The 144,179-nt window shown below is 42.2% G+C and overlaps 2 protein-coding genes across 3 annotated transcripts; both read left to right on the top strand.

Moving 5' to 3' along the window:
* Positions 1–42,559: 42,559 nt before the first annotated feature.
* Positions 42,560–59,268, top strand: PGLYRP2 (peptidoglycan recognition protein 2). Of its 2 annotated transcripts, none has more exons than XM_026679654.2 (5): positions 42,560–42,681; positions 53,815–53,917; positions 56,055–56,948; positions 57,972–58,182; positions 58,792–59,268. In XM_026679654.2, exons 2-5 carry the CDS (start codon positions 53,854–53,856, stop codon positions 59,129–59,131), a joined length of 1,509 nt encoding a protein of 502 aa, XP_026535439.1. In that variant the 5' UTR covers positions 42,560–42,681; positions 53,815–53,853; the 3' UTR covers positions 59,132–59,268. The 2 variants fall into 2 exon arrangements, with proteins under 2 accessions (XP_026535439.1, XP_026535438.1); XM_026679653.2 differs by lacking the exon at positions 42,560–42,681 and adding an exon at positions 53,534–53,694.
* Positions 59,269–72,539: 13,271 nt separating this feature from the next.
* RASAL3 (RAS protein activator like 3) lies at positions 72,540–120,693 on the top strand. Its single transcript, XM_026679637.2, has 19 exons — positions 72,540–72,622; positions 74,083–74,476; positions 85,558–85,673; positions 85,818–85,896; positions 86,609–86,691; positions 87,299–87,384; positions 93,884–93,989; positions 94,481–94,579; positions 95,986–96,528; positions 96,810–96,954; positions 100,808–100,952; positions 101,513–101,749; positions 104,365–104,566; positions 105,811–105,914; positions 114,266–114,572; positions 114,983–115,105; positions 115,979–116,178; positions 116,900–116,975; positions 117,505–120,693. The coding sequence occupies exons 2-19, from the start codon at positions 74,083–74,085 to the stop codon at positions 117,625–117,627; spliced, it is 3,168 nt and encodes a 1,055-aa protein (XP_026535422.2). The 5' UTR covers positions 72,540–72,622; the 3' UTR covers positions 117,628–120,693.
* Positions 120,694–144,179: the final 23,486 nt, after the last annotated feature.

Raw genomic sequence — 144,179 nt, 5'->3', positions numbered from 1 at the left:
TTTCAGTCTTTCTGCCAGAATTGAAGCAAAAATTTTATAATCTGAATTTAATAGTGATATAGGTCTGTAATTTTTAACTTGCTGTGGGTCTGTGTCCTCCTTCGGTACAAGTGTTATATATGCTTCTGACCATGTTTTGGGTATTCCCTTCTTTGTCATAACTTCATTCATAATTTCTAATAAGTGAAGATTCAATGTTTCCTGGAATGTCTTATAAAATTCCACTGGCAAACCGTCCGGACCTGGTGCTTTCCCAATGTTTTGCTTTTTTAAAGCTTCTGTTAATTCCATCATTGTTATATTACTTTCTAACATTGTTTCAATATCTTTGGGTATCTGGGGCAAATTTGCTTTCTGTAAGTATTGTTGAATTCTTTCTTCCTGAACATTCTCTTGATGGTACAGTTTTCCATAGTAATCTTGAATAATTTTTTTCTTCTCCGCATTTCCATAGCATACATGTCCTTGTTCGTTTATCAATTGATTTATTCTTCTCGAATCTCTTTCCTTTCTCAATTTATATGCTAGCCATCTGCCTGGTTTATTTGCATCTTCAAAATATTTCTGCTTAGCATTTCTATTTTTTTGTGCTATTTCTTCTTTTTCCATTAGCCCCATTTTATGCTTAGTTATGTCCATTTTAATTTTAATGTCCCTTTTTTGTGGAAATTTCTGTAGTTCTTTTTCCAACTTCTTGTAGTCATCTTCCAATATTTTAAAGGTTTTTTTCTGTTTTATATTTCTTTTCCTTGTATAGTCCATTATCAAGCCTCTTGTATAAGCCTTCATTGTGTCCCAGAGGTTCTGTAATGATATATCCTCTTTTGTGTTTTCTTTAAAGAAAAAAGTCAATTCTCTCTCAATTTTCTGTTTAAAGTCTTTTTCCTTTAATATCGTGTTATTTAAAGTCCATCTAGATCTCCTTTTTTTTGTCCTTTCCATAAAAGTGTTATTGGATTGTGATCTGCCCAGGTACTTGCTTCTATTTCAATGTCTTGTATGTTGGAAAGCAATTCTGTTGACATCCATATCATATCTATTCTAGACCATGATGCATGTCTATTTGAATAAAAGGTATATTGTTTATTTTCCACATTTCTCTCTCTCCATGCATCTTTTAAGTTTATCTCATCTACCATTCGAAAGAAGGATTTTGGCAATGTCTTTCTAGCTTTCTTTGCTGTTTTTTTTTGTTTTATAGTCCAATTTGTCATTTATTATTCCATTAAAATCTCCCATCAGACAGATATTAGCATAGTCCAGTTCAATAATTTTCTTATGTAATTTCCTGTAAAAATCTTCTTGATTATCATTTGGAGCATAAATTGCTATTAAAAGTGTCTTTAGATTATAGTTCATTATCTCCACCATCAAAATCCTTCCATCGTCATCTCCACAGGGATTGTATCTCTAATGCATAACACCACTCCTCTCTTTTTACAATGTGTTAACGCTGTAAATAATTTCCCTAATTTTTGTTGTTTCAATATATAATCATGTTGTTTTTTTAATATGTACTTCTTGTAGGCAGATTATATCACATTTTAATTTCTCTAACTTATGAAATACTTTTCTTCTTTTAATAGCTGAATTAAGCCATTTATATTAATTGTAATCAATTTTTTTCTCATCCATTTTAGACTTTGTAAGAAGGATTTGTTGCTCTAGTAGATCTTGGTTCTTGTTGTTCTCTGGGTACCCCACCTACGGCTCCTTCCTCTTTTTCAATTACTGCTGTACATTCCTCTTGAAATTCAATTAACAACTCTTCTTTTCTTGTATCTTCCTCCCTTCCTCTAAAATATTCCAGATAGAATAACTCCGCTTTTTCAACTGTATCAATTCTGTGTCTTTGCTCCTGCCAGGTAAACATGAGACCTTCGGGTATCAGCCATCTGTAATTTATTCCTCTCTTAAGTAACTCTTTGGTCAAAAATAAATATTCTCTTCTTATCTCTCTCATTCTTCTTAGTACCTGTTTCAGTACCACTATTTCTTTATCTTTGTACTTTAGTGTTTTTTCTCTTGCCGCCTGCAGTATTTGTGATTTAATTATTTTCTTAGTAAATCTGATATGAACTTCTCGTGGCAGTTTATTTCTCATCGCATATCTTGTATAAACACAAAAAACCTCATCCATTCCATCCATCATCTTCTCTTTAGTTATCTCTAATGCTTCTGCCAGGATTTCTGTCATCATTTCAGCAAGGTTTTCACCCTTTTCTTCTTCTATATTTTGAAATCTAAGATAGAATTCTGATCTATCAATTTCCCATCCCAATGATTGCAGAGATCTGCCCTTATCTCTTTCCACTTCACTCAATTGGGTATCCACATCTCCAATCTTCTTATCTCTTTGTACATCATGTTCTTCAATTTTCTTAATTCTATCCTTGTATTGCATCATCTGTTGAATATTTTCTATTTTTCATCCGTCTTTTCCATTCTTTGCTCAATATTCTCCGTTCTCTTTTAAATATTATCTGTTTTTACTTGTTTCTTTTGAATTCCTTGCATAATCATCTGCAGCGTCACTTCTTTCTCCTTCTCTTGTTGTAACAACACATGTACTGATTGTTGTCCTCCAGATGGTGAGGAAGAAGAAGTCGGGATTGAAGAAGTTGAGGCTGGTATTTTTCTGCTCATCTTAAAGTACAATAGAAAAATTGAAAAAAAAAAAAGCAAGAGCAGGCAATTGCCACTCCAGTAAAAAATAATAATAATAATAATTAAAAATAAAAGAGGGAAGGGAAAAATCTTCAGGCACTTGAATACCTTAATCCAATTCGTTCCAATTATGTGGGGAAAAAAGAAAAAAATAGAAAATAGAAAAAGGATGAAAAAATAAAAAAAAATTAAGAGGTAAAACAAAGGGAGGAGGGGGGGGGAAGTAGTCTTATTCTTGCATAAGTCCAAATATAAAAATCCAATGGGTGGGGGGGGGAGTAGAAAAAAAAGGAAAGAGAAAATTCAATTCTGTCAATAAGCAAAGCACTGCCACTATATGTTCAAGGCTCTTTACTAAATCAAAAAACAAAATTCCAGTTCTCTTTTCAAGGTCACTTCAATCTTCTTTCTTCAATTTCAAATCCAGACTCCAGCTTTCAGTAGTTCCACAGAAGAGCACCTGCAAACAATCTACATGCTCTTCCCACCATCTTTTCAATGAAAAGCACAGAGTCCTTGAATGTAACAGCAAATGTATCAACAAGAAAGAAAGAAAAACAATGTATCCAAGCCTCCAGGTGGCAGCGCTACTTATTTTCCTTTCCTTTCCCTTCCCCTCTAATATTAAAATCAAGAATAATAAAAAATATAAAGAATCTAAAATTATTAAAAAGAAAAAGCAAGAGAATAAAAAACTTTTCCAAAGAGTTATTTTGAAGGGAAAAATTAAAAATTAAAAAGGAAAGACCAGTCCAGTTTAAAAGTTTAAAAGTTTTAACAAGATCCAAAGTTCCAATAAAAAGAAAAAAAACCCTTCAGGTTTAATTTGTGCTTACTCTCGCCGCTTGAGCACTTTTATCTTCACTTTTAAATTTAATTTTTAGTCTTTTAGGGTGTTCTCTCCAGAAAAAAAATAAGTAGAAAATTATCTCACCAAACTGACACACTTTCTTTCCAGCTTTCTTCCGTTCCGGAGCTGTCCCAGCTTCAGCAGCTTTAATGGCTGCCTCTCCACCGCGGGGAAAAAAGGGCTTCTCCTGGATCTACCAGGGACTTTGCGATGTCCCTGGGATTGACAAGATGTGCCCTCCTCTGTCACCATCTCTACAGGACGATTTAGATCCGTTGGGACCGTCCTGCAATGGAGATATCAGCAGTGATCTTAGAGCTTAAAGTTCGCATGCTGTACCACCGTGACGCAAGCTCCACCCTCCAGGATGTACTTTTAGAGTAGTATACTTCGGGTATATTCCAAGAGGCAGGCTTGGCAAGCTTGGCATTCTGTCTGATTTTTTTACTGCCTTTCTGGGGGCATGTGATCTTTCCTTAAGATATCTTGTGAGGTGAGTGAGATCAGCTGGTATTTTTAAGTGGTGCAAATGGATCTAAGGATTGCTTCTCCTGGGTGTGAAATAGTGCTTTATCAGTTCACTGAGCACAGGAGTCTCTTGTCTATGGAGATTCTTCAGTCATCCAGGTCATGGTTGTCCCAAAGGTGCTTTTTTAAGAATGTTAAAAGAAATATCTATCTGGTTCAGTTCCAAGTGGGGAGAAAGACACTGGAAACATGGAGGCTGATTGGAAAGATGTTTTATTGGTGAACAGGACCACGTGGGTTTGAGGTCTTGGGCAGCTGACCAATTGGTTTGATCAGTACATGGATTTTTATATAGTTTGTTCTACAGCATTTTGTAATTTAGAGGTTTGCTTTGTGTATTTTGTTATTTGATTTCAATTAGTTTGTCTCCCTGGCAATATGTTGGGGTTTTAATTTTGTTTAATAAAGTAATCCTAGATGCCCCCTTGGGGTTTTAATCAGTGGTGAAATTCAATTTTTTTTACTACCGGTTCTGTGGGCGTGGCTTATTTGGTGGGCGTGGCTTAGGGTCACATGACTGGGTGGGCGAGGCTTGCTGGCCATGTGACCGGGTGGTCGCATGACTGGGTGGGCGTGGCTTGGTGGTCATGTGACTGGGTGGGTGTGGCCAACTCAATGTCACTCACATCAAGGGGTGCCTCTCCTGGCCACTCCCCTCCCAGCCATTCCTTGTCACACCCAGCCTCAACATATCTATAGTTCTGTAAAAATGTTGTTCCCCTTTTTTTGACTTTATTATCTACATACTATAGATATACTTTCATGGACCACTGAAAGGAGGAAATGGCTCACATGCTTTGCCCAAGAGGGTGATAGGCAACAGGCTTTTAAGGAGCTGCCAGAAAGAAGGGGGGGGCAATATATTTTCCAAAGCACCAGAAGGCAAACAATGTATTTTCCAAAGCACCAGAAGGATGGAAACTGAACAGAGAGAGAAGCAACCTAAAAATAAGGAGAAACTTCCTGACAATGACAACAATTAACCAGTGGAATTGCTTGCCACCAGAAGTTCTGGGTGCTCCAACACTGGAAGTTTTTAACAAAAGACTGGACAGCCATTTCTCTGAAATGGTATAGAGTTCCCCCCAAGGTCCCTTCTTAGTGTTATTCTGACACCTTTCCCAGGACCTCTAGTCAGATTTTGGCATCCTCAGAGTTTTCCTGCCTGAGCAGGGGGTTGGACTAGAACAGGGGTCTTCAAACTTGACAGCTTTAAGACTTGTGGACTTCAACTCCCAGAATTCCTCCTTCAGTCATATTAGCTCAGGAATTCTGGGAATTGAAGTCCACAAGTCTTAACCTTGCCAAGTTTGACTAGAAGATTACCTCCTAGATGCCTTCCAGCCCTAGATTGCTGTGCTGTTTCAAAGAGTCTTCTGAAGCCAGGATTTGTGTCCTTCCTTCCTCTCCTTTTTTTTCTTTCTCCCTCCCTCCCTCTTTCTTTCTTTCTCTCCCTTCCTTCCATCCCATTTTTCTTTGTCTATCCCTTTTCTTCCTTTCTTTTTCTTTCTTTCTTTCCCTTTTCTCTTTCTTTTCTTTCTTCTCTCTCTTTCCCTTTCTCTTTCCCTCCCTCTCTCTTTCTCTCTGTCTCTCTCTTTCCCTCTCTCTTCCTCTCTCCTTTCCCTCTTGGAAAGGAGACCCATCTGAAACACACACAGGCTTCCAAGTGCCCGGCAGAATCTCTTATTACAAGGGTTCATCCCAGCCAGTCTCCTGTCCTGCATTGCCTGAAAAAGCCTTCCTCCCCTCCTGCTTTTGGGGCTGGGAAATTCAAGCGAGGCATGTGCTACAGCCTCTCCCCCACCCCCACCAGCAGCTCTGGGCCAGGCAGCTTTCTCGACTGTCTGAAACCTTACCTTCCTTCCTTCCACACTGAAAAAAACACGCAGTGGCTATAGGCTTCTTCAAGAGGCTTTGCTGCGCTTCTCCAACCCGCCACCCCCGCCACTGCATCCTAGCCACTGGCCACGCAGGCCTACCCCATTGACCTTGCTGGTGCAGCACTCCGAAAGAGGTGGTTGGAAATGGCTTTTTTTTTGCTCCCAGCCACCCCCTTTTCAGCACAACCGGATGGACGGCTGCTCCCTTCCTTCTCTGCCTGTTTGTTCTATATGGCTGAGGAGGAAGAGAATAGTCGGCCGGTTGGGAGAAGGCTTCTGGCGCTGCAAAAGGAACAGCTGGACATGTGGCCACCTACTGGCTAGCTGTGCCAGGCCAGGCCAGGCTGGAGGAGGCACGTCAACTGGGAGAAGCATGCTCCAGGTGGATAGGCAGGTGGGTGGATGTCCCAGGGCTGCTGCATATGCGCACTGCATAAGTAGTGGCTGCACTCACAGTGCGTATGTGTAGCAGCTGCAGGATATCCGCCCAAGCTGCACCCAGCCACCATGTGGTAGGGAAAGCTAGGAGAGCGACCGGGGCAAGTGAGTGACCGGGCAACCAGGTTGGGGGCATGGCCAGCCAGGGGTCGCCACCGATTCGGCAACCCACACCAAATCACCGCTACCGGTTCACCCGAGCCGGTGCGAACCAGTTGAATATCACCTCTGGTTTTAATCCTGTCTTGAATGGATTACCAAAACTGCATTTTAAAAAGGTGGCCTCAGTTTCTTTGGGGATATTAAGAAAGACTGAGTCTGTTTCCTGCCTTTTAAGAGCATGTTTCACTATTTCTCATTTTAGGGAAATATTTTTTTTGCTTTTTTAATATTTTTCAAAATATTTTATTCTTTGGGCAGGGGGTATGCTAATTTTCTACAAGAGGCAACGGGACTTTCTTGGTTTCCAGAAAGGAGCTTCCACTGTATTGGCAGTATTTTTTATTTTTTTTAAGATTAAAAGTTCCTAGAGAAAGTTAAGAAAATAGAAAATTACAGTGCAAGTTTTGAGCTGTTTTTTCCCCTGCCAGGTTAATGATAGTAGTTTTTTTTATTATGACCGCTAAGGCTATTGGTAGCTATTCAACATATTTTATTGAAGATTTATTGATTGGTTGATTTATCATCAAGAAAAGAAATCAAGTTTAAAAGAAAGGTAGTTTTATTATTCTAGCATCCTGCTTATGGGTTTCTGAGTAATGGAATACACGATAAGGTGGTTTTACTGAGAATTCTTCATTATGTGCTTCTGTTTCCAACTTTAGAATGTCTATATAAGGGCTGCAGATAAGAATCCTGGATTATTTGGTATATGCAGACCCAGCCTGCATAACTCAGATATTAATCAAATGTGATTAGATTGCAAGTTGTTCCACACAATTACAAACTGGAATGTAGAAATCTGTGGTGCTATATGGTTCAATCAAGTTTCTACCTGCCAGTAGTATTCTGTCTATAGACTGCTGTAGAATAAATCATCATAAAAGAGAAATTATAAGTTAATATTTTGAATAAAGTTCTCCACTTAATACTTTGAAAAGTGTTTGCAGTATTTATAATGCCCATTCTTTTACATTTTTTTCATATATTAGTTATTTAATTTCAATCTTAGTCAAAATAATATACACTGCTCAAAAAAATAAAGGGAACACAAAAATAAGACATCCTAGATCTGAATGAATGAAATATTCTTATTAAATACTTTGTTCATTACATAGTTGAATGTGCTGATAACAAAATCACACAAAAATTATCAATGGAAATCAAATTTAGCAACCCATGGAGGTCTGGATTTGGAGTTACACTCAAAATTAAAGTGGAAAAAAACACTACAGGCTGATCCAACTTTAATGTAATGTCCTCAAAACAAATCAAAATGAGGCTCAGTAGTGTGTGTGGCCTCCACGTGCCTGTATGACCTCCCTACAACGCCTGGGCATGCTCCTGATGAGGTGGCGGATGGTCTCCTGAGGGATCTCCTCCCACACCTGGACTAAAGCATCCCCCAACTCCTGGACAGTCTGTGGTGCAACGTGGCATTGGTGGATGGAGCGAGACATGATGTCCCAGGTGTGCTCAATTGGATTCAGGTCTAGGGAACAGGAAGGCCAGTCCATAGCATCAATGCCTTCGTCTTGCAGGAACTGCTGACACACTCCAGCCACATGAGGTCTAGCATTGTCTTGCATTAGGAGGAACCCAGGGCCAACTGCACCAGCATATGGTCTCAGAAGGGGTCTGAGGATCTCATCTCGGTACCTAATGGCAGACAGGCTACCTCTGGCGAGCACATGGAGGGCTGTGCGGCCCCCTAAAGAAATGCCACCCCACACCATTACTGACCCACTGCCAAACTGGTCATGCTGGAGGATGTTGCAGGCAGCAGAATGTTCTCCACGGTGTCTCCAGATCCTGTCACGTCTGTCACATGTACTCAGTGTGAACCTGCTTTCATCTGTGAAGAGAACAGGGTGCCAGTGGCCAATTTGCCAATCTTGGTGTTCTCTGGCAAATGCCAAACGTCCTGCACGGTGTTGGGCTGTAAGCACAACCCCCACCTGTGGACATCGGGCCCTCATACCACCCTCATGGAGTCTGTTTCTGACCGTTTGAGCAGCCACATACACATTTGTGGCCTGCTGGAGATCATTTTGCAGGGCTCTGGCAGTGCTCCTCCTGTCCCTCCTTGCACAAAGGCGGAGGTAGCGGTCCTGATGCTGGGTTGTTGCCCTCCTATGGCCTCCTCCACATCTCCTGATGTACTGGCCTGTCTCCTGGTAGAGCCTCCATGCTCTGGACACTACGCTGACAGACACAGCAAACCTTCTTGCCACAGCTCGCATTGATGTGCCATCCTGGATAAGCGGCACTACCTGAGCCACTTGTGTGGGTAGACTCTGTCTCATGCTACCACTAGAGTGAAAGCACCACCAGCATTCAAAAGTGACCAAACCATCAGCCAGAAAGCATAGGAACTGAGAAGTGGTCTGTGGTCACCACCTGCAGAACCACTCCTTTATTGGGGATGTCTTGCTAACTGCCTATGCTGGTCACATGACTAGCTGAGCATGGCTTGGTGGTCACGTGACCCACTGGGTGTGGCTTGGTGGTCACATGACTGGGTGGGTCAAAAGATAGACACTCACTTTAATAATGCTCTTGGAGCAGGGGTTAGACTAGATGACCTCTGAGGTCCCTTCCAGCCCTAGATTGCTGTGCTGTTTCAAATCATCCTCTGAAGCTGCATCTAGTGCCAGGGTTTGTGGTCCTTCCTTCCTCTCCTTTTTCTTTCCCTCCCTCCCTCCCTCTATCAATCATTCATTCACATTCCTTTCCCTCTTTCTCTGTTCCCTCCCTTTCTTTCTTTCTCCCATCCCTCCCTCTTTCTTTTTCTTCTTTTTAAGAGAAAGGAAGGAAGGAAGGAAGGAAGGAAGGAAGGAAGGAAGGAAGGAAGGAAGGAAGGAAGGAAGGAAGGAAGGAAGGAACCATCAGTGGTGCAATTCAAAATCTTTTACTACCGGTTCTGTGGGTGTGGCTTATTTGGTGGGTGTGGCTTGGTGGTCATGTGGCTGGGTGGGCATGGCTTGGTCATGTGACTGGGTGTGCTTGGTGGTCATGTGACTGGGTGGGCGTGGCCAACTCAATGTCACTCACATCAAGGGGTGCCTCACCTGGCCCCTCCCCTCCCAGCCATTCCTTGTCACCCAGCCTCAACTTATCTATAGTTCTGTAAAAATGTTGTTCACCTTTTTTGACTTTATTATCTGCGTACTATAAATGTACTTTCATGGACCACTGAAAGGAGGAAATGGCTCACATGCTTTACCCAAAAGTGTGATAGCCAACAGGCTTTTAAGGGCCTGCCACAAAGAAAAAGGGACAAAGAAGCAGAATGCAAACAAGAAGCAATGGATGGAAACTGAACAGAGAGAAGCAACCTAAAACTAAGGAGAAACTTCCTGACAGTGAGAACAATTAACCAGTGGAACTGCCTGTCTCCAGAAGTTCTGAGTGCTCAATCACTGGAAGTTTTTAAGAAAAGACTGGACAGCCATTTCTCTGAAATGGTATAGGGTTCACCCCAAGGTCCCTTCTAAGTGTTATTCTGACACCTTTCACAGGATCTCTACTCAGAGTTTGGCATCCTCAGCTTTCTTGCCTGAGCTGAGGGTTGGACTAGAAGACCTCCAAGGTCCCTTTCAACTCTTGTTAAACACATGTGTATTTTATGCTCTGGACTACTGACATTGAATGCACGTAAACCCTGAAAAATAGCCCTGGGCAAAAGAAAGGCAGAAAAATCACTCGAGGTATAGGGACAGTGTAAAATATTAACACATGATAAATAATGGAACAATTAAAAACAATAACACAGAGTTTTCTCTCTCTTCCTATTTTTTTCTTTCTTTCTCTCCCTTCCTCTCTCTCTCTCTCTCTCTCTCTCTCTCTCTCTCTCTCTCTCTCTCTCTCATACACACGCACACGCACATACAAGCACACACACGCACACACACATGGAGCACTTTTGTATCTTAACAGACATGCATTTTGAAGCAACTCCTTTAAACTTCTCCAAGGCTGCAGTGGATTCCCCCACCCCCTCTGTCAGACCGCACTCCTTCTCACTCCAGGCACTTTAACTCACAAGGGGAAAACGATACTTGCAGCGTCCATGGGGAATCCTTGGAGAATTTTTTAAAGGACCTGCTTCAAAATGCATTTCTTTTATGTTGCAAAAGTGCTCTAAGGCTCGATTCACCCCCACCCCCTCTGTCAGCCTGCACACTCTCTCATTCCAGGTACTTTAAACTCACATGGGGAAAGTGATATTTGCAGCGTCCATGCCTTTCTTCCTTTCCCCCGGGAGAAAGAGGACGTGGGGAATGAAAAGCTAGGAGAGTGATCGGGGCAAGTGAACGACTGGGTGACCGGGTCGGGGGTGTGGCCAGCCAGGGGTTGCCACCGGTTCGGCGACCCATGCCAAATAATTGCTACTGGTTCGCCCGAGTAGGTGCAAACCGGTTGAATACCACCTCTGATCTCTGTGTTATTCATTGGTTTCAGTTGGAACCTCTTTCTACTTAAACCAGGGGTCCCCAAACTTGGCAACTGTAAGACTTGTGGATTTCAACTCCCAGAATTCTCCAGCCAGAATTAAACCTTAGTACAACACCCAGATATTTAAAGCCATTAAACATCTTGGATTCATCTTGAAACTTTTTGCATACTTTTCTTAAACAGAAAGAATTTTGTTTTAACACATATGGCTTTAATTCCAAAGCTACTTTTTATGAAGACCAAGTCAAGAAAAGGAGATTGGAAACAAAGCAAAGGTTAACATTCTCATTCTTTCTAACTCTTTCTAAATGGCAAGTAGAATGTGCCTTTCTACTGTGCCATTTTATTACGAAGAATTTACCACCTTCTTCAAATTAAAGAGTTGCCTTCCAACAATAAAAAACACAAGTTTGCAAACTGCCTGAATAGTAACACAGTGTCGCAATCACGCAACACAAAAGTCCAACGGAACGCCGGTGATGGCTTGATCGAGAAGGAGGGCGATTTAAATTCACCAGCAACGATCCTGAATAATAAACACGGAGGGTGTATTGAGAGAGCCTTTTTGTTACAGCAATGTTAATGTGGCTAATGATGGAGTAATTAACTATTATGACTGTGATTAGACAATAAGGGGTAATAATGAATAATGATGGGTAATAAGGGGGAAATTACTATAAATACAGGGTTCAGTTGAACTCAGTTTAGAGCTGACTTTAATTTTATTTGCTTGACTGTTTTCGTGGTGTCCTTGCAGATGAAGGAAGTAAAAGTTTTTGTTTATCAAAACAACGAGGCTTTTGTATTTTTTTTGATCCACACATTTGACCTACAGTGTGGTTGAGACACTGCATATAATTTTGTATGTTAAATATTGAACCACAAAGTGGAAGAGGGAAAATATTTGTGAGAAATATTTACTGTGTTTTTTGCTTGTCAAATTTAAAAGGCCATTGGACTCCATAAAGGTTGTGACAGCAATAGAAGTAATGAAGCAGCAGCTAGGCAAACTGCTGAATAGCCTGAATTATGCTTTGGAAATTGTGTAATGTATGCTCTGAAATTGAGCAAATGAATGAGACCTAAATGTAAGCTGTTTACAAAATCTGAATTTACCACACTAATCCTGGCATGAAAAAGCAGAGCAACTTACTAATTTTGAAGAGGAGGATGTGGAATAAAAAAAGAAGATTGGCTCCAACAGTTTTAGGAGACTGCATAGTTTTGTTTACCTAGAACATTCCCAAGGCAGTAATCAATACTGTATTAGCTCCAAATGTTCTTTTGGCTAAACACTGAATCCAGGCATCCTGGATGACTGGATGATCCCAGGAGGCTGAGGGGAGGCCTCCTAGGCCCAAAACAGGGCCTAGCAAGCCTCCCTGGAGCCTCCAGAGAGGAAAAGCAGGGTGTGGGGGACGTTTTTCACCTAGCAAGCCTCCCTGGAGCCTCCTGGGAGCAAAAACGGGGGAGGGCAGACCCCCACGCCCGTTTTTGCTCCCAGGAGGCTACCCTACACTTCCCTGGGAGCCAGACGGGCCTCATGGGAACTCCAGGGAGGGAGGGGAGGGGGCAGGGCCAGCTGTTCTTCAGAACTACCGGTTCACCAAACTGGATGTAAAATTAACATCTGGTTCGCCCGTACCGGCCCAAACCGGTAGAATCCCACCCCTGTCCTAGCTCCCATCAGACGGTAATATTTAGTAAGGGTACTAGGAATATCCCACCCAGTTCAGATAGATTAACAGAGTTGGAAGGGACCTTATAGGTCATCTAGTCCAACCCCCCACCCAAGCAGGAGACCCTACACTATTTCTGACAAATGGCAGTCAAATCTCTTCTTGAAAGTCTCAGGCGCTCGCACAACTTCTGAAGGCAAACTGTTCCATTGGTTGATTGTTCTCACTGTCAGAAAATTATTTCCAGATTAAATCTCTCCCTGTTCAGTTTCCATCCATTATTCCTTGTCTGGCCTACAGGTGCTTTAGAAAATAGCTTGACCATTTCCTCTCTGTGCCAGCCCCTCAAATATTGGAACACTGCTATCATGTCTCCCCTGGTCCTTCTCTTCACTAGACTAGCCAAGCCCAGGTCCTGTAACCGTTCTTCATGTGTTTTAATCTTCAGTCCTCTAATCATCCTGGTTGCTCTTCTCTGCACTTTTTCTAGAGTCTCAATGTCTTTTTATAGTGTGGTGACCAAACCTGGATGCAGGTGTGGTCTTACTAAGGATTTATAAAGTGGTATTAGTACCTCACTTGATCTTGATTGTATATCTCTGTTAATGCAATTTAGGATTGCATTAGCTTTTTTGGCTGCTGCTGCACACTGCTGGCTCATATTTAGCTGGTTGTTCACTAAGACTCCAAGATCCCTCTCACAGTTACTGCTATTAAGCTTGGTTTCACCCAGTCTATATGTGCACTTTTGGTTTTTGGTTCTTGTCTTAAGTGTAGGACTTTACTTTTCTCTACATTGAATTTTGTTAGATAGGGCCCAGTGTTCAAGTCTCTCAAGATTCATCTGGATCTTGAGCCTATCTTCTAGGGTGTTAGCCAGGGGTGGGATTCTATAGTTCGGCCCGGTTCACAACCGGTTGTTGTACAAGATTCAGAAGAGGGCAGATAATGAGAAAGGCAAGAAAGTTCTGAAAAAAAACTTCTATTTTTGCTTTATTGATATATTAAGGCAGGGATCCCCAACCTTTTCGACGCCGCGGCCCGGTACCAGCATCAGCTGGGCGCCGCGGCCCGGTACCGGCATCAACTGGGTGCCGCCATCTTTTTTTTTTTTTTAAACAAGTTTTATTAATTTTTTCAAAACACACAAATCATCATTATCCATTACATGTTTAAACCTTTTTCCATTATAAATTTAACAAGTCAGATAAACTATATTTCTATTTTAAACCATTTCCATATAAACATACAAAAACCTCTTATCCAATTTCTCTTTACTTCTCTTTACTCTTATTCCATTTCATTATTATTATTTCATCTTTTTCTTTCTGACTTAGTTACCATTATTCTCATTCTATATTTCTGCAAGGTTTTATTAATTCTCCCCCCCAAAAAAACATATACACACAACACACAAAACATAAAAAAGATCTTTTTGGAAAGCAACTTGGACCCAGGTATCTCTCTCTTCATGGACTTCAATTATATTCATGCTCATCTTACCTATCATTACTTATTTTATTTACCATTCTAAGTCTTCTATATTAACTGCTCCACATATTTCACTCTTCTTAATTCTATCTTAATTAATCATCTTAATTTGAGTCATTATATTTGTATCTTTTGTCCATTCTTTATTGTCCCTTTGTCTCGTTCCTTTAAAAAAAAAAAAAGAAGTTTCTCCTGAAATCACTAATCAGAGTATGATGCCTTTCTATCTCCCCCCTAAATTAATCAAATAAACCTTTAAAATAGCACCCAATACCCAATCCGATTTTGCTTGGTACATTCTATCTAAATAGCACATCCAGAATAATTAAATACATAGTTAAACAATAGATCTGAATATTAAAAACAAATACTATAATAGAAATTTTATAATAACATCAATGCCATAATCTTATTAAACTCTTTAATTAAAACTCAATATTCTGAACCTCCCCTCATATTATTAAATTCTAAAACCAATCATTATTAAACATTTCACCATTTTAATCTCTTATCAACTCTTAAACCATTTAAGTTTTTTATTTCTAATACAATACTACAATATCATTTTATGTACCTTGCAAAATCTTTTGAAGAAATTATACTTTATCCTTTATCCCTAAAAAAGATTCCTTTTTTCCCATTTAATTTCAAAACTTTGTAGCTTTTCTCCACCTTTTCCCTTCCTTTCTCCTCCCAACAAACCTTTCTACCCCCCCTTCTTCTAGCCTCTGCCTTACTGGCTTCCCTTCTCTGTCGTGCTCCTTTTCCCTTTTGTTTACTATCATTATATAGATTTTGCACCTTATTTTTCCCTTTCTTAAGTGTTTTTTTAAATCTTAAGTCCTTAGTTTCTCTTCCTTTCCCTCTTACTTCTTTCTTGGTCGATTTCTGAGATTTATTAAAAATGGCTTCCTTTCCTTCTTCTTCTTCTGCTGTTTTCATCTGTTGTAATGTTTGTTGATAGTTAATAAGCGCCATTTCTAAAAAAAGGAAGGCTTCTTTCAAACCAGCTTTACCATTTTTTTTGCTTGTTCATAATCTTTTCTCAGTTCCTCAATAGAAGGAGCCATTATAAATCTTTTCTTTTCTTTTCCCCTTCTTTCTTCTTACAACAACCAGAATATTCCAAAGAAAAAATAAAACAGTCCCAAAGTTATCAATCAGTCCAAACCAAGGCAGAGTTCTCACTTTCTCCTTCTGGGGTAGTATCAATCAGAGACAAAGAAAGTCCAAATCTGTTTCTTAAAGTCTTATTGCAATATATTTTAGTCTTCAAATCCTTAAGGCATCTCCTCCAGCAATCTTAGCATACAAATATTTTTTTTTTTGGTCCTCTCTCTTCCCACTCATCGCTTAAAGCCAGTTTTCACCTAAAAAAATAGGTTTCTTAATATTCACTTATTTATTCCGTAGGAAAAGAGGGTAAGCTTTCCTTTCAGCACCATCAAACTGCCGCTTTTTTCCTCTTCTAGAAGGTATCATTCAGAAAGTCATACTTTTCAGGAATTTTGTTAAATATGTCTTAGAGTCCTAGGAACCAAGAAAAACTTTCTCCTTTCAAAAACTTTCTCCACTTCCTCCTGCGCATTCTTACCCGGCTGCCAGCTTCTTTGTGGCGGCCATTACGGACCCGCCGCTGCACCGTCCTGGGAAAAGGGGTTCTGCCGGCTGGGGAGGGGGTCTGCAACACCCCCAAACCCTTCTCCGGATCCCCTCTACCTTCAGCTGCCCCTGCAGGGCAGCCTAGCTCCGCACCCGTCCGGATCGGAGCCCCAAAAACGGCTAGCGCAGCAGGGAAAAGCTCACCGGAAGCGCTGGCGCCGCCATCTTTTTTTGATGAAAAAGTACTTCCGGTGAGCTTTCTACCCGGAAAAGCTCACCGGAAGCACTTTTTTACCAAAAAAAGATGGCGGCGCCCAGCAACCAGCGGCCCGGTAAGAGTTGGGGACCCCTGTATTAAGGCTTTTAAGTGTCGACCCCAATAAATTCTAGATATCCTTTAAAAATAGGGTTTACCACATCACCACAGCTGTTTATTGAAGGAACAGAACAGAAAATTAGATATCATTAGATACCATACCTTATTTAACTTATATACCGAATATATGACAAAAATGCTGGAGCCAAGAAGTAAAAAATGGAATGAAAAATGGAGAGAATCATCAAGAACCTTAAATATACTGATGATACCAGTTTAATAGCTGGACGATTATGCTAGAGGGGCAACCCAATACAAAGAAGAGGAGGAAGAGGTCAAGAAGGTCGAGGGCATATCTGGCAGTTTCCTTTTGGGCTGTACTTCCAAGAGGTAGGATGCAAGCTTGGTACTGATTTTTTTACTGCCTTTCTGGGGGGCATGTGATCTTTCATTAAATCTGGATGATTTCCTTAGGATATCTTGTGAGGTAAGTGAGACCAGCTGGTGTCTTTAAGTGGTGCAAATGGATCTAAGGATTGCTTCTCTTAGGTATGCTCTTTCTGGAAAGCTAAAATGACCTCTCTGCTAAAGGGTTTCACTTTATGAGCAAGAGTTGGCTGCTGATAGTTATCATTGCATTTTAACTATTTTAATTCCTCAAGGTGCTCTGGCACCCTGCCTGACTTGTAACTCCAGCTTGCAGGTATTTTTAATCTAATGATTTGTATTTAGGGCATCTTTTTGCAAGCAAAGAAGCTTTTTGTATTTTTGTACAGGTAATCCTTGACTTACAACAGTTCATTTAGTGACCATTCAAAGTTATAATGGCACTGAAAAAAGTGACTTGTGACAATTTTTCACTTACGACAGTTGCAGCATCCCCACAGTCACGAGACACCAGGCAAGGAGAAGTGCCCCTTGATGTGAGTGATGTTGAATTGGCCACGCTCAGCCAGTCACATGACCACCAAGCCATGCCCAGCCAGTCACATGACCACCAAGCCACGCCAAACCAGTCACATGACCACCAAGCCACGCCCACAAATTAAGCCAAACCCACAGAACCAGTTGTTAAGAATTTGAATTCCACCTCTGAGAATTCCTAGTGCTTAAAAACATAGAGGGGTATAAATATGTTAACGTATTACATATGTTAAGCAAAGAGACTTAAACCTGGGAAAGTGAAACTGAAATTGCTTTTTAAATTAATTTTTAAAAAAGTATGAGTAAATAAGGTTTTGACTCCTTTGTTTTCTTGGGAGGGTACTCCCTTTTCAGAGCAGGGATTCCTTTTCTTTCCTTGCCCCCACCCTGGGATTTCTTTGGCACAACTTTATCTTTTTCCCTCTGGGCTTTTTAAAAAACTAACCTCCCTTTCTCTCTCTCTCTCTCTCTCTCTCTCACACACACACACACACACACACACAAAACAGGGGTTGGATCTTTCTTTCCTCCTGGCCCATACAGGCAACATCCATGCAAATGACTTAGAGTTGGCCACATCCATCCAGTCAAGACCCAAACCATGCCCACAAATTAAGCCACACCCACAGAACCGGTTGTTAAGAAATTTGAATCCCACCCCTGGTGCTAACTCTCTGGTGGAATCAACTTCATTTCAGTGCTGATAGGGGGACTTAAGAGTTATTCCGCCTTGAATTCCATGGCAGGCGTGGGGGAGAAGTATATGAGATCAAACACTTTAGACTGTTGTATATCACACGTTTCACAAGAGAAGGCAGGCAATCTGGTGAAACTCTTGTGTACTGGTGAATCAACTTCTTTGTTAAGTTCGGAAGGTCGGGTTCATTAAGACGAGAGACTTCGGCTCAGTAACAACAGCTCTTTATTTATCGGCTAGAACAAGCTCAAAAGAATAGTAGCCGCGGTGGCTCTTTTATAGAGCTTGCTGTGGCTAGACGGCCAATGACACCGCTTCAAGTCTGCCCCGCTTGGTTTTAGCCAATCGCGGCAGACTCTTAGCGAGCCAATCAAAACTGTCCAAGCTGTCCAATCAGGTAATGGTTAAACGGACCAATGGGAATGCGGGGTTTCAAGTCTATGGATATGGAACATTCTTGATCTGATTTTTGGAGGTGTTCTGGTTGCTTGCACCTGACAAATTCCAAGTCATTTTTAATATGCAATTTAAGGGGTTTTCTCAGCTTCCTCACATATCTCTCCTTGTTCACCTGCTCCCAAAACAGTACTGCTCCTGAATAGCTCATAGCAAATGTTGTAGAGACTGCTTTGCTTGAATCAGGTTTCAGGCATTTTTTTCAGTCAGGCTTTCAGTTCCAGCTCTCATCTGTAATGCTTCATATGTACACTACCTCTGGTAAACAAAAGAGTATGAAATCCTGAAACTTCTGGACTTCAACTGCACATTTTCTTGAGGAAACATCAGCCTGAATTTCACCATATCATTAAGGAGCTTGTAATCTTCCACCTTCATCTACAGTAAATACAATATTCAGAGAAAATGTGTTTGTTGATTCAGTTTTTTTCAAAATTTGGTAGAAGTCTTTGTCCTCTCCAACTCTGAGATAAGCAGCCATGAATCATTCACTAGGAGCTGCTTTGCAATGTGCTTGTATCTTAGCTCTCTGTGTTCTACCTGTGATTGGAGCCTGTCTATTCTACCAGCACAACTTGTCTGACTTGTTCTATTCAGAGCCTCTATATATCCCCTTCCAACTTCAATTTTCTAACATTTTTTTATCCTGCCCCCTTATTTCTCTCCAGCTTCTGGCTGACATCTTGACTGGCTGATTCTGCTCTTCTCCCATACAAGTCACACATTTGTAGGAATGACTGTTTAAGTGTCAACATGCCTTACATTTATCTCTTCCCTCTATAGCAGGACTGTCAAACTCGCAGCCCACGGGCCAGATGTGTCACATGCTAGCCACGCCCATGCCTGGTTTAGTGAAGGGGAGGGAAAGTCCCATGATGCCACCATGACAACATGAGTTTGACACCTCTGCTCTATAGGCATCCTTCTCAAGAATTAATGAAAGAAATAAGAGGCTCTCACTTTCTCTAGGCTTTCCATGTTTTAAAATCTCAAAATGGTAAACAAGTTTTTACCAAGAATGTTTCTCATGTTCCAGCATCCCACACCACTGCGACTGTGTAAGAAGTCTTACTTACAGCACTGCCAGGCCTTCCTCTCCTTAACCAAGGAGAGTGAAACAAAGAAAATGCCTTTAATTTTCTGCTAATAAAAAGATAAAAGCATAGGGGCAGTAAGTGCTACAATTGCTAATCCTATAAGTCAGGGGTGGGCAAACTTTTTGGCTCGGGGGCTGCATTGACTTTTAAAATTTGACAGACGGGCCGGGTCAGCACAAGATTTTTTGGGAATCGCCCCCCCTCCCCCCCTCTTCTCCTCCTTCCCCTCCCCTCGGTGGCTCCCCTCCCCTCGGAGGCCCTCTGAGTCAGGAGTTGCTACCGCCGGCGCGGCTCCGCGCGACTCCAGTTCCGCGTTGCCTCGGGAAGGGAAAGGCAAAAAGGAAGAGCCGCGGCGGTGCTTTGCAACGGGAGCAGCGGCACCGGAGGCTCAGGCTCAGCGGCTCCTGGTTTTGCCTTTTCCTTCCCAAGGCAACGTGGGACTGGAGCCGCACGGAGCTGCGCCGGCGGTAGCAACTCCTGACAGCCCCAGCCGGACACCTGAGCGGAGCCCGGGCGAAACTGCCTCTTGCTGCTGCCGGAGCACCGCCGGGTTGCCTCCTCCAAGCAGCCTGCCCGCCCACCAGGCTTCCCCTCTGCCGTGCGGCTCGGGGCCAGGCGCAAGCACCCACGAGTTAAAAGGAAGCCAAAAGTTGCTGGGAAGTTGCTCGGGTGCTGGGAGCAGGCTTTTAAAGTGCCGCCCGAGCAAAGTTTAAGCAGCCCGCCCACCCGCTGGGCAGAACCCTTCCTGCTCCTCGGCGGGAAGACGCTCCAGCCTGCAAACTTTGCCTTTGCAAAGTTTAAGCCTGGAAGCCCCGGAAACCCAAGCAACTTCCCAGCAACTTTCGGCTTCCTTTTAACTCGCAGGCGCTTGTGCCTGGCGGAGGGGAAGCCCGGAGCCTCCTCCAAGCAGTCCGCCCGCCCGCCCGCCGGGCTTCCCCTCCGCCGTGCGGCTCGGGGCCAGGCGCGAGCGCCCGCGAGTTAAAAGGAAGCCGAAAGTTGCTGGGAAGTTGCTCGGTTTTCCAGGGCTTTGCAAAGGCAAAGTTTGCAGGCTGGAGCGTCTTCCCGCCGAGGAGCGGGAAGGTTTCCGCCCGGCGGGCGGGCGGGCTGCTTAAACTTTGCTCGGGCGGCACTTTAAAAGCCTGCTCCCAGCACCCGAGCAACTTCCCAGCAACTTTCGGCTTCGTTTTAACTCGCGGGCGCTCGCGCCTCACCCCGAGCCGCACGGCAGCCCGCTCCAAGCAGCCCGCCCCACCCGCCGGCGGAACCCTTCCCGCTCCTCGGCGGGAAGACGCTCCAGCCTGCAAACTTTGCCTTTGCAAAGCCCTGGAAAACGGAGCAACTTCCCAGCAACTTTTGGCTTCGTTTTAACTCACGGGCGCTCACGCCTGGCGGAGGGGAAGCCCGGAGCCTCCTCCAAGCAGCCTGCCCGCCCGTCCGCCGGGCTTCCCTTCCGCCGCGCAGCTTGGGGCCAGGCGCGAGCACCCGCGACTTAAAACGAAGCTGAAAGTTGCTGGGCAGTTGCTCGGGTGCTGGGAGCAGGCTTTTAAAGTGCCGCCCGAGCAGGACCGCTGAGCCGGGAAATGGGGCACCAAGGCAGGGCAAAGCTCCACCAGCAGCGGCCTAGCTTTAGGTGGCTCCAAGCAGCCCGCCCCGCTCGCCGGGTAGAACCCTTCCCGCTCCTCGGCGGGAAGATGCTCCAGCCTGCAAGCTTTGCCTTTGCAAAGTTTAAGCCTGGAAGCTCCGGAAAAAAAAGGGGGATCGGCGGGCTCACCTTCGGAGAGGTCGCACTCGAAGGTGATTTCGAACTCCCAGCCGAGGCCTTTGCAAATTTCTTTTCTTTCCTACCCCTAGATCGCTCCACACTGTTTTGCAGCTTTGGGGGCCCACGCGGCACAGGGCAATTACGCCACGCCCAGCGATTTTTTTTCAGGGGCGGGCCGCATTGGACAGACCAATGGCAGCGATTTTTTTTCAGGGGCGGGCCGCATCGGACAGACCAACGGGCCGGATGTGGCCCACGGGCCGTAGTTTGCCCACCCCTGGTCTAGATTATTTAAAATACTGCTCTTAGATTTTAATGGAATTTTAGCAGGGGTGGGATTCAAATTTCTTAACAACCGGTTCTGTGGGTGTGGCCTAATTTGTGGGTGTGGCTTGGTGGTCATGTGACTGGGTGGGCATGGCTTGCTGACTGGGCATCGCTTGATGGTCATGTGACTGGGTAGGCATTGTTAGAAACAAGAAAATTCAAAAATAAAATGTAGGTGAAGAGAATAGTATATTATAGCATTAAGAAGACAGTTGCTCTATAGGCATTTGCTATCTTGATTTAATCCTGCTGTAAATATATTTCCTAATGCATTTACAAACATTGCCCTAACTTTATTCAACCAATTGAAGTTAGATTTTGTTTTTTCAAAGCATCTGCTTAAGTTTACCAGACTTTTACTTTGCCTAGGTGAATATGTTAGAGATGCATATAATCATTATATTGTTCTAAGAAGATGTGCTGAATGTAACATTAATATGTAACAAGTATGGTCTTAGGAATAGATATTTCTTTGTTCTCAGACCATTAGAAAGAGGCCCTGCTGAAGGGACATTCCTTAATGCCAAGTAAGATAAGAAAAAGCCATGTTGGCAAAATATGTGATGAGTGGTCATTGGGAGGTGTTGAAGGAGATGATGTGGTCTCCATAAGGCGTTTCGGATTAGCTGTGCTCGGTCACTGGGTCAATGTAGGAGGGGCATGGGGGCGTCGGGATAGAAAAACTATAAAATGTAATGTATTGAAATCTTAAGTGGTGGTTCTTGGCTCAAACTTCATGTTGAGTTCAGCTGAGATCCTACCGCTCTTTGCAAACAGCTTAACAAATAAAATATCTGTGTTTTCACCGATCCAAGTTTTTGTTATTTGGATTCATTTCCAACAGTGTGGCTTGTATGTAAATATTATAAATATCTATGTAAATATTGCTTTTTTATTAAAAAAGAGCAACTTTTATCCAAAGGCAGGCAAAGCAGGCAGGCAGGTTGAGTTGCTCACAGAATCACAGATTCACTTAGAGATCTATCTATCTGCAATCGGCTACCTGAGTCTGCACTGAAAAGTAGAAGCTTCAGTCCTAAGGAAGGTTTGGCTGGGAACTTCCGGTTTGAAGGGCTTTGGCGACAGACAGAAATCCGCGATTGTGCGTGGTTTCTGTCTGGGCTCGCCGCTGGAGCGCCCCGAGCCGGCTGGTTTCAGGGCTAAGCCACCCCGTAGAGGTGGTGAAGAGGGGGAGACTGCCAGCAGGGTTGAGGAGAGCCGCATCTCTCCTCCTCAGCTGGCCATTACTCCCTTTCCCGAAGGTGGTTGCAGCGGTGGTCAGAAATGGCCACCACAAAGAAGAACTCGACCGGAAAAGAATGTGCAGGAGGAAGATAAGAAGTGAAAGTTTTGGCTGACCGGGTTAAATTGTAAAAGCAATAACCAAGGTACCCTGGAATTTAAACTTACAAAAAATAACATCGCTCCCAAAGAAGAGTCGGAAGCAGCGAAGGAAAGTGAAAAGGGAAAGGTTTGGCTTTTTTTTTTTCTTCTCTCTCCTTCCCTATACTGACAACTAAGAGACTTAAATAAGAAATCGGAAAAACCCGCTTTGACATCAATAGGCAATTAACCTGAAAATAAAACAAAACGCCAAAGGGATAATAAAGATTTCTGGACATTAAAAACTTTCTTTTTCATAAGCAGGAAGGGAGAGAAAAAGAATAAGGGCAGGATCTGGAAGAGGGAGGAGACTGCTTGGAATGAAAAAGAATCTAAAGTAAAACTTCAACAAGACTTCTAAAAGATACATTTTAACTGAAACTTTGCAACTAAATAGTAACCCCAGGAAGAGAAAGTGGGAAAAAAAGAGCAAAAAAGAAACAGCTTGGGTGTATGGACTATTTGGTGATCTTTGGATTTTTGGTTATTATATTTGAATGACTAAAATCAATCGGGTGGTTATTTAAAAATTTATACAATGGCATCACTTCTGGATGAATTGAAAATGGAACTTAAAAAGTACAAAGAAGATGCACAAGAAGGGAAGGGTTCTTTTGGCTTCGTTTTTCAATTCTTAGAAATGGAGATCTGGAACTATGAGAAACAACAAGAAAAGACTGCAAAACAAGAAGACTGGGACAAAGAAGAAGCCATCTTTAATGAACAAGTAACTCTATGTGGGGAAGAAAAAGGAAAGGGGGGGGGAGAGAATGGAGAATTTAAGACTTAAAAAAACAACCAAAGAAAAGAAAAATAATTTGAAAAATAAGTATAATACTGGAAAGCAACAGAAAAGGGGAATACAGAAGAGAGAAATAGAGGTAGAGAGACAAGGGGGTAAAAAAAGGAGAGAGAAGAAGAGAGGGAAGAAGGAAAGGAAAAGAAGTTACAAAGGACCGGGGCAAGATATAGAGAAACAGGACCTATTTAGAGATAATGGGTGAAAATCTAACTGAAAAAGGGATTCTGTAAAGGTACATAAGATTGTATTGTTATATTAGTAATAGAAATAACTTTAGAAAATTGGAAACAACGTATGATTAAAATGAGGGATAAAATAGTTAGTGTAATTTAGTGAAATGTTTGTGAATAAAATAAGTGAAATAAAATAAATGAGAAAATTGAATTAGGAAGGAACGGGAACATTTTAATTAGTTAATGTTTTATAAAATATAAGTGAAGAGGGAGGGGGAATTAACTATGGAAAGCTTATAATTGTTCCCATAGAAGTATGATATTTAATTGAAAAGTAATGTTAAAGATGTTAAGACTTTAATGAATATTAATATTAATGATAGAATTGAATTGGAATGGAATGTTGTTTTAATTATATATATTTATATTTTTTTCTTTTTTTAAGAATACAGTGTGTATTTTAAGAATGTACCAAGCAGAATCCGAATGGAAGTTATGTATTATATTGAATGTTACAACTTTAGGGAAAAGATATAAAGGCGTCATACTCCAATCAGTAAACTACAGGAGAAATTTTGTTTAACGAGAAAAGATAATAGATAATTGAAACAAGACAGACAAAAAATATAAATACAATGATTTGAATTGAGATGAGATAATTAAAATAAAATTGAGAAAATTAAAAGAGGGGAGAAGCTATGTAGAAAATAGTAATAAGATATGGAATAGAATATAAAAATGAGCATGAACCTGAATTTTTGTCTGTACGAAGAAATGTAACCCGGGATTATGCTGCTTTCAAAAAAGATGTTTTATTTGTATTTTTTTTTTCTTTGTGAAAACTCAAATAAAATTTACAAAAAAAAAATAAATCCAAGGATTTCCTGCTTTCTAGCTAATCTAAATCTCCTGGCAGAGCAGAACAGCTTCGGGGTGGGAGGGGAGGAAAAATAGCAATTTACCAAACCAGGCAAGTTGGATGGCTCGCATGCCAGGTAAGGAGTAAGTGGTTGGGGAGAGGTGGGGCCAGTCAGTGGAGCAATTTGCTGGTTCTCCGAACTGCGGACAATCATAACGTGTGTATGCAGCGTTTGCAAGAAATCATCAGCTGTGCCGCCTGGACAGTTGACAACCGCTGCGCGCGGGTGTGCAAGCATTTGAAAATCCTCGTTTCCTGCTTTTTTAACCTCAGCTGTGCCACATAAAGCAGCTGAGGAGGGAAAAGCAGGGAATAAAGGACAGCCTAGAGCCAAGATGGCAAACCTATGGCACGCATGCCACAAGTGGCACGCAGAGCCATTTGTGCTGGCACACGAGCCGCAGGCAAACTTACCTTACTGTGCATGCGCACGCCTCACAGCAGATTTTTTTTCCGGTTGGTTTGAGGCCTTTTCGGCCTCCCAGAGGCTTGGAAAAAGCCTCTGCAAGGCTTCTCAGACTGAATTATAGGCCCATTTTGTCACTTCCTGTAATACCAGAAGTGATGAAACGGGCCTATAATTCAGTCTGAGAAGCCTTGCAGAGGCTTTTTCCAAGCTTCTGGGAGGCCGAAAAAGGCCTCAAACCAGCTGAAAAATCAGCTGTGAGGCACAGTGCAGGTAAGGAGATGGGAGTGGGGGATTGTGAGCACATGTGCAGGGGGTGTGAGGAGGGGGTGCACATTGCATTCTGGGTGCTGGCACACGAGTGTGGGTGCCCTGGCATGTGAGTGCGGGCGTGCTGGCGTGCTTGCAATTTTTGGCACAGGAGCCCAAAAAGATTAGCCACCACTCGCCTAGAGCCTGGGCAGGCGGGTGGGCCAAACACTGAACCAGTTTGGTGTCAGCTGCTGTTCGCAGCTACCAGTTTTATAGAACCGGGCCAAACCAGTAGCATCTCACCTATTAGATATTCAATGGGGAAAAGTCAGTGATGTCAGACTTCCCCCACTGGTTCATTTTCCAGGCGGGAAAATGAACAGCCGTCAGTGGGTAAAGTTGTGGACAGCAGCCTGTAAAAAGAACAGCAGGCACACCTGGTGGCAGTCTTTTACTCTGAGATCTTTTCCCTCTCCCCGTTGTCCTGCCTCTTCAATCTAGCCCATATCTAACACCACCCCTGGCTACAGGAATATGGCTTTTGGAATATTATTTCCCAACTTTAGGAAACAGAAACTAGCTTCAGATGAGTTGCTTTGGTTATCTTTATATATGCAGAATAGGTGGATAATGTCCCACACTTCTTGGTGAGAGGAAGGGCTGATCATCTCCCCTCCTTCTGTTAATCTCAGAGATCATCCTCTGAAAGCAATGCAGCACAGCTGCTGCAAGCACAAAAATGGAGCTGAATCTAGTAAGCAATCCAACCTGTAAGCAGTCTAAACTAAGCAGCCCAAGAGTAGAAAAGATGATAATCAGAAATAGGCTTGTAAAGGAAGTTAAAAGAAATAATTGAAACAAGCAAAAGAACGGAACCTCAAACTCAAGATTTCTCAAGCTTCCTAGCCAAGTTTCCCTTCTGATCTGAGGCTATTGTCTCTTTGAAAGGAACAAGAACCTTGTGCTGGTCTTCCAAAATAAAGGATTTGGAAGAAGGCTAGACTCCCATTTTCAAACCACAGTTTCCTGAACCAGATTGTTTGCTTCTGCTTCTAAATTAAGGTATCTGTTTCTCTGTCTTAGAGATCAACTACAATGACATTTGCCAAGGGTGAACAGAATCACATCAACTCTCCTAACTGGTGCTTAGCTCGGGCAAGCAGCCCTACATCAGCAGTAGGTATCTTGTTGGACCACAAGGATGTAGCAAGGAAATAGTGTTTGTGTTTTGCTCAAGAGACATTAGGGGTAAACACTGACTCCTTCAAGATAAAGCCTGCCAAATTGTCAACTAACCATACATACCTATGATCAGGCCTCTGAGTGTACAGCCTCACTTATGCTCTTGAAATCAAAATGGTTTTAATTGTTTATCTTGTGGGTTACAGTGGGTTGAGGTGGAGGCTTAAATATCCTGGATCCTGATTTGAAACCATTTTAAATTCAGATTACTCTTATTACAGCCCAAAATAAGTGTATTGTTTTATAAGCATGCATGAGCTTAAGAAGTATGCTAATGATAGAGTCAAAATGCAAATGCAAATTTTCTTCTGTGTAGAATCCAAATGGGCGTTGCTATCAGTGGTGGGATTCAAAAAAATTTTTATTACCGGTTCTGTGGGCATGGCTCAGTGGGCGTGGCAGGGGAAGAATACTGTAAAATCTCCAGTCAGAAGTATTTGCCGGTTCTCCGAACTACTCAAAATTTCTGCTACCGGTTCTCCAGAACTGGTCAGAACCTGCTGAATATCACTCCTGATTGCTATCAGATGATGGCATGTAGCATATTAGAAGAAGAGCATGCAAAGGCAATTCTAATCTAATGGGTAACTTGTTGGGGACTGTGATGGCCTGGGAATTCTGGGAATTGAAATCCACATATCTTAAAGTTGTAAAGGTTGAGAAATACCGGTAGCACTCTATGCAGCTGAGAATTGAGCTGCAGCTCATGAAAGTTTATACCATTTGATAGAATTTGTTAGTCAAAAAAGGTGTTCCCAGACTACTCCTGGTTTTTTACCCTCTGACTTCTGACAGAGGATGATCCAATTCTTTTTCAGGCAGAGCAATGAATACTGATTTTAGTAAAAAACAAGAAGTAATATTCCCAAAAAGGTATGAATGAAAGAAGTATGGATTACATACAGCCTTACATTTTATGAGAAGGGGTTTTGTTCTGGGTGGGATTCAAATTTCTTAACTGGCTCTGTGGGCATGGCCTAATTTGTGGGTGTGGCTCAGTGGTCCTGTGACTGGGGTGGGTGTGGCTAGGTGGTGTGACTGGGGTGGGCATGGGCAGGTGGCCATGTGACTGGCAAACCAAATGTAAGTGGTCCTCGCTTAATGACCAGGTCCTCGCTTAATGGCTTAGCAAGTGTCTTTTGCCAGTTTCCAAGGCGTGGGGAGCCCTGGAGAGGGCAGGGCGAGGCCCGGGCAGGTGGCCATGTAACTGGCAAACCAAATGTAAATGGTCCTCGCTTAACAGCCAGTTGCTTAGCAAATGTTCTAATTTACGACTGACCTCCACAGAGCTACTTGACCTGTTTTTGGTGTTTTGACAGCAGTACACACACACACACACACTTATGACCAGTTACAACATCCCACACAGTCCTGTGACTGAGGTTGTCTATGTTTTTTCCCGTTTCCAACAATTCCTTCTGGTTTCTGGTTAAAAATGCCCATTGGGGAAAATGGACTTGTTTAACCAGTGTTTGCTTAATGACCACAAGGTTCACTTAACGACCATGGTGTTTGCCTAACCCAGGGGTCTGCAACCTTAAACACAAAGAGCCATTTTTCTATTTTCTTTTAAACAGGTATCTCCGTCTCTGTCTGTCTTTCTTTCTTTCTTTCTCTCTTTCTAATCTCTCACTCTCTCTCTCTCTCTCTCTCTCTCCCTCTCTGTTTTTCATATCTCTTTCTCTCTCTCATGTATAACTGCTAAGATTGGAAGCTGTATTTTTATAATCCTATTTCTTTGCAGTTTTTTTCACACACTATGTATTCAAAATGGGCAATGATTGTGTGTGTGTGTGTAGCATGTGTGTATATGTGTTATGTATGTGTATGGATATGTATATATATTTCACTTTTAATCTGTGCCAGTGTACTTACAGTAAACAAATGACAATAAAAGTTATCTTATCCTATCTTCCTTCTTTCCTTCCCAACCCCATTCCTCCCCACACCCTATTTTGTATTGGCTTCCCAGCCAAGTACTTACCAGGTCTGATCCTGTTTAGCTTTCTAAAATCAGCCTACTGAAATAAATACCAAACTAAACTGCCCAATAATTTACCTACCATCACTATCTTGCACCTGATTTCAATGTAAACAGCCAATCTGCAGTATTACTAAATTTTGCTAGGCATCTGCTGCATGTTATTCTCTCTTCCTTGATAATCTAGTCGAGAGGTCTCCAGACTTGGCAACTTTAAGACTTGTGGACTTCAACTCCCAGAATTCTACAGCCAACTATGTCCCCAAGTCTTAAAGTTGTCAAGTTTGGAGACCCCTGACATAGATCAACCACATCTACATGAAGTCCATACAAAGCACTTCCACACCATACAAATGGGTGACAAAGACAAAATGATGAAAAATGGGAGACACTTGATTACAGCATAGACAAAAAAATCATATATAATTATTGGGTAGAGGATGATAGCAAAAAAGTAACATAAACCACTCATGATTAGAACTTGCTTGCTTGAGTCCCAGCACTTTAGGATTGTGCAGTCCATCGGCAGCCGCGCAAAGCCATCCAGTCCCTTAGTCCATTCACTCTAGACACACACACACACACACACACACACACACCCCTTATCCTTGCACGTAGGCGTCGAGCTCTGAGGGAAGTTCACCTGTTCGTGCACCAGGTAAACTGAAAGCCCTGCAGGGGGTGGGGGATGCAGCAGCAGCGAGGCGGCGATGGCGATTCTGGCGGCGTAGGGGCTTCCGGGATTGTTTCTCCCCCCGCCATCCATGCGGCTGCACACGTGGTGCATCAGGGCTTCCAGGCTCTACTCCCCGCAGCCGCTGTCAGCTGTCCTGGACGTGATTAAGGGGCGCCTTGCTGACACGAGCCTCTGGCCGGGGAGAAGGCAGAATGTTCTCTTCACTCCTCTCGCTGGCAAGCACGTCCCCGCAGCAGCTTTTTCCTGGCCGGTGGGAGGAGGAGAACGCTCTCTCCCAGCGGTGGGATTCAAATTTTTTAACAACCGATCCTGTGGGCGTAGCTTAATCTGTGGGTGTGGATTGGTGGTCATGTGACTGGGTAGGCGTGGCTTGCTGACTGGGTGTGGTTTGGTGATCAGTTACTGGATGGGCGTGGCTTGGTGGTCATGTGACTGGGTGGGTGTGACCATGTGACTGGCAAACCAAATACAAGTGGTCATCACTTAATGGCTGGTTGCTTAGCAAGTGTTCTAATTTGACTGACCACTCCAGAGCTATTTGACCTGTTTTTGGAGTTTCGACAGCCATGCACATGCACACGCACACATGCACACACACAAACACACACCCTTTTAACCCTGCTATTCTATGATTCTGTAAGGATCTCCTGCTGGAGCAGGGGGTTGGACTAGAAGATGACCTTCCAGGCCAGCCCTAGATTGCTGTGCTGTTTCAAAGAGTCTTTTGAAGCCAGGGTTTGTGTCCTTCCTTCGTCTCCTTTTTTTCTCTCTCCCTCCCTCCCTCCTTCCATGTATATATTTATCCATTCATATATCTTGTTCACTTTCTCATCCCTTTCCTTTCCTTTCCTTTCCTTTCCTTTCCTTTCCTTTCCTTTCCTTTCCTTTCCTTTCCTTTCCTTTCCTTTCCTTTCCTTTCTGTCTGTCCCTTCTTTCCATCCCCTCTTTCTTTGTCTATCCCTTTTTTCCTTCTCTTCCTTTCTCCCTTTTTCTTTTTCCTTTCTCTCTTTCTTGTCTCTTCCTTCTCTCTCTTTCTCACTCCCTCTCATTCTCTTTCTCTCTCTCTCTTTCTCTCTCTTTCCCTCTCTTTCTCTTTCTCCCTTCCCCTTCTCCCCCTCTTTCCCTCTCTCTTTCTCTTTCTTTCTCTCTCTCCCCTCCCTCTCTCTCTCCCTCTCTCTTTCCCCCTCTCTCTTTCTTTCTCTCTTTCTCTTTCTCTCTCTCTTTCTCTCTTCCTCTCTCTCTCTCTCTTTCCCTCTCTTTCCCTCTCTCATTCTCTCTCTATCCCTTCCCTTCCTCCTTCCCTCTCTCCTCCTAAAGCTAGGAGACCCACCTGAAACAAACAAATCAACACACACACACACACACACACACACACACACACACACATCCAAGTCACCCAGCAGCGTCGCTCGTGACGAGTCTCCCAGAGTTCCTGGGACCAGGCACAATTGTCCGTTCATGCCCAGTCCTGCATTGCCTGGAAAAGCCGGCAGGCAAGCCTTCTGGGTCCAACAAAGGGGCCGCAAGTGGGACTTCCTCCCGTCCCTCTTTTGGGGAAAGAAAAGGGCTGGAAACTTCAAGCGAGGCATGCTTTGCAGCCTCGCCCACCCCACCGGCAGCTCTGGACTAGGCAGCAGTTTGGGCTTTCCCAACTGCCTGCAAACTTACTTCCTCCCGCTGGTGGCAGAGGGAAAGGTGAGCCAGCCAGGGCAGAGCCGTCCCCACTTGGCTCCCCACCAGTCTGCATCTCGTCCCCTGCTTGGATTCTCCGTAGCTGCTGGGGCCCGTGGCTGCCGGGGGGGTCATGCGGGAGGTGACCAGGAAGCACGAGGCTACGATGCCCACATTGTCCCTGGCAGAGGGAAGGGGTGGCAGGCAAAGGGGCGATGCGGGGTGGGTGGCATAGCATCGTGCTCCCTGGTTGCCTCCCCACCCATACCTCTAGCAGGCAAGGTCCAGTAGCTGCGGAGGATCCAGGTGGGGGAGTGAGATGCAGGCTGGTGGGGACCTGAGCAGTGACGCATCAGCCCTGGTTCACCTTCCTCTCTGCCATTAGCAAGCCAGGTAAGCTGGAGACTGGGGACAGTGACGGGGAAGCTTGCTAGGCCGTGAGTGCCAAGGGTGGCGGCGGCATGGTGGTGGCGGTGGTGGCCTAGGCTGGCCCGAGAGTCGGGACTCAACTGGGGCTTGTGGCAGTAGTGGGGGCAAGGGCGTTGGCAGCAGCAGTAGCGTGGTGATGGTAGCCTAGGCTGGCCCAGGAGTCAGGACTCAACTGGGGCTAGCAGTGGCAGCGGCATGTAGGTGACTGAGGCTTTCAGAGCCTCACTCACCTAGGGAGATCATGATGGTGGAAGCCAGGCTGCGGTGGCTGGTGGGCAGGTGGATGGGTGAAGACAGGCGCATGGCTGAGATGAGGGGCAGGTGGGGGAAGAATGCAGTCACTGATTGTCGTGTGTGTGTGCAATGTCACGCATGCACGATAAGGACTGACTGGGCAGGGAGCGAAGAAGCAGGCAGAGAGGGGCCTAATTTACTGGTTTTCCAAACTACTGGGAATCATAACAACCACATTACACTGTCCGAACCGGTAGAATCCCACCCCTGGATAAGAACGAAACTTCTTCAGAGAAAAACCAGAAAGTCCAGTTGCCTCTTGAAAAAGCACCTTTTGGTTTTTATTTCATGCTTTGAATTTCAACATTTATCAACTATAACCTATCAATTACTTTAAAAAAAAACTAGAGATTACAATAATCTTCCTGTCAATTTTATTCACAATTAAATGTACTCTTCTGATTGATTCTAATTTATTTATCTTCAATAAAACCTTAGAGATATTCTGAAAAAGATTAATAAATAACATTAATCCTGTTCATATGCCTAATCATGTATTTTAGCAGGGGTGGGATTCTACCAGTTCGCACCTATTCGCTAGAACCGGTTGTTAACATTCTAGCAGTTTGGAGAACTGTTAGAAGAAATTTGTTAGAAGAAATTACTGGCCTAATCCTGTAAGGAAGGCAGGAAGGAAACATTATGGTGTTGCTTACAGAAACTGCCTCTCCATTAACCCTTATTACATTCTTGGCAGGACTAGATTTCCTGTCTCAGGAACCTCTCTGGAGTTATTTTCCCCTCCTTTGCTGGTATTTTGCTTGTGTGGAGTGACCATTCAAAGTTACAATGGCACTGAAAAAAGTGACTTATAATCATTTTTCACACTTACGACTGTTGCAGCATCCCCACAGTCATGAGAGGCCAGGAGAGGAGATGCGTGCCTCAGTGTGACTGATATTGAGTTGGCCACACCCAGCCAATAACATGACCACCAAGCCATGTCCACCCAGTCACATGACCACCAAGCCACGCCCACCACCTAAGCCATGCCCACATAACCAGTTAAAAATTTGAATCCCACCCCTGTATTTTAGCTATAGCTGATTTCCAGACTGAACTCTTAACCCATTTAAAGTGGATGCTGCTCTTTCAGCTTTAGTTTTAGTATTCTTTTAGTATGTATTTTTGCATAATAATGCAAGTCTTTTTTTAAGATTTTAATATAATTATTGGATCACAGAAGTTTCCTAAACTTCAATAATCAAACTTTTTTTCTGTAAGTTTTTATATTTTGGACAATATTGATATGCTTCTATGCTTCTTTCTAAAATGTTTTTTTCTTGCTTCTTAACATCATAGTTTTCAGTTATTTTAATGGAACATTTGTTAACCTGGCAGTGAAGAAGTGAATGATTGGTTTTGTACAATTATTGGCAGTAAATTAAATATAACTTGAAGCTTTCAGCTATTTGTAATTAAATGCCCAGTTCCCCGGACAGCTCATAAAAAGAGACAAACAATGAATCTTGCATGCATTTTTTGGATTCCATCTTTAAGAAAGAGAGAGATTTTAGATGTTATCTAGCATATATTTTTCTATTTCCTGCCCTTCTGTTTCCTGAGAACAGAAAGTCAGTTGGTGAATCTACTGCAGAGCCAGTTGCTTCCAGAGGTGACTTCTTCTCCCAGGTCACCTACTCCTTCTGCCTTGTGTGGTGGACCTCTCCTGCTACCATGTCCCCAGCTATTTCCCCTAATTGTCATGGAATATAATGCCAGAAAATGAAATAGTAGGCATTAATATTGTGTGTTTTTTATTTTATTAACACATCGATATTAACACAAATCTCATCAGCTGACAGAAAGCATCCACCTATCACTCTCCTAAATGTTGAAAAGTTAGGGGTGGTAAAGGAGATGAATTTTGACATATGATGAGTCTTTCCTTACAATACCCCTGATTTTACACTAGTGCTTTATACAAGATCATTCTACATAAAAGTCATCCAAACATTAAACATATGTTCAGAAGGAGATGACTAGTGCTTAACCCCATGTTTCTTATGGAACAGCATTACAGTTTCTTCAAAACGAGCCCAAGCAATAGCTGATTAGTGTGGGAAGAAGCCACTTTACAACTACCATAACTCAACTTTCTGAGCCAACTAAGAGACTGGAAGATAGGTAGGAGGGAAGGGTGAGAGCCAGGTTTGGAAAAGCTGGACTATCCTCCAACTCAAAGTAGAGTACTCTATGTTGGAATAAAAGGAAAAACATTACTGTAATTTATACTAATGTGATTAAGGGTGAATCTCAAATGCAGTCTCATGAGGACACATGAGAAGGAAGAAATTTCCAGGAATCTCAAAAGATTAATGAATAACTGTAATGTAATAACTGTAATCCACACATTCAGTGGCAGAACAGATCTCTGAACAACTTCTGGAATCTTGGAAAAAAGACTTCCTGAAATCTTGGAGAGATGATTCATATAACTTTGCTGAATTAAAATGCTCCCCATTCATCCTTGAATCAGCCTCAAACAATGGGCCATGGACATTTATGTTCCCTTGCTAATAACTATACTGCCTCTGCTGTTGTGTCTATTTTGCCTCATTATCAAATGGGATTAACCTGATTTGTAAATGTGCCAGTAATTATAGATAAACTGAATGAGTTTTGGCTTTGGTGTCATCCAGGAAACTTCCAATTGGGGCACTGGACCAGGAATAAGGTGGGCTTGATTTCAGGTTTTGGTCAGGGGTCTTCTGGGCTGCTTTTCCTACTCTCTTCCCATAACCTGTTTTGGTACCTGTGAAGTTAAAATAATAAAGAAGCATCAGGTGAGACATCAAGGTAGAAATATTTCAGAAAGGAGGGATGCAGACCCTACCATGGTTTTGCAATTAAAGGTAGTCTCTGACTTACCACCATTCCTTCAGCAACTGTTCAAAGTTATGATGGTGCCGGAAAAAAACTGGACATAACCCATGATTGAAGTTATGGCCTTTGCAGTGCTGTCACATGATCAAAATCCAGATGCTTGGCATCTGCATTTACCACTGTAAGATCACTCCAACGCTCCCCCCCCACCTATCTCCCCCCATCTCTGTTCTTTGGTAGCCCTGCATCCTACCTTGTGGGGCAGCAAGCAGCCACAGAACTATGCAGCTCTGGGTTGACTTGCCATGTTCTGGGAAGCCACACTAGCCCACTCTAGTCCCAGACACAGTTGCCCTTCCCAACCTATACTCTGAAACCCCTATTACCCTGAGCTCCACTGCCTCAGCTCACTTTTGCTGTTTCTTTCCTCCAGCTGCTGGTCAAGGCATGCCTAGCCGGAGGAGAAAAATGTATCTGGAGGCAGGGGGAAGCCGAAAGCAATTCCTTGGCAATGTGTGCCAAGGGCTTTTTGCAAAGGGTGTGTTTTGGCGTGTTGCCATTCAGGGACCACTTTCAAATTCTCCTACTGCATCCCACAGCTGAAGCACTGCCTAGCCTAGCCCAGCCAAGCATGTCTTTTCAGCAGCAGGGGCAAGAAAATGGTGAAGGTGAGCTGGAGTTAGTGGAACACAGGGCAGCAGGGGTCTCAGAGTTCAGGGTAGCCAGGACATCTTTGGTTGGGACTGAGCTGGGATGGCTACATCATCCCCAGGTGTGACAAGCAGCCTCAGATTCTAGGGCTGCTTGCCACCCACAAGGCAGGTTGCAGGGTATCCAAAAGACAGAAATGGTGTAAATAGGCAGTTGGGGTGAATAGGAATTAGTCATTGAGGCTCAGGGATGGAAGGGATGAAACCCAGAATTGGGGTGGGTAATTGTTTAATGACTCACAATGGGGATTGTTGTCATAAGATATTGTGGTCATGTTATGTTCCAACTTATGCTGGCAATTCCAAACCAAATTTTGTGTGTCTGACAAGAACACATGCTGGAGTCAGTGTAATGTGGGCTTTCTTGCATGAGAAAACTTTATCTAAATTAGGCAGTAACAGATTAACAGAGATGGAAGGGACCTTGTAGGTCACCTTAGCCCAACCCAATCTCTTCTTCAAAGCTTCCAATGATGAAGCTCCCACAACTTGTGAAGGCAACTTCTGTTCCACTGGTTGATTATTATCCCTCCCTCCCTCTCGTTCTCTCTCATCAAATCCTTCTTTTGCAATCGTTTTTCTTCCAATTCAAGGAACAGATTGCAGTTGTTAAACATGAAAACAGTATAATTTTTAAAAGGACAGTGAAAAAAAAAAAGAGTGACAGATATAATGAATTTTGCACAAAAATACAAAGTTACCTTCCCACGCAAATGCGTTTTTCTCTAGCCAAATAGTGGGGTAACAGATTTTACAGACCTTGAGACAATATCAGAATAAAAGAGAAAATACTATTTTATACCAGTATACCCACGGAAAATGCAAGATTGGGAATGAAATAAATATAAAATCATGGAAACAAAGGATGACATTACTATTGACAAGATCTGATTATGCCTTAATATAAGGATTCCTGTCTTGGACAGGGGATTGCACTAGACTAAATAGAACAGGGGTTCTTAACCTTTTCTATACCCCGCATCCCTAGAACACTTCTGATATATTCTTGCACCCCTTAAAAATAAATAATTATATGCATATAATTATACATATACACTATAATTTTGACACTTCTAAACCCAAATTTTCACACCACCTGGAATATCGTTGAGCACCCCCCAGGGGGGCAAGCCAAGCACCCCTCATTGGGACCCCCTGAGATAGAAGATTTCTAAGGTCTTCTAGCTTCTAATTTTATGGTTCTTGTTTAAATGCCAGTAGGAACAGAATATCGTGCACTTTTCTGTTCCAAAGAACTGGTTATGGACTTCAGGAAACATGGACAGGACCACGCCCCACTCATCATCAACAGAGTACGAGTGGAAACTGTCCCTACGATCAGATTCCTTGGCATCCATATTTCAGCTGATATTTCCTGGTCCCCTAACACCAAGGCCATAGTGAAGAAGGCTCAGCAGCGGCTGCACTTCTTGCAGGTTCTCAGGAAGAACAATCTAGCCTCTGTGGAGAGCACTTTGACATATTGTCTGGGTATGTGGTATGCAGGCTCCACAGTTGAGGACAGGAAAACTGTACAGAGGGTGATAAACACAGCTCAAAAGATCATTGGTTGCCCTCTGCCCTCCCTGGAAGACTTATCCAGGTCCCGCTGCCAAAGCAGAATCAAGGCCATTATCGAAGACCCCTCACACCCTGGCAATTATCTTTTTGACCTGCTGCCGTCTGGACGGTGTTTTAGGTCAATAAAATCCCACACCACTAGACTAACAAATAGTTTCTTTCCCTGGGCCATCTGAACTGCAAATAAACACGAAGTCAACTACCTCATTAAGATGTGAAAAGATGTGAAATCTCAATACCTCAATATTCAGATATATAATAACATATTACAGTACAATCCATCTCTCTTTTTTTAAAAACAAATTTTATTCAGTTTTTCACATAAAAACAAAAATCTCTTTTTAGTGGACAACATATTTCCGGGTCATCACTTTTACATACAAATATGACAGCAGTGATACATTCATATATGCATACTTAATTCTATTATTACCTTTTCCATTCCAAATTTTCAGTAAGGAGAGAAACAAACAAATTAATTCTAGCTTCTTTCATTAATCTCAATCGAAACATCTTTTTGTTTCATTTCAATTATTTCAAATATAATCCTTTAATATTGATTTTAAAAATAAAGATAAACAATATATGTTTGCCTGATAATGATAATAATGATAATGATGACGATAATAATATCTATAATAATAATAATAATAATAATAATAATAATAATAATAATAATAATAATAATAATAATAATAATAATGTTACCAATGTCTCTCCTTCCTTTTAATAGTCTGTTAACTTATTAATTTAAGTGGTTCTTTAGTCTGTCATATTCCCTTTCCATCACACATTCTTTTTATAAATTCTAGATCAGGGGTGGGCAAACTACGGCCCGTGGGCCACATCCGGCCCGTTGGTCTGTCCAATGCGGCCCGCCCCTGAAAAAAATCGCTGCCATTGGTCTGTCCAATGCGGCCCGCCCTGAAAAAAATCGCTGGGCGTGGCGTAATTGCCCTGTGCCGCATGGCCCCCAAAGCTGCAAAACAGTGCGGAGCGATCTAGGGGTAGGAAAGAAAAGAAATTTGCAAAGGCCTCGGCTGGGAGTTCGAAATCACCTTCGAGTGCGACCTCTCCGAAGGTGAGTCCCGCCGATCCCCTTTTTTTTCCGGGGCTTCCAGGCTTAAACTTTGCAAAGGCAAAGCTTGCCAGGCTGGAGCGTCTTCCCGCCGAGGAGCGGGAAGGGTTCCACCCGCGAGCGGGCGGGCTGCTTGGAGCCACCTAAAGCTAGGCCGCTGCTGGTGGAGCTTTGCCCTGCCTTGGTGCCCCATGGGCGTGGTCGGCAAAGCCGCCCCGCCCCGGCCTCCCGCCTCTCTGGTGCGCGGCCCCGGGCAGGGGGGGGTGAGGGACCCGGGCGGGCGGGCGGCAGGGCGTGGCCTGGGTGCCGGGGGTGCTACCGCCGCACAGCCTGGCGCCGGCGGGAAGGGAAGGCAACCAGGGCCGCGGCCGGCCCGGCCGCCGCGCACCCGGCTTTCTTGTTTTTTTTTTTTTTTTTTTTTTTTTTTTTTTTTTTTTTTTTTTTTTTTTTTTTTTTTTTTTTTTTTTCCTTTCCTCCCAGGGGGAGGCCGCCTCGAGGAGGGGGAGAGGGGGAGGGGCAAGGACCCAGCCCGCCGCATTAGCTGGCCAAGTTGCCCCGTTCTAGATTAATACAAGTTTTAACACTAAAGAAAAAAAAAAACAAGTATAGGTTTCCCCCCTTTTACTGCTTTGAGTGTGACACCTCAGTGGTTAAAATATACCTTTATTCCCTCATCTTGAGTCCCAATAAACCATTATTTTTACAAAGTTGCAATAATAATCATTACATCTTTTCATTTGGATTCCGCAATATATTTCCCCCCCCTTAATTTTTAATAAGAGTTATCAGTATCCATCCCTCCTTTAATAATTTATATTACCCTATTTTCTAAATATTTTTAATTGCAGTTATATTCTTGTTACCCCTTGTCACCCTGCAGAATCCCCTTTTTAATTCATCAACCATTATCTCTGGAAAAAACGATTTCTTTTCAACATTTTACTATTTCCGTATTTCTTTATTTCATGCACCTGTTTCTTACTGCTTCTCCTCCCCCTCTTTTCCCCATATTTTTTCTCATTCCAGTTTATATCCCTCTCTTTCTTGATATCTTCCTTTCCCTTTTTCTGCTGGATCTTTCTGCCTTTCCCGACTTCACAGGCATTCCCCTTTTTGATTGCCTTCTTAAATCTCAACTTTTAGCCTTCCTTCTTTCCCCACTTCTTTGTAGTGTTCTTTGTGTTAATTGTCTATTTAAGATGTCTTCTCCTTGAGTCAACTCCTCCTCCTCTGAAGTTCTTTCTTCTTGTTCTTCAATCTCCATTTCCATTTTTTCTAACATAGAGCAAAGTGATTTGCCTCTTTCCTGTAGTAATTCTGTCATATTTTTAAGTTCCATTTTTAATTCCCGAAGAGATATCATCATTACACACTCTTATATTTTATGATTGTTGAAATCCACAAAAAACACTTTTACTTTCCTTCTTTCTTCTTTCAATTTTCTAAAGTTCTCAATTATTCCAGGCCAGGGTCTATACCAAAAACATCAATCAATCCCACAGTCAGTCTTTCCTTGCTTTTTTTTTTATTCTGGTTCAGCTTTCACTTTCTAAGATTCTTACTTTGTTTCAATATTTCTTTAACGTTATATCAACACAAGTTCATTCAGAAACAGAGTGCTTTCCGTTTTGTTTGAGCTCAAGTTTTTGTCAGAAGGTGGCACTCTCCATTATACAAAGTCTTCACCTTTTCCCCCTATTTTTTTAATTAGGGTTTTTCGAACCTCAATATTCCAGCACAATCCAGTCTCCAATTTGTAAATTTTATTATTATTATTTTTTGACAATCTTAAGTCCAGCTTTGTTTTATGCCTGTTTATTGCCAAAATATTTTAGTCCAATTTAGTTAAATCTTTAGTTCCGGCTTCTTCCTTTCCCAGTTCTAAGCCCCACTTAGCTGTCAAAAATATTTTCTTATTTTTTTTCCTGTCCCTTTGTAATTTCGCCGCTCACTTTTCTTTTCTTAAAAATTCAATGTTACCTTAAACCCAGGGTACTTTTGTTTAGTTGTGTCGCCCAGTTGTCCCGGTTCAGATGTTATCCACCTCTTCCTTCCTTCCTGCACAAACCTTAGTCCAGCTGAGTCCTCCTCTTTGGGGTGGCCATTTTAGACCACCGATGCAGTCGTCTTCGGGGGGAAAAAGACCAAGCCCAGGAGGGGGGATGCAGCTCCCCTCAACCTGGCTTGCAGCTTCCCCTTACTCCACCGCCCCTCCAAGGCAGCTTCAGCCCTTAATCACGATGATCGGGGCTCTCCAACGAAAGAGCACGGACCATAGCCGCGGAGAGTCGCAATCTATGGTCCGTCAGCGAGGAGGGCTCAACTCGTAAGCCAGTACAATCCATCTCTTGTGTATTATACTCAGCTAAGCGTTACAGTCAGTGTTGGATGTATATTTTGTGTATATTCATAGATATTGTACTCTCAAATTGCAAATGGAGACGTGGGTACTCTATCTTTCTTATCTTCATTTTTAAGTGCTTTGGTTTTATTGTATTGCGAACAGTTGCTGGGGTGCATCCACAGTTTTGTTGTACTTGTACAATGACAATAAAATTCCTCTAATCTTCTAATCTTCTCATATGTTATTATTTATGTATTGAGGCAGAAGATGGCAGCATGAGTCTGGGTTTGCAAACTATGCAGACTCAGGTAAGGTTGAATTTGGACAGGAGACCACTAGGGAATTCTAGGGTAATGGACTCAGTGGAGAAGCTGAAAAATAACCCAAGGAGGTGACAGTGGCAATATCCTTTCCTAATATTGCCCAGAAAATTGCATGGAATCCTAGGCGTCAGTAGGGGAATGGTCAAAAGCTGCAAAGGGCAGATTTTGACTCCGTTGGAAAGGGATAGAGGAATCAATAGGAAGTGACATACTCTTGTCTTTCAAATAAAAGTTGTGTTCAATAAATAAAAATCAATACATACAATAATAGTAATAGCACTTAGACTTATATACTGTTAGGTGCTTTACAGCCCTCTCTAAGCAGTTTATAGAGCCAGAATATTGCCCCCAACAATTTGGCTCCTCCTTTTACTGACCTCAGAAGGATGGAAGGCTGAGTCAACCTTGAGATGCTCAGAATTGAACTCCTGGCAGTGGGCAGTGAGTTAGCCTGCAGTGATGTATTATAACACTGTGCCATCATGGCTCTTATTCAAACAGTGAACTTATTAATATTATTTTTTAAAAAAACTTAGAAAGTTATATCTAGTAGATTTGGAGAGTAGCCTTTGTTTTCAGCTGATTAATGTACTGTACTTTAAAATTCCTGGTTTCCACTTATTGCTATTTCATGACAGATATTAATGCTGGATATTCAAACAATGTTGAATACATGTTATGTTTGTCCTTATTGAGTCTGAGAGTACTGACTTAAGTCAGTACTTAAGTGGCTTCAGTCAGTAAGTGTACTAATAGATGCAAAATAGCCATTAGAACATGTAGACTAGTTTTTTAAATACTATATATGGGTGAATCAGTTCAAATAATAAAGTAGACAGGAGTTGTGCTGAACCTTTACTCGGGAAAGAGATGGGGGAGAAGAAGTACTCCTTCTGGGGATGTCATTAGTTTCCTGGAACTCAGAGTATTACTATCACCATCACCATCACCATCATCATCATCAACATCAACATCATCATCATCATCATCATCATCATCATCATATTAACCCTTGATTAAGATTGCAATCCTGAGTCCTATACTCAGGGCCTTCAACCAGTTGTTTGCTCCTGAAGGAACCTTTTTGGTTAGCTGTAACCTGCTAAAGTTGACAAGGAAGCTGAAAGCCCTACACCTAGATTCTATCTCTAGTAGCCTAAAATGAACCTTGTAATCTAATTTTCATTTGGCAAAGAGCAGTTCCTCTCAAACCCTAGTGTAGAACAGATAATTAAACTTTAATAAAGGTCATAAATTAATTTAACAAAGGCTGAATGTCCCTCACATGATTCTTTCCATTTAATTCATTTCCAGACTCTTTAACTCCAGTTGTGACAAGTCTCCACACACCTACCACCTACCATCACAGCCCTTTATTTTGCTGCTCTATTTACATTGGAAGACTGTTGTAGGGATAGGAAAAATTAAAAGAAAAACCTTCTGCGTAAGGATTGGAGATTTTGGAGGCCAGGTGGGAAGATGTTAGAGCTGGAATTATACTTTTAAAAGGTCAGTTGTCCAGTGAAGGACATCCATGCACCAGGTAATGGTTAACTTCTTTAAGTTAACAATCTCTGGACCATCTGTTAGTAAAACCTTACTTAGGCTGGGGAAATTCCCACTGTCTTTAACCAACAATGAAAATAAAGTTTGTGACTTAGTTGGGTTTCAGGAAAATGGAATTAGAAGAAGAAAAACAAAGGTGTTCCTTACAAAACACAGAAATATTTATGAGCTATTGAAGAAGGAAGGCAGGTGGTGCCTTGACCTGTATTAAAATATTGGGATGGGGTATTTTTTAGCATCAAACACAGCATCAAAAAGAACCCTTCTCTATCCTGATCTCAAACATGTGGCTTTGGGAGAGTTTAGCATACCAAGCCTCCACCACACTCAATAGGCCAGACACACCCATCTCAGTTCCAGAGGGGCCAGTAAGTTCCTGCTTAGCTGTTCCTGGTGCCCTCATTGTGACTCCCAGCAGAACTGTGCCAGATCCCTGGGTTGAGCACTCAAGGAATCTCCCTTCAAAGGTCAACCAGGTCAGAGAGCAGGGCTGAGTTCCTCTGGGCGGCTCCTGTTGATTGATACTGAGCCAACCAGCCTGGTGAGAATGCAGAAACAACAGGTATAGCATCTGTACTGAGAAGGGGGAAGTTGCTTATATAATTCAGAGGATTATATAAGATCTGTGGAAGCCCAGGCAAACATCAGTGAATCCGCTGCTTTCAGATGGGAGGTGAGTGCTCATTTTTCTATAGGAACATCTGAGGTGGGCATCCAGAGAGAACATTAACCACCAGATTGCTGTTCTCAATCCAAGTCTTTCTTTACAGTCCCAAACAATTTCTAATCTTTGTGTTTCTGATTCTACATCTTTGCCACATTTAACTGAGGCTGTGGGAATACTACTTGACATCCAATGCAGGAGTAACATAATGATATTATGCAGCTTTTCTCTTTTTTTCTTTTTTACAGGTAGTCCTTGAGTTATGACCATAATGAAACCTGCCTATTATGGTCTCAAATAATAATGGTAGTAAAATGGGTTGGTCCAATTTTATGATGGTTTTAGGGCAGTTGCTGAGCAAAAGCAGTCGTAAAACAAACCCAATGGTCATTAAGCAAACCAATGGTTTTCTATAGATGCAGTTTGCTGAAAACTAGAAATAACTGATTTTTGACAAAATTATTGTAAAATCTGGTCAAGTGACCTTGGGACACTGCAAACAGTCATTAATGTGGCCGTGTTGTTGAATGTCCAAAGCGTTGTCACATGACTGCCGAGGGTGGGTGATGGTCAGAACTTTGGATCTGGATGATGAGCCTTTTTTCAGGTTGGTCATAACTTTGATTGGTCACTAAGGAATCAGTCATAAGCCAAGGACTATCAGTATTATGCAGACATATGGGCTAAGGAGATTCAACGCTTTCTGAGTCCCTGAGATCACTCCTACTTCTATTAATGAAGCTGTACCAACAAGGCAGGGAAAGCAGGCAGCTCCTGGAACTCTTTCCGACTGCTAAATAAAAACTTTGCTCTGGGTCACATGACTGGGAAGGAGGGGGGGGGGTTAGAATGGAAGAGCCAGTAATATTGCGAGCAGCTGCTGGGTGGCCTGTTCCATAGATATGCGTTGCAGGATTTTTTTTTTTTTTTGTGGATTTGTTTCCCTACAGCAAGCACAGTTTTTTTCTGCCAACTTCCTCCTGCTCCCAACAAATTTGGTCTCCTTTGCCTAGTTTTTGGGAAGTTACTTGCTGCAGGCCAGTTGGATAAATAAATAAAGTCCCAAATTCATTTATCTATGTTTTGTTAACATTCCACAGGGTTGGAAAGACCAAAAAAGATTTCTGGAATTTTTAGGAGGCATGCAACTCCTCTGCCATCTAAGAATAAGTCAGACAAACTTTTATAAAATGTGTTTTCATCTAGGTTGGATTGTGTGTCAGCTTGCATTTTCTTTAGCCCATGGAAGCCCTGTTTCAAAACAGCCACTGCTTCATGTCTCCTGGGTAAGGCTTTGGTGGAAAAGAGTGCTGATAGGTGTCCTCTCTCTATAAATGATACTTTATTTGTGTCCCAATCCCTGGATGACCTCAGTGAACCACAGTGTCCCCAAAGGATTTGCAAAGCTTTCAATTTTCCCAGAACTGTTTTCCAGATGTTCCAAAAAAAAAAAAAAAAAGATTGAAAATTTAAAATAAAATGGGAAATCTAAAATTGGGCTGGACATTTAGACCAAAAAAATATTCAAGCTAATTTCTAATCTATTTGATATTTAGGTATTTCTAATCTTTTGCTTGCATTGACTACATTGGGTGAAGAGGAATTGTCTTGAGCTATACATTAAATGTATAATATAGTTAATATATGCAGTCCTTAACTTACAACCATTCATTTAGTGACCATTCAAAGTTACAACAGCACTGAAAAAAGCAAACTATGACCATTTTCATACTTACAACTGTTACAACATCCCCAGGATCACATGATCAAAATTTGGATGCTTGGCAACCGGCTCATATTTATGATGATTGCAGTGTCCTGGGGTCATGTAATCATTTTTGTGCAGGGGTGGGATTCAAATTTTTTAACAACCAGTTCTGTGGGCATGGCCATATGACTGGGTAGATGTGGATTCTTTTTTTTTGCAGGAACCCCCCCCCCACCCCCAAATGCTCTGTTTTTTGACCTTCTGGGCCTAAGGGCATTTTTGCTCCCAGAAGGCTTCCCTGGGGCCCAAGAAGGCAAAAAAATGGAGCCACGCTCCATTTTTTGGCCTTCTGGGCCTTAGGGAAGCCTCCTGGGGGAATGTTTTTGCTTCCAGGAAGTGAAAAAATGGAGGGGCATTTTTGCTCCCTGGGGCGCAGGAAGGCCAAAAATGGAGCGTGGGGGGGTTCAGCTCCCCCTGCCCCTGCCCCTTTTTGCCTCCTGGGCCTCAGGGAAGCCTCCTGGGTGAAGCAGTAAAACAGCAGGCAGATCCCAGCACAGCTGATCATCGGAACAGCTGATTGTTGGGAGGGGAAAAAAAGAAATACCTTAAGGAGTGAGAAGAATGCAGTCAGCGATGCCGGGCATGCACGCAATGTCACGCATGCATGATAAGGACTCACTGGGCAGGGAGGGGAGGGGTGGGCAGAGAGAGGTGGGGCCAGGGAGGGGCACAATTTGCTGGTTCTCTGAACTACGCAGAATCATAACAACTGGTTCTATAGAACCGGTCTGAACCGGTAGAATTCCACCCGAGTCCAACCCCCTCAAGCAGGGGACCCTATACCATTTCAGACAAATGGTTGTCCCATCTCTTCTTAAAAATCTCCAGTGATGGAGCATCCACATCTTTTGAAGACAAGCCATTCCACTGATTAATTGTTCTCACTGACATAAAATTTCTCCTTAATTCTAGGTTGGAAGTCTCTTTGCTAACCTCCCACCTATTACTTCTTGTCTTGCCCTCATGTGCTTTGGAGAATAGATCAATCTCCTTCTCTCTATTAGGAACTATTTCCTCTCCTAACCCCAAATATGTGAAAATGCAAACCATTAGACAAATGATGTCACAAATAATGGGCCCAGGTGCATTATTCATGATGGAGCAGGAACTAAGAAACAAGACAGTCTTTCTACCATTAAGACAGCAGAATAATTTTGATGGGTGCTCTAGCTTTGAAGTCCCTTAAACTGCTTTGTGTAGGATTACCTGCAGGCTTAAAGGAACAGTTACTGCTGTTTAAGTAACTCACAAGGCATTTCACCTTTAATGTTAGATCTGGAGGAGTGGGTGCAATAACGGAGACGAGGCATCGATAGTGACTCAATTCAACTCTTTAATAGTGACTTCAGAACAGAGCAACAACTAGGGCAGCAGCAGCTCTTTTATAGAGCTGGCTGCTGTCACAACGACCAATGAATTTGAACTAACCGCTCTAAAAGCGTCCAATCAGAGACGGCCCGTTGTCAGCCAATCAGATCAGCCAGAATCGGCCAATCACGATTCGCTTATCCGCGGGCCAATCCGAAGTGCAGGATTACAAGCCTGCTGCTGAAGTAAGCTAGTATAGTTATTGTCAAATGAGTTTGTTTAGTTCGTAACATCCCTTCCCCCTAGGTTCCGTCTTAGGGGTGGGGTGATGTATTCTCGTAAGTAGGCAGGCCGTTTCACCTGTCTATTCGATTTTCACTGTTCCACCGGTCTCTGCTCTGGCGCGGACTCCGGTGGGCTGTCTGTAGGACCGGGTGGTGAAAACGGCTCCACTGTTTCGCTCAGGGACTCAGGGCTGTCCTCTCTGTTGTCATCCGGGTTCCCTGGACTTGCTTCTATGGCCGGGCTGCTTTGTGGTGAAACAATCACCCGGCTCGGTCCTCCTCCTGAAGGTGAGTATCCCATGGTTGGTTGTGCAGACTGCTGGGCGTCAGTGGGTCGTCTGCTATTTCTATTTCGGCCCCCTCGATTTCCCTTCCCCCCCCAGTTTGAGATTCAGGAGTTGAGATAGGGTTAGGTGCCAATCGGGAACGAAGTTGGTCTATATGGCGCTTCCATAATTTCCCATCGCTAGTTTGTAGACTGTAAGATCTGGGGCCCGTAATTTGAGTTATAGTAGTCTTTGATAAAGTTCGTGAAAAGAAAGCAATAGGTGCTTCATTTCCGTTTGGTAGGACATGACTTAAGATGGCTCCTACCCCAAACGGTGAAGCATCGCAGGTGACCGTTAAAGGCAAAGTCTCGTTATACTGCATTAATACAGCATCTGAGGTTAAGAGATCTTTTACTTGCTGGAAGGCTCGTTCTTCCCGGTGTCCCCAGACCCAGGAAGCCTTCTTTTCGAGTAGTCTATGTAGCTACAGTCGCCTTTTGGGGCAAGAAGATGTTATAAAAGTTGATGAGTCCTAGGAAGGCTTGGAGATCTGTTTTATTCCTGGGTCTTGGGGCGTTTTTTATTGCAGTTACTTTTTTCTCAGTGGGATGGATTCCCTTTTTGTCAAGAAGGTACCCCAGGAATTCAACCCTCTCAGTACAAAGTTGACACTTGTCTTTTTTTACTTTTAAACCAGCGTTTTTTAATTTCTGAAGGACCGTTCTGAGTTGTTTCTCTAATACGTCTTTAGTGGGGGCAGCTATCAATACGTCATCGAAATAAGGCACGACTCCTTTTATGCCTTGTAGCAGTCTCTCCATCAGGCTTTGGAAAATGCCTGGTGCTACACTCACTCCGAACTGGAGTCTATTACATTTAAACGCACCTCTGTGCGTGACTATAGTCTGGGCCTCAGCAGTTTCTGCATCTACGGGTAGTTGCTGGTATGCCTGGGCGAGGTCCAATTTTGCAAATATTTTTCCGCCACCCAAGGAGTGAAGAAGATGTTGGACCACAGGTACCGGGTAAGCGCTCTGCTGAAGCGCATGATTTAGGGTGGCCTGGTAATCCCCACAAATTCTTATCGATCCATCAGGCTTTATGGGAGTTACAATCGGGGTTTCCCAACGGGCGTGATAGATCGGTTCTAACACCCCCTGAGCTATTAATTTGTCCAATTGTTCATCAATCTTTGGCTTGAGTGCGAAGGGCACTCGAGGCTTAAGGCGGATGGGCGTGACATCGGGGTTGAGGCTAAATGATATGGGGGATCCCTTGTACTTGCCTAGCTTCTCGGTGAACACATCCTGGAACTCCTGGACGAGGGCCGCTTCCCAGTTGCTGTTCCCGGTCTGGTGAATGCCAGCTAGTTCAATTCCCAGTGGAGTGAACCACTGTAACCCCAACAAGCAGGGTCGGTCTCGATCGAAGATGGTAATAGGCAGAGTTGCGGTGTGGTCCTTGAAGGACACCTGGACGTTGCGGGAACCGGCAACGGGAATCCTGTTCCCCTGGTAGTCCCTTAATATGATTTTTTGGGTGCTGAGATCCTGGCGATGGATGTCAGGGATCAGCTGTTTGAAGGTTTTCCACGAGACCATCGATAGGGACGATCCCGAGTCTACTTCCATTACGCATGGACGATTCTCAATGGCGACCTTCACTCGGATCTTTCTTGCATCCAAGGATGATGCGTGACCAATGGTAATGGTTTGGTGTGCCTCTTCTCTCCTAGCTGACGCAGCAGGCGCTCGATTTCTGTAGTGATAGTGGTTCCATTGGTGATTCAGGCGGTCCCGATTTACAGGTGGGCTGCCCGTTGTTCTTCGGATTGGGCTTGACGCTCGCTTGCTTCTGCAAACCTTTGCGATGTGGCCCCTCTTTCCACAGGAATGGCAGAGTGCGTCGAGGAATTTGCAGTCCGATCGCAGGTGATTGGCCCCGCAACCGGCGCATTGACGTGCAGGTTTCTGGCTCTTCTGGTCTTGCTGGTCGCGCTCTGACCTGAGTTGGTTGACCTCTTCTTCCTCACTATCAGATGAGGATTCGAGGTCTTCATGGTGAGCCGTTGTTGAGTGCCTCTCGGAAAAAGGCGTAGTATCACTGGCGAGTTGGCGGAGCGGTGCGTTGGTGCGGCGCATTCGAGCGGCCGACTTCCTGGTTGCTTCTGCTGCAGTAGCGTCGGTGATGACATCTGTGAGGTCGATGTCCCCTTTAGCCATGATCTTGCTCTGCGCAGTATGGTCATCTAATCCCAGAACTATGCGATCTCTCATGGCTTCCTCGAGGTTTGCGAAACCACAGAGGCCTCCCAGGTTCTGGAGGTCCGCGATGAAGTCCCCAACGCTCTCGTTTTCCGTTGGTCCCTCTGGTAAAATTCGTGCCTTCGGATAAGCGTTGGTACCGCTGGTGCATAATGGGCTCGGAGGATCGGTGCGAGGGTATCCCAATCCATTGTCTTAACTTCCGCTGGTTTAGCAAGTGCCTTAGCCATTTTGAAAATGGCAGGCCCGCAATGGGTCAGGAAGATCGCTCGTTTCTTGCCAGGCGCAGCGTCTTTCAGATTGTTGGTCTCCAGGAACATCTGGAACCTGTCTATATACGAGTCCCAGTCTTTGTTAGCTGGGTCAAATGGAGCGGGTGGTATGGCGCCGCTGGCCATCTTGCCGTTGTTGGCGCTTTCTTAGCCATGTGCTCTGTTCGGTACTCAGCGAGTGCTCAGTCAGCTCTATCGTCTCCGAATCCCACCCTCGTCGCCAGTGTTAGATCTGGAGGAGTGGTCGCAATAACGGAGACGAGGCATCGATAGTGACTCAATTCAACTCTTTAATAGTGACTTCAGAACAGAGCAACAACTAGGGCAGCAGCAGCTCTTTTATAGAGCTGGCTGCTGTCACAACGACCAATGAATTTGAACTAACCGCTCTAAAAGCGTCCAATCAGAGACGGCCCATTGTCAGCCAATCAGATCAGCCAGAATCGGCCAATCACGATTCGCTTATCTGCGGGCCAATCCGAAGTGCAGGATTACAAGCCTGCTGCTGAAGTAAGGTAGTATAGTTATTGTCAAATGAGTTTGTTTAGTTCGTAACATTTAATATGCCATAGATCTTTCAAGCAAGTAAACACACCTGGGTAGGGAGATTACTCATAAAATTACCCATTCAGCACTTCATATCTATATGTTCCATGCATTTATGATAAGATAAGATCAGCGTTCAGATTACAGTATTGCAAAACCTATATTTTCCAGTCCTGTGAAATAATCCTGGAAATACATGGGCCACAACCTGTGATGCTGGAAAATAAAGATACTGTAGAATTCTAGACTGAAGGGGTGACTAATGATTGTTTCAGCTGCCAAAACAAAGGGGGAAGTTCAAAGTTGCTATCATATTTAACGTAGGTATGCTTCCTGATGGGAAATATTACAACATAGTGGACACAGAAGAGAACAGAACTCTGGAAATCTCTGTCTTTGAAAGAGCTTTATTTCTGTAGAGACAATCACTTCTGATTAAACATCCTTGCATATATCTCACATTTGCCTGAGTAACCCCCTCCCTCTCCAATTCCTGCCTAGTATTACTTTTTGAAAATGTTGGAATGTTCATAGATACATGAAAAGTGTAGTTAAAATGTCTTCCATGTTCATCAATTAAGTTTGCTGTGTATTTTTTAAGAAATTACAATTCTTTCTTCGATATGACTGCTCCAGACAGAAATGTCCACACTTTTTAAAAAAGTGTTCCATAAGAGAAATACATTCAATTGTTTGTAAATTCCTTGTTACTATGGAGTTAACATCATATACCTATGAAGAACAACATCATGATTTTAACTACAGTGCTGCCTTAGAAATGAAAAGGAAAAAAGTGGAGAGCACTGTGTCAGATACTGCTGGTTCAACTACTCAGAACTTTGTGGTCTGGAAATAGAGCCTTTTTAAAAATCACTTGTGGGATTCACTCTGTAGACTAGAATTCCCTTATATGGGAACATCTTATTGGATCATATTATAGGTCCCTGGATTTCCAGAACTAGGAAGTTAGATATTTTTGAGTTGCAGAGAAATAACTCAAGAGTTCTGATTGGCTGTTCCTAATAACAACTATTCTGCTGTTGAAGCACAGATGCTATATATAGCTGCCTGCTTAATTGTTTTTGCCTAAGTTGGATGACTTATCATCCAACAATGACAGCTCCATTTTTCCAAGGGTCATTTGAACAGACATATATAGCAATAGCACATAGACTTATATACCGCTTTACAGCCCTCTCGAAGCAGGTGAGCATGAGCCAGTGAGATTCAAACTGTCAAACTGCTGACAGTCAGCAAGAATAGCCTGCAGTAAAGTTTCAGGAGTAAAGAAAACTGGATGGAGCGTAAATTTAATGAACAAGTACTGTTTAGCATTAAAATGGAAATAGCGAACCTAATGTAGTCTACTACTAGTTCCAGATTTGAACTGTACCTGCCCATTGGAATTAAAATACTAGGTGGATTCACCTTAAAACTAGACTTTGGTGCTTATCATTTATTGGTCAACGTGGGCAAAAGAATTGCTTTTTTGGATACATTACACTATCAGTTTCAAAATAATTTGAATTATATTTGCATGGATCCAGTTTCAGTTATAGAATCAGTCCATTGCAATCAATTAGACTTGTCATACATAACTAATATCAGTTCTAGGGATTAAATATGACTAAATCTGAGTCATAAAGTTCTTATTACAGACACTGAGTTTTAGACGATGTGAACTTTTGCAAACAAAAAGCAAGAAGATACCACACATAACTCATTTGCACTGCCCAATTCAACTAAAGAGCTTCATAAGTTCTATTTAATATTCAGAAAACCTAGTATGATCTTATTTGTGAGAAACCCAGCAATCAGGGTCCAATCAGCAAAATGAGCCTCCATTATTACAGAATGTTCTATCAGTTAAAAGTTTGGAAGGTAGAAAATTATTTACATTTCACTTTGATCAGTTGACAGTACAACAGTCCTATTTCACTTTACTCGTGATAGCAGTCCTATTTAGGGATATCTGTGTTCTGGTAATTTCTTGAATTTCTTTAAATTCTTCGGGAGGAAGGGAAGAAAGAATCCATTTCTTTCCATGATTCTACTTTGACACAGGGGAAAGCATTCAGGAGCACTATGAAGTTGTGGAGACCCCAGGAAAATCTGCCTAATTCTTTTACATCAGAATAAATAAGAACACTAGGTGTTGCTAGTGGTGACAAAGAGAAAGAGGGCAATTGCTTATCAAAAGAAAAATAAAACAAATATTGTTGCCATGCTCCAATTTTCTTTATTGAAGAGCATATTGGCATTTGATTATTTAATTTATCTCCACCCATCTCCTATTTTTAAAAAATGTATTTATAGTAGTCATATAAAATCAAGGCAGTGTACCCAAATTCTAAGAAAAGAGTAATGAAGAAAAAGCACAAAGTGCATATAGAATAAGAGATAAATCTTAAATTACTTATGAAGCTGAGGAAATAGGGTCAAGCAGTCCTAGCTCTGAAGGAAACAGCATTTCACAGCTTGAGAATGATGCAGACTCTTTCTAAATTCTTCAGCAAAGGAACCTCCATCTTTTGTTGTGGGATCAGCTGTAGCCTCTGTTTTTTTGGCAGCTTCTCCCACCTAAACCTCAGATTGAGCCTGTGTGAGTACTTACAGTGGATCAGAAGGGAATTGAGATCAATTCCCATAAAAATAAAAAATATGAGCCAGCAGTATGCGGCAGCTGCCAAAAAAGTCAAAGCAGCCCTAGGCTGCATCAACAGGGGATAATATCAAGGTCACATGAAGGGTTAGTATTGCTTTATGCTACTTTGGTAAAACCACATTTGGAATACTGAGTCCAATTCTGACCACCAGATACACACAAAAAATGTTGAGTGCAGAGAAGAGCAATAAAGATGATTAGTGGTCTGGAGGTTAAAACATGATAAATAGTTACAGAAATTGGGTGTGTCTAAGAAGCTTAGGGGTGACATGATAGCAGTTTTACAATATGAGGGGATGTTACAAAGAAGAAGGGATTGTCATATTCTCCAAAGTACCTGTGAGCAAGACAAGAAGTAATGGATGGAAACTAATCAAGGAGAGATCCAACCTAGAACTAAGGAGAAATCTCCTGTCAGTGAGAACAATCTTGCCTTCAGAAGTGGTGGGCATTTCATGAATGGAGGTTTTTAAGAAGAGATTGGACATTTACTGGTCTGGAATGTTATAGGGCAGTGATCCCCAACCTTTTTTATGCCGCGGCCCGGTACCGGCATCAGCTGGGCGCCGCGGCCCGGTACCGGCATCAGCTGGGCGCCACCATCTTTTTTTGATGAAAAAGTGCTTCCGGTGAGCTTTCTACCCGGAAAAGCTCACCAGAAGCACTTTTTCATCAAAAAAAGATGGCGGCGCCCAGCAAACCAGCGGCCCGGTAGGACTTGTTCCACGGACCGGTCCCGGTCCGTGGACCGGTGGTTGGGGACCCCTGTTATAGGGTCTCCTGACTGACAGGGGGTTAGACTAGAAGATCTCCAAAGCCCCTTCAAACTCTGCTATTCTATATTAAGGATGGGGGAGGGTAGCTGCTTCAGTTGGCATCTAATTCTAACAAAAATATGAGGACATTTCTGAAGCTCATCTAGTCCATAGTTGGCCAATGCAGCACATGTCAGTGATGTTGCATTGTAGCTCCTCTGATCTAGGAACAAAAACAAAATGAAATTCACCAGGTAAATCCTTTGATAATCTCATGGGACAATATAGATCAAAAAGTGCAAGGGGAGGATTGTTCCACAACTGGAGAAAATTTGACCAAAAAATAGGTGGATGTAGGCCATCTGTAGCTATAAGGAATTCATTAAGGACAATCCTATACCCAAGTACTACAGGAAACTAATCTGAAATCAAAGTGTATATAAGAAAAGTCAACATTTTAAAGGAAAGGACACAGCTGCTATACTAGTTTAAACTGATAACTGGCACCTTTGGTCCTAGCTGGCACTTTAATTTCAGAAGCAAGGCTGAATTCAGTACAGATCTGACATAGATGAGCAAATTGTTTAATACACAACATTACAGTTTAGCAAAGAATGAACTCTCTGGATGTGCATATGTGCACTCAAGCAGTTGCTTGGATATCTGTGTGTACATTGCAGCAGCACAAGTTGTGCCCCTGTCATGACAAGGGAGGGAGGAGCTGTTTTCCCTGTTTCCAAAATGCAACCTTGGCTCAACCAGAGGTCTCCGCAGACTGCAGAAACTCTGAATGGGAACACCACCATTTCACAAACTGTCAGGAGTTGCCATCCCAGCAAAGAGTTGGACATTCTTGGCTTACCAGCTTTCTTAGCAGATTCCCAGCATAATGTGAGACAGAGTCCAATGATCAGGCTGCCTTCCTGATTGGCCTTTGAGTTATCTGTGTGGCTCAGCCCCCTAGCTTTTATTTATTTTTCCTTCCTCATTTTCCTTTTCCTTGCATTGCAGGTGCCATAATTGTAAGTTATCCTTCACACCACCAACAGGATGTTCCTAATATGGCTGGGACTTGTGCCAGTGATGGAATTTTGTGTCAGCACAGTCCATGCAGGTAAGATTCGAGGCAGATCACTTTCTCTTGCAGATGACCTAGACTAGTAATATACAGTATTTTCACAAAACTGCTTGTGTAAAAAGCAACTCCAAGTTCTGTAAAGGCTTGAAGACCTGGCTCTGCCATTTGGCCTGAAGCCCCAACCAGGGTACCCTTCTAGACTCCACGTGTCCCTGTGTGCTTTGTGTTCCCCTCCTCCCTGTTTTTTAACAGTATTATTGTTATTGTTTTATTATTTTAATGTATACTAGTTTTAATGTTTGTAAGCTGTCCAGAATCATCTCTGATGAGATGGGTGGCAAATAAATTTAATAAAAAACAAAGTAAATAAACTTGGCTGGAAAGGGGATGGAGAGACCTGCAAATGAGTCCAATCATGGTTCCACATGCATATTAAAAATGAAAATGTATCATTTTCTTCTTTATTATTTTTCTATCTGTTATTCTGCAATATTTTGACTGCAACATTCCAGGCAAGGGTCTGATTCACCCTGGAAAGGTCTCACTGCTCTTCCATTGATCAGCTTTCCCCCTCAAGATATGCTGAATCTTATATCTAAAAAAAAAGAAACATGCTAACTAAAGAAGACATGTTAGTAATCAGATAGAACACTTGGTTGGGAAGCCTGGCCTAGGCTGCCTCTTGCCTTCTGGATTCCAGTCAGTCTTTCTATCCTACCCATGCCCCATCTTAATGCTGAAGTGTAGGGCATACTGACAAAGAGCAAGTGCAATGAAGCAGGGGACATTTGGGAAGTTTACTGTTTTGCGATCAGCTCCTCCCTTTCCACTGATTTAATCTAAGGTGGCTGAATGGAATAGCAATCCTAATAGCAACTGGGTACACCTATTGTTACATGGAAAAAAAGGAATTATTGTATAGCTTACTGATGTGATACATTAGATGAGTTTGCATAAGACAATGAACCATAAACTAAACCACACAGGCTGGATTTGCAGAACATGTTAGGCTAAAATATAGCTTGCTGTTTTGTTACCATTTGTTTTGTATATACCTTTTGTCTAGGAGCTCAAAACAGATCTTACATGGAGGGAGGGAGTATCTCCTTTCATTTTATTGCTCATATCAACAATCCTATGAAGTAGGTTGGATATGTGACTGGCCCTAAGTCACCCAGAAAGTTTTCATCAGTAAGGCTGATAAACCTTGGGTGATAAACTTGTACTTCTTCACCATATTACCTTCCATAACCACGCACTGGTTAAAGCATATTTCGGGAGCACAATTAGTATCCAGAAATACTCTGCTTAAAATAAAATAAGATGTATTTCCTATGACTGTAGTATTTGATGGTTCAAATAAGTCTTACCAGTAACTGAACACCCAAAAGCATAATTCAGTCTGATACAAATAAGCATATAGAGTAAATTCTACTCAATTCAATTAGATTTTCTCTCTTCCCTTTAATAATACCAATTGAACCACAGAGGTTTTGAGCAAAATAATGTGGCATAATTTGGCAATAGTCATCCAATATGTAGTAAGCAGGTTATCATTTTGTCATTTGCAAATATGCACTACTCCTTTTAAAAAAACATTTTCTTTCACAAACCCCCTCCCCACTTAGGGTTTCTTATGTATTGAACATGTTTAGGTTTTAAGCAGATGAAGTTCAATTTATTGGTTAATTTAACCAAAGAAATGTACAACAAAGAAATTCCAGTTTGGGTGGAGAAATGTTAATGGCAGAAATGTTCATTATCAAGAATATGTTCTCTTATTTTATGAAAGTGTGATGGGATAGAAATTAAAGTTGATTGCTTCCTGGGCATTAATTTTTTCCTTTTAGGGAAATAATTTGTCAGGAAATCCTCTAGTTTTAATCCACATGCAGACACAGATGGCTGTTTCATAAGAGAATAATGCACTTCTTTCTATTCCACAGTCCACCATATCAGCAGCCTTAGCTTCATTTTGTCATTACAAAGCACTTGGAACCATTTCAAATTATGCTTCTCTCTGTATTATTGGCCAGATGTTTCAGCTATTTGTGCAAGTACAATTTCATTCAGAATGTTCTATCCAAGAGTGCATAACCCATATGCTTTAGTTGCCCCTTCTCACTCACTGCTTACTACTCTAATTGTGATATCTGTCTCCTACTGTTTTCAGGTCATTTGATACTCCATATGGACACTGTGATTGAAATTCTGAACGATGTGGAAATCCATTTCAAAACCCCAGACCTAATGATGGCACAGCTATACCAGGAATTGGAGTTTTGTAATAGTAAAGTTTGCCAGTTTGTTCTTGGTCCAGTGACTTCCAGGACCTTGGACTCGCCTTATCTGAGTAAGGCAAAGAGAATGTTCTTTAAAAATCTAATGAATCATACATTTCATGGCTCCGAAGTGGAACATGGGGTAGTCTTAACTCCTGATGGAACCACAATTTCGATTAGTCATTTATTTGCTGGAATAGCAGCTGGATTGAAAATGAAAAATGAGTTGACTCTGCCTGAGAAACCTTTGATCACTGGTCCTCCAAACAGTTCTGGTGAAGAATCACAGCTTTCTTTGGATCCCCTCATTTCCAGCACTATTTCAATGGACCTTGGAATGACTTTTCTCTTATTTTACTCTAAGGAGAACCAAGTAGCCCTGGGACCAAATGGCTGTTGGGATAGTATTTCTGAACCCCGTACTTTTATCTTAATGGGTCCTCCCTCGTATATGCCTGATGCTGTTATCAATGGTGCAATGGATGGCTTTATTTTGGGCACTTACTTGGTAGAGAAGGTTGATCCACCATCTAATATCAGTGTTCTGCTGAATGACTATTATGGCTCTAAGGGCCTGAATGGGGAAGAAAAGATACGCAGTAATTTCCGCAGAAAATTTTTTGCAGCACTGCTGAGTAAAGAAAAGCTACAGGAGCAGGTAGAAAATGCTCTGGGACTTCTCTGGAAGATGAATGAAGCCAGCTCCCTCTTTGAAGGAATCACAGACAAGAAATTGACATTTCTGGCAAAACAAGCTGTTGATGAGTTCATGACGATGTATGTAGGTATGTCACTTGTTAGAAAAATAGATATTCTGATTTCACTTATTGCTGATGTTTGAGATACTGCATTGCTGGTAATTAGTTCAAGTGAAGTCATTTATTTTACTTATTTGCGACACTTACATACTCCCCTCTTCTTACAGTCCATTCTAAGCAAATATCTCATGCCATGTGAAGTATAGTCCCTGCAGTGTAAAAAGACACTTTTAGTTAAATGAAACCTCTTCTCAGGTTCTTGAACAATCCAGCCTCTTGAACCATCCACCACATTGTGGAACTAATGAAAAGATACTGGCCTTCAGCCCTCCATCTGCCACAATATGCTCTCTAGGCCCATAACAATATTTTGCTATCCTACTATTATTCCCTGACACAGTAACTCAGTCTAGCTTTGCTGGCTGAGGAACTCTGGGAGTTGAAGTCCACAAGTCTTAAAGTTGCCACGGTTGGAGACCCCTGAGCTAATGCTAAAAAATGTCTTCATCCTATTGCAGGTGGAATGCCAATGGGGACTCTCAAGCAGGACATAAGAGCAAGCATGTCTCCTATGACACTTATGGCATTTAGAAACACACTGGTCCTGATACTTATATACTGCTTAGCTATAAGGAACATGTGCCACTATCACCCTCACTTCCTTGGATTTGTCAGGTTTCATTTTAAGTGGTCAAGTTTAAAAGCCAGATGTTGGGATAACAATATCCATAGTTTGGCTATGTGCTGGAGAAAAGGTACTGTCTGTGGTTCAGTATGATTTGAGGAGGGCAACTTCTCACACTGCTACACATATAGTAGTTGGAAGTCTTCCTGTCTATATTGTCTCTGTCATATTTGATTTTATAAATATTTATAATTTCTTGCTCATCTATGGATTCTTGCTACCACTTTGCTAAAATATACTGGGTGATTTGATACTAGGCACTGCATTATCAGCAGTACCCTGGCACCAAAACTGCTCTCTGGTATGCTGTGATGTTTCCTCTTTTGCTCTTCAGCTCTGATGTTTTTCTTCCCACTCCCCTACAGAATGTCCTGCCATAATCCCACGGTGCATATGGGGGGCCCGTCCTTATAAAGGAACACCCACTCAACTTAAGCTGCCCTTGGGATTTGTCTACATCCACCACACCAGCACCCCTTCTAAGCCATGCCAAAACTTCTCCACATGTGCAGCTGACATGCGAAGTATGCAGCGATTCCACCAAGATGACCGTGGTTGGGATGACATTGGCTACAGGTAGAAGTGTCTTTATGTAATATGCATTTCCAATGAACAAACTAGCTACATATTTTGATAGCATTTTATCAAAAAATTGTACAATGTATTATATATTTAGAGTATTAAAACCTGTGTACTGCATTTATAGTAGGGCAAAAAGTGGTGAAAAGCAAAATTCCAATTAATCCAGGCAAAAAATTATTCCCTGTTCAAATTATAATGGGGAGCTCTATATTTGAAGAAACTTTAATAGATAAAAAATGAACATAGATAAGCTATCTGCATGTTGTCTTGCATTCCTCTAACAATGTTTGGTTTGAAGCAGCAATCCTATACATTTGTTTCATATGTTCCCATTTTAGCTGCACTGGAATATAAATCATATAGATTACTGTTTATTTCTAGGAAGGCTTATTTAAATAATATTCATTTCTCATTTGGTTTTGCAGTATCTTTCTACTCGTTCAGCAAAGCTGTACATTCTTACATGGGTTTTATTTTTCCTAAAAGTGTTTTTAAAGTGCATTTCTTTTTATGAAAATGGAAACATTTCACAAGCTATTTCCACTGCTTTTCTTGATACTTTTCTTCTGTTTACTTTTCTTTCTGTTTTCTTCTTCTGCACAGCTTTGTTTTTGGCAGTGATGGCTACCTCTACCAAGGCCGGGGTTGGCACTGGGTAGGAGCTCACACCCGGGGCTACAACAGCAAAGGATATGGCATCAGTTTCATTGGAGACTACATGAAGACCCTCCCAGACTCCTATGAGCTGGAACTGATGAAGAACAACTTCATTCAGTGTGCAGTAAAAGGTGCCAGGCTTCAGGCAAACTACACCATCCATGGACACCGCCAGATGGTACCCACTTTATGCCCAGGAGACAGACTTTTCCAGGAGATAGAAACATGGAAAGGTTTTAAAACAAGATGCTTTATAGACAAGGACAGCAATAAGATTTGTATCTAATATGGAGCCTGGAACTAAAATACAAAAGACCTTTATCTCAGTACCCTTTTCAGACACCAGGGGGTAACCTTTCACACTAGCAATGATTCAATGGCTCAATCCAAATTCCCCAATTAAAATACATTATCAAAAATTCATCCATTTGCATTCTTTATTTAAATGTTTGAGGTAGGAGCTGTAGCAGAGGTGGGATTCAGCCAGTTTGGACCGGTTCAGCCAAGCCAGTTGTTAAGATTTTGTGCAGTTTGAAGAACTGGCTAATTGCACCATTGGCTGGCCCCACCCACCCCGCCTGCCCCCCCCTCCCGGTCACTCCTTATCCTCATCTGCCTTGGCCGCAGCACAGCAGGTGCTGCTTTCTTGCTCCCTCGCTCGCTAGCTCACTTGCCTCGACCACATGGCCCCTATGGCCCAGCCCACGACCTGCCTTCGACCTGGCCTCTCACATAGCCCAGCTCCATGACAAGCCTTTCTTCACCATTCTCCATTGCCTCCCATGCGACCCAGCTAACTGCATGCCTGGTGAGCCTTTCTTCGCTTCTTTGCTGGCGCGAACAGCCTGCCACCGCCGCCACCTCTTTGCTGGCCCAAACCACTACCATTGCCTCTTTGCCAACATGAATGGCCTGCGTCGCCATCTTTTTGCTGGCCTGAACTGAGGCAGCAGCGGCAGCAGGCTATTTGCACTACCAAGGAGGCAATAACAGCAGGCCATTCATGCTGGCAAAGAGGCAGCGGCATCAGGCCAGTGTCTCAGGGTGGAGTCATGCCCAGCTGTACCAACAAAGGCCGAAAGTAGCCGCCCACTGTTTCCTGCTGCAATTTTTTTTTAAAAAAAGCTTTGACTGTCAGGCAGCGAGACCTAGCAAGAGATGAGGAGTTGGAGAATCACTGTTGCTGTTGCTGCACAAAGGTAAGTCTAAGGTTAGAAGCATTGCCACCACCGCTTCAGCCCGCCTGCGCTGCCCCACCTTGCCATGAGTGACATTGAGTTGGTCATGTCCACTCAGTCACATGACCACTACCCCAGCCACACCCACCTTGTCATTAGGAAGAACCAGTTGTTAAATTAGTTGAATTCCACCACTGAGTTGACTGTAGTGGATTCTGGATGGAGAAGGCATGAAATAAATGAAGAAATAGTGCAAGAGTGGCAGAAAAACCCAAATCTGGCTTAATTTAATTAAACAGCCAGCCCTCTGAGGTTGGTGATGCTTCTATACTTGTGAACCCCAATTTACAAAGATTCTTCTATCAAATATATCAGGAAACAACAGCCCAGAGTCTATAAAATGGTCAATTATGGGAAAGATTAAAATGATAAGAAGAAAAGCGAACAACTACATTCACAGAATTCCCAATAAAATAACTTTTTATCTGTGTCATGATTGGGACCTAGGATTTGAAGACACATGTAAGTTCCTTGTAAATGAGATTACTAATATATTAGCTAACATGTTATTATTATTAGATATTCATTCTACCTATTTATATATAATTCAAGATTATGAGCATATTTAATACTCTTATGTCGTATTTCTCCCACAGCAACAACCCTGTGGGCTGGGCTCAGAGTAACTGGCCCAAAGTAACTTCCTTGCCTAAGGCAGGCCTAGTTTCCTGGTTTCTAGGGTAACACCTTAACCATTACACAAAACTAGTTCTTAAATTAAATATAATTATATCATATATATATGTTTTCTTAATCCCCATCTTCAAAAAGGGAGACCCAAGCCTAGTTGAAAATTACAGACCAATCTCCTTATGCTGCGTCACCTGTAAAGTCATGGAATCAATTATTAACCAATCCATCATCCTCCACTTAGAGACAAACAACCTACTCTCCAATAAACAATTTGGTTTCAGAAAAAAACTATCCTGTAATCTGCAACTCTTACACTGCAAAAACATATGAGCGACACAACTCGAACAGGGCAAAGCAATAGACGCAATCTACATAGACTTCTGTAAAGCCTTTGATTCAGTGGTACACGACAAACTACTCCTAAAAATAAAATCCTATGGTATCTCTGGACAACTGAATAACTGGATAGAAGCATTCCTGGCAAACAGACAACAAATGGTCAAAATTGGGAGCGTCCTATCAAATTCTGTACCTGTCAATAGTGGTGTCCCCAAGGCAGTGTTCTAGGACCAACTCTCTTCATACATAAATGACCTCTGTGATCATATTAAGAGCAATTGCGTTCTTTTAGCTGATGATGTAAAGCTGTTCAATACCACAGACAATACTGCTACCCTACAAAAGATCTTGACTATGTATCAGAATGGTCAAACAAATGGCAACTTCAAATCTCAACAAATAAATGCTCTGTCTTACATATTGGCAAAAAAATCAGAAAATAAAATACAAGCTGAATAGTCAAGATCTTGTTGATGACCCAAGCTCTGTAAAGGACCTTGGAATACTCACCTCTAATGATCTAAGTGCTAGAGCCCACTGCAACTACATAGCCAAAAAGGCATTAAGAGTTGTTAACCTAATCCTACGTAGCTTTTTCTCTGGTAATATCACACTACTAACCAGAGCATACAAAACATTTGCTAGACCAATACTCGAATACAGTTCATCAGTCTGGAACCCACATTACGTATCTGATATTAGCACAATTGAGAAAGTCCAGAAATATTTCACAAGAAGAGTTCTCCACTCCTCTACTCGTTGTAGAATACCTTATGCCACCAGACTTGAAATTCTAGAACTAGAAAACCTTGAATTCGCCGTCTTCGGTCTGATTTAAGCATGGTATATAAAATCATACATTGCAATGTCCTACCTGTCAATGAATACTTCAGCTTCAACCATAACAACACAAGAGCACACAATAGATACAAACTCAAAGTAAACCGCACCAAACTTGATTGCAGGAAATACGACTTCAGCAATAGAGTGGTCAATGTCTGGAATACTCTACCCGACTCTGTAGTTTCTTCCCCAAACCCCAAAAACTTTAACCTTAGACTGTCTACTATTGACCTCACCCCTTTCCTAAGAGGTCTGTAGGGGCGTGCATAAACGCACCAACGTGCCTACCGTCCCTGTCCTATTGTTTCTCTTATTCTTCTTTTATTTTTCTTATATGTACCCATTTCATGTATTCACAACTATGTATACACTTATACTTATTATCTTGTAAACAATTGGCAAATCAAATAAATAAATAAATAAATAAATAAAATAAGTATGGTATTCAGCTTTGTTCAGGTATTTTCCCACGTCATTATGGCACATGAGATTCTGCCGAAACGTCACTACAACTTTAAAAGCACAACTATAATGACGTGGGAAAATACTTGAACAAAGCTGAATAGCATACATATAAATACCCGCAAAAATTTAAGAAAACAAATATCAGACCTCTGGGGGGAGGAAATAAACAGCCGGACCAAAACCTACAAGAAGCTGGAAGTTAAAAGAGCAGGAATACTATTACTATTACAGGATTACTGACCTTAGAAGGCCATGACTTGCTGTTGGGATGGCGTGCCTTTCTCTGGTATAAGGGAACTAAAACACAGGGGTATTTTAGAAGACGTATATATATCATATATATATGTTTTCTTAATCCCCATCAAGAGGCATTGTTTTTTAACTGGGAGAAGATAAAAAGACAATATTACTTAAAAATTCCAACATGGATATCAACTATTGAAGCTTTTTCTTATCCAATAATATATAAAAAGGAACAAACAGTTAGATATGGTGAGATATCGGATGAAAAGGGTGAACTTAAATCTATGCAAGCGTTGGAAGAACAAGGTGTAAAAATGAATTGGTTTTCATATTTGCAAATACAATCTAGGTTTGATAAAGACTCTAAAGTATTTATGATAAGTTGACTGATTTAGATAAAATTTTGATGGGTACTGATGAAAAGGTAATTAAAAAACTTTATGGACATTTATTAGGATTTAAATTGGAGGAACAAGTTAAAGAAACGATGATTGCTTGGGAGAAAAATTTTGGATATGGGATTGATTTAGAAAAATGGCAAAAACTGGGGTCTCAAAATTATAAAATGACAATGTCAACAGCATATAAAGAACATTTGTATAAGATCTTTTACAGATGGCACCTACCCCCGACGAGACTTGCGAGAATGTTTAAGAATACATCGGATAAATGCTGGAAATGTCATCAGATACCTGGTTCATATTACCATATGTGGTGGATATGTTCGGACGCAAAGAAATATTGAACTAAAATCCACACATGGTTGGAAAAAATGATAAAACAACATATAGACTTTAAACCAGAGATCTTTTTATTGGGAGTCATACCGGCCATATACAATAAAGAATTGAAATACTTGATTGTAAATGTTTTAACAGCGGCCAGAATTGTATTTGCGAAGAACTGGAAAAATGACAAAATACCCATGCAGGAGGAAGTTATTAAAAAAATTATGGACTGTGCTGAAATGAGTAAACTGACATTTGAAATTAGAGAACAAGAAGACAAGCAATTTTATATGATATGGGATTTGTTTTATCAATGGTTGGATAAAAAGACATGGTAAGGTAAAAGAATAGATAATTTTGTTATAGAAGTTTAATAGACTGATACAAAATATAATGTAGACATATATAACCATTGGATGATAACATAATATAATATTGATGGAATAAATAGCAGGATAATTAATAATTGATAAATAGATAAGCATGTTAGTTTGACAATGTGAGATTGATATAAATTGTGAACAATGATTATGAAAGGATTGCACAAAAGATTCTAAACCAACTGAAACACTGTATATACAAAATGGAAGATGGTTTTATGTTTTTTTTATGTATTGTCTGTGTATGTTTGTCTTCAAATAATTTTTTTTAAAAAAAAGACTGCCTTCAAAACAGATAGAAAAATAGCAGCCATCCTAAGAAACCCCAAAGATAAAATTGATCTGGAAAACCAAGGCATATATGAAGTCCCCTGTACATCATGTCCTGCCACATACATCAGACAGACCAATAGAAGAATAAGTACCCGCCTGGATGAACACAAAAATGCAGTAAAAAAGCTGTAACACACTTCCTCACTAGTCCAACACATGAAAGCCACAGGTCATAGCATTGACTTCAATGGCACCAAAACCCTAACCACTATAGAAAACCCCAGCTACAGAATTATCAGAGAAGCCATAGAGATTGAAAAAAGACCTGAAAGTATGAATAGAAGAGATGACTCCACCAGACTGTCAATTATCTGGAAGCCTGCACTCACAAACAAAAAAAATCTCCACACCACAAGCCAAGCAAACACCTGGGCACAAACAGACCCCCCCGATACCTCCAGCCCAAACACACCCCAGCCAGCCACCTAGATGAAACCTAGCTTCCTAATAAACGATAGCCAGCCATTCACCCAAAGCCAAACCGCACTAAAAGCCCACAATACATGAAACACAATGTTGCCAGCCAATCAAGACAAAAAACGCTACAAAACAGACAGAAGATATTAGAAACACCAATCAAGCAGAACACAGCAGTAAATACGACCAATAAACACAGACCAAGACTCCCAACCAATCAGGATGAAGAAAAAAACATTCTAACAAAGCATGAGGCTAGCACCAAATTTAAAACAGAAACGGCTGTGAAAGCCTGACTCACAGACGAACACATGATGATGGCAGATGAGATTCTATTCTAATTATTTATATTATATTGAAATAATTATAAATAATATATGTAAAGTAAAATAAACATAATTTAATAAATATTAAAATTATTTAAAACAATATTTAATTCAGTCAAATAAACATTAAGGAATGTTACACATTTAATGACTTTTATGTGGCTTCAGATTTTGAATTGCACAAAAGTCATTCCAGAAGTACATATTCCTTCTTGGAACTGCATATAATGGATATAAATTCCAAAGCTACAGGACACATGCACTTTTGAAGCCTTCTAATTTTTTTAGCCTGCCAAAAATTGTACCCTCGCCACCAATTCATTATCATCCACTATTATTTCCATCTGAACTGTACTGGATATGAAGCTACAAAGGGATTAAATCTCCCTTATGTCAAACTCCTTGTGATTTGTGGACAGATCCATATTGTCTCCATGACAATAAAATGGAAATGATTTGCACTGCATTTTTCTGGGATTCTAGGGTTTTTTTTCCTCAATCTGATTTGCAGCCCTGGAATCTTCTTGTGGTCTTCCATCCAACCACTAAACGGATCTGACAAGCTTTTTAAGATCAATCAAGACAAAGCTGCTAGTTCTGCCTAGCAGAGCCACAGGATTATAGACCCTCTGTCAGGATCCCTGGCAAAGGCACATGGTAATAAACTCTCCTTTGTTCCCAGAACAATCTAATTAAGGCTGCTTTTTCCCGAGTAGCCACAGATGTGTGTGTATTGTGTGCAGGAGTGGGAGGTGCCAGTATAACAACCGATTCGGTGATTGCATGCATGTGCCTGACGCGCACTGTGTACGTATGAACAACAATGCAAAAATCCTTACCTGCTATATTACTTCGAGGGAGAAACACAGCTAAGGAGTGACAATCTGCTCTTCCATGCTGATCATCTGAGACGATAAAAGTCAGTACAATACAGGGGCAGGTGGACAGGCCCACATATCGTTGGAGCGAACCAGTTCTCTCCCAGCTGATCTTTGGAGATAGGGGTTCGCCCGAACAGGTCCAAACCGGCAGAATCCCACCCTGATTGTGTGTATAAATGAATGTGCTCCTATGAACGTATGTGATTCCAGCTCATTATAATACTTGCTACACCCCATCCTGCTTTCCAGACAAAACCTGTTGCCCCCGTTAATCTTTCAACATATTAATAACAAGAAAAAAATCAAGGAAACAGTAGGTCTAAAGAGAGAAGATGGCAAGGAAGTAACAGACAGTAGGGAAAAAACAGAGCTGCTTAACTCATTATTTACATCAGTTCACGCAAAAAGTAATTATAGCCCAACGTACCCAAAAAATACTGTAAAAGACAAACAGAAATACAAATTAAAATAAGCAAGAAAATGGTAAGAGAACACCTAACTGACCTTCATCTTCATCATCTTTTAATGACCCTATAATCCCATGTGGGTTGGAGTCTGGGCAACTGTGGAACTGTGTGATTACTGACCGGATGCCCTTCCTGTTCCCAATGCAGAGTTATATTCAGCAGATATATTCTCATCATGCCCAGAAAGAGAAATATCTGCCTATACCTAGGATCGAACTCACAACCTCCTTATTGTGAGGTGAAAACTTCACCTCTAGGCCACCACACCACTCTGAACACCTAACTGACCTTGATGAATATAAATCACAGGGATGTGACAGATTACATCCCAGAGTTCTGAAGGAGCTGGCAGATATTATCTCAGAACCATTGTACCATATCTTTAAAAAATCCTGGAGTGCTGGGGAAGTACCTGAGGATTGGAAAAGAGCTGATGTGGTTCCCATCTTCAAAAAAGGGGAAAAAAACCACACACAGGAAACTACAGACCAAATTTGCAGATGCACTAAACTGGCAGGAATAGCCAACACCCTAGAAGCAGGAGTGGGATTCAAAAATCTCAGCAACTGGTTCACTGCCCGGTTGCTGGGTGGGCATGGCCATGGTGTGTGTGGCCTACCAGAACTTCTGGTTCAGCCATTTTTCTCTTTCCCCAAGGTCTGGAGGCTTCCCTCGGGCCTCTGGGAAGGCAAAAACAGCCTTCCCCAGGCTCCAGAGGCCCACCAGAAGCCAAAAACTGGCCCATTTCAGGACTTCTGGAACTTCCGGTTTGTCCATTTTTCACCTTCCTCGAGCCTCTGGGAGGACAAAAATGGCCTCCCCCAGGTTGCATAGGGCTTCCAAAAGCTGGAAAGAGGCCTGTTTCCGGAATTCCGGAAATTCTGGTTCTGCCTGTTTGTCGCCCTCCCAAAGCCTCCATGTGGACCCTGCACTTACCTGCATCCAAAATGGGCCACATGGAGTCTCCTGGGAGGGGAGGGGTGGGATGGGTGGGGCCAGCTGGTTGGTTCAACTACCAGTTTTGTGAACGAGATGTAAATTTAACATCTGGTTTGCCCAAACCGCTCTGAACCAGTAGAATCCCACCCCCTGCCCAGAAGACAAGTTCAGGATCCAAAAAGATCTTGACAAACTTGAACAATGGGCCCTATCCAACAAAATGAATTCCAATGTGGAAAAAAGCAAAGTTTTACATTTAGGCAGGAAAAATCAAAGGTATATGTACAGATTAGGTGAGACCTGGCTCAACAAAAATAAATGTGAGAGCGACCTTGGAGTCCTAGTGGCTGATCACTTGAATATGAGCCAGCAGTATGCAGCACCAGCCAAAAAAGCTAATACAATCCTGGGCTGTATAAACAGAAGCATAGAATCAAATTCATGTAAAGTACTAGTACCACTTTATAAAAGTAAGACTACACCTGGAATATTGCAACAATTTTGGTCACTATATTACAAAAAAGACTTTGGAAAAAGTTCAGAGAAGAGGAACTAAAATGATCAAAAAGGCCTGGACATTAAAACATAGAAAGAACAGCTGCAGTATTTGGGTTTGGCTAATCTAAAGAAAAGAAGGACTGAGGGGACATGATAGCAGTTTTGCTGTCTCTCTAATTTTCTGTCTGAATATAGAGACAGTTAGTTAAACACTACAAAGGCTTCCATACAAAGTTTCTTTATTGGATCTTATTAGACATCCTCAAGGTATAACTCACAGTTACGTTGAGATTCATCTAATGTCCAATCTTTGCATTGTTGTCTTCATAGTGTGAAAAGATGGTTATCTTCATCCCATAACGATACAGCAAGGAAAGCTCCAGCACAATGCTGGGTCCTGGCAAGAGTGAACAAAGGCTCCCCCCAATCCAACTAGAGGTCAATTCAGTGACCAATCAGGATTACAGATGTGACCACATGACATGAACTACATCTCCCATGAGGCATTAACTACATTTCCCATGAAGCATTCCCTTAAGGGGACAGCTCTCAATTCCCAACTAACTATATACTATATAACTCTAACCAGCACACTAGCACACTCCCTGCCTGGAATTACAAATTCCACTACCAACTAATTATCAACCAAAGTAAAAAACTAAAGTAAACAGTAAATAGCATCAAACAATGCAATGAGATAGATACAAAGCATGCAAAGCTTGAGGTTCAATCTTCGAGTTCAGCAGTAGCTTTCCTCCCCACCATGCGTTGTGCAGTGCTCACCCCGGCTCCGGGTGTGACTCTGTGGCACGCTGAGACTCCTTGGTCAAGGGAGGGATAGGAGTTGTCTGCTATGGTGGCTCAGAGTCTGGATGCAGAGTGGCTGGGTGCTCGTTGCTGTTGCATAAGTAACATTGCACCTTAGCTGTGCAGTCTTTGGCCATGTGTTCCATAGACTCGCAACACTTGTAGCAGAGTTTGTACTCCCTAATCAAAGCTTTCCTTTGATATAGGGGTTTCTTTCCAAATACTTTGCACCTGTTCAGCAGGTGCAAAGATTTGTGGAGTGGACAAATCTGGTCTTTCTTTGTACTCAGAAGACTATATTGGGTTGTCTCTGATGGGTTTTCACCCATATTCTGAACGGGTGAGGTAACGATCCCCGTTTTATGTGTAGACATGAAGGATTTTCCCTTTGCAGTTTGTGCCAGACCCGTGGACGGTGCAGAGTTCCTGCTAGCTCTTTTGTCAGTTGGTGAACTATCAGCTCTGAGTCTGGGGGTCCAGGGGTCATTGCACATCGTTGCCTGGTGGGCCACAAATTCTTCAAAAAGGGCAAAGGGAGGTTCTTTGTTTTGACCATTGGCCCTGAAGGCCTCAGTCAACTGGATCCATTGTTCAATTAACAGCTGCGGTAATTTTCAAACGATTTTGCTTTGCATTTCAAACTGGTTAAGACAAGCGAGTCCCAGCAAATCGGGATCCTTTTGTGCTGCTCTCAGCTGTTTAAGTATGTTAGAGAATTCCCTGAGCTGGCTAAGTTCGTTGAGACTGATTTTAGGGAAGCTGTTGAGGTGATCCAAGAGTGAGGATTCCACCTCTGTGGGAGCGCCGTACTCCTTGTCAAGTCTCTTCCATGTTAACCGAAGGGCAGCGTCTGGGTCTCTTATGTGGGCTCTGTAAATGTCCTTCACTGCTTCTGCAGACTGCGGCCCCAGTCATGCTATCAAATGTATGAGTATTTTGTCAGGCTGCAGGATTGTGGCCTGAATGATGCACATGAAGATACTCTTCCATAGTAAATATCCTTTGCCTGGCTTGTCAGAGAATTGTATACACCATTAGCAGCCAAATCTAGCTTTCTTCTCCTTAGTGCCAATTCTCTCCAGAGTGCTGGATCACCCACTGAGGTTGCATGGGGGTTGTAGGTAAGGTGCATTGGTGTGGTGAGGTCTCCCTTGGGATTCTTGTAGACTTGGTCTGGGTTGTGTTTCAGCAATGGCCCATAGTCTTCTTCCCTGTACTTCCTGAGGAGGTTGTCCTGCCGTGCCATATGCAGTGGTTGTGCTTCACGCTGCTGGACAAGCCAACCGCGTTCATCTTGTATCTCTGAGCTCAAATTGTGTTGAGGTTGTGGCAGGAACTCAATTGATCTTGGGTTGAGCTGGGGAGTTGCTGCTTGATGTATGTCTCCTTGCTGAGAAATCTTCATTGTTACCGGTGGGCTGATTTGCTTGCCCTGTAAGTCTTGAGACATTGGGGTAGGTTTTCTGTTTTCGGGGATAGAGTCTCGAGTTTTAGGTCTTACAACATCAATTTTTTGACTGGTGTTTAGATCCTGTGGTTGATATTCTCCCCCTTGATCCCCTGGTTTTGGGAGAATGCTAACTAACTGTGCCAGTTCCGCCTGCTCGTGCCCTAGCGAGTACTGCTCATCCACATAGGCCTTGACACGTTTATCTGGGCTCTCTCTCTCCAACTTTCCAAGATTGAAGTTGAGGGAAGCTTTGTCGGCCACCTTCTGCAATGCTGTGGTTCGTGCTATCTTTGTTGCCGTCTCCCATTGCCGTTCGAGCAACTCCAATTTGGCCTGAGCTTTGGCCAATTCTGCTTATTGGCTGGCCATTTCTGCCTGTTGGTTGGCCTGAGCTTTGGCCTTTTTTCTTGCTTGAGCTGCTACTGCCTCCTTCTGCCATGTCACCTCCTCTGTTGCATGTAGAGCTGCCTTCGCTACTGCAGCTTCGATTTGAGCTTCAGCAGCTCGTTCGGTGTAACTTGCTGCTCCTGAGGCCTTAGATGTGTTGCTGTGATGGGAGGATGCTCTGGAAGGATGGGAAGAGCTAGCAGTAGAGAATTGCTGTGAGACACTGGAACCTGCCCAAGATCTAGTTGGCTTAGGATGGAGGGAGGAGGCTTTCTCAGAATAGCGGGAGGAAGCTATGCATGATCAAGGGGCTATGTCAGATGTGGCCCTCTCCCTCGACATTTCTTCCAGCTGTAGCACATCATGGAGCGCTGCCTGGAGGGAGTCTTTGTCTCTCTGAACGTAGTCCTCGCATTCCTTGTTTAACTCCTTGAAGCATTGTATGTGCTCTTGGAGCTTTGAATCACCCAGCCTCAATGTCAGCCTTCAAGATTTCCTTCCTTTGCTTTGCATCTTTTGGCTGTCATAAGTAATGAGGGGAGGAGTGGGGACATAGTTATGGGAAGCAAGCTGGAGGTTTTACAAAAAAGAACTGTATAAGTTGGGGGGGAGTTTCTTGCTTATGTTTCTTTCCTATGCTATGTGCAAGCGCTGCTCTTTATCAAAATATGTCAAGGTCAATGGACAGAGGCCTCATCACCACCCACATGATGTTATATACAACTTTTTATTGGATGGACAGTTTAAACTATTGTGGGTGGGAACGTTGCCATCACTTTGTATATGTGATTTACGCGCTCATTTTCTCAGATTCAGAATTCCTTTGATGCTACCACTTGATTTCCAGTAAAAGGTATCTTTTCTCTAATTAATGGAGTCTAAGTATTTCTTTCTTGGATTTTGAATGGAGCACCAGCTGACATTATTCTGAATCTCAGTTTAGCAGCCCACCTGGAGAATTAATAAATTTCTTCTGAGGGGGTCTGAACACAATGTCTAATCCAGCCAGCGACCAAGAAGACCTGGGAGTGACTGGAGGACCAGCTTCCCTGCTGTTAGAGGAGGCAGGGGAAGCTGAGTTGTTAGCAGAACTACATCTTGATGAAAAACCAGTTGTAAAGCCCAAATGGTCTCTGGGAGTCGGCTGGAAGAATCCGGAGGAAGAGCCCCCTCCAGCATGATGCTGGGGTCCAGGTAGGAATGAACAAAGGCTCCCCCCTACCCAACTAGAGGTCAATTTGTGAACAATCAGGATTACAGATGTGACCACATGACATGAACTACATCTCCCATGAGGCATTAACTACATTTCCCATGAAGCATTCCCTTAAGGGGACAGCTCTCAATTCCCAACTAATTATATATACTGTCTAACCAGCACAGCAGTATTCCAGTATTTAAGGGGCTGCCACAAAGAAGAGGGGGTCAAATTATTCTCCAAAGCACCAGAGGGCAGGACAAGAAACAATGGTTGGAAGCTAATCAAAGAGAGAAGCAACATGGAATTAAAGATAAAGTTTTAACAGTGAGGACAATTAGCCAGTGGAACAGCTTGCCTGCAGAAATTGTGGGCGCTCCATCATTGGATGTTTTTAAGAAGAGTCTAGACCATGGGTGTCAAACTTGCATAGTCACGGCAGCATCACATGATATATCATGACTTTTTTCCCTTTCGCTAAACCGGGCATGGGCATGACCAGCACATGACACATCCAGCCCAAGGGCCACAAGTTTGACATCCCTGGTCTAGTTACTTATCTAAAATGGTATAGGTTCTCCTGCTTGAGCATGGGTCTGAATTAGAAGACCTCCAAGGTCCTTTCCAGCTCATTCTATTCTATTTTCTATTTTTCCCTCCGCCCTTCCTCATGTAAAGCAACCAGCGCAACATGTCTTATTAACTCTTTGCTTAGATATTTTGTTTGTTTGTTTGTTTGTTTTAAGCTTACTTCAAGTACACCAGTCCAGAAATTAAATGGAATTTGCTTCTGTTACCAGGATGCTCGGTAGAGCTGATCCAGGACCAGGCCAAACCTTTGTGTGGAATTATTAAGTGCAATATGGCAAGATTGGCCCAACTAATTTTGGCACAGTAGATCTCCTCTGAATGGGGCTATTAAGGGAGTTTTCATGGAAGGGAGGATGGATGGGAAATGTGTCATCTGCTTTTGGGTGGCAGCAGAGGTAAACTAGGTGAGCAGTCTGGATTAAGTGCAACCAACTTCAGCCACCCACACAGCACAAAGCAGCCTCTGGGTTATTCAAACAGGATGAAGTGAGATTATTATCATGTCACAGAAGATCACGTGGGGATTTGCAGAGCTGAGGGAGCAGGAGAGGAAACCAGTCACAGAGATGATGAAGGAGGGCTAGGTTGAAGACGAAGGGCAGCTAGAAGCCAAGGTACTTAGGGAAAGGGGGTTGTGCAAGGGGAGAATCTGGGTCCTGGATAAAAGCTAAGCCCTGAAATACTAAAAACAAAGAATATTTCCTTACTCCTTCTGATAATTACACAGGGCCTTGCAATGGTGGCAGTGGTGGCAGTGATGGTGGTGTTGGGAAATAAGAGCATGTGGGCACAAAGGAAGTGGCGGGGTTAAGCATGAGCCCAAGGGGGAAATTCTTAGCTTTATTGTTGCCATGCCTCTTGTCTATCTTTGTGTTATTAGAGTCTATGTTCATTTCTGCACATAATCTACTGCTGGGGCTGCAAGATACTTTCCATTCCTCTCTATTCAGCAAGGTCCTGTGGCTCCCTGATTTATCAAGTAGCACAAGATCAGTCTAAGAATCCCTACATAAAGATGCTCTAGATAAATCTGCTCTGTAGGCATATTGCCCTTTCAAGCCAAATTTCCCTTTCTTTGTTCAAAAGAACCCGTTCCAGAGAAAACATGCTCTCATTCTCTTTCTGCTCTAAAATTTAGCTCTACCAAGGCTGGACTACTCTGCAGCATGCACTAGCGCGCGCGCGCGCACACACACACACACACACACACACACACACACATAACCTAGAGATGTGGAATGAGCGATATAGCAGAAAACCATCACTTCCTTTGTCAGAACAGCAGGAAATGAAATGTTGCGACCCACAACTTCTCTCTCCTCAGCATTCCCCATAGCAACGTCCCTTCTGAGCAGCTTGTACTTTTCAAGGAGGCTGAGTGTGCAAGGGACATGTTCAGACAGGTTCTATGGGTTGGGGAAGAGCTGGTTGATCAAGATGCAAGCGTTGCCATGCTTCACCTATCATGGACTCCACTGGGTTGCCAACAAGGGCAGGCTGAGTTTTCTTGTGATGATCTCAAGTAGGTAGACTCCAAGGCTGTCTCACATCAAGGGCCTGCAAGACTGGCCTGCAAGGCACAACCAGCAGTTCTGCAGTGCAAGCTCTTTCATCACAGGAAGTGTCTGAGTTAGCAAACAGCAACGCAGGATGCAGTGGAGCTGCCAGTGTAGTTTTATTTCCTGCCATGGCAGCACAAAAGTGCTGCAAAAAGTGAGCAGTAGCAACCCTGCACCTAAGAGTGAGAAGGGTAGAGTGGCACTGTACTCACCTGCCCTTGACAAGGACTATTCATTGACAGAAACTCCCTTCTTCTATGGGCGTGAAGTGGAAAGTATTTGAATATTTCCATTGTCTATGCAGACTGGTATCTGTTTGCTTCTGACTGCTCAGGATGGGGGTGGGGGATCCAGACTTTGGAGAAACGGCCAAGTCAGAAGACATAATTTTTGTTTAGAAGTATGAATGCAGGGCTACCTTGACTATGGTATGCTTGGCAATGGAGGCTCTAGTGCTACTGCTTTTGTGAAATGGCTCTTCTCTTTTGTTTTGTTTTGTTTTTTTGGTTTGACAGATGGCGGCTCAGTCTGAAACAGACGGCTCAACTTTACTTAAGGCCTACCTTTGGCAAACAGTACTGCCAATTGGGGAGAAGGTGCCAGAACTGGGACCAGAAAGCAGCAGAGGCAGGTGCAAGATACAGAAATGGAAGCGAGTACAAAGCCAGCCTGAGAGTGAAGTCCCTGAGCCTGACCATGATGATCTCCCACCATTGGTTTTCCAAGACAGCAGAGTGACCACCAAGAGATCTATCTTCCAGAGGGCTTTCTCTCTGCCAGGCAGGATCAGCAAGGCCCAAGAGAAAAGCAGTAAGCTTAGCATGAGGAAGTACCTGCGTTCCATGTCTCATTGGAAGAACCAAGAGGGGCCCTCCCAAACAGTGTGGGAGACCAAGGAAACAAGCAAAGGTAAGGGAGGCTGTATTATCCTGCCAATTATGTGATGGATCCAGATGGGCTTCTGCATAGCTTGGGATTGGAGAGAAGAACCCAGTGCAGAGCAATAGTTAGTAAAATTAGGCCACAGTCCAAGGCCAGGTGTACACTTTCTGCTTTCCTCATCATCAATACCTGCCAGCCACCATTTTCTGACTGCAGGAAAAGACAGCAATGTCCTCTGTTCATTGTCATCTTTTTTGTAAATGCAATCCCCATCTGTTCTTTGAAGCTCAGCTTTGAAAGTTCTGTTTTCTGTCCTAAGCATCTTAAACAGTTGGTTCCCGGGGTGGGCTTCAGCTGGTTCGCACTGGTTCAGGCATACAAGATGTTAATTTACATCCAGTTTGGTGAACTGGTAGTTCCGATGACTGGTTGGCCCTGCCCCACCCAACCCCGCCCCACCCAGGAGTCCCCACATGGCCCATTTTGGATCCCAGGTAAGTGCAGGGGATGTGTGGAGCCCAGGGAAGTGGAAAATGGACCTCCCAAAGGCCCAGGGAGGGCAAAAATGGGCCTATTTCTGACCTCCAGAGAGTCTCTGGAGCCTGGGAAGGTAGAAAACAGACCTCCCAGAGGCCTGTGGAAGGTGAAAATGGACCTATTTCCAGCCTCCAGAGAGCCTCCGGAGCCCAGGGAGGTGGAAAACAGGCCCTCCACAGCCTGTTTTCGCTCCCAGGATGGTGCAGGAGGCCGACTAGGCCATGCCTACCATGGACATGCCCACCCAGCAACCGGGCAGAGAACTGGTAGTTAAATTATTTGAAGCCCTCCATTGGTTGGTTCCCCATGCTTCATTGCAATCTAGTGACATCCCCAACTCCAATTAGCTATAGTGCCTGGCATACCTCCCTACTGAAGTGCCTGGTTGCTTCTCTATATGATTATTTCATGCTGACCTGCTGGGCTGCAATGTTCTCAGCTGGTCAGAAGCTTCCTTTTCCCACTTCCAATGGCCTGTATACAGGGGTGGATTTCTACCGGTTCTGTCCACCTCTATAGAACTGGTAGCTCTGAAGAGCAGCAGATGCTGATGTTTTTGCCCACCCACCTACCCAGGCTTTTACCTGATCTTTATTTCCTGATTTTTCAACTTCAGCTGCCGAACAAGGCACAGCTGCAGTTAGAAAAGCAGGAAAAGAGGGTTGTTTCAAAGGCTGCTTCTCTGCAGGCAGCTGCTGATGACAATTTACAGGCGCAGGCTTGCAGCCTTCAGGGAAGCTCGTAAATCCCGAACCGGAAGTTAACCCTGTCGTATCCCACCCCTGCCTGTAAAGAAGCTGTTAAGCGAGAGAGTGAAGACAGCCCCTCCATAATAGTTCACAGAATATGTGGTAGATGCAGTAATAGAATGCTGAATCTGGCAAGATTCTGTATATAGGTGTGAAAATAATAAATAATTCAGCCTGGGAGAATCACCACGTGTCATTCTTAGATTTTTGGCCTGACATCATGTGTGCAACATTTGGGAAAGCAAAGGAAAAGAACAAGGACTAGATAATCCCTAAAAGGAAAAGACAGGTTCCCTATATAAAGGCCAGCCACTGAGGCTTATCTTTCCTGCACTGAAGAGCAAGAAGCAGGGGAATGACCAACCAGGCGTTGTGGCAGCCATGTCTGGATGGAAATTTGTTAAGTCAGTTTCAGAACGCTTGAGAGCAGCGTACAAGTACCTGCCATTTGGAATTACCCTACATTTTCTCTCACCTATTCTCCATTCTATCTGATGCTTCTGCCCCTTTAAATATCTATAGGGCTCATTCTGTGTTTTTTTTTTAATCCAAAATTCATGCGGGCATGCCTAATGCAATTCCTAGAACAGAAAAAAGTAGTGGTGATGGTGGCCTTCTCCACTGGGTTATAGGTAGACCAAGGAGCTCATGCTGCTGAACTGGTATGCTTCATTCATGTCACAGAATTTGGATTGCTTGAGCTAAGTTGGCACAGTCCTGGCCTGTTGAAACCTGAGTTAGTTATTATACAACAGATTTCAGGACTTTGTTCCTGTATGTGGGATCTCCTTTTTTTGTAATCCTCCATCCAATTCTTTAGGGGATTGTTATGATGATGATGATGATGATGATGATGATGATGATGATGATGATGATGATGATGAATTTGCCTCTCGACCATTTTAGGGAATAATAATGCTTGCTTTTAGCCACAGTTTAGAAAGTATTGTGCAATAAAATAGCAAATTGTTTTTCAAGCTTCTCTGCAAAAGCGTTGTTGTTACTAAATAGGTAGCAAAGTTATCTGAAAGTAGAGAGAAACCACACTTGTACTTTGTCTACACATCCATTCATTGTACTGCCTTTAGGGTTTTGTGAAAATGGAGTGTCAGGAGATCTTACTGATATTACTCAGTTTTGATTCCTGCTTGAGCTTAACAAGAGCCACAATAAAATGTGTCCTAGTTAAATGATCAGTAGAAGAGCTATTTTTCTTTTCTTTTGTCCGTCCTTCCTTTTTTGTCAAAAGACATTTTTTCTGTGATACTCTGTGAACCTGCTTGTGATGGACTGCCTTGCCTGCCTGCTTCTGAGGCAGCAATCCTTTTATGAAGGCATGAGAGCAGGGTGTGACAATGGAGTATGAACATGGATTAGGCTCTGTGTATTGTTAAGATGAAGCCAGGGTTCATTGCAGTGTGATTTAGAGTACATTGCTGATCTCTGGAACTTTCTTTTTAAATCTTGGGGTGCTTATGTTACATTGTAAGTACAAACTGTACAAAGTGGTAATAATTGTTGGCAGCTATTTCTAAGAAAACTAATCTCTCTCTCTCTCTCTCTCTCTCTCTCTCTCTCTCTCTCTCTCTCTCTTTCTCTCTCTCTCTTAAAAATACCAGTCTAGAAATCATTCCCTAAAATTTTCTCCCTGTCCATTTCTTCTCAAAGGCTCAGCCTGCCACCTCTTCCCTTTGCTTTCCACTTAACAGCTGACCTGAACATGGAAGGACTTGTTTGTCCTAATCACTTCCCATCCACAAGCTTTTCTTAATTTGGCTTTTCTTAATAACTTTTTGCAGTCTAATAATGAGCATTATTATTTAACAGACACTTTAATTGGCTCTATTTTGAAAAAGCTATAATCATTTCTGTGTGTCCCTACCTCCAGACATAATAATTGGGGCTTAGACTTCAACCTAATATTCACACATCATAATAAGCCAGTATTGTAAGAATCTGTATATTATCAAAATTCTTGTGTCTGTTCGTTTGTAACCTTCAATAAGAGGAAATGGTGCATCACAGGGCAACAATCATTGTATCAAGGTACTTCAAATGGGCTGGCTTACCCCATGGCAGAACCCATTACTCCCAGAGGAATGAAATCTGGGAAAGTTGTGACTGGTTCAGTGCTACCACACTGCTGCTACTTCAGCACTGCTATGCTACTGCGGTGAGCTAAGGTCATGTGATTTTCATTTCCAAAGGCCCCTGACAGCTTCCCACAAGTCAATAGAAAAGCTGGCAGGAAAGGTAACAGGATGGAAATTAGTCAAGGAGAGATCCAACCTAAAACCAAGAATAAATTTCTTGACAGTTAAAACAATCAATCAGTGGAACAGCTTGCCTTCAGAAGCTGTAGGTTCTCCATCCCTGGAGGTTTTTAAGAAAAGATTGGACAGCCATTTGTTCAGAAATGGTATAGGGTCTCTTGCTTGAGTAGGGAGTTGGATTAGAAGACCTCCAAGGTCCTTTCCAACTCTGCTATTCTATTTTGTTATTTTCTGTTGTGTTCTGTTCTGTTCTTCCTCCAATTGCACCTCCCCAGTCCCTCTACTGTGCTGGCTACTTGCCATGGTCAACCTCTGTGAGATGCTGTGGGACAATTTAATAATTCTATTTAATTATTTAAAATAAATTAAACATATTTTAATCTTTGCCATTCACATTTCATTTTGTCCCTCCTTTTGCATCTTTTCTTTAATTATTCTACTCTACCATTTCTTTGATATTAGTGTAACTCTTGTCCCGTTGTGAGTTGTCCTGTGATGAGTTGGCTATGGCAAGTTGTCCCGCACTGCAGCAAGTTGGCTGCAGCAAATTGTCATAGACCCAGTCTTGACTCCTGGTGACTTCCTCACATAGTTCTAGCAGTTTATTGTTTCAAAAGTTTTCCCTGCTTCCTTCCTGGGGGTGAGAGAGAGTGCCTAAGGCAGGACTGGAATTCACAATCTCCCCAGTTTCTACCCTGATGGATTAACCACTACACTAAGCTGACTTTCCATAGTAGTAGGATGTATTTAAAATAAACATGTTTAAGACTGTCTTGTTAATGTGCTGGTTTTAAGATTTTTTTTTTACTTTGATCATTTCTAGCCTAATAAGAAAATGAATTACATATGTTCAGAAAGGCAGTGCATACATGGAAATTATGGTGGTGATAATGATGATAGGTATTTTGTTGTGAAAGATAAAATACTGTAAATCCTTTTTTACTTTTTTTGCAATTATAAAAATACTGAAAATGTATCTAATGCACTGCAGCAGACATAGAATGGAGAGGATGCTACTCTTTTCATCTGTGGCTTCCATTAATTCTATATTTGCCCCTTAATTAAAAATATATTCATTAAATAGATCAACGGGTTAACCATATTCTGGAAGTATCAGGATTCATCCACCTAGAAGTATCCTTTTTGCTCAGGGGAATTTATAGGACCTCAGCACTGTCCTTCCAACTTTCCACTCCTGGGCCCCATTTTGAAAGATAATATGTGCTTTTGCATTATGAGTTGTACAATGCTCATAGCTGTCATTTGGATGTAATGGTGCATATTTACATATATATAATAAGTTTTAAATACAGTCAAGTCATTTTTAAACAAGTCAATTAAAACCGCTGAACTGGTGCTTACTTGAAAATGTCCTGCCTTGGTATATGTTAGGTCACAAGTGGCTACTGTTGTTCTCTGCATGCAACTTCCAGAGCCCTCAGAATGATAGGACCAAAAATTTTGGACCCTTTATTTGTCAGAAAATGGAATTCAAAGAGCAAAGTGTATTTATTTAACTGTTGCACAATCTCGAAGTACTCAATTTCTTCTTAAAACCACAGAAGCCTAGAGATGGAAAAGAAAAGAGAGCTTTGGCCTTCACCTACTTCAATAATTTCATTCTTTTATTTGTTCTTCTATCTATTAAAGAGAGAAAAGGCTGGAGTATTTTTTGTTTATTAATATTGGAGTTATAACACTGAAAAAGTCGTGTTATATGCTTACTACTAATTTAAAAATCAGCTTTTGGGAGATCACAATTTTGCTATTATAAAAACATGCCCATAAAAATAAATAAAAAACCAGAAGAAATATCCTGTCAATTGTGGTATAGCCCTCAAACCAATAAGTTGCAATAGAAATTCAGCTGCAAAGATTCTTCAAATACATATCTTTGTACCAGGGGTGGGATCCGACTGGTGTAACTACCGGTTTGGTGATTTTACATTTTGCGCATGCAAGCGTATTTCACGCGCATGCGTGTGTGTCTATCATTGTCATTCAGCTGCCTGTCCAAGCTGAGCGGCGCTGCGTGCAAGTGCGCAGCGGTTGAAAAAGCACTTTTTCCTGCTTTTTCAACCGCAGCTGTGTCGCGCAAAGCAGCTGCAGTTAAAAACGCAGGAAATAAAAGTCAGGTAAGAGCCCGGGTGGGCGGGTAGGCCAAAACAGCAGCAGACATAAAACCGGTTCTATGTATGCTCTCTGTTTGCTGCTTTTCAGAGCAACCGGTTCTACAGAAGTAGACAGAACCGGTAGAATCCCACCCCTGCTTTGTACCCTAAAAAGATATTGCTGTTTTTATGATGAAATCATTGGAAGTCCCGTTCTTCTGATTAACTTGCATGGTGTACCCCAAAATAAACACATGCATGCATATACATGCTCTAGATTACTTATCCCCCAATCAGCACTTTGCCACTGACTGGGGATTATGAGATATTGGAGGAAAGGAGGCCAAAAAAGAAGTGTAGGGAAGGGAGAATGGAGATTATATTCATAGATCATATTTCTTTCCCAGGTTACCCAAACTTCCATGGGCAATTTCCTCTTGCATGGGAAAATGTTTGTACTGCAACCTTTTAATAAAGACTGTTGCCATATCCTCCTTTTCTGATGTCAGTAGTTTAGCTAGAATTAAAAAAAAAAATTGTGCCCACATTTCTTGGCAAGTTTTTCAGAAACAGTTTGCTGTTGTCTTGTCTCAACGGCTGAGAGAGTGTCTGACCCAACCAGTCTTGCACGTAAAATAGGAGCATAGCTCAAAGTCTCCCAATTTCTAGCTGAGTAACTTAACCACTATCCCAAATTTTATTGTCTAAACTCAATGACTTAAATGATAAAAGATGGATCCCCCAGTTAATGAATTATGCATATACATTTTCAATATAAATAGTAGGGGGAGGGAGTAAGATTAGGCTTATTCAATTTGATCTCGAAACACAGACATCCTAACTATTCATTTATGTCAGAATATAAAAAGTGGTTCAGATTTGCATGAATGAGTCAACTGTATCCTCTTGCTGTCACAACAGCCCAAACTCTTTACTAAAACTGAAAGCACACAGATGTGACTAAAGATATTATGCAGTGTCTTAATTCAGCAACTAGCTGCAAGCCTTTTTCCCCACAAAAAGCAGCTCAATATTTGAATCAACATTAATTTTGGTTGGAAAGATAATCATATAAAAACATGATTAGGATTTTATGTATTATGTAAGTGCTCCTGTCCCTCACTATCTGCAGTTGTTTCACAGTAGGCCCCATGCTTAGAAGGAAAGAAATGAGGCAGTCAGCTGAGCAAGGTATCATCACCTTGCTACTTCTATTGTATCTGATGGATGCTGCAAAGTTGCTCTAATTAGAAAGGCTTCTAATCAGAACTCAATAATAATTCCAAGCTGGGAGGAGGGAACAGAATATTTGACCCCTCCCTCTCCCCCCCCACTTCTTCCTGCTGCATCCTCTCGCCTCACAATCAGGAGGCTGTGAGTTCAATCCTAGGTTTTTATTTGCTATCAATGCTGCTTATATTTGGAATAGACTCTCCTGCTGGAGCAGGGGGGTGGACTACATGACCTCCAAGGTCCCTTCCAACTCTGTTGTTCTATGTTCTACCCAGGGGTGGGATTCAAATTTTTTAACAACCGGTTCTGTGGGTGTGGCATGGTGGGTGTAGTTAGGTGGTCATGTGACTGGGTGGGTTAAAAGAAAGAAACTCACTTTAACAAAGCTCTTGGAGCAGGGGGGTGGACTAGATGACCTCCAAGGTCCCTTCCAGCCCTGTTGCTGTGCTGTTTCAAAGCATCCTCTGAAGCTGCATCTAGTGCCAGGGTTTGTGGTCTTTCCTTCCTCTCCCTTTTCTCTCCCTCCCTTCTTCCCTCTATCCATCAGTCCATCCACCCATCCATTTCTCATTCACTTTCCCTTCCCTCGTTCTCCCTTCCTTCCCTTTCTTTCTTTCTCCCTTCCCTCCCTCCCTCTCTCCTTTCTTTCTTTCTTTCTTTCTTTCTTTCTTTCTTTCTTTCTTTCTTTCTTTCTTTCTTTCTTTCTTTCTTTCTTTCTTTCTTTCTTTCTTTCTTTCTTTCTTTCTTTCTCTTTCTTTCTCCCCCCTCTTTCTCTTTCTCCCTTTCCTCCCTCCCTCTTTCTTTCTTTCTTTCTTTCTTTCTTTCTTTCTTTCTTTCTTTCTTTCTTTCTTTCTTTCTTTCTTTCTTTCTTTCTTTCTTTCTTTCTTTCTTTCTTTCTTTCTTCTTTCTTTCTTTCTTTCTTTCTTTCTTTCTTTCTTTCTTTCTTTCCTTTCTTTTTCTTTCTTTCTCCCACCCTCTCTCTTTTTCTTTCTTTCTTTGCACCCGCCCCACCCCTGGGCCCCATTTTGGGCCTAGCAAGCTTCCCTGGAGCCTCAGGAGAGCCAAAATGGGGCAGGGGGTGTGGGGTGTGCCTCACCCCCATGCCCCATTTTGGGCCTAGGAGGCCTCCCTGCACTTACATGGGAGCCAGAACCAGGTGCGTGGAGATTCCTGAGAGGGGCGGGGTGGGGCCAGCGGGTCTTCGGAACTACTGGTTCGCTGAACTGGATGTAAAATTAACATTTGGTTTGCCCGAACTGGCCCAAACCAGCTGAATCCCACCCCTGATCCTAACTTAATGTCATCCCTTTTCTCTGTTATTTCTTGTCCATTGAAGTCAATGGTTCAGGAAGTGGGAGCATGTGAGGAAAATCATAGTAATGAAAATAACTTGGAGTAAAGTATGATTGATTTGTCTATAGAACTTCATAAAATCACTGCAAAATGTATGGGACACAGCTAAAGCATATATTAGGGATTAGCTATAACTTTTACAGCAAAAAAGAATTTAAAAAAACATCAAATGACATTAAGGGAAGAATTTTAAAAACTTGAATTGAATTCCAGATATCCACAAAAGAAATTTAAAAAAAAACTGAATGGAAATAATAAAACATAAACTGAACTTAATAGAAAAGGAAGGATTGGTGCAACAAATAAAAAGAGCAAAACAAAACTTCTTTGAAAATGCTAATAAACCAGGAATATGGTTAGCCTACAAATTGAAAAAGGGAAAAGAAAAGAAACTGATAAGTAAACTACAAGATGTGAAAGGGAACTTAGAGTTTCAAAATGAGATAAAAAGAAAATAATTAAAGAATGTAATGAAAAGTTATATGATAAAGAAATAATTTGGAAGAAAATATAATACAATACTTGGAAAGACCTAAACTACCAAAAGTGCCTGAGAGCATTAAAGATAAATGTACACAGAAGTGTACATGTGGTGGTAGAGTATTTTAATATGCACAAAACATACCTTGTATGCCAGCAGTGTCTCTGTGTGTGTATGTATAGGTGCACAGAAATAAAATGCAGAAAGTGGGATATAGCCTTACTCATCTTCAGCTGTTTGTAAGATTGGTTGCAGCTGGAGATATCTGGAGGCAGCAAAAGTGCAGGCAAGAGTCTCCTCAGGGCCAGGAATGTGACAGTCATTCCCTTTTTTCTTCTGCTCTTCCCTGAGCTTGAGCCTGATTATCAAGCAATATCTTCTAATCTGCTGCCCTCTGAATGTTTCAGTCTATAAAACTCTTTGTTCTAATTATTATAGTGTTCCAAGGGTGATGGGAGTTGTGTTCCAATGCATTTGTGTGCCAAGTTGAGAGAAACTGCCATCCACAGAAGGACTGCAGCATACAAGGAAGGCTAAAGACACTCCAGCCTACTTTGTACTCTTCCATACCCCACAATTAGCTCCTCCATCGTCAATGTCTGGGAAATCAGCAGCGAATAAATGCTCTACTCTTATCAGTATCCTTTCAGCCCAGTCCATTGAGAGGCCTTCTTGCTGTTGGCTCCAGGATACCAGACATCCCTCTAGTCTAGCTCCTCCTGCTTCATTAGCCATGCATGATTCATTTCTGATGAACCAGACCAAATGGAGCATCATATACAAAGATGGCAAGTACGTGAGGGAAGTGGATAAAACCACTTTCCTCACATACTTAGGCTGGTTCTGCTTTAAAATGCAACTTCATTTTATCTCAGAACCTATTGTATCTCTGGGGCCTTGTTTTATCCTATCTCATTTTGACTAAATGAGTCGTTGACAAATATATTGCACCCCACACCCACATCTTTCAGGACCTCAGATTTCTTGTTTCAAGGGTGCTGCCAGAAGTGATATTCAGCAGGTTCTGACCAGTTCTGGAGAACCGGTAGTGGAAATTTTGAGTAGTTCAGAAAACCAGCAAACCAGCAGTCCCACCCACATCTATTCTCTGCCTCCCAGGTCCCAGCTGATTGGCTGGGTCTTTTTTTGTTGCGCTGCACAGGAGAACAGAGCTGGAAAGCAGGTTAGTGGGGTGGGGAGGGAATGGAGATTTTGCAGTATCCTTCCCTTGCCACGCCCACCAAGCCACGCCCACAGAACCAATACTAAAAAAAATTGAATCCCACCACTGGATGCTATCTTCTGGGTCTTTGCCAAGACAAATAAATGACTGAAGAGCAGAACATATCCATTTCCTGAACACCTGACACATGTAAATAAAAGATCAGAATCAGAATAGAGCTGGAAGGGACCCTGGGGATCTTCTAGTCCAACCTCCACTGAAGCAGGAGATCCTATACAATTTCAGACAAGTGACTGTCCACTCTCTTCTTAAAAACCTCCAGTAATGAAGCACTCACAACTTCTGAAGGCAAGCTGTTCCATTGGTTAATTGTCCTCTCTGTTAGGAAGTTTCTTCTTAATTTCAGGTTGTTTCTCTCCTTGATTAGTTTCCATCAATTGTTTCTTGTCCTGTCCTCTGGTGCCTTGGAAAATAAGCTGACCCCCTCCTCTTTGTGGCAACCTCTCAAATGCTGGAATGCTGCTATCATGTCCCCCCCTAATCCTTTCTTTTTTTTTAGACTAGCAAAATGCAAATCCTGCAACTGTTCTTCATATGCTTTAATCTCAAGGCCTTTAATCATCTTAATTGCTCTTTGCATTTTTTCAAAGGCTTAACGTCTTTTTTGTGATGTGGTGACCAAAACTGGATGCAATATTCCAGGTGTGGTCCTACTAAGGATTTATAAACTTCACATGATTTTGATTCTATGCCTCTGTTTATACAACCAAGGTTTGTATTAGCTTTTTTGGCTGCTACCACACACTGCTGGCTCATGTTTAAGTGGTCATCCACCAGTACTCCAAGGTCCCTCTCACAGTTACTGCTTTTGAGCCAGGTTTCATCTAATCCAGGGCTGTCAAACTTGCAGCCCATGGGCCGGATGCATCACCTGTTGGCCATGCCCACACCTGGATTAGCGAAGGGGGGGAAAGTCACGATACAGCATGTGATAATGCAGTGACAACACAAGTTTGACACCCCTGATCTAATCTGTACTCGTACCTTTGAAAAAGGCTCCATGATGGTGGGAAGGAAAATGTGAGAAGTGCTCACTCTTCTATATCATATATTAGAAATCTGATCCTGGTAAGCTTAGAGTCATAATTCCAGCTCATTCACACATTATATCCATATTCCTCCCTACAGGTGATGATTCTGTTGTCCAGTTGATTCCAAGCATGGGTCCTGATGTTCCTCCTTGGGATGTGGCTAATGTATCTCTGCAGGATGGACGACTGATCTTATGGGGCAGAGAGGAGGAGGTGGGAGCATCTCTGACTTTTGGAATTCAAGAAGGAGCAGGAACAGAATCTAAGCATGCTCAGAGGTTATGGGGTTGAGGGGTAGATTAATAATAATATATCAGAATAGTGAATCTACCTACAGAGTTCTCTTTTCTCTTTTAGAATCTTCTTGAGAAGCGGAAACGAACCAGCAGTTCTGTTTCAGAGAATAACTCAACATTCCAATCAGATAAAGAGAATAGTGAGTGTTGTCTCTTACACACCCATATTCCTAGGCTAAATATGTGACCAGCTTACTGGAAATGAAGAAGGGGTGGCTGAATTTAATTTCAACTTGTTCCCTCTCATTCACCCTATTATTGATATCAAGTCTTTCTTAAGCGTATTCACTGTTTCCTTGGAGTTGAACAGTGAGCAGCAGGACTGCTTGGCACTCTTGCCATTTTATCTTGTTTGCAAGAATGATCCCACATTTAACTGGGATTAACACTTTAATCCCCAGAACTAGCCATTTTAGACCCTTAGTAAAGGAAGAATTTTCTGAGTATGAGAGTTTTTAAGAATAGCCTCTTTCCTGTAATTATAGTTGCTTTATCAATGAAGTTTTCAAGAAAAGCTTAGTAAACCTGTCTGAGATGATACCAGAATTAGGCTGCTGGGATTAGAAAAGCTTCAAAAGACCCTTCCAATCAGAGATGGTATTCAGCAGGTCCTGACCAGTTCTGGAGAACCGGTAGCGGAAGTTTTGAGTAGTTCAGAGAACCGGCAAATACCACCTCTGACTGGAGATTTTACAGTATCCTTCCCCTGCCATGCCCACCAAGCCACGCCCACAGAACCGGTAGTAAAAAAAAATGAATCCCACCACTGCTTCCAACCCTTTGATTCTATAATCCATTTGTCCCCCAGCTGTTTCACTGTGTTTGACTTCTATTTAATTTACTTTGTTACAGCAGAGTTTTTCATAAGAGGACAGGCTCCTGAGAAAAAGGCTTTCAAGGATGCTTCTTCAGGCACACAGCTTGGCAATGTGAAGGTACAAGAGGTGTGGGGGAGAGGGGTAGACAGGGCAAGAAAATCAACTAAAGGTACTCTCTTGATGACACCCTAGCTTCTCAGGGTCTCTCTGTGGCCCTGCTTTCCCTAGTTTAGTATTCCCAGATGTTCCAGAATCTGGAATTAAAATCCTATTCTAGGAATGCTACTCCAGAGTTGTAGCAGCTTGTCACATTATTCTTGTCCTCCCTCAGTCATTGTAGATCATTGTATCCTTCTGCTTCATCTCTCCTCCACCAAGTGCTCAGTCACTTGTATCTAGCTGCATTATCTCCAAATTTCCCACATTAAAGTAAAAATCAATGTTTGAGGCCTTGAGGGACATTCATTTGGGAAGGTGCTGTCTTTGGCTATGATACATGGCTTGGATCAATTGGTCTTAACTGCACCACAAGTATCTTGCTAAGGCATAGCCCATTTATTCTTGCTCTCTGCTGGGGAGACATTGCCTGGGTTGGCTTCTGAAAGGCTGAGAACTTTGGAAGAACACTGGGCCAAAAAATTTCTATCGCTCTTTCAGCTGTGCCCCTTAGCTTCAAAGGTAGGAAAATCCTCATAATTATTCCTTTTTCTTATCCTATTTCCAGGGAATGCTTTGGAGACGGTTCAGAGATTGGAAGGGACGGGTCCATCCTAACACTGATTCCTCAAGTGAATCTGTTGTGAACAACAGGTAGGCTCCAACAGGAATTCTCATCTTGTGCCTTATCTTGTGCACCTCTTTCTTGATTCACTTTGTTTTACTAAACATATTGGTTTAGGTGTGATGGGCTCAACCTATTCTTTATGTTTCAGTTGGTATCCTGACAGCAAGTTTGAGATATGGTTCCAAAGTGTTATTCGTCTGTTCTCTGAGTTTCCATTCATTTAATCTAGATTTCTGCAATCCGTTGCTTTCTCAGATGGGCCATATTGGTGGTGGTGGTGGGGTGTTCATGTGAAATGTACCAGTTGGGGAAACTGATAGTCTGACCCAAAACGAAAGATCTGAATATTTTATAACAGAGAAAAATATTGGAGAATTGTGCAAGAGAAAATTAAAATTTAAGACTGAAAGCATCTTTATAAAGTACTGTAACTATTATGGCATATAAAAGGTTGCTAGATCAATGTCTTCCTGATAGTTTAAAATGCCATGAAAGGATGCTATGTTTACTCTTTTATTATTACTAATTTACTGCCACCTTAAGGCAGCATGTGGCAATAGCTGTCATAGCTGTCCCCAGAACCCGTGATATTCCAGCAGTTACTTCAGCTCTGTCTTGAGCCCAAACAGTAATTTTCACAGTTTGCTTCATTTGTAACTTATCATCAGGGGCCTTGTTCTGGAATACACTTCCCATTTCTTCATCCCAAATAGGCTTCTGGGCAGGGGTGGGATTCAAATTTTTTAACAACTGGTTCTGTGGGCATGGCTTAGTTGGTGGGTGTGGCTTGGTGGTCATGTGACTGGGTGGACATGGATTGGTGGTCATGTTATTGGCTGGGTGTGGCCAACTCAACATCATTCACATCGAGGCATGCATCTCCTCACCTGGCCTCTCATGACTGTGGGGATGCTGCAACAGTCATAAGTGTGAAAAATGGTCATAAGTCACTTTTTTCAGTGCCATTGTAACTTTGAATGGTCACTCCACACAAGCAAAGTACCAGCAAAGGAGGAGAAAAAAACTCCAGAGAAGTTCCAGAGACAGGAAGTCTAGTCCTGCCAAGAATGTAATAAGTGTTAATCGAGAGGCAGTTTCTGTAAGCAACACCAGAATGTTTCCTTCCTGCCTTCCTCACAGGATTAGGCCAGTAATTTCTTTGAACTGCTTAGCATGTTAACAACCAGTTCTAGCGAATAGGTGCGAACTGGTAGAACCCCACCCCTGCTTCTGAGTTCAAAGTGTGGTCTTTGGATTTTGTGCAGGTATGCCTATGCCTTTGCTTCTAAAAATTATCCTGACAGGTCTACAAAGCAAAGGGTCACTGACTCTCTGAATTCTGAAGCAAAGCCTCCTTTCCAGGAGACGGTTTGGGAGGGTTGGGGTTGACTGTAGTAGAATCTTTTGAGTCTTTGGACAGGGCTCTTCCTCTTCTGTGTCTCACTCAATTCTAGTCTAAACCTAGCAGAAAGAGCAGGCCTACAATGACTTCCTCAGTTGATGATCTGAAAAGAATTTCTGAATAGCAACAGGTCCAGATAATGATTGTGTCAGCTTTGGAAGCCATATTAACAGAAGCTTCCACACTGCCACATTCCTGTGCCTGGGAAATTAGGATGGGGGATTTTTAGAGTATTAGTAGTTAGTAGTTCGACACACGAACATCTTTATAATGGGGTACTTGTCTACTTGAATGATGTTCTCATCTACACTGAGACAGATGGACGACCCATACCCCTAGTGCGCCAAGTACTGAAAAAACTTCTAAATCTGTACATCAAGCTGTCGAAATGTGAATTTCACCATGTGCAATTGGACTACCTGGGCTACCGAGTTTTCAATGAAGGTATAGAGATGGACTCCACCAAAGTACAAGCTGTTCTGGGTTGGCAAGCCCTTTGCACCCGCAGACAGCTACAAAGCTTTCTGGGGTTTGCAAACTTCTACCAACAATTCACCCCCTCTTTGCAAGATTAACAAACCCATGATGGACCTCCTAAAGACAGGGAGTACAGGTAGGTAGGTAAGTAGGTAGGTAGGTAGGTAGATGATAGGTAATAGATAGATAGATTGGTAAATAGGTAGGTAGGTAGGCAGGCAGGCAGGCAGATCTTTTGGATGAATGTATGGGTAGGTAGGTAGGCAGATTGGTAGATCTATATTGGTAGATAGGTAGGTAGGTAGGTAGAAAAAAAGACAGGCAGGCAGGTAGGTAGGTAGGCAGGAAGGCAGGCAGGTAGGTAGGCAGTCCTTTTGGATGGATGGATGGATGGATGGATGGATGGATGGATGGATGGATGGATGGATAGATGGATGGATGGATGGACGGACAGACAGACAGACAGAAAAAGAAGAAAGAAAGAAAGAAAGAAAGAAAGAAAGAAAGAAAGAAAGAAAGAAAGAAAGAAAGAAAGAAAGAAAGAAAGAAAGAAAGAAAGAAAGAGCGGTGGCACTTTGGGAAAGAAGAGCAAAGCCAGAGTGGGAATTGAAGTCCACACAAGTTGCCAAGGTTGAGAAAGACGGGCTGAATATATCCACCCAGCCATTCTAGTTAGAGTTTGGCATGCTGTTTGATTCCAGCTTAGTCAATAAACCATGGCTAAGATCTTCCTGCTCCTTAATGCAGCTGCCCCTCTGCCCCTTCTCCAGCCCTCTGCCCCAGTTCTTTCTTTGGCATCCGATTTTGCAATGCCAACCTCCCCGGGGCAGCGATGTGGCCGACTTGACCCTCTTTGCTTTGACCCAAGGTCCACTTCCATCGGGCCAAGCAAGGGGAGGCGCTCTGCACATGCTCAGAGACTCCCAACTTCGGGGAAGTGCTCCGCCCATCTTTATGCTCTGCCTGGGAGGAGGAAGACGTGTGGAAGCAGCCCAGACCAGCAGAGGCAGAGGGAATGATCACTTGGAAAGTAAGCAAGCAAGCAAGCGCAGGGCTCGGTCGGAAGAACTGGGCTGCAGAGGGAGGCTAGGTTCTAGGTCCGGGCTGGCCACTTAGAGCTGAACCGAACCGAGCCATGCACCTTGGAGAGCCGCAGCTGCACTCACCCACATCCTGTGCGCAAGCCCGGTTGGCTGGAGAGACAAAGGCTGGGCGGGAGCTGCGTGCTCCCTTGTTCTCCTCTGGGGAAGGGGGCCCTAATGCTGGACCACCCACCCCTTCCACTGCGCGCCTTGGGAGGATTTTGCTTTTGGGCCTTCACTGCTTCCACCGGAGAGGGCAGCCTGCAAGCTAAGGCGCCCCCTTTCCACCACCTCCCACTTCTCCCCCTCCCCACCAGGCTTGGCAAGGCGGGTACCACCTACTTTGGGAACCACTGACCTAGTCCTTCAGAGGAGCCACGATGCCAAATTGGCAGGCCACTTCGGGTTCTTAAAGACTTTACACTTAGCTCAGAGGCAATTCTGGTGGCCCAGCATAAAGAAAGACGTGGACAGTTATGTGAAGAGTTGCACCATTTGCACCACAATGAAAAAATGACCAGAAAACCCCCCGGACTGCTACAGATGGTAGCAGAATCAATGAGGCCATGGGAGGAGATCACAATGGATTTCATAGTGGAGTTACTGAAAAGGGGAGGAAACATGGTGATCTGGACTGTAATAGACTTATTTTCCAAACAGACACATTTCATACCATGCAGTGGATTACCCTCAGCCCACGAGTTAGCCAAGCTGTTTTTGAAACACATCTACAACCTACATGGAGTACCACGGAGAATTATCTCAGAGGGGTCCAGTTCACAGGCAAATTTTGGAGGGAGTTCCTGCGGACTATCGGGTCATCCCAGGGCCTTAGCTTAGCTTTTCATCCAAGTACCAATGGGGGGGGGGGGCAGAGGGATTGAATGCCATGGTAGAGCACTACCTGAGGTGCTACGTGAATTATCAGCAATCCAATTGGGTGGACCTCCTGCCTTTCGCGGAGGTTGCGTACAATAATGCTGTTCACAATAACATGGGACTCACCCCCTTCAAAGTAGTGAGTGGTATGGACTTCGTCCCAATGCCTGAGTATCCAAGGGAATCCCCTCTCCTCAGTCAGCCTGACTGATTGAATGTCAATGCTGAAAGCAACTTGGGAGAATGTCAAAAAAGCACTGGCAAAAGCGGCATATAGCTATAAGAGACAGGCAGACAAACACCAAGCCCCACAACAGCCATTCCAGGTGGGGGAGAAGGTCTACCTCTCCACCAAATATCTGAAGTTAAGACTCCCTAGCAAGAAATTGGGGCCAAAGTCCATGGGACCATTCCCCATAGTAAAGGTCATCAACCCAGTCACGTTGCAACTGAAGTTGCCCCAATTGTTAGGGAAAATACATAGCAGCCTCTTGAAACCCATGGTGGGATCGACCCTGAGGTCCCTACCTCATTAGCCCCCAGACCCCGTGGTCATAGGAGGCCAGTGAATCCTCAATTCAAGGTGGCACAGGAGACAACTCCAATATTTAATGAAATGGAAGGGCTACCCCTTATCAGAGGCATCTTGGGTAAAGAGTAGGAACGTCCAAGCTGATTGCCTTGTGACAAGGTTCCATGCAGAAAACCCAACCAAGCCTGGGGGAGGTTCGCAATCCTGTCCTATACCTGCAATAAATTTGTTTCCTTTTTGTGTTGTACAGGTCATCTTCAAGAAGCGAGGGGAGCCAAATGTCAACTCATAAAATATTTGTATGGTCTTTTTAGAGTTGCCAACAGAAAGGGAGGGGGGAGCAGTGCAGCAGCTTGGAAATCAAAAGTGCATTCCATGAATAGTTTTCAAAGATAGTAACTAGGTGACTAAAGTTTCTGCCGCACAAAATTCTAACTGGAGAACATGACTGATTACTCTTGGCTATGGATGTGTCCCATTGGAGAATATGAATTATGATATACCCAGGTGTGGGGGAAAACCAGGGTCAAGGGTGACAATGAATTATGTGTGTCAGAGTTGACTACACCCAAGTAGTATCGGACATGTTAACTCCCAATAAATCCTTTTGAAGTTTTGGAAGTTTGGCTTGAGACTCATGATTTAATTGGGGTAACTGCTGGAATCCTGATAATGGATGGACTCATTAAAGAAAGGGTGGGAAAATACAAAGAAAGCTTTAGCAGAAGCAGCTGATGAGTATAAAAAAACCAAGCAGACAAGCACCGGTCTCTCCAATCACCTTTCCGAGTGGGAGACAAAGTGTATTTGTCAACTAAGTACCTACAATTAAGGTTACCAAGTAAAAAACTTGAACCAAAATTCCTTAGTCTTTTTCCTATAGTGAAAGTAATTAACCCTATTACTGTTCAGTTTAGCCTCCCTCGCATACTAGGGAAAATACATCCCGAAATTCCACAGCAGCCTATTAAAACCAGCCATAGGTTCTACTTTAAGACCTATACCTGCTGCTCCTCCAAAGCCTGTGGTAGTACAAGGTGAAACACATTATGAAGTTAAAAAGATTCTCGATTCTCAATTTTAAAGGGGCTGGTTACAATATGTAGTTCACTGGAAAGGATACCTTTCGTGAGAAGCTATTGGGTGAAAAGTTGGGATGTCAAGGCTGATAGATTAGTTAAACAATTTCATGATAAATTTCCTAACAAGCCAAAGTTCCTCCTGGAGGGGGGAGAAGGGGTTAAAGTGGTTTGGTGGACAATTCATTAACTCCTTATCGTGTTTTGTCTATTTTATTTTCCAGGATGTGTTGGTTTCTTCAAGGGGGGATGCCTGTCAGCTTTGGAAGCCATATTAACACCAGAAGCTTCCATGCTGCCATATTCCTGTGCCTGGGAAAATAGGAGGGGGGATTTTTAGAGTGTTAGTAGTTAGACATAATAGCATTCTTCTTTTCGATCAAGGTCATGTTATTCCTGCACCTGGAGAAGGAGTGGTTGAAGGGATGTCTCAAGTTGGGATAGATGGTGATTGGACCATGTGATGGACTGATAGGAGCAGGGTGTTAAAGTATTTGAGATTTAATAGCTGACCAGCTGCTTTAAGGCTGATGCAATGAAGCAGCTCGGTTATTGCTGCTTTAAGACTGAGGATGGGTCTCACAAGGCTTTACCACTTTAAGAAGCTGTCTATATAAAGGCAGCCATGAGAGGGCATATCTCTCTCTCCTTGTGTTCTGTCTCCATTGTGGTTCTCCATGCAGAGTAAAGAAGATTGATGCCTTGCCAGGTATTTGCCTACCACATATATGTATGTATATAGCTGTCTTGTATATAAACCACTGTTAAAAGACAAAACCTCTGTGTGCTGGGTTGTCTCACAATAGTAGTCACACTGCAAACACTCTGACACAGGGGTTGGATTTTGACTTTTGAATTACTGAGGGAAAACCCGGAACTCTCAGATTTGGGTTTTCCCAGATGGGCCAGTATGACTTTTCCAATAAAAAGAAACTTTGAGAAAATGCCTGCCCCAGAGTTTTTGGTTGGAGTTTGGTTTTGCTGGAACTCTGACAGATTGATGTTTGCAAGTGCACTGGAGTTGGACCCATTCTATTTCTTATTCTGTCCTGACCTTTCTGTTGCTTCCTACAGGGAGGCCTTGCCTGGCCGAGCTCTGACCCTGGACCTGAGCAATGAGAAAGATGTCTTGATCCGACCACTTCATAGCAGCCTTGTAGAAGAGCAGCACTGTTTTGAGGTATAGAATAATGATATATTATTTCATCACTTGATTCAGTAATGAAATAATTCTGTATTCTGAGAGTCCTGAAGATTCACCTACCTTCAGATTGAAACTCAGTCTGTTTATACTCCATTCATCCATAAAGTTGTTCTGGCTAGATGAAAGATTTCAGGAAGTTCTTGCTGCCAGAATCTATAAAAGCCTATAAAAGGCTTAACTTGTCCAGTATACCCTTTGTCACAGAGCATCTGCAGCCCAAAACATTTTGCTGCCTGAGCTGCATAAACGTACGTGCCCTCTGCTCTCTGATAGTTTTGGTAAACCGGCTTAGTCTGGTATCTCAAGATTATATTACATGAATGCCATGTGGTCATGAATCATGCAGTAAGCAGCTGAAATGCTGCGCCTTCACTTTGTTAATCCTGACAAAGGGACTGTTACCCTTGAATGATAGAACAGATCAGCCTGTCGCAGGGCATGTCTTAACTAGAGTTCTCCTCTCTTAGGTCCTGAGGGCTGGGAAACGCTACTGCTTTAGCTGTTCATCTGCTGCTGAGAGAACCCATTGGATGGAGAACTTACGTCAAGCTGTTCAGCCCAGTATGGTAAAGCAGTCTTGACTTGTACTGTTCATAAAATGGACATACTTTTCCATAGGAAATTCCTTTCACCCACACCACTTTCTTTCTCCCTATATCTTCTCCTTATAAAAAAATCTTCCTTATTTGTCTACTGCCATGGTCTCTGTTCTTATCTCAATCATTCATCCAAAGCAGAAATTCTAGTCTTTAGGACCAAAAAGTCATAAAGAGCTGGCAGTGCTTGTAAGCATTGACAGGCCTCTCCAGTCACTCCCACTTGTGTGTCTACCCACTATTCTCACCAGCAAATCCTTAATTTTGGTAGTTCATCTGCTCTGGACCTAATCCTGTTTGTTTCTTGACTTTTCTTTGTGACTTCACCTTCATATCTAAAAGTTTTGTGTATTGCCACATAGTTGTAGGAGATGACCTGGCAAGGACCTGGTTGAGCTCAAAGAAGAGTCAAACACATCATCAGTCTCGAGTCCCTTCATGCCCATAAGAGATTTAAGTCTATCGCACCTTGAATTCCATTGACTCTGATCTACCACCAATTTGCTTTGACCATTAGTAGTTCAGATTGTTAGAGAGCTTTAGTGTACAATTAACTTATTCATTTGAACTGCCTGGACTCCTGATTTCCTGCATTTAATAACAGTTTTCTTCAGTACTTATGGTAGAAGTGTGGATTTCATAGGAATTGCAGCCCAACACATCAAAAAAGGTGCCACACTGCACAAGTTGTAACTGTTGTAGTCTGCTGGAGGCCTGTGGTGCTGGCAGTGGAGTCAGACAGTGGGGAGGAACATGGGCCAGTCCTGGAGTCTAGGGAGGACTCGGATGAGGGATCTGCATCCAACACAGAGATGGAGCCAGGGCCATCTGAGAGTTATGTGCTGACTCTAGAGCCTCCAGAATCTGACATCAGCAAGGCAGAGGAACAGGGGGAGCCTGTTCCCAGTGCACACTTGTGCAGAGCTGCCAGAAGGCAAGAACAGTTAAGACAAAAGGGGTGACTTGGGAGTAAGGCTTGGCTCCTCCCATAAGACATAAAGGAAGAGCAAAGGGACATGAGCCTTTGCTGGAGCAATTTTGTTTGTTCTGATTGGTTTAAACTCTGAAGCTCCATGTTGACTTTGTGTTCCATTTGGCCTTGTGCAGCTAATTGGCAATTTAGTCATTGGCAGCATTTCAAGGGAGATAAAGGTGGGTGCTTATCAGCCTTATCCCCAAAAGACTGTGGCAGACTTCTGTTGGACTATTCACAAACTGTTTGTGAATATAATTCATAGCCATTAAAATAAAAAGAGGGTTTTGGGGACTAAGCGTGTGATTGTTACTGTCTCAGGAAGCCTTGGTCAGAACAGTAACACATCTTGTTTTGCATCCAATCCAAGCTCTTAATCTTATCCCATGCATCTATTTTCCAGGACAACTGCCAACGGATGGAACACAGGTTAAGTCTCTGGGTATATGAAGCCCGACACTTGTCACCCAGGAAGCACTACCACTGTGAAATCCAATTGGATGGGGTCCTGTATGCCCGCACAACAGCCAAGCAAGCCAGTCCCATAGGAACTCTCTTCTGGGGCGAGCACTTTGACCTCAAGACTCTTCCACCAGCTGTGGAACTACAGGTCTGCCTGGTACAGGAAGAAGAAGGGCTGTGGCCAAAGGAGAGCCACATTTCCAGTATGTCTGTTCCCCTAAAAGAGCTGGCTGCTATGCACCAGCCCTTGGAGAGATGGTACCCACTGGGCAAAGAGAAGCCAAACATGCCCACCCTTCGACTCCGAGGACGATACTGCAATTTCAAAGTGTTGCCCATTGTACAGTACAAAGAATTTGCTGAATATCTCACTTTCCATTATCGAGAGTTATGTGCTTCATTGGAGCCCAGCCTCAGTGCCAGAGACAAGGAAGAGCTGATGAGTGTCCTAGTGCGGGTCTTGCAAAGCACAGGCAAAGCCAAGGTACCATTTAGGAAACAACCTGATACCCAGATTCATCATCAGAATTTTCTTCATGCTGCTGTGTTGATTTTCCCCTCATGGGCTGTTTTATTGCTAGATCACCTGGTGTTGTGGGATTATTCTTTTAGTTGCTAAGGTGACTCTCAGGTCCACAGGAGAAAAACCTGGTATCATTTTACCCTTTCCCTAACATCCTGAGCCTGGTTGAAAGCAGAGTTTAAATATGAACACAGAACAGGATGGGATTTATTCTACTGACTCCCTTCCCATCTTCATTGCAGGATTTTCTTATTGACTTAGGTGTAGCCGAGCTGGACCGTTTTGATGACCGGGAAGCTTTGATTTTTCGTGAAAACACACTAGCCACCAAGGCCATTGATGAGTACATGAAGCTGGTGGGAAGCCCATACCTGCTGGCCACATTAAGTAAGTTAATTTAGAAACTCTGCTTTATAACACTAAGAAAAATGCAATGAGGGTTAGTGCTTATAATTGTTACATGGTACATAAGGTGATTCAAGATGGTAAGAGAAATCTATGTCTGATACCATGTTTCCCCGAAAATAAGACCCTGTCTTTTATATTTTTTTGCCACCAAAAAAGGCACCAGGTCTCATCCACTGACTAACCTCACTTGTGCGCATCACCCCTGGCCTCCTTTTAGCTGTCAAAGGCCTTCAGGAACTTCTGCAGCCGATAAGGTTTTCCTGAAGGCCTCTGCAGCCGATAACAGAGCTCCGGATCGATCCGGAGCTTTGTTATCAGCTACAAAGGCCTTCAGAGGTCTTTCCAGCCTTGCCAGCTGCAGAAGAAATGGGCTGGCAAGGCAGGTGTCAGTGTGTACAAGGCCTGGCTACATCTGTCCAAAGGTAGTAGGAGGGCAGCTCCATATCCCACATCCCCACCCTAACTTAATTTTTACCCTTGCACCCTGGATTGGGTGGGATCTTAATTAGGGCTTATTTTTGGGGGTGGGGTAGGGCTTATATTGGGCACATGTATAAAAATCAAGCTAGGACTTACTTTCAGGGTAGGTCGTATTTTTGGGGAAACAAGGTAGTAACCATCTCCCACTGCTTTGGTTCTTTACAATTTGGAGGGACCCTGAAAAATTAGCGAAATTCATCATTAGCATTGCTAGAATATGATTATCATTATGTCTTTAATATGCAATGATAGCAAGGGTGGGAGTGTATCAGTTCGGACTGGTTTGGTAGAACTGGTTGTTATGATTCTCTATAGTTTGGAAAACTGGTAAATCGGGCCTCTGGCTGGCCCCGCTCCTCTCTGCCCGCTTCTCCGCTCCCTGCCCAGTCAGTCCTTATCATGCATGCGCAACATTGTGTGCATGCGTGACACTGCTGCCTGAAACCTGCTTTTGCGCGCCTGCCAGGCCAGCCATTGCTTCCTGCCTTCCACTGCATCCCTGCCTGAACTGATCTCCCTGGGTGAGTGAGGCTCTGCAAGCCCCGGTCACCTATCTGCCACTGCTGGTCGCCTCCCCCCCACTTGCCTTTTGCCGCTGACACCGGTCACCTTTTCTCCCCCCACTTGCCTTTTGCCGCCACTGCTGGTTGCCTTTCTCCCACCAATTGCCTTCCACCGGGGAACATGTGGAAAGGCTCATATAGGCTCTGGCAATGTCAGCGGCTGCTTCTCTCACCTGATGCTCCAGCTGGGAGAGCAAGAGAGTTTCCTGGCACAGCAAAAAGCTTGCAAGTCCCCCTCCCATTGGAAACGGCTCCCGGGAAGCAGAGAAGCAGCCAGGTTGAATCCTGCTTCTCTCTGCTGCTCAGGAACCATTTCCGATGCGAGGGGGACTTGCAAGCTTTTCATTGTGCCAGGAAAAACTCTCTTGCTCTCCCAGCAAGAGCAGCAGGAAGGAACATGTGGAGAGGCTCATGTCAGCAAGGCACCCCTTGATCGAGTCTGGGACAGCTGACAGTAGCTGCAGGGAGCAGAGCCTGGAAGTCCTGATGCATCACATGTGTGGCCACATGGATGGCGGGAGGGGGAGCTGGTTCCAGAAACTCTGACACCATCAGAATTGCCATTGCCTTCCTTGCTGCCATCACCATTGTCACCTCGCTGCCACTGCATTCCCCCCCCCGCAGGTATGGTGAGCGTGAGCCCTGGAACGGGTGACTGACCACCTCAACTGCTGCTCCCACCAACTTTTTTGCATGCCAAGAGTGGAGTTGAGAGAGAGCGAGAGCAGCCCTCTTGGCACAGAGAAAAGTCGTGCATCTCTCCATATTCCTCTCTCAGCGAGCAGCCTCTCGCACCATCTTTAAATTTAGCGCACTTCACAAATGAGGAGGAGGGGACGAGACTGTTTGCAGAGAAAGGAATATGGGGAGATGAGACGCATGACTTTTCTCTGCGCTGAGCTGCTTTCGCTAGTGACTCCAGACTGTTTTTCCCAGCTAAGACAAGATTATCAAGGAAGAGAAAATCACATGTAGCAGATGCCTAGCAAAATTTAGTAATTCTGCAGATTGGCTATTTACACTGAAATCAGGTGCAAGATAGTGATGGTAGGTAAATTATTGGGCAGTTTAGTTTGGTATTTATTTCAGTAGGCTGATTTTAGAAAGCTAAACAGGATCAGACCTGATTAGTACTTGGCTGGGAAGCCAACACAAAATAGGGTGTGGGAAGGAATGGGGTTGGGAAGGAAAGAAGGAAGATAGGATAAGATAACTTTTATTGTCATTTGTTTACTGTTAGTACACTGGCACACACACACACACACACACACACACACACAATCATCGCCCAATTTGAATACATAGAGGAAAGGAAGAAAGAGTATTGGATACATATGCACAAATGTGTGTGAAAAAAACTGCAAAGAAATAGGATTATTAAAAAGCAACTTCCAAACTTAGCAGTTATAGATGAGAGAGAGAAAGAAAGATGAGAAACAGAGAGAGGGAGAAAGAGAAAGAGAGATGAGAAAAAGAGAGAGAGAGAGAAAGAGAGAGAGAGATGAGAGAGAGATGAGAATACATAGTGTGTGAAAAAAAACTGCAAAGAAATAGGATTATAAAAATACAGCTTCAAATCTTAGCAGTTATAGAATGAGAGAGAGAAAGAGATATGAAAAACAGAGAGGGAGAAAGAGAGAGAGAGAGAGAGATGAGAAAGAGAGAGAAAGAAAAAAAGAAAGACAGAAAAAAAGAAAGACAGAGACGGAGATACCTGTTTAAAAGAAAATAGAAAAATGGCTCTTTGAGTGTTTAAGGTTGCAGACCCCTGGGTTAGTCAAACATCATGGTCATTAAGCGAACCTGGTGGTCATTAAGCAAATACTGGTTATTAAACAAGTCCATTTTCCCCAATGGGCATTTTTAACCGGAAACCAGAAGGAATTGTTGGAAACTGGCAAAAAATATAGAAAACCTCAGTCAAAAGACTATGTGGGATGTTGTAACTGGTCATAAGTGTGTGTGTGTGTGTGCATGCGTGCGTGCACGCGTGCGTGGCTGTCAAAACACCAAAAACAGGTCAAGTAGCTCTGGGGAGGTAAGTCATAAATTAGAACACTTCAGGGGTGGGATTCAACCAGTGTTACTACTGGTTCAATCAGAGTGCATTTTGTGGTCAGAGTGCATTACCGATTTGGTTAGAGTATGTTTCAAATGCGCACAGGTGCGCAGCGTTTGAAAATTCTCTTCTTTTCTGCTTTTTCAACCTCAGCTGTGCCACGCAAAGCAGCTGAGGTTGAAAAAGCAGGAAATAAAGGACAGCCAAGAGCACGGGCGGGTGGTTGAGCCAAACAGATGACCAAAAGGTTGTCGCACCGAACCGGTTCAGTATCTGCTGTTCTTCAGAACTACTGGTTCTATAGAACTGGGCTGAACCGGTAGCATTCCACCCCTGGAACACTTGCTAAGCAACTGACAATTAAGCGAGGACCACTTATATTTGGTTTGCCCATCACATGGCCACCTACCCTTCCCACCCCAATCACATGACCACCTAGCCACACCCAGCCAGTCACAAAGCAATGCCCAGTCAGCAAGCCACGCCCACCCAGTCACATGACCACCAAGACAAACCCACAAATTAGGCCATGCCCACAAAACCAGTTGGTAAGAAATTTGAATCCCACCCCTGAATGATAGGCTCATCAAAGAATCTGTCAATGTTTCTAACTGGAGGCAAGAAACTAAGTTAGAAATACAATTGTGGGTTGTGACCCAGAACTGTGGCTCTGCAAGCATCTATGCCATGCCAGTCACCTAATAGTAACTTATGGGGGAATGTCTCACAGGTGATATTATAATCAAGCCAAACTTTTTGGAGGATTGCTGTGAAGTGGACCCAAGCAAATGCCCTCCCCGTGACCTGGCTAGGAATCGCAACCATCTGCAACAACTCTGCAAAGAGGTCTTCCTAAGGATTGTTATGTCCAGCAGGTGCGTACTTGAGTATCAACCAGGGTGGTCAGGGAGTTTTCTCTCTTGCCACCACTGAGTGGAGGCCAGATTTGCTTTGTAGAAGGATTTCTGGGCTGCTGATTTCCCAAATGGCTGAATCAAAAGGGCCTGATCTAGGATCTTTGATGGCTCATCTAGCACACAGCCTATAGGCCCAAATGAACTAGAAAAATGGGCTGTTCTGCTAGGAATAGGTTTAGCATGTAAAGTTAAGTATAATGAGTATACATTTGCAATTTACCCTTATCTTAGTTTAAGCAGCTCACCTTCATGTGAGATTATATGAAAATGGCTTTACAGTAATAAGTTGAATTGGCTACAAGTGAGATCCTCAGATGTTTCTGAGCAAAGTCCCTAGGCTGGCTATAGGCAAATTGTGGTTGGTCACTCCATCCAGACCCAAGCATACTCTGAAACAGAATTCAATATATCCAGGCAAGGTTGTTTAGCCAGAAGACATGGCTGTAACAATTTTGTAGATCAGTGGTCACTAATATACCTTTAAGCCTAATTTCAGCCTGTCATCTTTCTCTTTGCAGTTCCTTTCCAGTTGAGCTTAGCGAGATCTTCACAGCCTGGCAAGAGGAGTGCCAGTTGCGGGGGAAGGTGGACATTGGCCAGCGACTTGTCTCTGCTTCTCTATTCTTGCGCTTCCTTTGTCCAGCCATTATGTCCCCCAGCCTTTTTGGCCTCACACAGAAATATCCCGATGACACCACCTCCCGCACCCTCACCCTGGTGGCCAAGGTTATTCAGAATCTGGCTAATTTCACCACGTAAGTAACCATGTCCCTGGTTCAAAATTCTAGACACTTGACCTCAAATACAAACTAGTGCTACAAAAAAAGATAGGACAGATAGGACAGTGGCCCAGTGGTGGGATTCATTTTTTTTTTTACTACCGGTTCTGTGGGTGTGGCTTGGTGGGCATGGCAGGGAAGGACACTGTAAAATCTCCAGTCAGAGGTGGTATTTGCCAGTTCTCCGAACTACTCAAAACTTCCACTACCAGTTCTCCAGAACTAGTCAGAACCTGCTGAATACCACCTCTGCCCTGGGCATAGGGTTGGACTAGAAGACCTTTGAGTCCCTTCCATCTTTTTGATTCTATGATTCTAGCCTGTTCTATAACAAGGAGTGCATTGATAATCAGAGCAATGACATTATATGCTTCTGTGAGCATATGCAGAAGATGCAGAAGACAGAGCAGATTTTGAAAAGGCATCTGGGGGAAACAGACTTTCCAACTATGGAACCAGGGGTGGGATTCTACCAGTTTGCACCTATTCGCTAGAACTGGTTGTTAACATGCTAAGCAGTTCGGAGAACCGGTTGTTAGAAGAAATTACTGGCCTAATCCTGAAAGGAGGCAGGAAGGAAACATTCTGGTGTTGCTTATAGAAACTGCCTCTCTGTTAACCCTTTTTACATTCTTGGCAGGACTAGACTTCCTGTCTCTGGAACCTCTCTGGAGTTTTTTCCCCCTCCTTTGCTGGTACTTTGTTTGTGTGGAGTGACCATTCAAAGTTACAATGGCACTGAAAAAAGTGACTTATGACCATTTTTCACACTTACGACTGTTGCAACATCCCCACATTCATGAGAGGCCAGGCGAGGAGATGCGTGCCTCAATGTGAGTGATATTGAGTTGGCCACACCCAGCCAATAATATGACCACCTAAGCCACGCCCACAGAACTGGTTGTTAAAAAATTTGAATCCCACCCCTGTATGGAACTATGCAAAAATATGATTATTGTTTAATTTAATGTATAACATAGCAAAGTACAATTTTAAAAAACCCTCATAACTAATATCAGTCCAAGATGTCAGAAAAACACTTTTTAAAGTGGGGATGTAGGGAAAAAAATACAAGAAAAATGATAGTCCTATTTTTCTCTCCTTTTAATGAATTGGCAATTAGGATTTTGAGGTCTCCTACCTGTTAATAATGATATAATGTACAATAATTTAAATCTGATTACCTGAATCTTTAACCATGCTAAAGTGTACTTAGCTCCATATGACTATGTTGATATTGCAGTCATAATGATATTTTTTCTTCCAGGTAATTCAGATAGATAGCCATTATTGGTCTCCATTGTCCATGAGTTTCTCTGCTCTCTTTTAAATCTATACAATTGTAGACCACCTGCTACATCCACAATTGTAGGATACAAAACAGACCTACTACATTTGTCCTTGCTTTGGGAGTTTCCCATCAACCTCTGGTTGGCACAGTACAACATTAAAGATGTGCTGAATAGCTGGGATGTTTGTTTAATCTAGCTGGGTTCTTCTTAGGCTTATAGTGGCCTTATGAGGAACAAGGTCGTGGGGGGGGGGGGAGTTCCAATTGTTTTCAGTCACAGAAACTATTACTTTTTTAAAAAATCCCAGAACTCCTAATCTAGAAAATAGTGCCTGTGATTTGTGTGTGTCTGTGTGTGTGAGAGAGTGAGAACGAGTCCTGTGTTTCCAATAGAATAGAACAGAACAGAATAGAATCGAATAGAACCTTCCAACCTTCCACTCAGCTTGCTTTCAGAAGTTGTGGCAGCTTCATTGCTAGAATCTTTCAAAAAGAGACTGGACTGCCATCTGTCAAAAATGGTGTAGAGTCTACTTGGGGATGGGGGCGGGAGTTGGACTAGATGAGGACTACAAGGCCCCTTCCAACTGTTAATCTGTACCTTCTGTCTTTCTAGAGTCTCAACATCTTTTTTATAGTGTGGTAAACAAAACTGGATGCAGTACTCTAGGTGTGGCTTTATAAGGCTTTATAGAGTAATATTAGTACCTCATTTAATCTTGATTGTATCCCTCTGTTAACTAATTAAGTATACAGAGATAAGTTGTTTAGACAATGATTCTATGGCAGGGCTGGGAACCAAACTGTTCTCAGCCCAGTTCCGGGACCATCATAATGCCTGGGGAAATGAGACAAAACTTAGGTTCCTATGACCCTTTCTGCAAAACCTTACCTGTATACAAGGCCTTCAAATATTATTATGGTATTTAAGGCTGGCTCTGGGGTGTCAAACCTAAATATATATGATATTTTAGGTTTTGGCATCTATGCTGCAAGACACCATCTACTCAAGAAAAGGCAGGAGTTAAGCTGAAAGAGCAGGGAAGATCTCATGGTGCAATTATTGGACCAGAAGGCAAGAGCTGAGCAGCTTTATATTAGCCAGTTGCACTCCATTGGCAGCCTGATACAGGGGAATCCATTGACTTCCCTGGTTCAGATTAAATGGATTGTCTCAGCAGGAATTGTATAAATCCTCCATCTGGCCAGTAGGACCAGTGGCAAAAGGAATGGATCTCTGAATTCAGGGCTCAGCCATACCTCTCTCCATTACAGTGACATGGTATTTCATTTCCCATAGGTTTGGGGAAAAGGAGGCCTATATGAGTTTCATGAATGAGTTTCTTCAGCACAACTGGTATACCATGAAATCATTTCTCAGCAGTGTTTCAAGCCCTGGTAGTACCATAGCATTGAGTGCCTATAATGACTCAATTGACCTGGCCCTGGAATTGTCCATCCTTCACTCCTTGCTCTGCAACATCTTCTCCACTCTGGAACAGGTATCAGCTACTCTTGAGGGGGTTGGTTGGGAGGGAATTCTCATGATAAACAAGCCTTCCCTCTAGTGGCAAGATGCCGCACAAACTTTTTTTTGCATCACATCCACAATGGTTAGACCTGTTCATATGCAGAAACAACACAGAAACAGGTACTTCTATGGACTTTTTACTTGAAACTGAAAAAATGAAAATTTGATTTTAGGTTTTGATGATTTTTGCTATTATAGAAATGGTTTAAAATATTGGGAAATGCAAAGTTGAGGTTGTAATTTATTTGTATTTTACTGCGCTGTGTTAAGTCAGAAATCACTACCATTTTTTCTCTTTCTTTGCAATTTCTCTTTTTTTCTCAGTTCTCTAACATTTGTCTTTTTCTGTAATTTTTATCTTCTAGAGAAACTTAATAAAATCTATAAAATAAAAAGACAGAAACATGTTAAAATTTAAGGCTCAAGCCACCAACTATTGTCTCAAATCAAAGTCTTCTGGCATTGGTTTTGAGCACTTGTTGTCTGCATGTTGCACATTAAGAACTTTACTCCATACATTAATTGCAATTGCAAATGAGATCAGAGGAAGGGAAAACAGAAGGCCCAATAGTATATTGGGAAAACACCAGATCAGCATTGAGTTACAGGGGATTCATACAACAGCCTTGGGACCTAAACTAACCTTTTCCAACCAGCCATGTCATGAGAATAGAGGATAACTGAAAATGAGCCCCTACAAGAAGTCTTCTCTATAGCCTTGGGACTGTTCCAGGAATTCCATTTCTCTTCTACCCAATGTGGTTCTTGAAGAGAGGAAGATGGGTAGATGTGGGTAACTCTCCTCGACTGCCCTTTTCAGTGATGCTGACTCTGTTAGACCCTCTAAGACTTTTTTCAAGTATTTTTTTAAATGAACAGTTGACAGTCTTCAGCTGGTAGACTGCCAAAGATGTTCTTCTTCATCTGAGTAGGAGATCCATTTGCCATTAAAATCAACTGTGAAGAGAGGACTCTGCAATAAGGTTTGCAAGGGAGGGATGCAGACAAATTGTCCAAGGCATCACATACTTTTAAAAGTATGCTCAAGTTGGTAGGTGTGAATTTAAATATACAGTATAAGAAATAAGTATAGGTGTAGATGTATAAATGCAAGGGATAGAAAATAGATCAGCCTTTGGCCAAACTGAAAGCAATTTCTACCATTAATCTGGCCAAGTTCTTTATGTAGACCCTTTCTATTCTTCTATTTACAAGTGGACCCAGGAGAAACTGCAGCCTCTGCCAGCAATCCTCCAGGCCATCCAAGAGGGAACCCCTGTGCCTGTCTCCATTCTTCTTGGGCCTCACATGGAGGAGAGGTAATGAATGGCACCACCAAAGGTGACATGTGGTCCTTGGGGGTTGACAAGGAATGTTTTATCTCCTCTTTTTATCCCTTTGGGAAAGCAGTGCCCTTTAGCCTCCTTCAACTTTAGCCTCCTGCCCTATGGCCTCCTTATAGCACTAATGGAGGATGGATCTTACTTATCACTTGTTCTGAACTGTTCCCCTGTGCGCTCCTCTGCACTTGTTAGCCCAACCTTTCAAACAAAAAACAAAAACAAAAAACTACCCCATACAATCCAGTTGTATTCAAAGGTAGCCTAATTTTTTTCATCAGAAATGTGGTGTAATATCTGTAACATGTTTGGCAATTTGAAAGAAGGCAAATTCACTGCTCAAAGTACTTGTCTAACATCTGTCAGACCTGCCCCAGTCTGATCTCCTAGGGAAGTAAAATCTCAACTCCATTTGGTTGAAGTGAAAAGGTACTTTAATGCTGATTGCATTAAAGTCAAGCGGAATCTAACGTTCCCATGCACCAATACAGAGCTAATCCTTTGGTCCTCCCTAGCCCTCCCCCGATAGTCCAACAAGCAGTTTTCAAGATGGCTGTGCACATGGATGCTGCGGCTAACCACTCCACCTTTCATGTATGGTGTGTATGATTCTCTGTGTGTTTTGGATCCTTTCCTTGATTGAATCCTGTGGGGCAAAGAGCATCTATAGTCAACAAGCCTTGTTACAAATTGGACTGAAATGTGAAAAGGCTATTACGGATGATTTTATACATTCTCATAATATACCAAAGGAGGCAGCTAGGCTCCTGGGGGAGCCATGGATCACTATCACTGTAGGAAGATGCGGAGAAAGAGGAACAGGAAGAGGAAGAGAGGATGCCGTGCTGGGGTTTTCTTTAGGCTGAGTAAGTTTCCACACAAGCCTTCAATTCCAAGTATATTTCTTACCAATGCAAGATCTCTGACTAACAAAATGGATGAATTAAGGCTACAGACAAAATTCATCAAGAACTGCTGTGTTTTGCTAATCACAGAAACTTGGCTTCATTCACTCATTCCAGATGCAGCTGTTGAGCTAGAAGGCTACATAGCTCACTGGTAGGACAGGAGTAGAGATTCTGACAAGATCAAAGGAGGAGGTTTAAGCCTTTATGTGAACAAAAGCTGGTGTATCAATACAAAGACTGTAGACAGCCACTGCTTCATGGATCTGGAGTATATGACTCTTAAATGTAGACCCATATATCTTCCGCGGGAATTCAGCGTGGTTTTGATTACTGCAGTCGATGTCCCACCTGATGCCAATACTACCATAGCTTTGGGATTCTTGTATAACATTGTTAGTAATCAGCAGAATAAATATCCTGATGCTGTGCATATAATAGTGGGGGACTTTAATCAAGTTGATTTAAAAGAAGTACTCCCTACATTCTATCAGCATGTTAAGTGTGCTACTAGAGGAGCAAACATATTGGACAAAGCATATACCAACATCAAACATGGCTATAAAGTTATACAATTACCACATTTGGGACAATCAGACCATATGTCACTGCTTTTAGCACCAGCGTACATCCCTCTTAGGAGACGGGCTCTGCCTATAATAAAGACAGTGAAATCTTGGCCAGAAGATGCTTCCCAACAACTTCAGGATTGTTTTGAGAACACAAATTGGGACATCTTTTACCAGCCTGACCTAGAGGAGCACACTGCAACTGTTCTGTGCTATATCAAACACTGCATAGATACTATCACTGTGGATAAACCTATTAGGATCTATCCCAATCAGAAACCCTGGATGATCAAGGAAGTCCAGCGCCTCTTGTGTGACAGGATCAAGGCCTTTAGGTCCGGTGATGGGGCAAGATATAGTGTTGCCAGAGCTAATCTGAAGAAAGGTATTCGGAAGGCCAAGACTGAGTATAAGAGGAAGATTGAGGATAATTTTTATAGCAATAACATGAGGAAGGTGTGGCGATGGATTCAACAAATTACAAACCATCAACCGACCAATGTCATCCCTGCTGAGGGGGATGCTTCATTGGCAGAGGAACTGAATCATTTCTTTGCTCGCTTTGAAGTGGAGACATCAGAGACAGATAAAATACAACCACCAGCCAATTGCAGCCCCACCTCATGTGGAGGAACAGGAGGTGAGGAGCATTCTGAGGGCTGTAGATCCTAGAAAGGCTGCCAGTCCTGATGGTATCTCTCGCCAAGTGCTTAAAGACTGTGCTGATCAGTTGGCTGGAGTCTTCACCAGGATCTTCAATCAGCCTTTATCCCAGTCCGCTATTCCATCTTGTCTGAAGGCTTCCACCATTGTTCCGCTGGCAAAGAAGTTCCCTATCAGTAACCTCAATGATAACAGACCAGTGGCACTCACTCCTATAATCATGAAGTGCTTTGAGAAATTGGTCTGCTGGCACATCATTTCTGGTCTTCCACATACATTTGATAAACACCAGTTTGCATACAGAAAAAAATAGATCTACAGAGGATGCTTTTGCCATCACTCTTCACACTGCTCTGACTCATCTAGAACAGCAGTGGGGGCTATGTGAGGATGCTTTTTGTGGATTTTAGTTCTGCGTTTAACACAATTCTTCCACATAGACTAGTGTCTAAACTTCTGGACCTTGGGCTTTCTAATTCAGTCTGCCTTTGGATTATGGATTTCCTGTCTGGCCGCTCACAGAGGGTCAGATTAGGTAATCATATGTCTTCCGCCCTTATTCTTAACACTGGTACACCACAGGGTTGCGTGTTGAGTCCTTTACTCTATACTCTTTATGTGCATGACTGCATTCCCACTCACGCTAGTAATACTATTGCTAAATTTGCAGATAATACAACAGTGGTGGGACTTATCTCCAGGGGGATGAGTCTGCCTACCGAGATGAGGTGGACCAGTTGCTTTCGTGGTGTGGAGACAATAACTTGGTCTTCAACACCAATAAGACCAAGGAGCTTATAGTGGATTATAGAAGGAACAGATCAGACATCCAGCCCTTGCTTATCAATGGAGACTGAGTGGAGCAAGTGGCCAGTTTTAAGTTTCTGGGTGTTACCATAAAAGAGGACCTGACCTGGGGTGCTCACATTGCAGCACTGGTCAAAAGGGCCCAGCAGAGATTATACTACCTGAGACTTCACTGAATGAAAAACTGCTGGTGACCTTCTACTGCTGCACCATAGAGAGCATTTTAACTTACTGCACCTCTGTATGGTTTGCCAATTGCACAGTGGCAGATAGGAAAGCGCTCCAGAGGGTTAATGTCATTGCCCAGAAGATCATTGGTTGCCCTCCCCCTCTTTGGAACAACTTTATAGCTCACGCTGCCTTAAGAAAGTTCAAAACATTCTCGACTTCCGGTTTGAAGGGCTTCGGCGACAGACAGAAACCCGCGATCGTGCACGGTTTCTGTCTGGGCTTACCGCTGGAGCGCCCCGAGCCAGCTGGTTTCGGGGCTAAGCCACCCCGTAGAGGTGGTGAAGAGGGGGGAGACCACCAGCAGGGTCAAGGAGAGCTGCATCTCTCCTCCTCAGCTGGCCATTACTCCCTTTACCAAAGGCGGTTGCAGCGGTGGTCAGAAATGGCCACTACAAAGAAGAACTCGACCGGAAAAGAATGGGCAGGAGGAAGATAAGAAGTGAAAGTTTTGGCTGACCGGGTTAAATTGTAAAAGCAACAACCAAGATACCCTGGAATTTAAATTTACAAAAAATAACATCGCTTCCAAAGAAGAGTCGGAAGCAGTGAAGGAAAGTGAAAAGGGAAAGGTTTGGCTTTTTCTTTCTTCTCTCTCCTTCCCTATACTGACAACTAAGAGACTTAAATCAGAAATCAGAAAAATCCGCTTTGGCATCAATAGGCAATTAAGCTGAAAATAAAACAAAATGCCAAAGGGATAATAAAGATTTCTGGACATTAAAAGCTTTCTTTTTCATAGCAGGAAGGGAGAGAAAAAGAATAAGGACAGGATCTGGAAGAGGGAGGAGACTGCCTGGAATTAAAAAGAATCTACAGTAAAACTTCAACAAGACTTCTAAAAGATACATTTTAACTGAAACTTTGCAACTAAATAGTAACCCCAGGAAGAAAAAGTGAAAAAAAGAGCAAAAAAGAAACAGCTTGCATGTATTTGGATTATTTGATGATCTTTGGATTTTTGGTTATTATATTTGAATGACTAAAATCAATCGGGTGGTTGTTTAAAAATTTATACAATGGCACCACTTCTGGATGAATTGAAAATGGAACTTAAAAAGTACAAAGAAGATGCACAAGAAGGGAAGGGTTCTTTTGGCTTCGTTTTTCAATTCCTAGAAATGGAGATTTGGAACTATGAGAAACAACAAGAAAAGACTGCAAAACAAGAAGACTGGGACAAAGAAGAAGCCATCTTTAATGAACAAGCAATTTTATGTGGGGAAGAAAAAGGAAAGTGGGGGAAAGAGAATGGAGAATTTAAGACTTAAAAAAACAACCAAAGAAAAGAAAAATAATTCAAAAAATAAGTATAACACTGGAAAGCAACAGAAAGGGGGAATACAGAAGAGAGAAATAGAGGTAGAGAGACAAGGGGATAAAAAGGGGAGAGAGAAGAAGAGAGGGAAGAAGAAAAGGAAAAGAAGTTACAAAGGACTGGAGCAAGATATAGAGAAACAGGACCTATTTAGAAATAATGGGTGAAAATCTAACTGAAAAAGGGATTCTGTAAAGGTACATAAGATTGTATTGTTATATTAGTAATAGAAATAACTTTAGAAAATTGGAAACAACGTATGATTAAAATGAGGGATAAAATAGTTAGTGTAATTTAGTGAAATGTTTGTGAATAAAATAAGTGAAATAAAATAAATGAGAAAATTGAATTAGGAAGGAACGGGAACATTTTAATTAGTTAATGTTTTATAAAATATAAGTGAATGGGGGGAATTAACTATGGAAAGCTTATAATTGTTCCCATAGAAGTATGATATTTAATTGAAAAGTAATGTTAAAGATGTTAAGACTTTAATGAATATTAATATTAATGATATAATTGAATTGGAATGGAATGTTGTTTTAATTATATATATTTATAATTTTTTTCTTTTTTTAAGAATACAGTGTGTATTTTAAGAATGTACCAAGCAGAATCCGAATGGAAGTTATGTATTATATTGAATGTTACAACTTTAGGGAAAAGATATAAAGGCGTCAGTCATACTCCAATCAGTAACTACAGGAGAAATTTTGTTTAATGAGAAAAGATAATAGATAATTGAAACAGGACAGACAAAAAATATAAATACAATGATTTGAATTGAGATGAGATAATTAAAATAAAATTGAGAAAATTAAAAGAGGGGAGAAGCTATGCAGAAAATGTAAAATAGTAATAAGATATGGAATAGAATATAAAAATGAGCATGAACCTGAATTTGTGTCTGTACGAAGAAATGTAACCCGGGATTACGCTACTTTAAAAAAAGATGTTTTATTTGTTTTGTTTTTTTCTCTTTGTGAAAACTCAAATAAAATTTACACACACACACAAAAAAAAGAAAGTTCAAAACATTCTCAAAGATCCATCTCATCCTGGGAACCCTTTTTTTGAACTATTACCATCTGGCAGACAGTACAGAATAATAAAAACAAGGACAACTAGGCTGAAAAACAGCTTCTATCCCAGGGCAGTAGCTCTTTTGAATTCTGCTGTATAGTGCAGTGTTGGTGTGGTGTCGGGGGTTTTCGGTTCAATGTGTGAAGGGTGAAGGATGTGTGTTTGTGTTTATTTTCATGGTCATGGTCATGATGTGCACTGAAGATGGTGTTTGATTTCGTTGTACGAGGTGCAATGACAATAAATTAAACTAAACTAAAGTAAACTTTATGTAGCTAATCTGTGTTAGGAATACAAGTCACCTAACAGGTATTTGGGTTAGAAATATATAAACCAGGATAAACATTTTAAAACTGTATCTTTAAGAAAATGCAAAACTGTAATTAGGTGTGGTTTCTCAAACGACCATAAGATGGAGCCAGAAACCTGGGTTGTTTGGTCTGAGTCTCAGAAGAGAGCATGAGTGTATCTCTGTTTCCTTCTGTTGGAAAGTATTGCCGTTCCTCCATTTTTCCTAATTGACTGATATTGCTGGATTTAATGTAAGTCTGTTACTGAACTGTTTTTGACACTGGACTTTGTTACTGGATTATCCCTGGATTGAAAACTGACTGATTTACTTGTGATTGACTTTGGATTGCTTATTTTGGATTTTGCTTTAAACCTTTCTGGAAGTAAAAACCTACATTTAATGTACAGTGTATCTGTGTGCTATTTGTGTATTATTCAAACACTACTCTCAAATACATCTCCCTGTATGCACTCATTCTCCTAATGGGGAATTACCTCAACAATCTGGCACTGCCAAGATGTTTTGGGAAACACTGAGGTGTTTGGGCTGGTGAAATTCCATTCTCAGGGTAAACACCTTGAAAATGCTAGCACCCCAGTACGAACCAGAATCCAAAACACTCTGTTCTTCCTCATTTGTCAATTTCCCCTCCTAATTTCCCATCATAAGGTATACAGAATTTTTGCCCATTTGTTCCCACTTCCCTTCCTTGATTGATGGCAGAATGTCAACAAGGCACCAAGCTGAAGGTGGTGGATCTGACATGCTGCCCCCCCTTGACAAGTACATCAGTCCTATAAAACAAATGAAAAGACACAAGAGATAGAGAGAGAAACAAAGTAGATGTATGGTTAGATAACTGAGTTATTTTGGTTTATCACAATATTGATTATGGAAGTATTTGAGGAGTTTGGCTGCTTTAAGCTGCTTAACCCATTCAGTTTTGGAGGGAGGAAAATCTTTCCATGCAACTAAATACTGGAGTTTTCCTTGGTTTTTATGAGAATCAAAAATGTCCTTAATTTCAAAATGTTGTTCCACCTCAATCACGAGTGGCTCAGATGCCAGAGGCAGCATTGGGTGCAGAGGGGACAGATTTTCCAACTTTAGTACACTACAATGGAAAATTGGGTGAATGTGCCTAAGGGATTTCAGCAGTTTGAGTTCAACTGTGACTGGGTTCATGATCCTTTTGATGGGGAAAGTGTCCATGTATTTAGGTTCCAGTTTTTTGGAAGGCTGTCTGGACTGCAGGTATTTTGTGGAGAGGAGATCCGGTTCCCTATTTTAAAGTCTTTTGGCTTTGTCCATTTTTTATCTGCATGTTTTTTATAAGTCTCTCTTGCTTCCTCCAATGGTTTTCTGACCACCAGCCAGGAATTATTCAGCTGAGCAACCTAGTCCTTTAACAAAATAATGCAGTGGGAGGGTGGGTGCGTGTGGTCTCCAGGTTGACCACAATTGCAGATTCTGCTTAATGTCGGACCAGCCGCAGTGTGATCCCTTAGGGAAGTAAAATCTCAAGTCCATTTGGTTGAAGTGAAAAGGCACTTTTAGTAAGAGATGCTGATTGCATTAGAGTCAAGCGGCATCTAAAGTTCCTGCGCACCAATACAGAACTAATTCTTTGGTCCTCCCTAGACCTCCCCCGATGGTCCATCCATGTGTAGCCAATCTGGCACTGCCAAGAACCAGATTCCAAACCGCTCTGTTCTTCCTCAACTGTCAGTCCACCCCCCCAATTTTTCATCATAAAGGTATACAGCTTTATTGCCCATTTGTTCCCTCCGCCCTTCCCTGATTGATGGCAGAATGCTAGCAAGGCACCAAGCTGAAGGTGGTGGATGTGACAACATCTGTTCCCACCCCATCACATGTGAAGGAGAGTGATAGGTTAGCTGTTTTTCCTGCTGGCAGGCAACATGTGGAGAGAGGGTAAATAAAACTGGGGGAGCCATCATTTCCTTTCCTTAATTGTACATATTGAAACTATAAAGATAAGACCCCTCTTGAACCTGATTACTATAGCAGAATGGGGTTTTGCTGGCAGGATAGCAGATTTTATGATGGCATATTTTTCTGCCAGCTAAAGGACTAGTGGGTTGCACTTTCCTGTGGCCAGCTGCCTGTGTCCATAATTTAAGAGCACACAGAAATTGCCCTAAAAGTACTCTGGGTTAAGAAAATGGGATGGAGAAACCATTATGCAGAATGTGAGAAGTTTTGCATCAAAACATAAGGATGTGTAGATGTGGATCAAGTTAATTAAATAACCCAGACAACATCATGTTTATTAAGCACTAACAAAATGTAAACAACAGGAAATCAATTTTTTTTTAAATGTAAGGATGTGTAGGTGTGAGCCAAGTTTGGGTCTGAAGACTTAATTTGGAATTGAGATTGTCAGCATTCCTCTGAATTACTATGTCTTTTGCACAGCTGACTCCTCATTCTTTGTGTTTCAGGCACACTGAGAAACAGAAACTAGGGTTTGTGCCCCCACGGGATCTGGGCAAGTATAGTCCTCTGATCAAGAGCCAGTCTATGACTAGCATCCAAAAGAACAGAAGCAAAGAAGAAGCCCTGACCCCTTTACATCAAACCAAAAGCAGGAGCAAAGTGCAGCGTACTCAGAGTGTCCCAACCCAGACTAAGGCATCTCGACGTCTCCACAAGCAGAGTAGCATAGAGCAAGTGGTTGACAGTCAGGACAGCAACCCTCAACCTTATGACTCCTCTCCATGCAATAGTGGCAGGCACAAGGCATCTCAGGTAAGCAGAGTTTAGGAGAGGTTTGCTCAACTACTATATTAAAATGTGGTCTTGATGGCCCACAACTCCCTTTCATCCAGTTTCAATTTCATGGAAAGCTGTTATAACAGAAAGGAAAAGCTTTTCCATAAGGAGGCCAGGCAGACCCTCCCTTCCCCCCCTCCCTCCCCCTCTCTCCAATTCGACAGCGAAGACATGTTCAAGTCCACCATTCAGACTTTCTCAACATTTCTTCATCTGAGCTCTAAAACCTGGGAGGTTTTCTTATCATCCTCCTTGTTTTTCAGCATGGAGGCTCTATTTAAAGGACATTTTGTATTGCAGGTGGATTAAAGTATTTCCATGTCTCTGTAATTAGTCTCTGATTCTTGGTCTCTTCAAACTCACCAAATAATGTTCTTCTGCTTTAGGGATGCTCAAAGCTCCACCCATCTGTATCGCTGCCTCAGAAACCATCAGTCCCTTGGTTACGACATTCAGAGGATGCATCAGCAATGCAAAATTGCCCATACTCCATGCAACCCCTGGAACAGGTATAGGAGGAATGTCCTAGAGGAGTACCAACATGCTTAGTTTTCTGTTAATCTATTCCTAATTAAAAATCCACCGGGGGAAAAAATGATGGAAAAGAATGCATGCATCTAGCAAAATTAACTTTTTAAAAAGTGATATCATTCCATAAATATAATGAATGACTATTTATTTATTTATCCAATTGATATAGCCACCCATCTCACCAATATTATTCTTAGTGACTTATCTTCATTGGGGATGCTTGGTCAATGAGCCTTAGATTTGACAGGTCAATAGCCACTTAAACTTAAAGAAGTTTAAGAAATGGAAATCTGTTGCATGTTAATTTTCCTGAAAGAGACTGCATCAGCCTAAGATACAGTTCTCCTGCTTTGGGGATCACACTTTTAGCTGTTTACATTTCCCAGTTCTTCACATATTTTTCTGTTGTTAGGAATCATAGCAATAACAAACTTATGTCCAAGCATAGCGAGAGAGAGCCATTCTAATTTACTAGGGAAACTTCACACAAAGCAATGTCTAGAATGTAACCCTGCAAATCTTTCCTTTAACTGGGGGAAGATGAGACTAGGAAAGAAAATCCTCAAAGCTGCAATTTTATAGTGGGTCAACACAGTCTAAATATGTAGCTCCAGCAAAATGTATTACTGAAGTTATCTTGTCAACTGAATCCAGTACTTTCTCAAGACTTAAGACATAATTGCAGTCTTCCCCAATTATGATGAGAAGAGACTAAAGCATCCCCTTATCCAGCTTTTCTCTGTTCTTGCATAGTTTCCCCTCATTCTCTTAATCTTGAGCCCTTGCACAGTCTTGAGCCCAGGGGTACTCTAAGCTTCATTACTGACCCTACCCTCTGCCCCCCTCCCTAGTATGCAAGGCAGATGGAAGTGCTACAAATGAAGCTGAGTTCAGCCAGAGACAAGCAGCAGCTCCTGGAGGATCAGGTGAAGTCATTGTCTGCCCAGAATCAAGCACTGCTGCAGGAACAGGCCAGATTTCAAGAACGAGAAGAGATTCTTGGCAAGAGGCTAGAAGAGACAGAACTTTGCTTGGTACAACTCAGCAGCAGGTAGGAGAAGCCAGTAACAGGAGCCAGAGGCACATGCTGTCAAATGTGGTGGGGGTGGCGGGACTGCTAGCCCCAATAGGAATTTTCATTCCATTCAATGTCTAAGTTCCTGTTTATTAGGCAATGCAAATCCCATGGCAGGGGATAAGGAAGAGAACAATCCAAGTTTCCTGTTCCAGGAATCCAGCAGGGCATCGTTGGGGCCCAATCCATTTATGCCAAAGAGCCTAGCAGGAAGTAAAAAGCGGTTGGGGCTGATGAAGTGAAGTAAGCATCTATGGACTGATCTTTCCTGGCATTTCCCATGGCAAGGCCAGCAGGTCTGAGCTACAATCTACTGCTGAAGTCTTCTGCTGGGCTGAAGAACAAACAAACAGGGCAGTACAATCCTTGAAGTGGAAAACACAGTTTGATGAAGTATCTAATTGGCTATGCCACTGAGAATAATTCTTATATAGACTGAACATCTGGAAAGTTTCAGATTGTGGAAAAGGTATCATTTACACAGAAAGTGAAAAGGCTAATGTGAACTTCTCTTTGTTATTCTAACTTTGATTTGCTATCAGTTTGCTTTTTTATTCTGTCTTTTATCATCCCTCAAATTGTTGCCAAGGGAATCTTGAGGGTCAATGGATAACTAGCAGGGAATGGGGAGAAGGGTTGAAACTACAACCGATCTGTGGTGAGATCTGAAGGAGACTTGACTGCTGTGTTTTTCCAGGATGTCCTGCATAGAGGCCAGCTGGAAGAAGGATCATGAAAAGCTGCAAGTGAGTGAGGAGAAGGCCAAACAACTGGTAAGATCCCACCAGAGGCAATGTGTATCAAATGAGATCCAATCTATGCAAAGGCCATTGAAAGTGTTGTGTAAATAACAGAAAGACAGTTCTGAATTATGAACAATAGGCAGAAAAACCAACACAGAGCTAGCTAAGATCCCACCTGGATGGCAGCATTGGGGAAGCGGAGGTGTCAAAAAAGAGAAGATGGCAGTTAGGGCAAACAATGCAAACCCCACCCCTTTTGTATGTGCATTGACACTGCATGCAGATACAGAAGGGGTGGGGTTTGCACCGTGGCATCCACCCTGTTGCTTCATTTGACCGTTTACTGTCAGATGCCATTATGCATTCCAGGGAGAACTTCAATAGGACAATGCTTCTGTGCCTGAGTTTATACTTGACTTCTTCATACTACTAAGCCTTTTATGCTCACAGAGGTGGCAACCCTATTTCCTGGGGATTAGGGTTGGGGCTAGGGTCTATATTTGCTTTAGATTAAGAAATGGTGTAGCATGACTGACTCTCTCAAGCATGTGTCTTGTAGGATTTGCAGTTCTCCACAATGGAAAGGGACCATGACCAGCTTTTCTGTACTGTTAGCCAGATGCTGGGGTATCGAGATAACCAATCACATTACGGCAACAACTCTCAGGGCTTGTGTGGATAATAAGACTGAGAATGGGAAAGCCATGTTTCCCACACAGCTCTTGTATGGAATCCAGAGAAGTCAAGAGGATGGGAAAACGTGCCTTCCACTAATAAGGACAGCATCATGTTAAGAGTTCTCAACAGTATTCAGCCATTGCTGCAGCTTCCAATCCATGTCTACCTGAACGTTTATTCACACACATTCCATCCTCCAGCTTAAAGATACCCCATTTACTGTTTTCTGGGTACATATGCTCACTGCAGAGCTGCCTTGGCTTGAAAATGTTTTCCCGGAGAAAATGGAAGAATATCTCCCTTCCAGATCATTCCCAACCTATGGATGAAGAGACTCCAGAACTTGGAAATATGTGGCTCTTCCAGTTGGCTATATGACTCTATATATCCATAGTTGTTGGTACTATGGCTGCCAGAAAGGCCAGACACCTTTATTGTGCACTTCTTTTCAGTGCTTGTGGCTTGGTCAGGGAAATAGTTTTCCCTTACCTCTAATAGGCCAAATGAGGGCTTTCAGTGAGTTGATAATTCTGTTGCTATGTAGGTTTCTTTAATGTAGCTTTGCTCTTTCCTTTCCTCCCCACTTCCTTCTCCCCCCAGCATACTCTTTTGTGACAGTGAATACTCCAATCCCAAAGCCCCAAGTGTTAGTGGTTTACAGTTGAGAATGAGGTGGGGGAGGAGGACTTTCCCTTCTGTACAGTCAGGTGGTTTCAGGCGCTGGGGGGAGGGGGAGACTGATGTTCCTTTCCATGCTACTTCCTTCTCAGCTGCTTGGAACTGAAGGAAGAGGTGCAACCCTGCTACACCATTTCTCCTGCCCTGCAGGGTGCTGCAAGATAAGGCAAGTGTGTGCTGTAAAGGATGCACTTTCCATTGTTGTGCTCTGTATCAAGCAGGGGTGATGAAAGTGACACACTACGAGGGTAAAAACAGAAAACTTACAGCAACCTGTGCAATTTTTCCTGAAGCAACTTTAGCAATAGTTGGATGAAGAGATGCCTTCCCTAGGTCTTGTCAAGTTCACCATCTCTTACCAGCCCAACTTCCCACATGCTTTTCTCTTGCATGGATAGTTGGTCAAAGTATATTACCAGCTTGCAGTCTAGAGCTCTGTTCTGCTGCTAATGGGTTCCACCTCTCCAAATAGCCCAATAAACTGCCTGAAAAACAACACTACCAGCCTCCATCCTGAGGTTTGGTGAAAGGCAGATTCTGGTGCAGTGACTGTTCCACCAGCATATATTCCACTGGTAGTGAGGAAGCTCATCAAGTGTGGCTGTGCAGACAAGACCTGTGATTGCATCCCTGTTTTTGTTGTCTAAGGGCATATAAAGGTCAGTCTTGCAAATTTTAGGCAATAATTGCTTCTATGCCCAGAAAAATCTCAAGCAAACACGAAAGAGAGTGTCCTGTGGGCTATTTTTTTTCTTGCTTTATCTATAAAAGGTGCAAAGAGCTGCCTTCTTCCACAGAAAATTCTGACAATTTCTTTATCCTGCCTTTGAAGCCCATCTGAGCCAGGTGATGTGAGGAGTGGGGCTTAATGAAATGTTATTACCTACCCTGGGATGCCCAGTACCTGTTGTTATGGTCTGCCACCATCCTGCTGCACCATGCACCAAAGAAGAAGGCTCTTCACCCGTCCCAAGCAGGCTGATCACCTGGTTGATGCATATGGCCAGCTGACCCCAGGGCAAGTATAGCCATTTCTGAGAGCATGAATGCATCGTGTTGTCTTCCCTCTGCTCACTTTCCTCTAGGAAAGCCACCTCCACCTATTCTTTTTCTGCTATGTGTCACAAAGTAGCCTTTTTTCACTTGTGCTGGTTCAAGAGATGCTACCTGCTGTGCTTCATTTCATTCTTGTCAAAGCGTCCTGCCCATTTAACTCCTGGGCACAGAGCAAGAACACCTCGTCCCCTGGTCACTGTCCTCCATGACAGTGCTTTCATAATGGTGCCATTGGTATGGAGAAAATTTGGGTTTTTTTAAATAGTATATTGATGAAAAAATAAAATGCCAGCTTTTTTGTTTATTTGCTTTTAATCAGATGAAATTGACCGTCTTTCTGCCCTTTCCCCTCCAAGCCCCACAGCCTTTTCTTTTTCTTAAAAATTTTCCCATATTGGATTTCTCCAATCGGACTGTGGGAATACCAGATGGCCATGACCAAAATAGAGGAAGGGGTCTGAAATCCCCAGAAAGGGATTTCCTAAGCCACCTTTAGTTCCACCTGGTTTACTCATGGGAAAAAAGCAGCTCAATGATGCAGTGCAGAAAAGCCCTGAAATGGTATACTGTACAAATGGTATCAGCATAGAAAATTATGAAAAAATTGACTTGGTTCTTATAACTTCAGAGAGATGGAACAGAAAGTTTACAGCAAAATATGGGCTGAAGTAGGATTCAGATTGTTGTTGTTTTTTTAAAGAATTTTTTATTTTAGACAAACATACACAAACAAAACATAAAGCACAAAACCATCCTCACTTATAGTTTGTATAAATTCTCATATTATCAATCTAGCATATATGTATACTTTTTTCAGTGCCATTGTAACTTTGAATGGTCACTCCACACAAGCAAAGTACCAGCAAAGGGGGGGGGGAAACTCCAGAGAAGTTCCAGAGACAGGAAGTCTAATCCTGCCAAGAATGTAAAAAGGGTTAACGGAGAGGCAGTTTCTGTAAGCAACACCAGAATGTTTCCTTCCTGCCTTCCTTACAGGATTAGGCCAGTAATTTCTTCTAACAACTGGTTCTCCGAACTGCTTAGCATGTTAACAACCAGTTCTAGCAAATAGGTGTGAATGGGTAGAATCCCACCCCTGCCATACCTTATAAAATTGTTTATCTTCTTGTTCTCTAATTTCAAATGTCAATTTACTCATTTCGGCACATTCCATTATTTTTTTGATAACTTCCTTCTGCATTGGTATTTTCTCGTTTTTCCAATTTTTAGCAAATACAATTCTAGCCACTGTTAATGCATTTACAATCAAGTATTTCAATTCTCTACTGTATATTTCCGGTAAAATCCCCAATAAAAATATATCTGGTTTAAAGTCTATATGTTTTTTTGTCATTTTTCCCAAACGTGTGGATTTTAGTCCAGTATCTTTTAGCTTCTGCACACGTCCACCACATTTGGTAATATGAACCCAGTATCTGATGACATTTCCAACATTTTTCGGATTTATTCTTAAACATTCTTGCTATTTTCGTCGGGGGCAGGTGCCACCTGTAAAAGATCTTATACAAATTTTCTTTATATGCTGTTGACATTGTCATTTTGTAATTTTGAGACCACAATTTTTGCCATTTCTCTAAATCAATCCCATATCCAGAATTTTCCCCCCAAGCAATCATCATTTCTTTAACTTGCTCTTCTTCTAGCTTAACCTCTAATAAATATCCATATAGTTTTTTAATCACTTTTTCACCAGTACCTGTCAAAATTTTATCTGTCAGTCAATTTATCATAAAAGCCTTCTGTTTTAAGATCTTTGTCATATCTAGAATGTATTTGCACATATGAAAACCAATTCATCCTTATACCTTGTTCTTCTAGTTCTTGCATAGATTTAAGTTCACCCTTTCTATTCAATATTTCACCATATCTAACTGTTTGTTCCTTTTTATATATTATTGGATATGAAAATGCTTCAATAGTTGATAACCAGACTGGAATTTTTAAATAATGTTGCCTTTTAATCTTCTCCCAGTTTAAAAACAAATCCTCTCATATATAATGTCTTCTGAAATACCCCTGTGTTTTACTTCCCTTGTACCATAGAAGGCGTGCCATCCCAAAAACAAATCATGTCCTTCTAATGTCAATAATCTAGTATTTCTTAGCGTTATCCATTCCTTAACCAACATCAAGTTTGTAGCCTGATAGTATAACTCCCAATTAGGCAGGCCAAATCCTTCTCTTGTTCTAGCATTTTGCAACAGTTTTAATTTTATTCTCGCTTACTTTCCCTGCCAAATATACTTCAACACTATTTTATTTAAATCTTCAAAATAATCTTTCCCTAACCTAATTGGAATTATCTGGAACAAGTATAAAATTCTAGGTAATATATTCATCTTAATTGTTGATATTCTCCCTATTAGTGATAGTTGTAAATTTTCCCATTTTGCCAGATCTGTCACAATCTGTTGTTTGAGTTTATCATAATTATTCTCTTTAAGTGTACTGCATCTTGCTGTCAAATGTATCCCCAAATACTTAACCTCATTTCTGCCCTGGATCTTCAAAACTTTCGCCAATTCTTCCTTTTGTCTTGCAAACATATTCTTTATCAAAATCTTCATTTTATCTTTATTTATTTTCAAACTTGCTACTTTTCCATATTCCTCTATCTTTTCTATCAATTTAAGTGCTGTTTCTAATGGCTCCTCCATCTGCAAATGCTTGTAAATTATATTCTTCCTTTTTAATTTTCATGCCTTTTATATCTTTTCCTTCTCTAATATTTCTATTTAACACTTCTAATGTTAACACAAACAACAGAGGTGACAGTGGGCAACCTTGTCTTGTCCCTTTCCTTATATCAATAGAATCTGTCAGTTCCCCCTCTATCATTACTGTTTGTTTATAATATATAGTTTCTATGGCTTGAGTGAATTTCTTACCAAAGCCCATCTCTTCCAGCTGTAATAACATAAATTTCCAGTTCATGTTGTCAAAGGCTTTCTGTGCATCTAAAAATATCAAAGCCATTTGTTTTTCAGGATGTGCCTCAAAGTATTCCAAAGTGTCCAGAATGTTATCTTTATCTTTATCTTCATGTTATCTTTAATTTGTCTCTTTGGAGAAACCCATTTTGATCCGGATGAATAAAGTTATTTAAATATCTTTTAAGTCTTTCTGCCAATATTGAAGTGAAGATTTTATAGTCTGAATTTAGCAGGGAAATAGGTCTATAGTTCTTAATTTGTTGTGGGTCGGTGTCCTCCTTTGGCACAAGTGTGATATATGCTTCTGGCCATGATTTGGGTATCCTCCTCTTTAGCATAACTTCATTCATAACTTCTAACAATGGAAGATTCAACGATTCCTGTAATGTCTTATAAAATTCCACTGGCAGTCCATCCGGATCTGGTGCCTTTCCATTATTTTGTTTTTAAGTGCTTCACTCCATCATTGTTATATTCCCTTCTAGCATCATTTCAGTATCTCTAGATATCTGGGGTAGATTCGCTTTCTGCAGGTATTGTTTAACTCTTTCTTCCTCTATGTTCCCTTGCTCATACAGTTTTCCACAGTAGTCTTGTATAATTTTTTTCTTCTCTTTATTTCCGTAGCAAATTTGCCCTTGATCGTCTATTAGTTGCATTATTTTTCTTGATTCTCTCTCTTTTTTCAATTTGTATGCTAACCTGGTTTATTTGCATCTTCTAGGTAGTTCTGTTTAGCACCTCTAATTCTTTGTGCTAGTTCCTCCTTTTCTATTAGCTCCATTTTATGTTTAATTATGTCCATTTTTATTTTAATTGTGTCCTTTTTTTGTGGAAGTTTCTGTAACTCTTTTTCAAGTCTCTTGTAATCATCCTCTAATGTTTTAAAACATTGTCTTTTCTTAGTATTTCTTTTCCTTGTATAGTCTATTATCAAGCCTCTGGTGTAAGCCTTCATTGTGTCCCAAAGGTTCTGCATTGATGTGTCCTCTTTTCTGTTTTCTTCAAAGAAAAAAGCCAATTCTTTCTCCATTTTTTGTGCGAAGTCCTTTTCTTTTAATATAGTATTGTTTAAAGTCCATCTAGATCTTCTCCTTTGTCCTTTCCAGAGGTGGTATTCAGCAGGTTCTGACCAGTTCTGGAGAACCGGTAGCGGAAATTTTGAGTAGTTCAGAAAATTGGCAAAATTCTGACTGGAGATTTTATAGTATCCTTCCCCTGCTATGTCCACTGAGCCATGCCCACAGAACCGGTAGTAAAAAAAAATGAATCCCACCACTGGTCCTTTCCATTTAATTGTCATTGGATTGTGGTCTGCCCAAGTACTTGTTTCTATATCAATTTCCTGTATATTAAAAATCAATTCCGTTGACATCCATATCGTATCTATTCTAGACCATGATGAGTGTCTATTTGAGTAAAAAGTATATTATCTATTTTTAGTGTTTCTTTCTCTCCATGCATCTTTTAAATTTATTTCATCTGTCATTTTAAAAAAGGGTTTTGGAAGAGTCTTTCTACTTTGCTTTATTGTTTTCTGTGTTTTATAGTCCAATTTCTCATCTACCATTCCATTAAAATCTCCCATCATGCAAATATTAACATAGTCCAATTCAATTATTTTCATGTGTAATTTTCTATATAATTCTTCATGGTTATCATTTGGAGCGTAAATTGCTATTAAGAGTATTTTCATATTATTGTCCATTATTTCCACCATCAAGATTCTTCCATCATCATCTGCATAAATTTGTTCTGCTGGAAAAATTTGTTCTGTGTCTCTAATATATAAAACCATTCCTCTTTTCTTATATCGTGTCAACACAGTAAATATTTTCCCTAATTTTGGCTGTATCGATATTTGTTCATGTTGCTTTTTAATATGCACTTCTTGTAGGCAGATTATATCAAATTTTAGTTTCTCTAATTTATGAAATGTTTTCCTTCTTTTAACAGCTGAATTAAGTCCATTTATATTAATTGTAATCATTTTTTTCTCTTCCATATTTATATTTTATAAGAAGGGTTTACTGCTCTGGTAGATCTCAGTTCTCATTCTCTAGATTCCACATTGCCGCCTACTGCACCTTCTTCTTTTTCAGTTGCTGCTAGACATTCCTCTTGGAATTCAATTAATGACTCTTCTCTTCCTGTCTCCTCCTCTTTCCCTCTAAAATGTTCTACATAAAATAGTTCTGCTTTCTCAGTTGAATCTATTCTGTGTCTTTATTCTTGCCATGTAAACATGAGACCTTCTGGTATCAGCCATCTGTAGTTAACACCTTTCTTAAGTAATATTTTAGTCAGAAATTGATATTCTCTTCTCATCTTTCTCATTCTTCTCGGTACTTGTTTCAGAACCACAATTTCCTTGTCTTTGTATTTCGGTGTTTTCTCTCTTGCAATCTGTAGTATTTGCGTTTTGATTGCTTTCTTAGTAAATCTTATATGGACTTCTCTTGGTAGTTTATTTCTCATTGCATATCTTGTAAAAACTCAAAACTCCTTATCTATTCCATCCATCATCTTCTCTTTGGTTATCTCCAATGCTTCTGCCAGAATTTCTATCATTATTTCTGCCAAATTTTTTCCCTTTTCTTCTTCTATATTTTGAAATCTAAGATAAAATTCTGATCTGTCAATCTCCCATCTCAATGTTCTACTCGTGTCTCTTTCAACTACACTCAGTCTGCTATCAATATCTCCAATTTTCTTATCTCTTTGTTCATCTTTTTCTTCAATTTTTTGGAATCTATCTTCATATTGTGTAATCATTTGGTGTATGTTCACCACCTTCTCATCTGTTTTTTCTGTTTTCTGTTCAATATTCTCTATTCTTGATTGTATTTTTTTGAATTCCTTGCCAAATCATCTGCAATGTCACCTCCTTGTCTTTCTCTCGTTCCTTTTCCTGCTGCAGCATCATCTGTATTGATCGTTGTCCTCCAGATGGTGAAGAAGAGGAAGTTGGTATTGAAGAGCCAGTTGCCATTACCTTTCTACTCATTTCCAAACAATTGCTGATCTGTGCAATAGTTGAAGGATCTCAAACAATACAACATCTTCAGGTTCTTCTATACCTTAATCCACTTATATGGAGGGCAAATATAATCCCAAATAATAATGAAGAAATCTTCAGGCTCTTGTATATCTTAATCCAATTAGTTCCAGTTGTTTAAAAAAGAAAAAAATTACAGGTCAGTCACAATAAAAAGTAAAAATAAATGTCTTCAGGTTCTTCTATACCTTAATCCAATTAAGTGGAATGAGATAAACCAAATATTACAATTAACAATCTCCAGCAGAAAAAAAAAAGAGAAAAATATGTCTGTCTATGCGTAAAAATAATATTTCCAAAGAAAAGGAAAAAAGAAATGCACCTTCTTTAAAAAAAAAAAAAAAAAGGAAACACAGGCTTCTCCTCCAAAAGACCACAGTCCAGCTAAAAATAACTAAGTGAGGGGGAAAGTAGGGAGGTAACACCAAAAAGAAAAAAAAGACAAGCTTTCTGTCAAAGAGAAAACACTGCCACTATATAATATCCAAAACTCTTTTGATGAATTCCAAACAAAATTTACAGTTCTCTTTCCAAGGTCACTGCAATCTTCTTTCTTTCAACTCCAAGCTTTCTTTCAACTCCAGATTCCAGCCACTGATAGTATCCCAGAGGAGCACATGTATAAACAATCTTCCATGCTCATCCCACTATCTTATGAATAAACAGGCTCAGAGTCCTTGAAATGTAACACCAGCTCTTACTTTTCTCAAAGTTATCAAACATTCAAACAAGAAAAAGAAAACAATGTTTCCAAGCCTCTGTGTGGCAGTGTTACTTATTATCATCTACTTTCACTTCCCTCATATTCAAAACAAAAGCAGGAGAAAAAAAAGAAATTAAGAAGTACAAGTAAAACTGTACAATAAGGCATTGAAAAAAGAAAAAAGAAGAAAGTCTTACACACAAGAAAAAAAGATTAAGTAATTATATAAAGAAAACAAAACAAAACAGTCCAGTTTAAAATTAAAAGGCGTTTGTAAAAAAAATCCAGCAATAAAAAGGATTAAAAAAAACCACTAAGTTTGACTCAGGTTTAATCTTGCCACTTAACTTCTTCTGTTTTAACTTTTCTTTTAGTCTTTTAGGGTGTTCTCTCAAGTAATGATGATTAAAAATTATCTCACCAAACCGACACACTCTCCAGCTTTCTTCTGTTCAGATGTATCATTCGTAAGATTTACTTACAAACAAGTTACTTTCCAAGAGGCTGTCCATAAGTCTATTTTATTCATAAGTCCAACCATGTAAAAAAAGCACAATAATGTAAAACAAATGCACAAAAACAAGCCTACATGATGGCGTAGGCTTATCCTGCAGAGTAGAAAATGGCTTATGTTCAGCTTCCCAATGTGCAACAATGGAGCTCAATTATATGTATCTGCATGCTGTAAACCCTTTCTTGCTTTCTCTTGACTTCTGGGACCTTATAAGTTGGAACTGCAGGACAGGTTTGTTTGTATCAGTGAAAGTTCATAACTTGAAAGTTCATAAATACAGGACTGGTATACTAAAACATTGTATATTACAGTAATAGATTTTTTAATATTATTATTAAAATAATATTATTTTATAATATTATAGTACAAGAAAAGGCTGAGGGACAAAAATATTACAAGATGGTATTGTAGCAATTGTTTATGATCATTGGTGATTTGCTATCATGTATTTTCTGCACAATTGTAATTTTTCCCCTTCTTTACATTGTTTTCTCCTCCTCCATGAATGTCTTACTACAATACTTTATGACCATATTGTCATGCAGTTGTGCATGAATGTATTTATGTGTATGCGTGTTTATGTATACACACACACACACACACACACACCATATATTTGAGGAAATGTTAACATTTGTCTTTGCCTGAATTAGTCTCTACAATTTTCTTGACAAGGTTTTTCAAAACTATTGTTCTGACCCAGCCTTTGCAAGCTATTAGAAACCATTTACTCATGAGTAAAACAAACCCCTTTTTAAAACAGGGCAGGAACAGTCATTATTCACATAGAATGACAAAACCAAAAATAATTAGTCACAAATGAGTCTTTTCCCCTTCTGAAAAGGGCACGATCAGTCTCTGTTCACATGAGAACTCAAGATAAAAAGTCCTTCAATGATTAAGCCAAGCAGAAACAGTCCCTGTTCACCCCATCTGAGGCAAATTCACTACCTGTTATTTCCCAGCAAGGAGACTCAGTTTGCATCTCAAATACAGAGCAATTAGTCCTGGCAAACCTGGTTCTGGCAAAAGAATCTGACTTGATTGATGCACACTGGAAAATGAATAGTTGTCTGTGACAACAGGCCAGTCCCAAATCCCTACTATTTATTTCCCAGCCAGGGAGGGGCTGGCTAACGACTACGACTTCTTTTTCCTGAGAGCTGGCTTGTTGCCTTCCATTGCTCTCCTCTCCTCTCTACGCATATGCGCATCTGGGATGGACCCCATCTGTTCCTCCCTGTCACTCAGCTCAGGCCCCAAGGACAGCTGCCTCTCCACCTGCGGGAGGACAAAAGGCCCCAGCTCTGCACCTGCCTCTGATTCTGCTTCGTCATCAGAGTCTTCCAAAGACTCTGAAGCTGGCCCAGAGTCCCCCTCCCCCCCTCCTCCTCTGACTTTGCTGCTAGCTCTGCTGGCAGCCGATGGGCTACAACAAGTGTTTTCCCCTTGTCTTCTTCTTAGAGCTGAGAGTGACTGGCCCAAAATTATCTAACTAGCTTTGTGCCTAATGTGGGACTGGAATTCAGGTCTTCTAGTTTCTAGACTGGTGCCTTAATTATTACACAAGTCCAGTTCTCTCCCTATGCAAGGAGTAGCAATAGATATAGTGCAATGGTTCTGAGATCACATCTGCCAATTCCTTCAGAATTCTTGGATGTTATCCATTAGGTCCTGGTGATTTGAATTCATCTAGAATGGACAGGTATTCTCTTACCATTTTCTTGCCTATTCTAATTAGTATTCGTAATCTGTCTTTTATGATTATGGTTTTGGTAGATTGGGCTATATTTTCTTTTTCCATGAAGACAATGCAAAGAATGAATTAAGCAGTTCTGGTTTCTCTCTACTACTTGTTACTTTCTTATCATTTTCTCCTGTAAGTGGACTGATTGTTTTCTTAACTTTTTATATGGTGAAAGAAACTTTATTATTATTGACGTTTAGTTTTGCTTCATTTTGTTCAGTTTTGCTTCATGTTCTCCTGTCTTCATCTTTGCAGGTTTCAGCTATATGTTGGTATTCTACCTTGGTTATGTGTTCCTCTTTCCATTTTCTGTACTTATCTTTTTTGTCTTTCAGTTTATCAAAGAGTTCTTTATGCAACCATGCTGGTTTCTTTTGGGATTTCCTGTTTTTCTTTTTCAGTGGTATTGTTCTGGACTGGGCTTTTATAACCATATATTTCAGAATTTCCAAAGCTTCTTGAGTTGTTTTGTCCTTTCATATTTTCATCAAAGAATCTTTCCCAAGTTCTCTCTGAGTTTGTTAAAATCAGGTCTTTTAAATTCTAAGACCTTTGTACAATTACGTTCTATTGCTTGTGTTTGCATTATTGAATTTCAATATGACATGGTCATTCTCACTAAAACTTCCTGTAATTTCAACTCTCTCTATCACTTCTTCTCTGTTAATAAGAATTAAGTCCAGTATAGCTGTCCTTCTAGTTCCCTCCTCCACCTTTTGGATGACAAAATTTAGCTGGATTGGTCAGGAGCCTGTTTGATCACTCACTTGATGCAGAATAAGCCTTCAAGTTGATGTCAGGATAATTAAAGTCCCCCATTTGTTAATTGGTTAGAAAAAGTTTGTCTATTTTTTTCTGCTTGGTTGGTTGGTCTATAGCAGGGGTTTGCAACTTAAACACTCAGAGAGCAATTTGGACCATTTCTCACAGGGAAAAAAAACCCACTGGGAGCCACAAAACCTGGATGGGCAAGGCCAACTCGATGTCACTCATTCCCACCCAGTCACATGACCCCCTAGCCACACCTACCCAGCCACAAAACCCTTCTCTCTCTCTCCCCCTCTCCCCTTCTTTATATCTTGATCTCCCCCCCTTCTCTGTATCTATGTGTCTCTCTCCCCCTCCCCCTCTCTATCTCCCACCCTTTCTCTCCCACTTCTCTCTGTATCTCTCTCCCTCCTCTCTGTATCTCTCTCCCTCTCTCCTCTCTCCCCCACCTCTGTATATCTCTGTGTGTCCCTCTCTGTATCACCTTCTCTCCCCTCTCCCTATCTTCCTCTCTCCCCCTTCTCTGTATCACTCTCCCCCTCTCTCTATATCTCTCTCCCTGTCTCTTCTCTCCCCCTCTCTATCTCTGTACCTCTGTGTCCCTCTCTCCCTATCTCTCCCCTCTCCTCTCTCTCCCCTCTCTTTGTATCTCTCTCTCTCCTTCTGTATCTCTCTCTCTGTATCTCTCTCCCTGTATCTCTCTCCCCCTCTCTCTGTATCTCTGTGTCTCTCTCCCCCTCTCTATCTTCCCCTCTCTCCCCCACTCTCTCTGTATCTCTCTCCCCCTCTTTCCTCTCTCTCCTCCTCTCTGTATCTCTCTCTGTGCATCTCTCTCCACCCCTCTCCCTATCTTCCCCTCTCTCCCACTCTTTCTTTGTATCTCTCTCCCTGGGTGGCCTACATGAAGAGCTCCCCAAAATGGCCTCTGCAGCCTGTGGGGTACCACCACATGACTCCCCTAGAGTACGCAGCCCCATTGAGCAGCCAGCTCATATTGCTGGGTGTGGAAGGGAAGGAACTCTGTGCTGACTGGCCACTTCAGCCACCCCCTCTACACCCAGTTGAGCACTTGGGCAATGACATGGTCCTTGGCAGAGTGTGAAGTGATCTCAGACACCGCAATTGGACCGGATGGCAGTCTTCAATTAATAAAACAGATAATGCTGGAGCCAAATCCTCCACAATAGTCAGGAGCGGGCATTGGCTGAGTGCGTCGGTGTGGCTAAGTGTCTTACCCAGGCGGTAGTTGTATGCAGCTAAGAACATAGTCCAGCACTGCATGCGAGGGGACAAAACTGATTGTCAAGCATCCAGAAAGTATCCATGATATCAATCACTCCGAGACGTTATCTCTCCAATTGATTTATTAGGAACAGATCTGGCAGGTTCAAAAGCAATTTCCCAAGTGAAAGCTTTTTTGCACGTTACACAGAATCCACCTTCTCTCCTCCCACTTCTACACTTTATAAATCATGAGAACCAATTAATTGCAACTGAAAATTCTTAAAACTACACAGAGAATAACCTTGAACTTTTCAACTCCTCTAACTTCCTAAAAAAAATATGTGGCAGCTGAATTTTAAAGCTGACAGGTGTCCCCCCTTAAAAACTGCTCCTCCTAAAAGAAAATAAAAAAACACACATATAGGGGTTAATATATTGTCCTTAACCCCCCCCTCCCCCCCGAGGACCCTTTGGTTTGTGAGGAAAATCCTCATGGTATTGGTTAACCAATTGACCAGCATGAACATCCCAACTCTTTACCCAACTAGCATCTGAGAGGGGGTATCCTTTCCATAAGACCAAATATTGCAATCAGCCACAGTGTAATCGAGAATCGAGAATTTTTTGAATCTCATAATGTGTTTCCCCATGTACCGTCAATGGTTTAGGGGGAGCGAGTGGTAGTGGTCTTATCATTGATGTAGTAGCTGGTTTTAGTAAACTACAATGGAACACTGGATTAATTTTCCCCAATAGTCGAGGAAGACATAATTGGACAGTGACCGGATTATCTTTGAAATTGGGAACGGACCCAAGAATTTTGGACCCAGCTTCTTACTGGGCAGTTTCAACCTAAGATACTTGGTCGACAAATATACTTTGTCCCCTACTTTAAAAGGCGGTTGAAGGGATCTATGTTTATCCACCTGATTTTTAAAAAATTTTGCAGCTTAGTTCAAAGTTTTTTTTGTATCTTCCCACCCTTTCTTTCATGAGTTCATCCATTCTGTCAGGGACATGGATGAGGGAGGTTGTCTAGGTAACTCTGGCATCGGGACAAAATCCATTCCAGTGTTGATTTGGAATGGAGTCAATCCCGTGCTTCTATGTACTGCATTATTGTAAGCAACCTCTGCAAAAGGTTGCAGCCCAATTTTCTTGTTGATAATTTACATAGCATCTAATGTATTGTTCAATCATGGTGTTAGCCCTCTCCGCTGCTCCGTTACAAGCAGGATGGAAAGCTGAGGATAACCCTTGAGAGGAGCCAATGGATTTCAGAAATTCCCTCCAAAATTTTGCGGTAAATTGTACCCCTCTGTCTGATATTACTCTGTGAGGTACACCATGTAATCTATAGCTATGTTTCACGAACAGCTTTGCAAGTTTTTTAGCAGATGGAAGCCCTTTGCAGGCTATAAAATGGGCCTGTTTAGAGAATAAGTCAATTATAGTCCAAATGACTGTATTCCCTTCACTCTTAGGTAATTCAACAATAAAGTCCATTGTGATTTCTTCCCAAGGTTGGGTTGGTTCAGCAACTTGCTGCAGGAGGCCAGGGGGCTTTCTAGTTCTGTGTTTCATCGTGGCACAAATTGAACAACTTTTTACATAGTCCTCGACATCAGGTTTTATTTTTGGCCACCAGAACTGTCTTCTTAGTAAATGTAGGGTTTTTAGGAATCTGAAGTGGCCTCCCAGCCATGAGTCGTGGCTACGCTTTAGTACCAGTAGTCTTAGGGTTGTGGGTACATAAAGCTTAGTCCCTTTTCCAAGCTAGCCCATCATTCATTGTCAACTCAGTTTGATGGTCCAGGAAGCAAGGATCGGTCAATAGGGCCATTTTCAATTCCGCAGTCAGCTTATCTTCCAGGCGTTTGGGGTTGTGGTTAGTGTGGGTTCTAGTGGTTACTTGGCCGGACAATTGAGCATCTGAAATTAAGGCTTGTACTATTTCCTCTCGGTGGCTGTCAAACTGAGGTTTTCTGGACAGAGCATCCGCCAGTACGTTTTTCCCTCCAGGGATATATTTAATGTTGAAATTGAATCACTTGAAATATTGGGACCAGCAGACTTGTTTGGACGATAATCTCCTAGGGGTCTTTAGAGCCTCGAGGTTCTTATGATCAGTCCATACCTCAAAGGCCTCTGGTGGCCCTTCTAGAAAATGCCTCCAAGTCAATAAAGCCCATCGTACAGCGAATGTTTCTTTCTCCCAGACTGCCCACCTTCGCTCTGCGTCTGTCAGCTTTTTGGACACATAAGTGCAAGGCATCAGTCAGCCTTGAGAGTCTTTGCAGCAAAATGGCTGCCACCGCTACATCACTTGCATCTGTTTGGACAATAAAAGGCTTGGTCGCATCTGGGTGCTTGAGGATGGGCTCCATTGCAAAGAGGCGTTTTAATGTCTTGAAAGCTTTCTGACAGTCCATAGTCCAAGCCAGGGGTTGACTGGGCTTTGGTTTGGTGGATGACGTGTCCATTTTTAATAGCTCTGTCAACGGGAGGGCAACTTCAGCAAAGGACAGAATGAATTGTCTATAGAAGTTGGCAAACCCCAAGAAACTTTGAAGTTGTTTTCAGGTTCTGGGGGGTTGCCAGTCTAGCACCGCTTTCACCTTTCTGGGGTCCATTTAAATCCCCAGGTTGGATATTCGGTAGCCTAGGTAGTCTAGCAACTCTTTGTAGAATTAGCATTTTGAGAGTTTCACATATAATTTGGAGGCTAGAAGTTTTTCTAGAACCTGTCAGACCAATTGAACATGTTCTTCCATGGTTTCGCTGAAGATAAGGATGTAATCCAGATACACGAGGACCCCCCAGTAAAGATGCAGGTGTAGCACCTCATTGAGGAGCTGCATAAACACTGCAGGAGCCCCCTGAAGTCCGAAAGGCATGACTTTGAATTGGAAGCTACCCAGAGGGCAGTTAAAAGCAGTTTTCCACTCATCTCCCTCTTTGATGCGGACCCGGTAGTAAGCTTCCCTGAGATCTAGCTTGGTGAATAATTTGCCCTTCGACAGGTGGTTCAATAAGTCCTTCATAAGAGGGAGAGGATACATGTTTTTGATGCATACTGCGTTCACACCTCTAAAGTCAACACATAATCTCAATCCTCCATCTTTCTTCTCCTTGAACAACATGGTGACAACTAATCTTGATTTGGCAGGCTCAATAAAACCTTGTTCCAAATTGCTGTCGATGTATTTCCTTAATTCAGCCATTTCAGCAGGCGACATGGAATACATCTTTGGTTTTGGTAATTTCACCCTGGGCTCTAATTCTATGGCGCAATCAGTGGCTCAATGGGGAGGTAAAACATTACACTCTTCTTCACTGAATACTTTAGCCAAATCTTTGTATTGGTCAGGTACCTGGTGGTTATCTGGGAGAAGGTGGGATGCCATGGATACTGGCTCAGGCTCTGGGTTCGAGCTGACTGGTGGCTTTGTAGTGGGTGGAAGAGGGGGCAATGGGCCCGGTCCAATAAGGATTTTTCTGAATCCATCCTCCCATTTGATCGTCGGGGCCATTTGTCTAACCAAGCAAGTCCCAGTATTATTGATTCTGACATCTTGGGGGCCACTATGAAGCGTATGAATTCGCGATGGGACCCTAATTCCATCTTGATTAATTCTGTCAATTGAGTGCTGGGCCCCCGTATTAAGGTTCCATCCACTTGCTCAAATCTGATTGGGTGTTTTAGCAGGTTAGTCTTTATGTCCAATTGTTCAATGATGGGGAGTCCGATAAGACATCTGGAACACCCAGTATCAATGACAGCTTCTAGCTCCCCAGCCTTCCCCGTGTTTGGCACCACTAACTTGACTTTGACTGTAAAAGGTATGATGGGATCACTCATCATTGGATCATCTTCGCAGGTCGGGTTTTCGGGGACGTGGTGCCAGTCTGGTTGTCCGTTGCTCCCATCTGCGCAGAGGGGGCTTTCCCAGCTGTGTTGGTTAAACTGGCCCTGCTCGGAGGTCTTCTTTTATTCTTCTGACCTCTAACAGCTGTACTAGACTTCAACTGTGGTGCTTGTGGTACAGGAGCAGGGACTAGACAGTCTGCTGCCCTATGACCGGCTTGACCACATCGGTAACATTTCAGCATCCTGATGGGTCGGGTACGAGCAGGTTCGGCTGGTCCGGTTGGCGGTCTCCTCGCCACAATTCTCTTAGTTGGGGCTGCCGGAAGGGGTTTCCTGTGTGGGTTGATGCTGCGATCTAAGCTGAGGGAGGCGGTATACCACGACTGTAAGGTCTCTGGGATTCCCCTAATTTCACAGGCCTTCTTTACTTCTGGATCAATGGCTTTTTTTAAAATAGTGTAAAGTCATTCTTTCAGGCCAATCCATGAGATGGCTTGCGACCCTTCTACAGTCCCAAATGAATTCTGACAATGGTCACTTGCCTTGCCTCATTTCCATTAACTTCTCTTCATTCTCTGCTACCCTGTCTGGATTTTCAAATTTGATTCTTAATAAATGAATAATCCGTTTACATCGTGTAATTCAGGGGCTTGTTCGTTGTGTAGTTGGGCCACCCAGTCTGAAGCATCCCCTTCATTCATCCCATTAGTTATGGCCATAATCAAATCGCGCTCTGTGGCATATTGATCTCTAAATTGTTCTGTATGGGATCGGATTTGAGTGAGGAAGTAATTGAAATGTTTGTGGAGGCCATCGAATACGGCCTCAAAGGGTATTCGGTCTGGCCTGGGTCATGGTTGCAGAGGTGGCACTTGCCAGGCCCCTGCAGGTTGTATTGGATTGGAAGGAACAGGCCGGGTGGCATACGTAGGCTGGGTAGGCCCCCTGAACCCTGGCTGGGTGGTGCTTCTCTGGAATAGGGGTCCCTGTGGCCTCGCCTCCGGTTGGGGCTGCAATTGTGGTTGCCAAGAGGAAGATGGGTGTGGCCTGGTTCCCTGGTTGGGTGGAGGGGGTGTGGCTGCTGTCTGCTGTCTGGGCAACCCCTCCTTCAGACCAGGGCTGTGTTAGTGCTGGCTGCCCTTGGCATTGAATCCACCCCTGGCCTGGATAAAATCCCCACCCTGGAGGGATACTCTCTGCAGGGGGAAAAATTCCTTCTGGAAAATGAGGGGACTGCCTCTGAGGCTGCAACATACCTCTGTTAGTTGATGCTTCTTTCTGGCTTCCTCCAACTGGCATCTGTTGATGTAAATCTGCCCTTGATGGACTTCCAGGAATAATCTGGGGGCTGTCTTCTTGAGAGAATTCCGACCCTAACTGCCTCTCTTCCCTCCAATCTGACAGAATGGCCATATGCCTGGGGCTAGAGAAAGATTTCTCTTCAGACAGCTGGGTTACCTCTGGGTTATAACAACTTCTTGAGTTGAAATGCTTCGGTATAGCTCCCAAATCTCTTCCTCCTACTGCCACCCTGAAAGCATCCATCATCTCGACTTCTGGTTGTAAGGCTTCAGCGGTGGCAAGAATCCGCGACTCTGTGGGTCCCTGCTGCGCTTGCCACTGGAGTACCCCTGATCCAATTGGATTTGGGGGTTGTCGTTACCCCGGAGGGGTAACGGAAGATAGAGGAGATCCGGGCAGGGGTCTGGGGACATCGCAACCCCTTTCCCCAGCCGGCTAGACTCCTTTTTCTGAAGGCGGTGGAGCGGCGGTCAGCAATGGCCGCCACAAAGAAATCTTCAACCGGCTAAGACTGTGCAGGAGGAAGAGTTTAAAAGAGAAAGTTTTTTGGCTGAATTGGGACATTAAGGTATATCTAAACACCCTGGAAACCTGACTTTTTGCACTATATATTGTTTCCAAAGGAGGCTGTCAAAGCGGCGAATGAAAGTGTTGAAAGGGAAAGTTCACTCTCCTTCCTTATGGAGATAGCAAACGGACATTGAAAAACCTGCTTTTACATAAAAGGTAAAAATTAAAAGCTCTTTGTTATAAGTGGGAAGGGAGAGGACAAAAAAAAAATCTATACTAAGACTTTGCTGGAGGAGTTGCTTGAAGATTATAAGACCAGAAATTAATTGTAATAAGGCTTTAAAATACATTTTGGGACTTTGTAACTGATACTGTCCCAGGAGGAGAAAGTGTAAAGGGAAGAAGATGAAACATTTTCTGTCTGTTTGGATTGCTTGATGACTTTGGGACTCTTGGAAACTACTCTAAGATTTAAAACATTTGGGTTGTTTTTAAAAAAAAAGAAGAAGAAGAAGAAGGAAAAGCTCTTATAATGGCATTATCTGTGGATGAATTAAAAATGGAATTTGAAAAATTAAAGGAAGAAGACCAAGAAGGCAAGGGCTCTTTGGGAGCTGTCTTTCACTTCTTAGAAATGGCGATTTCTACTTACCACCAAATACAACAACAAGAGGACTGGGAGGAAGAAGAAGAAGAAGAAGCCATCTTTAATGGACTAATTAAGAAAGAATAGAGGAAGAGGGGAAGGAAAATGGAGAATTTAAGAGTTAAAAAAACAACCAAGAAAGAGAAAAATAAGGTGAAAAATCGATACAATGTCAGAAAGCAACAGAAAAGAGGGATACAACAGAGAGAGGAAGCTAAAAAGGCAGAGGTTAGGAGATGGGGGGGGCAAAAAAGCTAGATTGGATAAGAAAGGAAGGGAAAAGGGGGAAAAAAGCCACAAAGGCTTGAAACAAGATGGGAAAAAGCAGATTTTTTTCAGAGACAAAGGGTAAAGTACAATTTAAAAAAGATTCCGCAAAAGTACATAAGATAGTACTTGTATTTGAAATAGAAAATTGGAATATTATAAGATCTAACAAAATATTAAAATATTAAATGCTTAATAATGATAGATTTCAATATTTAATAAAACATTAAAGGGAATGTGTAAAATGTTTAATTATTTGCTATTCTTTTAATGTTATTATAAATTTATTGTTTCATTTTTTTGTTTTTTGTTTTTTTAAATAATGTATTAAGCAGAATTAGAATGGAAATTATATATTTAACTATATTATAAATTTATCATTTTCCTATTTTAAAATGTAACATGTAGAATGTACTAAGCAGAATCAGAATGGAAATTATGCATTATGTCAAGTGTTAAATTAAGGGGAAAGATAGAAAGGCATCATACTTCAACCAGTGATTACAGGGGAAATTTTCTGTTAAAGAGAAGAGATAAATAGATAATTGGAAAAGAATGGACAAAAGATACAAGTATAATGATTTAAATTAAGATGAAATAAACAAAATATAATTAAGAGAGTGAAAAGAGGGGAGAAGTTATATAGAAAATATAGAATGGTAAATAAGATAAGTAATGGTATATAAGGTGAGCATGAATTTGATTTTGGTCTGTAAAAAAGATGTAACCCGGGGCTAAGGCACTTTCCAAAAAGAAGTTTTATGTTTTATGTTTTGTATTTTGTGTGTTTATGTTTGATTGAGAATTAATAAAACCTTGATAGAAAGAAATATAATTGAATAAAAGTGAAGGGAGAAATAACGAGACATTCGGAAAAGATATATAGGTGTTTAAATGGAAATGTGATAATTTGGAATAATGTTTTATTTGCTCTGGCAAAACCTATAAGTAGCTTTTTTGTGTTTTACACAGAATCCACCTTCTCTCCTCCCACTTCTACACTTCATAAATCATGAGAATCAATTAACTGCAACTGAAAATTCTTAATACGACACACAGAATAACCTTGAACTTTTCAACTGCTCTAACTTCCTAAAAAATATATGTGGCAGCTGAATTTCAAAGCTGACACTGATGGCACTTGTGAGTTTTTTTGTTTTTTTTTTATGGTACTTGTGAGCAGGCTCAGTATTGGCTTTTGATTGGTCACAAGGCTGAATGGTTTGCCATAGAGGTATTCATGGAAGCATTTGACTCCTGCAACTGCAGCCAAAGCTTGCTTGTCCAGCTGGCTGTAGCATCATTCAGCCAATGATAGACTGGGGCCTCTTTTCCATCTGGGAATCAGTGGCTTAAAATGGCACCGACACTGAATAGAGAGGCATTGCAGGGAAGATTCTCTTTGTATTGCACCAGGATACTGTTTGAAGATAGTAGCTCCTTGACAGCAGAGAAGGCAGCAGTTCTTTTCGGCCCCAGGACCAAGACATCTTCTTGTCAAGCAAGCAGTGGAGAGGCTCAGCTATGGACACTTTGTGTGGCAAGAAGATGCTATAGAAATGTATGAATCCCAAAAACGTTTGGAGTTCAGTCTTGGTCTTGCATGTGGGAGCTTCCTGGATGGCTTGGACCTTTGCCTGTGTAGGGTGTAACCCAGAAGTATCTATAAGATAGCCAAGGAACTCTACCTGTGGAATAGCGATCTTGCACTTTTCTTTTTTAATTTTGAGGCCAACTTCCTGGAAACTGGTATCACTCGCAGATGGTTGAGGAGTTCGGCATTGTTGACTGCTGACACTAAGGCATTGTCGAAATAGGGGACAACACCTGGGATGCCTTGCAAGAGACATTCCATCAGGCTCTGGAAAAGTCCCGGTGCCATGCTCACCCCAAATTGCAGCTAGTGACATCTAAAAGTTCCTCGATGTGTTACAATCATCTGAGCCTCAGCTGTGGCATCATCAAGTAGTAGCTATTGGTAGGCTTAGGTCCAGTTTAACAAAGACCTTACCCTCACCCAGAGAGTGCAGCAGATGTTGGACCACTGGCACTGGGTATGCATTTTGCTGTAGTGCTTTATTTAATGTACATTTATAGTCTGCACAGATGCAGACAGAACCATCCAGCTTCACAGGGGTCACAGTTGGAGTCTCCCATTTTGCGTGGTTGACAGGTTCCAGGATTCCTTGGCTAATGAGCTTGTCGAGTTGCTCATTAACCTTTGAGCGCAAGGTGAACAGTACTTTTCGTGGCTTCATTGGATCGGAGTGACCTAGGGGTCAAGACTGAATGAAATGGGTGTGCCTGTATACCTGCCCAGGTTTCCATCAAAGACATCTGCAAAACCAGAGATTAAGGCCTTGATATCAGAGTCACTGATGGAGTTGATGCCAGTGATTTCCAGACCCAGGGAGGAGAACCAGTTCAGTCCTAGGAGACTTGGTAGGGAGCTGTCCACTATGAGTAGTCACAGTGGGCCGGAGAAGTCCCTGAAAGATACTCTAAAGGTGCCAGTTCTAACAACAGGAATGATGTTCCCCTGGTAGTCTTGGAAATGAATATGGTGGAAGTCCAACTGTCTTTTTGAGATTTTTGACACCAATCTCTTTTAGTGTAGTCAGGGGTGGGATTTTACTGGTTCTGACCAGTTCTATGGAGCCCCTTGTTAACTTTCTAAGCAGTTCAGAGAACCAGTAGTTAGAAGAAATCTCCTTTTGTTTTTTTCCACCCTTATTACATTCTTTGCAGTACGCCTAGACTTACTGTCTCTGAAGGAGGTATTTTTTTCTTGATACTTTTTAAAAGGGGAAGGGTTGTTTAAGCTTTTTACACTGCTGTTGGGAGGAAATACTCCCCTGGAAATACTTCTTCTTGGCTAGCTAGAAAGATTGACATTCAAACGTAAGTTTACATACCTTTTCTGAGTTTTGATCTAAAACTCGGTGCTTGGTGACATTTAATCCTGTGTTTATTGATGGGATAATTTTCAGAAGGAAAAAGATTAATCTCTGTTCCTGAAAATAAACTGGTTTGAGAAATCTGGCTAGTTCCTATGTCTATTTGTTCTGGTAATTGGTTTAATAAGCAACAGCTACTGTTGTGATTTAATTATTTGTGTTGTGTTTGAATTTTTTTCCTGCCTCATGGTTTCTTTTTCTATCTGGGGAGGGCATCTTCCTTCACTACTTTAGTGGTATCTGGCACAGTCCTTTTGGGATGTACTTTCAAGAGGCAGGATGCAAGCTTGGCACTGATTTTTTTTTACTGCCTTTCTGGGGGGCATGTGACCTTTCCTTAAATCTGGATGGTTTCCTTGGGATATCTTGTGAGGTGAGTGAGACCAGCTGGTATCTTTAAGTGGTGCAAATGGATCTAAGGATTGCTTTTCCTGGGTGTGCTCTTTCTGAAGAGCTTAAATGACCTGTCTGCTAAAAGGTTTTACTTTATGAGCAAGAGCTGCTGCTGATAGTTATCATTGCATTTTATCTATTTTAATCCCTCAAGGTGCTCTGGCACCCTGCCTGACTTGTAACTCCGGCTTGCAGTTATTTTTAATCTAATGATTGGTATTTAGGGCAGCTTTTTGCCAGCAAAGAAGCTTTTTGTATTTTTGTACAGGTAATCCTTGACTTACAACAGTTCATTTAGTGACCATTCAAAGTTACAAAGGCACTGAAAAAAGTGACATGACCATTTTTCACACTTATAACCGTTGCAGCATCTCCACTATCATGAGAAGCCAGATGAGGAGAAGCACCCCTTGATGTGAGTGATGTTGAATTGGCCACGTCCACCCAGTCACATGACCACCAAGATACACCCACCAACTAAGTCATGCCCACAGAACCGGTTGTTAAAAAATTTGAATCTCATCCTTGAGTGTACTCCAAGAGATGATGGTCATTGAAGATCCCATGTCCACTTCCATGCAGCAAGGGAACCCCTCAATCAGGATGGTGACACTGATCTTCTTGCAAGAGGAGAGGCTGGCTTGACTGATGACTGCTTCTGCCTTGCAGGTGTCACTGGAGACGGTGAAGCAGTCCTTTCCATGACTCTGTTGTCTTTTCTGTATTCTTTGGCGGCAACTTTCTGGGCTCACAGTGATAGCTGTCAGTTGGTTTGTGTGACAGACCCTGGCCAAATGTCCTTTCTTTTCACATCTTTGACAAATGGTGTTCTTGAACTTACACACCATTCGTGGGTGATTGCCGTCACAACCAACACATGTTAGTTGCCTTGTTTCTATGGCCACATTCCTCCCCTTGGAGGATTTGAGGCAATAGATGTCATCGTCCTCATCTGCTGATTCACAGTGGTTAGCATCTTCATTGTGCACAGTGACTGGTTTCCATGATGCTGGTAGGCTGTTTGATTTTTGAATCTTGGCCATTGACTGGTTGGACATCTCAGCTATTTGTGCCTCATTGAGCGCTATCTGCAGGGTAAGGTCTGTTTTTGCAAGGAGGCGCCACTGTAGCTTGACATCCCTCACACCACAGACCACTCTGTCCAAGAGAGTGTCATCTAAGTCCCTGAACTCACAATAGAGGGCTGCCTTTTGAAAGGTGGCAATGTATTTGTTGATGGATTCACCTTCTGCAGCACATCCCACGGCGCAGAGTGAAGGCCAGTGGAGTGAGGAGAACCCTGGCTGTCTCAAAGATCTCTGGGCCACAGAAGTTTAGGAAAAGTACCCTTTCCCTGTTGTCAGTGATCTCAGCAAAGTCATTGGCTTCGAGGAAGCAGTCGAAGCAAGCAAGGTAGGAGTCCCATGTCTCAGAGGCTGGGTTGCATGGAGCAAAAGGCTGTAGTGCAGCCATTTTCCAAGAGATTGGTGTGAGCCCCCAGGCAATCTGGATTGAGGCATGTATGGTCAATGAAGTGGCAGCAACTGTGGATCAGCTCTGGTGATTCAGCTCTGAGTGGGCCAGCTCACAGTGATCAGCTGTTTGCAGCCTCAGTTTCCATTCGATTCCACCTTTGTTGCCAATGTTAAGTTCTGGATGAAGAATGGAGGTGAGGCCATAGTGATTTCTAACAGCTCATTCAATACTGCCTGTGACGCAACTGAACTCCCTGGCTGACACAGCTCCTTTTATAGGAAACTGATCAGCCAAACAACCAATCAGGAGAGATTATTTTCCAGCTCCAACAGAAGACCAGAATGAGAACTTCAACTGACAACTATACACTATATACAATTCATAACATCCACCATATAGGTTGATGAAGGAGGGGTGCAGAGTAAATTGGAAAGCAGTTTTCTCGATGTACTGGAAAGCAACTTTCTGGTTCATCCATACTTCTCTTGGATACAGTTTAAGCATTATTCCAGGAAACCACAAACTTGGATTCAGAAATTACTTGTTATCTAGGTAGAGCAGTACTGCACTATCCATTGTATCTTGGGCAACTTTAAAGATAGCTAAAACCACCGGCCCAGGCATCTGTATATATTTGCTAAACTCCACCCCACGCCACTTTCATGATTGATTGCTTGATCGCTGATAGTTTTTCCCACCGGTGGTTGACAAATAGCTGAGTCATCTGCCCTTAAATAGCCTTAAGTAATTCTGCATTGAAGTTGAAAGGACAAACATCAGTTGCAACCACATAAATAAAGCAGATTGAAATTCAGATTTTGGACAGCATAATAAGCTGGTTTACTTTCAGCTGACACAAATCCTGGAGGCACACACATGGCCCACATTTATACTAAGATTCCCACCCAGATAAGATCATGGCAGAGATTGCCTTGGCATGTGCATATCTCATCCCTGTTCTCTACCTCTACCAGTGGGAATAGCTGCAGCAACATTACATTGATAGTATTCTTTACACCAAGTTTAAGACAAGAGAAAATTAGAAAAAAAACCAGATTAAAGTAAAACCACAATATTGTACAATATTCATAGACTATTGCAAAAATAAGGGAAAGGTTTCCCATGTTCAGTCATATCTAATTCTAGGGTGCAGTGCCCATTTCTGTTTCTTGACCAAGGGAGCCAGTATTGTCCTAAGACATTTCTGTGGTCATCTGGTCAGCATGATCATATGCCAAAGTGCATGGAACCTTCCCACCAGGGTGGTACCTATTTTTCTATTCACATTTGCATGCTTTTGAACTGTTGGGTGGGCAGGAACTGGGGCAAGAATTGGAGCTCACCCTATCGTGTGGCACTCAGGTCTCGGAACCTGGCTGTCTGCTTTTCAACTGACAAGCTCAGTGTCTTTGACTGCTGAGCCACTGAAGGACAGATTGGGTTGTGTCCATTTTAACATAGCCTTGGCTGAATATTTGTAGCTGAAGGTCATTTAGAGCATAAGAGAACTCAGCATGATATTAGTCAAGGCCAAAAAAAAAAAAGCAGGGTGATTTTGCAGGCCTGCAAAGAAAACAGGGTTGGCTTTTTGCTGTGAATTGAAAAAGGAAGCAATCCCTTTTTTCAACATTGTATCCTCTGTGAATTGAAAAAAGGCTGAAGATTTTTGTGGTATTTTAAATAGTGACAGATACCTGGTGCCAGAATCTGGGGGACTGCTTTCTTCTATGAACTTTTAAATGAAACTGAAACAAAGCAAAGAAAAAGAACAATGAAGACCAGGGTACCATTGCCTTAACTTGTAGTTCTATATACTTGTAACAATAATGTTACAGAATAGGGAGAGCCTGAAAACAGAATGGAGTTTTTTTATTGCTAGGGATCTATGCAGCTATTCTATCTACTTCACCATGGATGAATGCAACAAAGCAATTGAATTCTTAAATATTGCAAGCTAATAGTACACCAGATTAGATCTCTCTCAGTTTAATTCACAGGACCCCAAAATGTTGGTTAAAGAACAGGCAGTCCTTACCTTATGATTGTAATTGAGCCTGCAATTTCAGTTGTAAGTCTGGATGGTCATAAAGCAGCTCTATCATTGATCATTCAGAAATGACAAGATAATTCAAGAAAGTCTACCAACCTATTATCATAGTTGAGTTCACATATGTTCACTATTTAAACTGGAATGTAAATATCTAAAAACATTACACAGATTTACAGATATAGATCAATAAGTCAGCCCTTTGAGGAAACCAAAATAATGAATGTGAATATTATTGTTATTGAAAGGTTACAGTAACAGAATCTCTAAGTCTGAATGCACCTCTCCACTCCCTGCTTTTATATTCAATAGAACTAGTGGTGGGGAATCTGGGATGCTTTCTGAAACTGTATTCCTGCTTTGGATTCAGATTTCTCTTACCTGA

The sequence above is a fragment of the Notechis scutatus genome, chromosome 2 (assembly GCF_049901735.1).
Source record: "Notechis scutatus isolate UNSWTSFEM ecotype Mainland chromosome 2, rNotScu1.2, whole genome shotgun sequence".
In the NCBI taxonomy this organism is placed as follows: Eukaryota; Metazoa; Chordata; class Lepidosauria; order Squamata; family Elapidae; genus Notechis; species Notechis scutatus.
This window is presented reverse-complemented; position numbering and strand designations above follow the sequence as displayed.

What these genes read in the sequence shown, in the direction of transcription:
- PGLYRP2 (XM_026679654.2), top strand. Translation starts at nt 53,854, where the DNA reads ATGTTCCTAATATGGCTGGGACTTGTGCCAGTGATGGAATTTTGTGTC. An exon ending in TGTCAGCACAGTCCATGCAG is followed by an intron (nt 53,918 to 56,054) that starts GTAAGATTCGAG and finishes TACTGTTTTCAG; the next exon opens with GTCATTTGATACTCCATATG. An exon ending in TGGGATGACATTGGCTACAG is followed by an intron (nt 58,183 to 58,791) that starts GTAGAAGTGTCT and finishes TCTTCTGCACAG; the next exon opens with CTTTGTTTTTGGCAGTGATG.
- RASAL3 (XM_026679637.2), top strand. Translation starts at nt 74,083, where the DNA reads ATGGCGGCTCAGTCTGAAACAGACGGCTCAACTTTACTTAAGGCCTAC. An exon ending in GACCAAGGAAACAAGCAAAG is followed by an intron (nt 74,477 to 85,557) that starts GTAAGGGAGGCT and finishes TCCTCCCTACAG; the next exon opens with GTGATGATTCTGTTGTCCAG. An exon ending in AAAGCACAGGCAAAGCCAAG is followed by an intron (nt 96,529 to 96,809) that starts GTACCATTTAGG and finishes TCTTCATTGCAG; the next exon opens with GATTTTCTTATTGACTTAGG.